The sequence below is a fragment of the Triturus cristatus genome, chromosome 1_2, assembly GCF_964204655.1.
Source record: "Triturus cristatus chromosome 1_2, aTriCri1.1, whole genome shotgun sequence".
In the NCBI taxonomy this organism is placed as follows: domain Eukaryota; kingdom Metazoa; phylum Chordata; class Amphibia; order Caudata; family Salamandridae; genus Triturus; species Triturus cristatus.
In genome coordinates, this window is record NC_140580.1 from 110,537,087 (window position 1) to 110,681,265 (window position 144,179).

Sequence of the window (144,179 nt, forward strand, 5' to 3'; positions counted from 1 at the left end):
CAGACAGGCACCCTCTATGAGGGATGCCCTGGTTAAATCTAGTCCTGAAGTGACAAACTTCACTAACTGGTTATCAAAGAAAACAGGTTTTCACAAATGTACCACATGTCGGGCTTGCAAATTTGGCATCAATACAACAGAATATAGCAGCGTGTTTGACCCTTTTCCAATCAAAATCAAAGGACTGTTCACGTGTCGCACAGAATTTGCGGTGTATGTACTAGAATGTACCTGTAAATTAAAATATATTGATAGTACCAAATTACAGGTATTTAACCGCATTTTGCAACATTTACGGGCGATAGTGAATTCAGACCAGAGCTATCCAGTAGCTCGTCATTTTAAACTAGTACATGATAACAAGGTAAATGATTCGAGCTATTTTGTTATTGATTCAGTGCCCAAAAATTTGAGAGGAGGAAATAGGGAAAGACAACTAAGACAACTGGAATCGAAATATATTTTACTTCTTGATACTAGGATCCCAACGGTTTAAATACGGGAGAGGATCTCCATAATTTTTTGTTAACAAGAAACAATATAAGTTTTTGAAAACAAGTAACAAACTAATTCCATTTTTTACTGCTATTTGTAAAATATTATGCATTCTAGTTAATGAAAACGGATTGGTTTTTAACAGTTTTTTAGAGCGGCTCCTATGGACTGGTCTGGGTCTCGTTTTTACCTTAATTTTAATCTTGGTTTTAGATTGTGGCGACTTCGAGTACTCTAGCTGGCTTTTTTAGGGGTAGTTTTTTTAGACTGTTTTTAAACATTCTCCTTGGATCTCAATTTAGTGACTCTGTTACACATGATGCATCATTTATTATTTAATCTGCTTAACTTGATTCATGTATACGATCTGCATGAATTTAACTTATCTGTTTTAATAATATGCATTTATATGTAAGATTCTCTTCAAAGGATTTATCCAGTCAGTACATCTATATCGAAATGAAATTGTTAAAATGTATTGCACAGGCACTTTAGAAATGTTAACACTTTTTTGGAAAAGAAATGATATTAGCATCGGCCATTTGCCTTTTTTACACATCTGTTTTATCATTTTATCCATCATTAGATATGACGTTAATATCTGCCACGCATGGATAATTTTGCACATATTTAATTAATTTTATGCACTTGCACTTTCTCTTGACATTTGTGATCTTTGACATAAGGGCTTATTAGAATCGAGCAGTATTTCTCATTTGACATATGGAGCAGAATAATAACCATTTGGTTTTATTTATGTTTGCTAAACTGTCTATATTTGTCTAAATATGGTATTTAAACTATTTATGATAATTGTTTACAAAACATTGATTGTAAATCTAAGACGATTTTATAGCATAGTAGTATGTTGTCTAGCTCTACTATTAGCCTCAGTCAATGTGACCTTTGGTTGTTAAGGGAATCACTATAAATAGCCCATTTTGGTTCCGGGGTGTCATGTGATCAAGGCTGTGGTGACGCAGCCGAAACGCGTCATGCTGACTGACTGACTGGGCAAATAAAGCTTAAAGAACTTAACTTGCACTTTTGTGGTCCATACCTGTGTTCGAGTTGCCAAGAAATGTGGTAATCCAGGAGTGTTTTTTTTATATATATATATATATATATATATATATATATATATATATATATATATATATATATATATATATCCAACAAAACAGGTTACCCAAACGAAGCACTGCCACAGGAAGTTCAGTTAGCTCTTCAATTTATTGACACCCTGCCTGCAGGCGCCATACCAGGGACAACCATCGAAAATACAAAAGCCAGACGCGTTTCAGGAGTTCAGTTCTCCCTTCTTCAGTGGCGTAGTTTTCAGAGGAATGAAAGCACCATCATTGCACATGTTGTAATTGTAGACACCTGCCTTAGTGGGCGTGGCCATGAACTCGCACGGCCTTGTGGATGCCGTAGTGTACAGGTCAGTATTCCCCCAGTGGGTGTGCAGTCATGCCAAAAATAAAAACAATGTTCCCCAGTGGGTCGATGCTGTGTCCTGGTGAGAGCCTGCCACGCTTTCCAGGTGTCAACTCGAGCATTGAGCTGGCGTCACCCTGCAATATCGCCAGCTCCTTCCTCCCATGATGCCGGCACCGCCGTGGTGCAAGCAAGGACCCGCAAAGCGATGGGCAGCTCTTCACGGCCGGGACAGCCGTAATAAATCCAACAAAACAGGTTACCCAAACGAAGCACTGCCACAGGAAGTTCAGTTAGCTCTTCAATTTATTGACACCCTGCCTGCAGGCGCCATACCAGGGACAACCATCGAAAATACAAAAGCCAGACGCGTTTCAGGAGTTCAGTTCTCCCTTCTTCAGTGGCGTAGTTTTCAGAGGAATGAAAGCACCATCATTGCACACGTTGTAATTGTAGACACCTGCCTTAGTGGGCGTGGCCATGAACTCGCACGGCCTTGTGGATGCCGTAGTGTACAGGTCAGTATTCCCCCAGTGGGTGTGCAGTCATGCCAAAAATAAAAACAATGTTCCCCAGTGGGTCGATGCTGTGTCCTGGTGAGAGCCTGCCCCGCTTTCCAGGTGTCAACTCGAGCATTGAGCTGGCGTCACCCTGCAATATCGCCAGCTCCTTCCTCCCATGATGCCGGCACCGCCGTGGTGCAAGCAAGGACCCGCAAAGCGATGGGCAGCTCTTCACGGCCGGGACAGCCGTAATAAATCCAACAAAACAGGTTACCCAAACGAAGCACTGCCACAGGAAGTTCAGTTAGCTCTTCAATTTATTGACACCCTGCCTGCAGGCGCCATACCAGGGACAACCATCGAAAATACAAAAGCCAGACGCGTTTCAGGAGTTCAGTTCTCCCTTCTTCAGTGGCGTAGTTTTCAGAGGAATGAAAGGACCATCATTGCACACGTTGTAATTGTAGACACCTGCCTTGGTGGGCGTGGCCATGAACTCGCACGGCCTTGTGGATGCCGTAGTGTACAGGTCAGTATTCCCCCAGTGGGTGTGCAGTCATGCCAAAAATAAAAACAATGTTCCCCAGTGGGTCGATGCTGTGTCCTGGTGAGAGCCTGCCCCGCTTTCCAGGTGTCAACTCGAGCATTGAGCTGGCGTCACCCTGCAATATCGCCAGCTCCTTCCTCCCATGATGCCGGCACCGCCGTGGTGCAAGCAAGGACCCGCAAAGCGATGGGCAGCTCTTCACGGCCGGGACAGCCGTAATAAATCCAACAAAACAGGTTACCCAAACGAAGGTAACATTGTTTTTATTTTTGGCATGACTGCACACCCACTGGGGGAATACTGACCTGTACACTACGGCATCCACAAGGCCGTGCGAGTTCATGGCCACGCCCACTGAGGCAGGTGTCTACAATTACAACGTGTGCAATGATGGTGCTTTCATTCCTCTGAAAACTACGCCACTGAAGAAGGGAGAACTGAACTCCTGAAACGCGTCTGGCTTTTGTATTTTCGATGGTTGTCCCTGGTATGGCGCCTGCAGGCAGGGTGTCAATAAATTGAAGAGCTAACTGAACTTCCTGTGGCAGTGCTTCGTTTGGGTAACCTGTTTTGTTGGATTTATTACGGCTGTCCCGGCCGTGAAGAGCTGCCCATCGCTTTGCGGGTCCTTGCTTGCACCACGGCGGTGCCGGCATCATGGGAGGAAGGAGCTGGCGATATTGCAGGGTGACGCCAGCTCAATGCTCGAGTTGACACCTGGAAAGCGGGGCAGGCTCTCACCAGGACACAGCATCGACCCACTGGGGAACATTGTTTTTATTTTTGGCATGACTGCACACCCACTGGGGGAATACTGACCTGTACACTACGGCATCCACAAGGCCGTGCGAGTTCATGGCCACGCCCACTGAGGCAGGTGTCTACAATTACAACGTGTGCAATGATGGTGCTTTCATTCCTCTGAAAACTACGCCACTGAAGAAGGGAGAACTGAACTCCTGAAACGCGTCTGGCTTTTGTATTTTCGATGGTTGTCCCTGGTATGGCGCCTGCAGGCAGGGTGTCAATAAATTGAAGAGCTAACTGAACTTCCTGTGGCAGTGCTTCGTTTGGGTAACCTGTTTTGTTGGATTTATTACGGCTGTCCCGGCCGTGAAGAGCTGCCCATCGCTTTGCGGGTCCTTGCTTGCACCACGGCGGTGCCGGCATCATGGGAGGAAGGAGCTGGCGATATTGCAGGGTGACGCCAGCTCAATGCTCGAGTTGACACCTGGAAAGCGGGGCAGGCTCTCACCAGGACACAGCATCGACCCACTGGGGAACATTGTTTTTATTTTTGGCATGACTGCACACCCACTGGGGGAATACTGACCTGTACACTACGGCATCCACAAGGCCGTGCGAGTTCATGGCCACGCCCACTGAGGCAGGTGTCTACAATTACAACGTGTGCAATGATGGTGCTTTCATTCCTCTGAAAACTACGCCACTGAAGAAGGGAGAACTGAACTCCTGAAACGCGTCTGGCTTTTGTATTTTCGATGGTTGTCCCTGGTATGGCGCCTGCAGGCAGGGTGTCAATAAATTGAAGAGCTAACTGAACTTCCTGTGGCAGTGCTTCGTTTGGGTAACCTGTTTTGTTGGATATATATATATATATATATATATATATATATATATATATATATATATATATATATGTATTCACTTTTAATGGGGTACTTTACAAACAAGTACAAGGAATTTCAATGGGCACCTGCTTCGCTCCTAGTTATGCCAATCTTTTGGTCGGCTGGTGGGAGAAGCAGGTGCTCTGTAGTGAATTGATTGAACACTGGACCAATAAGGTCAGTATCTGGCTGAGATTTATTGACGATATTTTCTTTGTATGAGAAGGTGGAGAACAAGAACTATTTATGTTCCTGAAGGAACTGAATGAAAATGCTCTCAATTTGAAGTTTACTATGCAACACAGTCAAGAAACCGTAGACTTCCTAGATATTAGACTTACTGTGAAGGATAACAAACTAGAGACAGATCTATTCAGAAAAAGTACTGCAGGCAACTCAGTACTGCATGCAGCAAGCAGCCATCCTCCGAATTTTAGGTGGAGCATACCCTTCGGTGAGTTCCTCCGTGCCAAGAGAAACTGTAGCACGGGGGAATCATATGAAAGGAACAAAAAGGAGATGTCAGAGAGATTTCTAGCCAGAGGGTACCCCTATGCAATGCTCAAAATGGGTGAAAAAAGAGCAGATGAAATAAAAAGGAATGAGGCACTCTACAAAGCACCCAAGAAAAAACAGTTAGAGACAGATTCACCAATTAGACTCATTACAACATTTAACTCCCAATCCAATCTATTCAATCAGATAATTAAAAAGAGATGGGACATCTTGACACAAGACAGGATTCTTAAAGAGAAGCTAGGCCCGTACCCTGCTATAACATACAGAAAAGGCACCTCTATTAAAGATATGATTGTCAAGGGCCATTTTAGTAATCTTAAACCAACATGGTTGGATAAAGTGGGAGGATTCCATCGATGTGGTAAGTTTAAGGCTTGTAGCCATAGCGAAAATGTTAAAGAAGTCATCCTAGAGAGAACGAAGAGAAAGTGGTACATTCGCAAAAACATACAGTGCAGTACAGACTTTGTAATCTATGTGATCACTTGCCCTTGTGGCAAGTGGTATATAGGTTCAACAACTTTTCCAGTGAAGAAAAGAATATTGGAGCATTGGCGTGCCATTACCAACAAGGATTTCAGCTATAGTACAGCAAGACACTTCCACAATGAACATAATGGAGACTGGACAAAGGCAACAAATTTTGCCCTTGATACCATCTTGAAAAACCCCAGAGGAGGTAATAGAGTCCGGCTCTGAGCAGAACAGAATCTAGATTTTTCCTGCAGGCTGGAAGTGTAGCTCCTTTTGGGATGAATAATGATGAAGAGATGCACGTACATCTCTAGATTAACCAATTAAGATAAATGCAGCCCCCGCTTTCCACCCTTTAGAAACTCCGGTTCCTTTTTTATAGTTGTTTGGTTTGGGTTTTTTTCTCTTTTATTGTGAATATATTTTATCTGTATATTTCTGTATTTGTACACATAATCTTCTGCAGTTGTTCCTTGGACTTCATTTCCTCGATGTATGAACATTTTTTGTGATTTTTGTATTCCTTTTTCATGTATTTCTTCATATTTGACTTTATCTTCAATGACCTTGAATTTAGTAATTCTTTTAGATGCGCTCACCATGTCTTATAACTTAGAAACAGAACATCGTTTTATGATTATGAGCTATGGACCTTTATTATGAATAAACATTTGTCCCCTTTTTCTTTCCCCATAGACTGGACGTGTGAAGCCCACAAGCACTACCGTTACCGTTAAGTGATACGAGCACGGAGTTACAGGTGTTTGTTTCACAATCACCTTCTCCTCTTTGCATTTATTTTTGCACTGGCCCAACTTGTTTTTTGTATTATCATGACTATTTATACACGTATATATCCTTTGGTACTTCCTGTGGGGACGTTTATAGGGATAAATATTCATCGTATTCTTTCCTTCACATTGAGCACTCTCATTGTGAGTTGGGGTACTATACCCTCAATTTTTGAATTTTTTGGTTTCATAGCGAAAAAAGAGATGGTTTTGATGATCACTATAAGTACTTGACCACTTAAAGGTTTGCATCTATTTAAACTAAGTGACAACTGTTGCACTATGAATAGGTCTTGACTAATTTTGAATAATGAATGTTAAATGAATTTACATCTCTGAAAATTACATACTATGACTTAGATTCATTTGATATGTATATATAATTTTTGAAGAGAAAGGTTCTTTGTTTTTCACAAAATGCGCCATATCATGAGAATTTGTATAATTTAGTATATCTTCTGATGTGCAGGATTTTGTATGAACGTTCTATCCATTATTCACAGGAGTGAGAGATAATGTGAAATTGCAAGTCTTTTGTTTATTTTCATTGAATTTCTTTAAAAAGACTGAACTTTGAACTTATGGCCATGTGACCAAGAGCTGGATAGCTCGAAACGCGTCTTGTTTGCCCTAAAAAAATAAATCTGCATATTATCTAACTTGATTTGTGTGGCTCGTGCTTGCATAGGAAGTTTGCGAGCTGTTGGTGGATATATATATATATATCCAACTACCACTCCAAAGCGCTTCTCGGCACCATGAACAGAGAGACGGACACCTTCTTCTTCGTAGAAAACTGCAGCCGCGGTATCGTCTTTATTCAAATCATAAATCAGTGCAATGAAACGGAACGACGCGTTTCGGCCAACTGTGTGGCCTTGCTCACATGATTGCGTTGCAAATAGGTAACATTTTTATACTTAACAGTAAGAAAGGGGAGGTGACATAGCTTTCCTTGCTATTGGTTGGCTACCCACTACACAATCATAGACATAGAAGAAATATGCATAAATGTTACAAAAATCAAGAGGTGGTCATAGGCTTAGTACAGGAACCAAAATGTTAACCACAATATAAATAAATGTGTTAACCAAAATGTAACCTCAATGAATTTCATGAATAATCAGTCTCTTGTGATTTTTAAATTCCGAAAAACAAAAAAAGTGCCGTAACTGAAAAAAGGCATTGTGGGGCCAATGGTTTCGTTTTATAACAGGTACAAATACTGGGAGGCAACAGGTAATAATCCACAACCATTGAAAAATTCATGTATTTCATAGGTAGCTCACTGATAGCCAACCTCAACAAAATATGCGTTTTAAAATAGCAGGTCTAGTCTATGCTGTGAGATACGTGAGGATACCAAACAAAAAATTGTAAATATAACTGGCCTTATGAAGTGCAAAGTGTTAAAAAAATCCTAAATCAAAAGTGGGGCGTGTATTTTATGCCAATCCCCTATCTTAGTAATGTGACCCGTGTATAGGTATTAAATGAGACAAAGTGAGTTGATGAATTAATAGCAGAAACAACCCTAAACATACAATCACGTTTTTTGAGGTTATTGGAGTAAATACAAGAAGGAAGGAACAACGAATGCCATGTGTGGACCCAGATTCTCAAACTATCCACAAAAACAAATAAACATAAGACCCGCTGAACAATACAGTTATTTACCCTCAGACAAACTACATCCCAAAATCGGAAATATTAACAGTCAACGTTTTCAATTGTGGAAAAACACTTAAAGATAGTAAAACAGATCTTCACATAAATTCAACCCTCTTGGAGCCTTGGAATCTAATTCCATTATATATTTAGTTTCCAATTGTCTGAGTTGTTTTTCACGGTTGCCCCCCCGTTTGTTTAATGGGACATTGTCTATCACAAAATATTGCAAGACATTGAGATTATTACCATGTTCTGTTTTAATATGACGGGCCACCGGGTAGGAAGGGTCGGAGTTAACTATGGCCCTTAAGTGCTGCAAAATGCGCACATAGACCTGTAACTTTGTGCTGCCGACATAGCGAAGGCCGCAAACACATTGCAGAATGTATACCGCATGATCTGTCCGGCATGTAAAGTGTCCTCTGATGTTGATGGATTCATCCGAAAACGGAGTGCAATAGGATTTGGTGTTGATCCCAAACTTGCATGCCCTGCATGTGCTGCATTTAAAAAAAACCTTTTTGGGGGATAGCCAAATGCTCTTGCGATCTAGTTCCGGACTAGTTTTAACCAGATCACTTCTCATAGAGTGTGCCCTGCGGTAGGTGAAATTAGGCTGTGTGGGCAGAAATTGAGAAAGCACCATGTCAGTTAAGACAATAGGCCATTGGGTTTTTATGATGGAGCGAATAGTATTGGCCTGTCTAAATATATATATTTTTGTCTGCCAAATAAACCCGCAACATTGAGAACACAGAACTGGAGTGGCTCGTCTTTTCTACAATTATTTGTTGAAATCTTTATGTGTATATATATATATATATATATATATATATATATATATATATATATATTACCTACTGGCGGTCGCCAGTAGGTAGTTATAGTTAGGACCACGTTTCCATAGGAAATCCGCAACATTCTATTTTGAATAACTTTGGCGCCGGTCGACGAATCCTCGCGAATTTTTCAAAATAGGTGGGGCGCTACGCTCCGCTCCTTCCCTGAAAGTCTCGGGGGGATTCGTCAAGCGGGGGCTGAGATAAAAAGGGGGTCCCAAAACGCGTTTTTCCCATGCATTTTTCCATAGGACCTTTAGACAGGGCTACAGCCCGAACGGCTGAACGGAATTACTAGAAATTTGGCAGAGAGGTAGTCCTCAGGTCAAGGAAGTGCCTTTTGTAGGTTTGGTGTAAATCTGTTCAGTAGATTCTGAGAAAATAGCCTTTAAATCAATATATATATCTGAGCCAGCTTACGGTGCGCTTACGGTACGCTTACCGTACGGGTACGGTGGCGTGCGCGAGCGCGATTCTGATTGGCTCTTAGATCTTAGTAAACATTCGAATCGGTCGAAACCAGGAAGCGGCGGCCGCCATTTCGTGTGTTTCACTCAGAAAAAAAAGAGTGATATCTTGAAAAGGGGGCAAGGAGGAGAGTTACAGACCCCCTAACATTTGTAAGGGGGTCAAAGAAGGACAGAAAAGTACAAAGAAAACATTTATTGATTTTAAAAAAAATCGCGGGGTACGCGTACGGTAAGCGTACGGTAAAAAAAAAAAGAAAAAAAGAAATGAAAATCAGATTTAAGTGTTTAGATATTAGGGGGCTCTAAAAAGAGCCGTTGTGTTTATGAAGTGATTTTTTAGTGGTACCTACAAGTAAGTACCGATGCAGAGTCTAAGATTCAAGAGGAAGACTCTGTTCCCTTCATCATTGAAGTGCACACCATCTCCTCTATAAATGTCTTGCATGTCGTAACGCAAGTTGTTGTGGTAAATGGAACCCATACCATAGTCACGGAGGAAAGCAGAAACAGATTTGTTGACGTGCTTTCTTGCTTTGTCAATCTGCGGACAGAAATGATTGGACCAGTTCCATTTTTGCCTTTGGCATATGTTAGAAAACACAAAGGCAGTTTTAGGGAAAAGTGAAAACAGTTGTGCAAAGGTGTCCTTCATAAGCATTTCCAGACCTACCCCAGTCAAAGTGCCTAGGTCATTGCCACCACAGTGCACTATTATGAGGTCAGGGTGTTGGATGTGCATGAAGGATTTCACCAATGGCATCAATTGGTGCCACTTTAACCCTCTCTGACCAATCCATTTAATGTCTACATTTGGCAAAGCAAGGTCTCTCACCATATCTGTTTTCTCTGCATACTTTTCACTCCAGAAGACATAGCTGTGCCCTACAATCCACACTGTGAACATCTTCAAAGGAGAACTGGATGCACTCAGGAGGTGTCTTTCAGTAGAATGGCAATATGAAAAGAAAGACAGTTTGGAAATGGAGGCATACATATTTTTTTTTTAAAAAAAAGAACTGATTGGCTGTTTCATACCATTCTAGAATAAAAACTAGGCTGTATGTGTAAATTAATAGAAGCATGTTTTGTATTGGTACAGAAAAATGTGTTACCAAAGAACAGTACTATGGATTTGCTGTTAGGTTTGAAAAGTCAAGCACTCTTGCTCTGTGGAATTGAAACATTGTTTGGTGAACTTCTGACCTAACTCCACACAGCAGTGTTCCATGAGCTGTTGCTATGGTAGCAGGCAGAAGTCAAGTTGGGGGAAGGGTACTAGGCAGAAGTCAAGTTGGGGGAAGGGTACTTTTGGAAAAGGGTTGGTTTTCAACCAATAGAAATGTGTGATTACATTTGAAAAAAAGGGGCAAGCACTGAGATTTGAAACTAACATGTATATGTGTGGAAAAAGAGAGGGAAAGTTTGCCATTATCTGGTTCTGCTGAGAGGAGAGAGGTGTAAAGAACAGAGATCCTGGCTCTGATAATCTGCTGTTTGAGTGCCACATTTCTTTCACAACTAACTAATTTTAAAGGTGAGTTTAGAGTTTGAGAGGGGATGTATATGGTAAATTAAGAAATGAATAATAGAAATGCAATTCTTTTTGTTGAAGTTGTGTTTATTATTTTCTGTTTTGGGAGAAATTTAAATGTGAGGAACAAGTAAAATAATATGGACTATGTTTTCACAATAAATTAAGGTGTACTGGCATAAAAAAAGAATAGTTTAAGGGTTTGAGGTTGGACTCAGTAATGCAAATACATTCAGCATCACTAAGGCTGGTTGCCCTTGCTGGAGTGTAGGCAGTCACCCAGGTTACAAATGGTGCTGGTCTGAAAAAGCAGTTTGGACATGTGCTTTTTAAAAAATCTGAAAAGTGGATTCATAATGTGTCAGTCTGTAAAAGTGTTTATCACTTGCCAAAAAAAAGAGCAGTAAGTGTGCTTTCAAATTGGCAAAGAAATTTCGTTTTGTGACTAATGTGAAAACATGACTCTGTGTGCAAAGAGGAATTATAGGCAGAGATTTATTGCGTATTGCTCTGGTGATTTCACAGTTGCATTAGATGGAAAGGGGGAGCCATTTTTTGGTGCAGAAGCAGACTCTTAGCACACACCTAGCTGCTTACTATGTGGAATCATGCACAGTATTCACAAGCGAGTGGGGTTTGAGGTTTCAGTCAGTAATGCAAATACATTCAGCATCACTAAGGCTGGTTGCCCTTGCTGGAGTGTAGGCAGTCACCCAGGTTACAAATGGTGCTGGTCTGAAAAAGCAGTTTGGACATGTGCTTTTTAAAAAATCTGAAAAGTGGATTCATAATGTGTCAGTCTGTAAAAGTGTTTATCACTTGCCAAAAAAAAGAGCAGTAAGTGTGCTTTCAAATTGGCAAAGAAATTTCATTTTGTGACTAATGTGAAAACATGACTCTGTGTGCAAATAGGAATTACAGGCAGAGATTTATTGCGTATTGCTCTGGTGATTTCACAGTTGCATTAGATGGAAAGGGGGAGCCATTTTTTGGTGCAGAAGCAGACTCTTAGCACACAGCCAGCTGCTTACCATGTGGAATCATGCACAGTATTCACAAGCGAGTGGGGTTTGAGGTTTCAGTCAGTAATGCAAATACATTCAGCATCACTAAGGCTGGTTGCCCTTGCTGGAGTGTAGGCAGTCACCCAGGTTACAAATGGTGCTGGTCTGAAAAAGCAGTTTGGACATGTGCTTTTTAAAAAATCTGAAAAGTGGATTCATAATGTGTCAGTCTGTAAAAATGTTTATCACTTGCAAAAAAAAAGAGCAGTAAGTGTGCTTTCAAATTGGCAAAGAAATTTCGTTTTGTGACTAATGTGAAAACATGACTCTGTGTGCAAATAGGAATTACAGGCAGAGATTTATTGCGTATTGCTCTGGTGATTTCACAGTTGCATTAGATGGAAAGGGGGAGCCATTTTTTGGTGCAGAAGCAGACTCTTAGCACACACCCAGCTGCTTACCATGTGGAATCATGCACAGTATTCACAAGCGAGTGGGGTTTGAGGTTTCAGTCAGTAATGGAAATACATTCAGCATCACTAAGGCTGGTTGCCCTTGCTAGAGTGTAGGCAGTCACCCAGGTTACAAATGGTGCTGGTCTGAAAAAGCAGTTTGGATATGTGCTTTTTAAAAAATCTGAAAAGTGGATTCATAATGTGTCAGTCTGTAAAAGTGATTATCACTTGCCAAAAAAAAGAGCAGTAAGTGTGCTTTCAAATTGGCAAAGAAATTTCGTTTTGTAACTAATGTGAAAACATGACTCTGTGTGCAAATAGGAATTACAGGCAGAGATGTATTGCGTATTGTTCTGGTGATTTCACAGTTGCATTAGATGGAAAGGGGGAGCCATTTTTTGGTGCAGAAGCAGACTCTTAGCACACAGCCAGCTGCTAACCATGTGGAATCATGCACAGTATTCACAAGCGAGTGGGGTTTGAGGTTTCAGTCAGTAATGCAAATACATTCAGCATCACTAAGGCTGGTTGCCCTTGCTGGAGTGTAGGCAGTCATCCAGGTTACAAATGGTGCTGGTCTGAAAAAGCAGTTTGGACATGTGCTTTTTAAAAAATCTGAAAAGTGGATTCATAATGTGTCAGTCTGTAAAAGTGATTATCACTTGCCAAAAAAAAGAGCAGTAAGTGTGCTTTCAAATTGGCAAAGAAATTTCGTTTTGTGACTAATGTGAAAACATGACTCTGTGTGCAAATAGGAATTACAGGCAGAGATTTATTGTGTATTGCTTTGGTGATTTCACAGTTGCATTAGATGGAAAGGGGGAGCCATTTTTTGGTGCAGAAGCAGACTCTTAGCACACACCCAGCTGCTTACCATGTGGAATCATGCACAGTATTCACAAGCGAGTGGGGTTTGAGGTTTCAGTCAGTAATGCAAACACATTCAGCATCACTAAGGCTGTTTGCCCTTGCTGGAGTGTAGGCAGTCACCCAGGTTACAAATGGTGCTGGTCTGAAAAAGCAGTTTGGACATGTGCTTTTTAAAAAATCTGAAAAGTGGATTCATAATGTGTCAGTCTGTAAAAGTGTTAATCACTTGCCAAAAAAAAGAGCAGTAAGTGTGCTTTCAAATTGGCAAAGAAATTTCGTTTTGTGACTAATGTGAAAACATGACTCTGTGTGCAAATAGGAATTACAGACAGAGATTTATTGCGTATTGCTCTGGTGATTTCACAGTTGCATTAGATGGAAAGGGGGAGCCATTTTTTGGTGCAGAAGCAGACTCTTAGCACACACCCAGCTGCTTACCATGTGGAATCATGGACAGTATTAACAAGCTAGTGGGGTTTGAGGTTTCAGTCAGTAATGCAAATACATTCAGCATCACTAAGGCTGTTTGCCCTTGCTGGAGTGTAGGCAGTCACCCAGGTTACAAATGGTGCTGGTCTGAAAAAGCAGTTTGGACATGTGCTTTTTAAAAAATCTGAAAAGTGGATTCATAATGTGTCAGTCTGTAAAAGTGTTTATCACTTGCCAAAAAAAAGAGCAGTAAGTGTGCTTTTAAATTGGCAAAGAAATTTCGTTTAAGGGCCTAATGTGAAAACATGACTCTGTGTGCAAATAGGAATTACAGGCAGAGATTTATTGCGTATTGCTCTGGTGATTTCACAGTTGCATTAGATGGAAAGGGGGAGCCATTTTTTGGTGCAGAAGCAGACTCTTAGCACACACCCAGCTGCTTACCATGTGGAATCATGGACAGTATTCACAAGCGAGTGGGGTTTGAGGTTTCAGTCAGTAATGCAAATACATTCAGCATCACTAAGGCTGTTTGCCCTTGCTGGAGTGTAGGCAGTCACCCAGGTTACAAATGGTGCTGGTCTGAAAAAGCAGTTTGGACATGTGCTTTTTAAAAAATCTGAAAAGTGGATTCATAATGTGTCAGTCTGTAAAAGTGTTTATCACTTGCCAAAAAAAAGAGCAGTAAGTGTGCTTTCAAATTGGCAAAGAAATTTCGTTTTGTGACTAATGTGAAAACATGACTCTGTGTGCAAATAGGAATTACAGGCAGAGATTTATTGCGTATTGCTCTGGTGATTTCACAGTTGCATTAGAAGGAAAGGGGGAGCCAGTTTTTTGGTGCAGAAGCAGACTCTTAGCACACACCCAGCTGCTTACCATGTGGAATCATGCACAGTATTCGCAAGCGAGTGGGGTTTGAGGTTTCAGTCAGTAATGCAAATACATTCAGCATCACTAAGGCTGGTTGCCCTTGCTGGAGTGTAGGCAGTCACCCAGGTTACAAATGGTGCTGGTCTGAAAAAGCAGTTTGGACATGTGCTTTTTAAAAAATCTGAAAAGTGGATTCATAATGTGTCAGTCTGTAAAAGTGATTATCACTTGCCAAAAAAAAGAGTAGTAAGTGTGCTTTCAAATTGGCAAAGAAATTTCGTTTTGTGACTAATGTGAAAACAAATGTAGTAATATATTTAATTAAAATAAAGGAATTTTTTTTTAGTTTTTTTCAGGTATTGCTGAAGAGCAGTGAACAAAATTTAAGATGCCTACAAAATCCAGAGTAAAAAAAGACCACAAAAAAAACCTATATTTGAAGACAACTGGAGGACCTAAGTTAGTTGAAGATGCTCATGTTGGGAAGAAGAAAAAATCTTCTGGTAAGCAGACAAAACATTTTCTAAAGAACATATTCAAAAAAAGGAAAAATGTCTAAAATGTCTGTACTGGAAAGAATGATTTCAATCGAAAAGCACAGGAAAAAATTGAGAATTTAGTTAATGCAAATATACCTTCTGCAACTAAAAAGATAAACTTAAACAGAAAAACAGCGTTTAAAGAGATACGTAGAAAAATGTTTCAGAGAAGAGTTATGTCCAATTTGATAAAGGATGTGAAGAAATATAAGCAAAAGGCTAAGTTTTATAAGAGAAAAAAAGAAATTGAAGCCATTGCAGCAAAGGCATTAGAATTAAAAAGGAAACTATTCATTTTAATTTTGAATAGGATGCGTACATTAGACAAAATGGTTAATGTACTGAAATCACATAGCAAAAGGAAAAGAGTAGTGAACAGAACAAACTTTTCTAAAGTGTTTTTAGGAAAATGGATGCATAGTTCAAGTAGTGAACCGTTTTTTAATGAAGAGAGTTATTTTCAAAGTAATAGTTTGCTGCATGCAGTTGACACCAGAGGTCGTGCTTATGAAGTGAAAAATGGTTGCATAATGGAGAAGGAGATAATGGTTCCAAGAGATGAGGTACAAGTGATGGCGGATGAGGCTATGGGGAGAAGTCCTAAAGCCCCAGTGTACACTTGGAATTGTAGTAGTATTTGCACTGTGCGTCAGGAATCTATTGATAAATTTCGTGAGTTTCTAAGAGAATATAGTAAAAAAAAGTGTAAAACAGAAGATTAAGGTGCTTCAAAGTTGGGATCCATGCAGAGTGAGAGAGAATACTGGTTTGCAGGGTCATTCTCTGGCTTGTCTATCTAGAAAAGTGTGTAATAGTGTTTTCCATCATTTTAGGATGCTGGCTGTTCATCATACTGAAATGAGAAAGTTTGTGAGACGGTTGTATTTTGCTAAAAGTCCAGCAATAAAGTTAGATGAATTGAATAGGGCTCTGTTCCGTGGAACGGTATCAGATGTAGAGAAGGTTGTTGATGAAATTCAGTTTTGTTACTTTGGTCCTGAACAAAACAGTGCAGAGAAGGACACAGTAAATGAGGAAGAAGTGGAAGAGAATGTAGAACCCTCTGTAAGTAAGACATTTAATGATCACATAACAAAATTTGCAATAATCTCTAATGAAAGACCAAATGTTACTTGTATTTGTTGCCGCAGAACTCATTATAGAAAACAAACCAGGTATGTTGATCTCTACAGAAAGAGTGAAAATGAAGATAATTATAAGTGGAAGGATTTTGCCACATATATATTTCTTGAAAATTGTTTTGAATTGGGTGAAGTTCAGCGTATTTGTAAATACTGTTACAACAAGTTAGAGGAAAATAGAATGCCGACCAGAGCTGTACATAATAATTTAGAATTGGATGCTATTCCTGCTGAACTTTCTGAATTAAATACATATGAGTCTATACTCATTCAATGTGTTCATCCGTTCCAGACCATAGTACGTATGGAGCCCAAAACTGGTAAATTACCTCCTTCAGATTTACTGAGAGGTTTAAAAGGTAGAGTGGTGTATTTGCCCTTGGATTTGAAAAAAAATATGGAAACTATTGATGCGGATACTTTGGAAACTGAACCATTAATTATTCTGGTTAATGGTGTACCTACAAAGAATAAGAAGATTTGGCAGGAGCTGGTAGATGTACGGAAAGTACAAAGAGCAAATTTGTATTTGAAAAGGAATAACAAATGGTATGAATCAATTTATATAGAAGAAGAAGAAGAAGAAGATTTACAAGAAGACACAGAAACACCAACTGGACAAATTGAAAAAGTGGACAAGTCAAAGGAAGAAGAAATTTATGAACATTTTAGTATACATCCTCTTCATTCAAAAGAAGTTATGGGAGACAATATTGATCTATTTCAGATGAAGAAAGCAAAAGGAACTCCCGTGAGTGTATGGGAGGAGAGCTTGGAAGCTCGATGTTTTCCCCAGCTGTTTCCTAAAGGAAAAGGAGGACGATACGATGAACGTCCGGAACAGATTCCAGCTTCTGAGTATCGGACTACAAGACTATATGCTGAAGATCCCAGATTTCGACAAAGTATTCCTTATTTGTTCCATCTTTTATTTGAAAGCGACTTGTCTGCACTGTCTTATGCAGTAAATCACATTTTAAAAAGTGGAGTACATTTACAAAATGTGTCTGCTAAGGATTTTATGGAGAAAGTGCAGCACCGAGATGATCATTTGGAAACACAACTGATCAATCTGATGGCTTGTCAGCGTGGGACAAATGAATATTGGTACCGACGCCATGGTGAATTAAAATGCATGTTACGGAATTTAGGAACACCAACATGGTTCCTTATCCTAAGCTGTGCGGTGTACGCTTGGGATGATTTACTGGATTTTCTACGAGAGGCAAATTCAAACATTAAAAACATCGAATACAAGACAGCAGGAGAACTGTGCTCATTGGATCCGGTTAATGTTTGCAGATATTTCAATCATAGATTTGAGGCTATGATGTCCTTCATCTGCAATAACAAAAATCCACCTCTAGGAGAAGTAGTGGATTTCTTTTGGAGAAAAGAGTACCAGGCAAGAGGTGCTCCTCATATTCATATGCTGTTGTGGATCAAGGATGCCCCAAAGTTTGGAACAGATACCGATGAAGCAGTGTTATCTTACATTGAAGAATATGCAACATGTGCTATACCAAAAAGCACAGAAGAGAAAAAGTTAAAGGAGCAAGTTTTACGTTTCCAAAGTCATCGGTGTGGAAAATACTGTCGACGGAAATACAAGAGCAAAGATAAATACTACACTAAATGTCGATTTGGATTTCCTAGACCTGTTCTTTCAAATGGAAGAGTTAACAGTTTTATGTCATCTGTGAGACATACTATCACAAGAAAATCACCTAAGAATACCTACAACCTTAAAAGAAAAGAAGAATCAAAAAATATAAATGACTACAACCCAGTGATTTTATCCATGTGGAACGCTAACATGGATATACAGTATGTAGCTGACAATTCCATTGCTGTTGCTCGATATGTAACGTCTTACATTACGAAATCAGAAAAAACAGAATTGAAGGAAATGTGGGAAGAGATTTCTCACGAGAAAACTGTCAGTAAGAAGCTGTACAGTTTCAGTTTGAAGATGTTATCGCATCGAGAAATTGGATCCTACGAATGCTCAGATAGGTTATCTTCTGCAAGTCTCTACTCGAAATCAAGAAGAATAATTTGGGCAAGTTTAGGCCTTGCAGCAATGAGAAATCGGGTACTGAAATCTGTTGGAGAAATTGAATATTTGGCCGAGAATGACCCAGAAAGTACAGATATTTTGAAATCAAACATGTTGGACACATATTATCCCAAGAGAAGTCATCATCTGGAGAACATGTGTCTCTATGAAGTGCTGCAGAACTACATTTATTCATGGAAAGCCGCAGAAGACATCAACAATGGAAAATATAAAGTCATTGGTGAGGAAGGATGTTTGGTGAAGCAAACAAAAGGAAGTTTGATAAATCACCGGAAGCTGAGTTGCGACACTACTGACAAAAAGGAATTTTACTACTTGGCTCTTTTACAGCTGTTTAAACCATGGCGTACAGAGGATGAACTACTGGGAGAATTTCAAAGCTATGAAGATTCTTTTAATGCTTGCAAAGACAGCATACAATGCAATACATTCACAACTTATCTGCAAATGTTAAATGAAGAAATTGAACAGGAAACTACAATTGCAGCAGAAATAGCTAGAGACAGTTCTCAGGACAGCCAAAGTTCAGGAACACTCAGTCAAGATCCCCTAGGACAACCAATCGTTGAAAATGAAGCATCAATAGCCATGAATGAAGTGGAAACGGCTATGAATCAAGCTCAAGGAGAATTTATAGACTTACAAAATTTGGAAAGACAACTGAACGAAGAGCAGCAACAAATTTATGAAGAGATCAGAAAAAAAATTGATCACGGATTTCTACATGAAAAAAAAGAGTGCTCATGCACATCATTTCATCCAATCAGGATGTATGTAAGCGGACAAGCTGGAACTGGAAAAAGTTTCCTAATAAAAGTCATCAGAAGCTACCTACAGCAAAAAACGGATTCTACTTTGTCTTGTGTGGTTACTGCTCCAACTGGGTTAGCAGCATATAACATAAAAGGAATCACTTTACATCGTTTGCTAATGATACCAGTGGAGCATGAGAACAAAATACAATACAACAAGCTAACTGGAGAAGCATGCTTGGAAGTTTCAAGAGTATTGAAGAAGATGCAAGTTCTCATTATTGATGAGGTGAGCATGGTATCAAACTTAATGCTTGCCTTTGTGCATTTAAGAATGCAGCAAATTCTGAAGACAGACTATGACGTGTTATTTGGAGGAAAACACGTCATAGTTTTTGGAGATCTATTGCAACTTACTCCAGTTAAAGGACAACCAGTGTTTAATACTGTGACACATGAAGACACGAAGAAGTCATTGGGAAGCATCGGTAATACAAATATTTGGTCCTTCTTTGAGTACAAGGAACTTACAACTAATATGAGGCAAGCAAACGATGAAGAATATGGAAGTATTCTGAAAGATATCAGGATTGGACTACTCACAGAAGCTGGCAAAAAAGCATTACAGAGTCGGCTGCTACATAATTTATTTCCAAAGGAAGAAATAGTTGCAGAGAAGATATACAAGAACATTGCAGAAAACAAAAGTGTCATCTGCTTAATGCCAACTCTACGTGAATGCTCAATATTCAATGAGGAGCTTTTGAAATTGGAAAAGGAAGATATCAGGAAATTGGAAGCAGTGGACAAAATTGAGGATGGAAGAATTACTGTCACATTAACAGGCACACTGAAAAATAAATTGGATTCACTAGAGAAGAACATTTCCAAAACAGCTGGATTAGAAAAAAATCTATATGTTTGCATGAACTGTAGAGTATTTTTAAGGAGAAATTTGGATGTTGAAAAAGGTTTAGTTAATGGAGCTATGGGAAGAGTTGTGGGTTTTATTAATTATCAGAAAAAAGATGGAATTGAATGTTTAAAAATAAAATTTGATCAGATAGAAGAAGTTAAAGACATTTGTCGTTGTTCAGTTCGTTTCATGCTTGTGAAAGATTTATATGTACATAGAAAGCAGTTTCCGTTTTCGCTAGCATATGCTGTAACTATTCACAAGTCTCAAGGATTGACTGTAGATTGTGCATTTGTGAACATTGGTTCAACTGTGTTCAAAGAAGGTATGGCATATGTTGCTTTGTCACGAGTGAAAACATTATCAGGTTTATTCATGATAGACTTTGATGATTCAAAAGTTAGTGCTGATACAAATTGTGTAAAGGAGTATAATAGATTAAGAAGAAGCTATGCTCCTCATTTAGGTCAGTATCCTGTGTTGGAGAAACGTGTAGTTTCTCGTAAAAGGAGAAATGAGAATATCTGTAATGAAGATGTAGAGAGGAGGAAAAAAAAGAGGAGTGATGTAATTGCAAGCAAAAAGAATAAGGAAAATGAAGAACAGGTTGTAGGATGTTATTTTGAAAATAGCTCTGGTGTCAACTGCTACGCTAATGTAGTGCTGAATGTTGCATTTTATCTGGAAAGTTTGCAAGAGCAGATAATAGTAAATCAGGGAAAAAGATTCTGTTCTGTGCTGAGTCTCCTTTTTGAAAAGCTGAGTAATGATAAAACTCAAATAGAAAGTGCTACTGAAATTAGAAAAGTTTTAGATGTATGTTCAGGACGAACACAGTTTTCTCAAAATGTACAGCAAGACGCACAGGAATTCTTGATTTATTTTCTTCAGGTACTGGAAGAAGAAGGGGTTCCCATTGAAAATGTATTTGGTCTCTCTTATAAATGGGAACATAGTTGTGAAAACTGTTATAATATATGTGGCTCTAATGTTGATTCTGAAAGGTTTATTTATTTAACATTGCCAGAGAGTAAAACAGTCACTTTTGCTAAATTAGTTAAAGATGCTAATCATAGCATGCAATGCGGTGAGTGTAAATCTGACATGTTTTCAACATTAATTTTAAAGGAATACAGACAGTATGTAATTTTAATGATGCAACGATGTAGAGCTGATGGTTCAAAATTGGATACTTTAATAAAGAAGTTTACAGGACAGCAATTATCAATTTCAGGAAAAACTTTTGTAACAGTTGCAATAATTTTCCATGATGGACCTACTGTAACTTCTGGTCATTACACAGTTTATCTTAAATGTGAAAAAGGCTGGACACTGTGTAATGATTCCCAATTGATTTTTAAGCAACGTTTGCCTTTTGATTTAGCAAATTCCTATCTAATCTTTCTGAAACCTAAATTTTAGAGAGATTTGGCAACATCTGGACAAAACAATTTTACCATTTTATTGGATTACCATTTGGAATTTACAAATAAAAAGATTTAACAAATTATCATTTGGCCTAATGGAAAGGTAACCAATTGTAATGTGGAATTTTTCCATTTTTTAAGGAAACTTTGGAAAACCAAAAATTTAGAAAAAATCGGTAACATCTGCACAATTTAAATTTTGGAATGTTATTGGATTGCCATTGGAAATTTTTTCAAAAAAGATTTTTAAAATTACTATTTGGCCATGCGGAAAAGTAAACAATTCTATTGTGGACTTATTTAATTATTAATTAATCTTTCGGAAACCAAAATGTTACAGAGAATCGGTGACATCTGTACAATTTAAACTTTAGATTTTTATTGGATTACCATTGGAAATTAAACAAAAAAAGAATTTTAAAATTACTATTTGGCCTAAAGGAAATGGAACCAGATGTATTGTGGAGTTATTTGAGATATATTATTGTGATTATACTTCTGAAACAAAAATATCAGACGGTATTTTAAAGAAATAAGTATTGATATTAGATGATATTTTTTAAGAATATTATGCATTTCTATAAAGTTATGTTTATGCAAAAAGAGATTGTGGGCTTTTTTAAAACAATCTTTGAGATTGTTAATTTTTTTTTTGCCTGCTGTTAAATGATGAATGCAATTGCTTTCACAATTTATAGTGAAATGCAATATTTTCTGAAAACAGCAAAAAAAAGGCAAAAATATTTTTTGAAAAATATGTAAATATGTGTACTGTATTATAAAATGTTTTATTAAATATTAATACTTTTTTCTTTTTTTTCAGATTGAGATAGAAAATTTTCGAAAACTAGAACTATTTTTAAAGCAATTAAAAAAAAATTTAAATGAATAAATCTTTTTTTGAGTGGGTATGGTAAGTCAATAATGTCATGGTCCCTTTTTTCCACTTCTCTACAATCACATTTTCAGTTTTTAATTGTAGTCTCTCAAGGACCTTGTAATATGATAATTGATTTTTAGTGTTTTTAAAAAAAAAAAAAAAAAATTACGCGTACCGTACGCGTACGGTAAAAATAAAAATAAAAAAAGTTTAAAAAAAATATATAAAAAATAGATGAAAGGTAAGGTTGGCTCTTAAAAGAGCCGTTGTGTTCATGCAGGGACAGAGGAAAGAAAGATTGGGAATATTAGACGGTACGACAAGTGTGCTGATCTATTTTACAGTTCACTAGGGAAATACTGGTCTCCCTATAAGTAATTAGATCGTGACAAGTGGCGCACCGTACTTCAACCCTCGCAAACCGAGGGTTAATTTCCAGAGGACCAGAAAAAGGAGATGCTCCCCCCACAGATGAAGGGCTCACCTGACCTGCAGAAGAAGGACTCGGCCCTGCAGATGATGGTCCAGGCTGAGCTGCTGTGGATGTGCTTGGTTTATTTACTGAAGGGTTACCTTCAGTAAGTCGAGCATGTGTCCTTCTGTGTACATCCTTAAGGTGTCTCATCATGGTGTGATTCCCAAAGGAATACTTCCTGTCAGGATTACCTCTTGAAAGTACACGCTTACACAGCTTGAAAGTCACTAAGGGTGCATTTACCTTTTGCTGGCCTTCTGTAAAATACTCCCATACGTAAGAGGTCTTTTGTTTCCTCGCTCTCTGCCTCAAGGTAGTGCTGCTAGCCTCACTCTCAGAAGAGCTCTGCTGTTCTGCCATCGTATCACAAAGACAACCCAGCTCCTTCTCCTAAGGGATCACAAGCAGAAATGAGGGGAATGGGTGTGGTGTAGGAGAGTTCTAGAACTGAAAGTAGTTTCAACCAATCAAAAGTTGTGTTTCATGATCACATGACCCACCGTACGCTTACGGTGCGCTTACTGCAAAAGTACGCATGCGCGTAAAAAAGACACGCGCTCGCGCGCATGCGCATAACAGTCACTCCCCGACACTTCCGCGTAACGTGCGCGTGTAGCGTACACGCGTACGCGCCCCACGCGGAGTACGCGCGGCTACGCAAATTGCGTAACTATACGCAAACAGCGTAGATAAATTACGGACATTGCGTAAACCGTACGCTTACCGTAAGCTTACCGTACGCGCAGTAAAAAAAATTTAAAAAAAGGAAAAAATGTATTGCTAATAAATTTTACCTGTTTCTTTTATAAAAAATTTAAAATAAAAACATATTGTAGAATTTTAAAAATTTAACCATAGTCTTTAAAAAAGGATAGAAAATTAAAATAAAAATATGTAAAAAAAAATTAGCATTTAAAAAACCTTGCAAATTCACTGAAAAAACCATGGGTTTCACACACGTTATAGTTAGGAATTAGCATTTAAAAAACCTTTGAAATTCACTGAAAAAACCATGGGTTTCACACACGTTATAGTTAGGAATTAGCATTTAAAAAACCTTAGAAATTCAATGAAAAAACCAAAGGTTTCACACGTGTTATAGTTAGCTGGACATTTCACTCGTAAAAAACCAATGAAATTCCCCCGTTATAGTTAGTTCAGCTAACTATAACTCGCGCGCCCACAATGCACTACTGATGACGTCACATATTACATCACTCATGACATGGTCAGTGACATCACTCATGACATCACTGATGACATCTCAAATGACATCACTGATGACATTATCCTTGTGACAGAGTGGTAGACCTCCTCTCACCCTAATATAACCTTTGATACAAACATTCAAAAATAGAGACTAAAATTTTCAAAAAAATGGACATACCAATAACAGTTACAACAACCTATTCAGTAATTCTAAGATCCACATACACATCCACTCATCCACCAACAATCCTATACAGTCACTCATACATGTACTCACACATCATATGTACTCACACACCTAAACATCCTGTAACACAATGCCACTCATCCATAGAGTTACTCACACATAGTCACTCATGCTAATAAAGAATCAAACATCCATTTACTTGCATATACAGTTATACACACACCACCACACTTACTTTTACAGAAACTTACACATATTTAGTCTTTTAAACAATCACTTATAGAAACACATACTTATTCATACAGGAAGTCTACCAATCTCTCACTCTCACATATACTCACTTATAAACACCAATACTCACATATACTAGTTTAAAACATATGTAGTTACTTATGAAGACACTATTGAGACAGTCATTCACTCACTAACACACCCATGCACACACTCATCCACCCATACAGTCCTGCACACATGCTGTCTTCAACACATACAAACAGTGAGTCACTCATTCATGCATCTATGCACTACGTAATACCCCCCACCGCACCATGAAGACACTCAGACACTCATACTGATACTCAAAAAACCAACTATTAACCTATATAGACACTCATGTAGCTACTCACCAACCCATGCAGCCACTTATATATAAAGTGAAAGACTGATACAGGTATTTACACATTTAAACATTACTCACTAAGCCATGTATTCAAAAAGATACACTTAATCAGTCAGTTATACAATCAATTTTTCAGAAACAAATCATCAATTTAGACACTTATATACTCATTTATTCTTCCATCGACCTTGAGATATACATATATAAAACATATTTAATTTTCAGAAAAACACACATTCACTGGATGATGTCATCAGTGATGTCATTTGAGATGTCATCAGTGATGTCATGAGTGATGTCACTGACCATGTCATGAGTGATGTAATATGTGACGTCATCAGTAGTGCATTGCGGGCGCGCGAGTTATAGTTAGCTGAACTAACTATAACGGGGGAATTTCATTGGTTTTTTACGAGTGAAATGTCCAGCTAACTATAACATGTGTGAAACCTTTGGTTTTTTCATTGAATATATATATATATATATATATTTATATATATATATATATATATATATATATATATATATATGTATATATATATTATCTACTGGCGGTCGCCAGTAGATAGTTATAGTTAGGACCGAGTTTCCATAGGAAATCTCAAAACTCTATTTTGAATAACTTTGGCGCCGATTGACGAATCTTCGTGAAATTTTCAAAACTAATGGGGCGCTCCGCTCCGCTCCTACCCTGAAAGTCTCGGGGTGATTCGTCAAGCGGGGGCCGAGAAAAAGGGGGGGTCCCAAAACACGTTTTCCCCATGGATTTTTCCATAGGGACTTTAGTCGCAGCTACAGCCCGAATGGCTGAACAGAATTACGTGAAATTTGGCAGAGAGGTAGCCATAAGGTCCGTTTGGTGCCTTTTGTAGGTTTGGTGTAAATCTGTTCAGTATTTTCTGAGAAAATAGCATTTAAATCAATATATATATCTATACGCGCGCAGCGTGCGCGCAGGGTGCGCGCACTCGGCCGCCCGCGAGCGTACTTCTGATTGGTTGTTACATCTTAGTAAACATTCGAATCGGTCGAAACCAGGAAGTGTCGGCCGCCATTTTGTCTCTCGCACTGTGAGGGTGGTGAAACACAAAGGAGAAAAACATGTAAACGGGGCACGCTGGACAGTTCCTGACTGCCTAGCAGGGGTCAAGGGGTCCCAAGAGGTCCCCCAAGGGCAATTAAAATTTTTTAATTTTTTTCATTAAATTGCCGAGTGCGCGAAACGTGCGCGCACTATAGGAATGAAAAAAATTCCATGAGGTTCGCGCAGCGTGCATGCACGGTGTAAATGCTTTAAAAAAAAATTCCAATGTCACTCCCCCCGTGTGCGCCTGCTGCGCGCAGCGCAGTGTGTGTGCATGGCTTATTAATGTTTAACAGTTTATGCCTAAACCCTTAACAACAAAGCGTATCATGTGTCCTCCTTGTGCGGACGGTGCGCGAAGCGCACCGTGCGTACATGGCCCATTAAGCGTAACGTGGGCGCGCGGTGCGCGTAGCGCACTGTGTGCCCACCGTGCATGCACGGTGCGCAAAGTGCACCGTGCGTGCACGGCACTAACTGCGTAAAGTGGGCGCGCGGTGAGCAAAGCGCACCGCGTGCTCACCGTGCGCGCACGGAACGAACTGCGTGAAGTGGGCGCGCGGTGCGCAAAGCGCACCGCGTGCCCACCGTGCGCGCACCGTGCGTGAAGCGCACCGTGCGCGCACGGCACGAACGGCGTAAAGTAACTTAGCATTTAAAAAACCGTACAAATTCACTGAAAAAACCATAGGTTTCACACACGTTATAGTTAGAAATTAGCATTTAAAAAACCTTGCAAATTCACTTAAAAAAACCATAGGTTTCACACATGTTATAGTTAGCTGGGCATTTTCCTCGTGAAAAACCAATGAAATTCCCCCGTTATAGTTAGTGCAGGCAACTATAACTCACGCGACCGTAATCCGCTGCTGATGACGTCAGATATTACATCACTGATGACATATGTGTCTTTCTGAAAAAAAAAAATATATATATGTATAGCTAAAAAAAAAAGGAAGAAGACATGGGTATATAAATGTGTAAATACAGTGATGTAATATCTGACAGATAAGCAAGCACCTGGCTTCACCCGTCCTCGTTGGGGCAACAGGTTGTGGATGAAGACGGACTAGCAAGCGAGGGGCTCATCCAGAGCCTGAATTAACGACAGATAAGCAAGCACCGATTCACGGCGAAATAAGTGGACTCTCTTTCCCATAAGGCAGCAAGCATGGAACTCATTTGGGCGGCCCATCGAGGGGCGTGTCATAGTGCCGATAAATGGAGGGAGAGTGTCCGCAATTGCAACCATCAACGTCCAGCCTCTGAAGAAGAGATTTAACTCGAAACGCGTAAGGCAAAGCGTTGGGACTGCTCGTTTTCTTGCCTGCTAAGTTCGCCTGTACCGAAGATTAAAGGTTGAGAGGTTAACCTTACCTGCTCTCCGAGTGCTTCCTGCATGTGTGGCAAACCTCATGAGCATTGATCTATAGGCGGCAGCCCAGCTGCTAGGAAGGCACCACCCTATGATGATTAGGGGCCGGAGGGGACCTGGCTTCACCCGTCCTCGTTGGGGCAACAGGTTGTGGATGAAGACGGACTAGCAAGCGAGGGGCTCATCCAGAGCCTGAATTAACGACAGATAAGCAAGCACCGATTCACGGCGAAATAAGTGGACTCTCTTTCCCATAAGGCAGCAAGCATGGAACTCATTTGGGCGGCCCATCGAGGGGCGTGTCATAGTGCCGATAAATGGAGGGAGAGTGTCCGCAATTGCAACCATCAACGTCCAGCCTCTGAAGAAGAGATTTAACTCGAAACGCGTAAGGCAAAGCGTTGGGACTGCTCGTTTTCTTGCCTGCTAAGTTCGCCTGTACCGAAGATTAAAGGTTGAGAGGTTAACCTTACCTGCTGTCCGAGTGCTTCCTGCATGTGTGGCAAACCTCATGAGCATTGATCTATAGGCGGCAGCCCAGCCGCTAGGAAGGCACCACCCTATGATGATTAGGGGCCGGAGGGGACCTGGCTTCACCCGTCCTCGTTGGGGGGCAACAGGTTGTGGATGAAGACGGACTAGCAAGCGAGGGGCTCATACCAGAGCCTGAATTAACGACAGATAAGCAAGCACCGATTCACGGCGAAATAAGTGGACTCTCTTTCCCATAAGGCAGCAAGCATGGAACTTATTTGGGCGGCCCATCGAGGGGCGTGTCATAGTGCCGATAAATGGAGGGAGAGTGTCCGCAATTGCAACCATCAACGTCCAGCCTCTGAAGAAGAGATTTAACTCGAAACGCGTAAGGCAAAGCGTTGGGACTGCTCGTTTTCTTGCCTGCTAAGTTCGCCTGTACCGAAGATTAAAGGTTGAGAGTTTAACCTTACCTGCTGTCCGAGTGCTTCCTGCATGTGTGGCAAACCTCATGAGCATTGATCTATAGGCGGCAGCCCAGCCGCTAGGAAGGCACCACCCTATGATGATTAGGGGCCGGAGGGGACCTGGCTTCACCCGTCCTCGTTGGGGCAACAGGTTGTGGATGAAGACGGACTAGCAAGCGAGGGGCTCATCCAGAGCCTGAATTAACGACAGATAAGTAAGCACCGATTCACGGCGAAATAAGCGGACTCTCTTTCCCATAAGGCAGCAAGCATGGAACTCATTTGGGCGGCCCATCGAGGGGCGTGTCATAGTGCCGATAAATGGAGGGAGAGTGTCCGCAATTGCAACCATCAACGTCCAGCCTCTGAAGAAGAGATTTAACTCGAAACGCGTAAGGCAAAGCGTTGGGACTGCTCGTTTTCTTGCCTGCTAAGTTCGCCTGTACCGAAGATTAAAGGTTGAGAGGTTAACCTTACCTGCTGTCCGAGTGCTTCCTACATGTGTGGCAAACCTCATGAGCATTGATATATATATATATATATATATATATATATATATATATATATATATATATATATATATATATATATACACACACACATTCTACAGTACATTTAACAGTAGAGATTTATTAGTCTACTCTTCAAAGTCATATTTTTGTAGTGAGTTTCTAGAAAAATCGTCTTCAAAGACTTTTCCGTGTTCACGATGACGCTCGGCATCGCGATGATGTTGGTACTCGCGAAGACTGCATATTTTTTTCGAAGTAAAAAATGCAGAAATGTGTATAATATATGGGATATTTAAGCATAGGTACAAATTTAAAATTGATAAAAAATAATGTTTCTATATCAATTTTACTGTAAATTGATTTTTATTTCGATTAGCCGCGATGACATTGGTCATTGTGAACGTCATGTGATTGGAACATACAGTAATATCATTGGTTAACAGTCTTTTTACCTATTCTAACTGGAAGACTCCACCCACATCTTTTTTCTGCAACCTTTATTTCATTGCAGCAGCATTGAGAGCAGGTAGCTAAAGTTCGTGAGAGAGGAAAGTTGCAGTTTCAGAAGTTTTGAAGTTGTACATGGCTACAGAAGATACAGAAGAGGAGCAGGTGGTTCAGGAGGCACAAGAAGACGTGCAGGAAGTCCATGGAGAAGATTCAGGTGATGAAGAACCAACCCAAAAGATGACCAGTATTGCCTGGGTCTTTTTTACAATCCTTTCTGGGGAGTCTAAAACTGTAGCAAAATTGGTGAAAAACTCTCTTTGTGAAAAAAGTTTTATCTAGAGGCTCTAGTAAATATTATAGCAGTGGCACAACATCAATGCTTTACCACCTTCAAACATATCACAGCAACCAACTTAGAGGGGCAATGCGACAAAGAGAACAAGCAGGGCCATCAACAGCAGTGCCCAGAACATTTACACCTGGCCAGAAGATTCCTGTGGAGGTGGAAAATCAAAGGGAAGAAGTGGCTCCAGAGTTCTCTCATGTCGCCATGTACTGCATGGACTGTGGGGTAATTCTAAGTGAAGGAGACAGGTCATCTCAGCTATGCGTGCTGCAGCCAAAAACCACAAATGTTAATTTTGTATTCAAATTTACTTTCTGCGTTTTTGCTTGAGTGCATCTTCTAATTTTCCATCCAGTTGTTGCTGATTATTCTGCATCACAAAGACAAAAAAAGTTTTTAAAAGCAGCTAAAAAAACAAAAAAGGTTTTTTTAGAACCGCATTTTATGATTAAAAAAAGAAAAACTGTCTGGGTGAGTGTATGAGTTCATAAGTAGTGCATGGGTGATTGGATAAGTGTATGATTAGTGGCTGGTGATTGCATGAGTGTATGAGTAGTGCCTGAGTGATTGTATGAGTGCATGAGTTGTGCCTGGGTGATTGAATGACTGGATGGACACTGCTTGGATGATTGAATGACTATATGAGTACTACTTGGATGATTGGATGAGTGCATGAGTCATGCCAGGGTGCTTGGATGAGTGCATGGATAGTGCCTGACTGATTGGATGAGTGCATGGGTAGTGCCTGAGTGAATGGATGAGTGCAAGTGCAGTGACTGGATGACTGCATGAGTGCAAGTGCATTGCCTGGGTGAAAGGATAAGTGCAGGTAGAGTGCCTGGGTGATTGCATGGCTGCATGGGTATTGCCTGAGTGATTGAATGAGTGCAAGTGCAGTGCCTGGATGAATGGATAAGTGCAAGTGCAGTGCCTGGGTGAATTGAGGAGTGCAAGTGTAGTGCCAGGGTAACTGTATGACTGCATGTGTAGTGTCTGGTTGATTGGATGAGTGTAAAGGTAGTGCCAGGGTACATGAGTAGTGCCTTTGTGATGTAGTGCCTGGGTGATTGGAAGAGTGCATGGGTAATGCCTGAGTGAATGGATGAGTGCATGGGTAGTGCCTGTGTGATTGTATGTGTGTATGAGTAGTACCTGGTTGATTGCATGAATGCATGGGTAGTGCCAGAGTGAATGGATGAGTGCATGGGTAATGCCTGAGTGAATGGATGAGTGCATGGGTAGTGCCTGTGTGATTATATGTGTGCATGGGTAGTGTCTGATTAAATGGATGACTAAAAGGGTAGTGCATGGGTAATTGGATAAGAGCATGGGTAGTGCATGGGTGATTGGATAAGAGCATGGGTAGTGTCTGGTTGATTGGATGAGTGCATGGGTAGTTCATGAGTGATTGAATGAGTACATGGGTACTGCCTAGGGGATTGGATGAGTGTATGGGTAGTACCTGGTTGATTGCATGAGTGCATCGGTAGTGCCTGAGTGAATGGATGACTGCAAGAGTAGTGCCTGGGTGATTGAATGAGTGCATGGATACTGCCTGGGTGATTGGATGAGTTCACAGGTAGTGCCTGGGTGATTGGATGAGTGCATGGGTAGCGCCTGCATTATTGGATGAGTGCATGGGTAGTGCCTGGGTAGTTGGATGAGTGCATGGATGGTGCCTGTGAGATTCGATGAGTGCATGGGTAGTGTCTGAGTAAATGGATGAGTGCAAAGGTAGTGCCTGAGTGATTGGATGAGTACATGGGTACTGCCAGGGTGATTGGATGAGTGCATGGGTAGAGCCTGAGTGATTGCATGAGTGTAGGGGTAGTACCTGAGCAAATGGATGAGTGCATGGTTATTGCCTGAGTTAATGGAGGAGTGCATGGGTAGTGTCTATTTGATTGCATGAGTGTATGGGTAATACCTGAGTGAACAGATGAGTGGAAGGTTAGTGCCTGGGTTATTGGATGAGTTCATGGGTAGTGCCTAAGTGATTGGGTGAGTGCTTGGGTAGTGCCTGATGGAATGGATGAGTGCAAGGATAGTTCCTGAGTGAATGGATGAGTACATCAGTGGTGTCTGAGTGAATTGGTGACTGCATGAGTAGTGCCTGAGTAAGGGATAAAGGCATGGGTAGTGCCTGAGTGAATGGATTAGTGCATGAGTAGTGCCTGCGTGACTGGATGAGTGCATTGGTAGTGCATGGTTGACTGGTGGGTGATTGGATGAGTGCATGAGTAGTGCCTGAGTGAATGGATGAGTGCAAGGGTAGTTCCTGGATCATTGGAAAAATGCATGGGTAATGCCTGCATGAATGGATGAATGTGCGGGTAGTGCCTGAGTGAATTGATGAGTACATGAGTGGTGTCTGAGTGAAAGGGTGACTGCATGAGTAGTGCTTGAGTGAGTAGATGAAGGCATGGGTAGTGCCTGAGTGAATAGATGAGCGCATGAGTAGTGCCTGGGTGATTGGATGAGTGCATGGGTACACCACTCTAAACAACACTCCAAATGGCAACCTCTTCAACTTTCCACTCTATCATCATGAGAAAGGCAGCAAAAGAAATCATGTCTTTCATTTTAGACTACTCTACCTCCACTTGTGATTGTTTAGCATCTATTAACCCTTTTCCTCTCTCTCAAAACGAAGTTCCTGTTGTTGCATTTTCGCGATGTATTTGGGATGAACGCGGAGAAATTGCACATAAAACGGGAGTTCAAACTTATAATTAGCTTCATTTGTTCAAAATTTAAATACTACACAACATTTTATTACATAGTACCGATTTAGAAATTAAAGCTTGCCTTTATCTGAATAGTGCAATCACTCCTCAAGTTTTAATCACTCCTCAACTTTAAAACTGTTCTGTCTCGTTAACACCCTTCCCCTCCAATACACTCTTTGCTTAGTGTACCTAGCAACCCAGTTGAACGAATAGGTTACAAGTTCACAGCACAATCTAGAAGGAACATGCTACTTCCAAATAAGATACTGCAGGTGTGCTTTACTCCATAGATTTAAAAGCATATCCATGTTTGTATTACATTTCTTTTGTTAAACAAGAGGCAATAATAAGACTTCTTTCTAAGGCATCCAACACACTACCTAATTTTATTCACTTTCATTCTGACAACTCCATTTAAACTGCTTTTCCTTTCATAACTGCCTTATTCAGCTCCAGAATTTCTTTACTATTGCTCCTTCACTTCAAAATGTTTAGAGTATGGATTGTGGGACACAGCTACATCTATTGGGCTGAAGAGACTGCAAAAGCGAGAGGTATTGACGGGGACTTGGGTTTGCCAAATGTGCAGATTACTTGGTTTGGCCAGAGTGGGTTAAAGTTTCATCAGTTGGTGGCTTTGGTTAAATCCATTGTGGATTCCCAAGCTCCTCGCCTCATGATTGTGATCTGAGGTGGCAATGACCTAGGCACATTGACTGGGGTAGGGCTGGAAATCCTAATGAAAGAAACCTTTGTAGAACTGATGTCGCTTTTCTCTCACACTGTGTTGGTGTATGCCAAAGACAGAAATGGAAGTTGTCAAATCAATTCTGTCCACAGATTAACAAAGCCAGGAAATATGTTAATAAAACTGTGTCTGCATTCCTCAGAGACCATAGCATGGACTGTATCCATAACAACAATCAGCGTTTTGACATGCATGGAATTTATAGAAATGATGGAGTGCACTTTATAGATGAAGGCAACAGGGTGTTTCCAAGTAACCTGAAACTCTGCATCCGGTCTTATGTGTAGCAGCCATATACACACAACCAGTGTTTTAGTTTTTGGGGATCTTCGCGACAATGTGTGATTCCTGCAGTCATCTCGCAAAAACAAAAAACAAAAGCAGACATTCAATGGCCACCAACACATCCAAAAGTAATATGTAAAAAGAATCCATTCAGAATATTGCCCTACACATATTACTAAATGCATACTACTTTCAAACCATGTTTAAACTTGTAGTTTTCTACTAAGTTTCTTCATAATTCATCTTTCATACCTATTTTCAGTTTTTGTGGTTATTCGGGACATCGTGATGACGTCGTTAACTGCGATGATCACGCCTTTTCCATAAAGTGAAAACATAAAAATGCACACAGTTAAAGTATTTAACACAATAGGGTTTTATAACTGTACACTTCAAACTCATGTTTTTCTAGTATATTTCTAGAGCAACCATCTCTAAAACCTATTTTCCATTTTCGCAGTGTGACCGGAGATCGCGATGACTTTGGTCTTCGTGATCCCCGCCGTTACGTCGCGAAGGCAGAAAGCAAAAGCAGGAATTCAATAGCCACCACCACATAAAAAAATTATAACTATATAATTAATTCTAACCATCACAGTAGATAACTCACTATATAAATAACTCTATAAAGTCATTTATCAATATCTCTATAACAATGCATACTAAGGATTCATTGATATATTTTTAAATATTTTCACCAATATTCTTGACGACGTTGATAGTCGCTATGTCCCCACAATGATACACAGGGGCAGCGCTGGCGGTCGCGTCGTCGTCGCGAATAGCTCAAGGTAATAAAAAAATATTTTTTTGACACATAACTTCTATCACTAACACCTCCATTTCCCAAACATGGGGTCAGAGTATCTCCACCCTGATCCCTTATGTGGGCTTTCACACAGATTTCCAGCCCCAGGAACCATTCCTGATAGCTAAAATTGTGGCTCCAACTTTCTATTCAGGTTGCGACCATCCAATTAGAGCATTCTCATTGGCGCGTACATTCACAATTCGTTGCAAAACCACCGCAAATTATCCGCAGCCAGAGATATCACTATAATTTTAAACTTACATTTCTCAAAAACTACTGAACAGATTTACACCAAATAAGCAAAAGACACTCCCTTGAACTGACATCTACCCCCCTGCCAAATTTGGTGTAAGTCTGTTCAGCAGTTCGAGGTGTAGAGGTGGCTAAAGGTTCCTATGGGAATTAACATTACAAACCAAACCGTCTTTCGCTCCCCAAATTCTTAGTCCCCACTGCACAGATCACCACCAAATGTTCCTAATCGATAGTACCCACCGTGACACTTTCTGGGCAAAAGTTCATGCAGATTGGTCAAACGACGCAAAGGTTATAGCCAAGTCAAATCATACTTTTCCTATGGAAACTAGGTCCTATCTAGTAGGCAAAAAAAACCATATATATATATATATATATATATATATATATATATATATATATATATATATATATATATATATATATATATATATATATATATATATATATATATATATATATATATATATATATATATTTATAATGGTGAAACCAACTACAGAGACTTGAAGGCATCTAATCACTCCTTTAATCCAAAATCTATTGAAGAAAACAGAAACCTTCTTAAACCAAAAAACACCAATAGAATTGACACCAATTACACACAGCATTGAGAAAAAATCAAGATGTAAATAACAAAATACGAGAGAGAAGCAAAACCTCAAAGGGGTTCAGGTAATAAGTAGAGAGAATAATAAAATGAGAAGCTGTTAAAATGTAATATTGCATGTGGGAGATATGAGAAGGGTTAGTGTGTCCCTAGTAACAAGTGTTGTAATTTCTTATAGGTTGCTCGGAGAGAAAAGATAATAAGAGGAGTCAATCCAGAGACAGAGCAGAAGCACCTGAGGTAGAGGAGTCTCTCTTTATCCACTTCTCCTTTCCCCAACATTGGTGCTGGAACAGATATTAGATAGTAGATGCGGGGACTGAGGACTATTCATCTGCTCCTGAGGGAATCAACTGCAAAAAGAACAATTGATGGACAGAATGCAGAACAATGTCATACATTCACCTCAGTACAGAGATCTGGGCCTAAATCCATAGTTTTTTTGCTCACCATGCCATTCCAGTTTGGAGCCAGGCATATGCAAATCAGTCTTGACCCTGCGCCCAATGGGAACAATCCAGCCCGAACTGCCAGGCCAGGTCCTCCCTGCACTGGAAACAAGCATCCTAGGACTGATTTTGGGCCTTCAGCCCTCATCAGCCAGGATAGCTTGACTCCAGTGGCATGGTGAGCACGGGACCCACCTCTGGGCATACCTGTCCCATTCAGGGTGACAAATGCAAAAAGAACAATTGATTGACAGAATGCAGAACAATGTCATACATTCACCCCAGAACAGAGATCTGGGCCTAAATCCATCTTTTTTTGCTCACCATGCCATTCCAGTTTGGACCGAGCCATATGCAAATCAGTCTTGACCAGGCACCCAATGGGAACAGTCCAGCCCGAACTGCCAGGCCAGGTACTCCCTGGACTGTAAACTAGCATCCTAGGACCGCCCTAAGTTGACAGGGTATGCCCAGACGTGGGTCCCTTGCTCACTTTGCCACTGGATTCAAGCTAGCCTGGCTGATGAAGGGTGTTACCCAGAAACCGGTCCCAGGATGCTTGTTTCCGGTTCAGGGAAGACCTGGCTTGGTAGTTCGGGCTAAGACTGTTCCCATGAGGCACAGGGTCAAGACTGATTTGCATATAGCTGGGTCTGAACTGAGGTGGTGAAGTAAGCTAAAGAATGACGATGGATTCAACCCAGATCTGTGACTGAGGGATGATAAGTGTCTGAAAAGTTTCAGTGCTCCGTCTATCATCTCCTTGTGTTTGCTTTGTTCGCCCTTAGTTGGCAGGGTATGCCCAGATGTGGGTCCCTTGCTCACTTTGCCACTGGATTTAATCTAGCCTGGCTGATGATGGCTGATTAGCCAGAACCCTGCCCCAGGATGCTTGTTTCCGGTCCAGGGAAGACATGGCTTGGCAGTTCGGGCTGGACTGTTCCCATGAGACACAGGGTCAGACTGATTTGCATATGGCCATGTCTGAACTGGGGTGGTGGAGTGAGCTAAAGAATAATGATGGATTAAACCCAGATCAGTTGACTGGGGGTGAGTGCTTGCAATGTTCAACACTCCGTCCATCATTCCCTTTGGTTTAGCTTTGTTTGCCCTAAGTTGGCAGGGTATGCCCAGACGTGGGTCCCTTGTTCACTTTGCCACTGGATTCAAGTTAGTCCATCATCACCTTGTGTTTGCTTTGTTCGCCCTAAGTTGGCAGGCTATGCCCAGACATTGGTCCCTTGCTAACTTTGCCACTGGATTCAAGCTAGCCTGGCTGATGAAGGGTGTTACCCAGAAACTGGTCCCAGGATGCTTTCCGGGTCAGGAAAGACCTGGCTTGGCAATTCGGGCTGGACTGTTCTCATGAGGCACAGGGTCAAGACTGATTTGCATATAGCTGGGTCTGAACTGAGGTGGCGAAGTGAGCTAAAGAATGATGATGGATTCAACCCAGATCCGTGACTGGGGGGTGAGTGCCTAAAAAATGTCAGCGCTCCATCCATCATCTCTATGTGTTTGCTTTGTTCGCCCTAAGTTGGCAGGGTGTGCCCAGACGTGGGTCCCTTGCTCACTTTGCCACTGGATTCAAGCTAGCCTGGCTGATGAAGGGTGTTACCCAGAAACCGGTCCCAGTATGCTTGTTTCCGGTTCAGGGAAGACCTGGCTAGGCAGTTCGGGCTGGACTGTTCCCATGAGGCACAGGGTCAAGACTGATTTGCGTATAGCTGGGTATGAACTGAGATGGCGAAGTGAGCTAAGAATGATGATGGATTCAACCCAGATCTGTGACTGGGGGTGAGTGTCTGAAAAGTTTCAGCACTCCGTCCATCATCTCCTTGTGTTTGCTCTTGAGGAAATCAACATCAGGTATTTTGACACCTATATAACTCATCATCTGAGAGGCTTTGGTCTTTCCTAATCTTGAGTGAGTGCCTTGGTCACTCCTGGATAGTATTCTAGTTCTCAAGAACATGCATGGGGGAGGTACTATTCAACAGTCTTTCAGCTTGAGTTCTATTTTTACGTAGCTACCACCTCACCCACGGTATAGGGCGACATAGTGCTTTATTTAAAGAGAACCTTTCTTTTGTCTCCTACAAGGGCTAGTCTGCTATCTTCCTCCTGGATCTATCATGAAATGTTCCCTCAGACATTCACCTTTATCAGTGCATTGCCTCACCATCCTTCTGTACGGCTCCTTCTTCTGAGGTAGATGTCAGACTCACTTTCTAGATGTGGGTCAAAGAATGAGGGTTTATTTTAAATGCACCGTTTTTTACTCCAATTCCCTATTTGTGACTTTTGGTTTGACGCATCCAGGTCGGAAACACTTGATCTTAACAAGTGGATATATGCTCCTTATATATCTCTATCATGTGTGGCACAGGGGTCCATTTTGCTGGTTTACATTGGTGCTCATAGCATCCTGTCCACACCACTGACGTCTTGCTGTGTCCTCAAAGACAAGGACAATCATAAGGAAGATGGATAAAGTGGGAATACTCTGATCACTTACCAGGAACCACAGCAATCCATGGCCAGATTTACTAATATTTTAGGCAAAATGCTAGTAGATATTTACAAAGCCACGCAAGGGGCGATTTACGCCGCCTTGTAAAGAAATGTAACAGAAGGTAGCTGCTTGATCTGTGTTGTGTTGTATTTTGTTCTGGGAGGCGTTTCATGAATGGAGCATGGATGTTCCTGTGTATCCACCCATGGATTTCACTCAATCCTAGATTCATAAAGGTTTCTAAACCTGGGATTGCATGATATTCAAACGCCTTCCATGGGGGGGCATAACAAGCAGGGAAATCTTTTATACTTCTCATTATTGCTTCTTTCTACAAATGTGCTGCATTCTGCAGTGCGCACAGAAAGAGGAAATTCTCTCAGAGGATTATTTTTGTGCAGGAAAGTGCACCTTCATGCACAAAACAATACACTTTGTAATGTATTCACCCTTGCACCTGAGGGTGCCTGCATTGGCACTAAGATATGCCACATTTTTGCTCTCTGCCTTTGACGCAACGTGGCGCACCAAGTTGTCTTGCTGCACTGCATTGAGTGAAAGGATAGTATATCTGGCCTTCAGTTCTATTCTTCCTTTTGCGCGGCGTAATGGTGAATGTGGCTGCCTGTACAGATGCTCAATATGTTGTTCAGGTGCCTAGCTACAGAGGATGACACTGGGTTGTCGATTCTACCGCCCCCTTTCTTGTCCTGGTTCTGGATCCAGTATGCACACAGCAGGATTGCCCCAGGATCTCCTGGTGCGCCTGGGTTTTGGAATCTTCTCCCTGTGCTCATGTAAACTTAGGTGGGGGCCTCTAGACAGGAGCATGTGGCTGGTTTTATATAAGTGGTAGTTACTGCATAAATCTGCATGTGGTAAACACGCAGTTTTATCGCATGATGATATACTGATACCATGTCACTTGATTGAGACATCAAACCACATCTCTCGGGTTCCCTTCCTACCTTTTAAAGAAAAGGACAAGGCACATACAAATACCAGCTTTACACATTCCACTACATTTTTGTTGTGGAGTTTGAGGAAATATGAATTTTGTGATCAGTTATGTCCCCTATCGTAGACCCCAACGGCTCCATGTGCATGCTATACGTACATGTATGTTCCCTCCAGTTCCAGTTTTGAAGACGCAAATATATGTGCGTCCACCGTCAACATGTCCTCTTTCAGATCCGCCATGAATGGGTCAGATATTTCATTCCTAAGTATGAAAGGCCACCGACTTTATGTGGTTCACTTTCCACATTTTACAGATTCAGGCGAGTAGGCCCTGAATTCTGTCATCAAGCCTTTTCCTGTCTTCTGCCTCTGAAAGCTCCAGTCTGAGCCTGCATCTGTATCCATGAACTTTGTCCTACTCCCTGCGCGGCTAACGGTGCCTGATCCAGCATATTGCCTGCCAAAAACTGTATTTCACCTTCAAGATTATCTACTCCGCTCCTCATCCGATGCATTCCTGTCTAGCAGCTTAGGTAAACATTCCTCCAGTTACCGTGCAAAGGGCCAGGCCTCGCTGTCCTCATGCAAGTAATTCATAGGCCCCGTTACCATGGAATATTCCTACCCCCTCGCATCTCATGTAGACACTTAGACGCTTGTACACGCACTAACAGTCAGTATAGAATAGATTCTATCCTAGAGACCTTTCCTTTTGGATAACCCAGTTCTTTAAACATAGGATATTAGATATGATTTGGGATTAGGTTGACATGACCCCAGACTTCTGTCTCCACATGTAGAGCTAAATGTCAAGTCCCCTTTACCCTCTAGTTGCACGTCAATCACACGTCATGCGGCTGCGCGCGCATCTCTGCCAAATATTTCTGCTGACATTGCAGGATTCTTTTATGGATCCACCCACTTGTGACATCATGTATAATGACGTTTATTAAATTACGCCCATATGACCGCCTCTATTAGTTACGTATGCACAGTTTATCTGTATTATCAGCTGTTACGCCTCTTGCATCTGTTTCACTGTAATGCATTTTCCTATAAAACCGATTATCTGTCAATAATGTATGCCCTTCCTTCCTGAACTTTTGTGGTGATGGAATAGAAGCCTGCAATTCGAATTGCATTCCTTTGTATAGGAATAAAGCCTTTTAGAACCTCTAATACCACGGATTCTGCCTCTTATATTTACTGAGTTATTCTTACTAGACTTTACCGCATAAAAATAGTACCGGTAATGAAATATTTACCACATAAATTGGCGCCCGAATAGGGACACTTTCTCATCTCACTCGCCGGCGGTGCGTTGCAGGCCCGGTCTCCTGCCACGGCTGAACGGACAAAAACGCGTACCTGCAGGATTTCCTGTATCTCCCTCCGGCCAAGCGGGGGTGACTGAGGCTGCAATCAACACCCAGACGAGGCGGTGAGAGGTGCGAAGTATCCCGACCAGAGCCTAGCTGAGAGAGCAAGATCCGAGGTATACAGAGGCCCACCAGGTTCCGAAGTTTCGAGTCCAATCAAGTCGAGTCCAGTCCGGTCCAGTTTCAGTTCCGTTCCGAGGCCTTCCGTTCCGAGCTACCCGGTGAGTACCATTACCGGGGAGGCATTTTACGTGCACATAGTCTGTGCCGGTCAAGACGGGTTTGGGTACACAAATCCGGTCTGCACTGTTTCAGCAGTGTATCTGTACTGTTTAGCAGTATATATAGTATGTCTTGCATATAAATAAGTATTATCTAGTGTCAGTATTATGTCAGTAACTAGTTTTCTATTAGTTATCATTGTTCGTTAAAACTGTTAAATATTAAATGTTTTAATACGTTCTATACATTGTGGTGTGAATGACTGTTCATTATTGTGTTTATTTGTATTAAGTGTGTTTAAGATTAAGTAACCAGATCTAAAAATGCCGCTCTTTTCGAAATTAAGACAGATCAAAACTAGAAAAGGGGTACTCGAAGAAGCTGTTCCCATCCCACCTAGGGACACTCCCGGGTATTTTATGTATCATAAGCATGGTCTAGATGCCGTATTATTTCTGGATTTATGGGTGGACTACACCAAGGATTTGCCAGAAAATCAGAGATGGCCCGCAGCGGGGACCTGGGATGCAGATTGCATCATGAGAGTAGAAGAAGAATTATGGAAAAAGAAAGCCAGACAGTCACAGAAAGATGCCATTGAATTATGGCGTAAAGAATCATACAGACGTACAGAAAAAGCGCTCAGACAGGAAGAGAAAGGTAGAGAGAATTCAAATAAAACCCGAGAAAATCTATTAATTGAGGAAGGTACCCGAGTAAAATCGGAACAAGTAGATAGACAAAGAAACACTCTTATGAACGGTATGTATCCTCTTCTGGCCGAAGGGTTACCTAAGGCTATCCCGGAAATACCAAAAGACTTAACTCCTCCATTGCTCCCGATAAAAGCGCATCCCAAAACACATCCCAAAACAGCAAAGGACGTTTTCCTTTCCTCCTATTTAGATGACGTAGCTCCCGAGTATGCTAATGCCATACCACCCACACCGCTTGCCGATGGTGTTCAACACCAGGAGCATCCGTCTGTATCCCCGCAACTACAAACTCTTACACAAGTTCCCACGGGTCCGTCCGTTTCTACAGTTTTTCCCGCATCCACAATCTCTATCCTACGTCCAACGAATCCTTTCGTGCCTAGCGCCTCAGATGGTGCTGCAGGAGGTACGACAGACATGTTTGCCACCCCGCCGCGAAACAAACAGACCCTTAGAGATTTAGCACTCCAACGTACACCCCAATTAGCGACATCCGACATGTTTAAAGAACAGCTTGTGGATTGTAGATACGACCCAGTACCAGGTAGACAGGACAAATTGCTCATATCATCACTACGTATACGACGAGCTACATTATATTTAATGACGATACCCGGAATGGTTGAACACCTAGACAATATATATCGCTTTGTCCAAACAGGGCGAGGTTCAGAAAGTATTAACGAAGCTATGGAATACCAGAAAGTGGATGTACAAAGACAACTACTACGTTTTTTCATAAATTGTGTAATTAGGAATCAAGACCGGCCCGGGGCAGATCATGATACCATGCAAAAACTTGTCAAATGGGGTCAGAACATATCAGAAGAGAAACATGATAGACAGGCGTGTATAATCGCCATGTGTCGAAAGATCCGCAAGGAAGTAGAACGAATACATAAAGAAAGACGAGAAACAGACAGAGTAGAATCAGAAGAGGAGGAGGAGCAAGAATCAGAACAATTAGAAACAATAGCTTATGTAGGTAGAGGAAGACCCCATAATAATACTAGAGGCTTTAATGACCCGATACGTCCAATACGTCCAGAATATAATAGACATTTTTCAAATCCTATGTTAAATACAAAATCCCCCGAACACCTATTCCAAGCCGCTGATAAATTACTCCGAGATCGAAGGGGGTATCATATGCTCGATTCCATGGACGAACAAGAATTAGCCAGGTCAGCAGTACAATGGGCTGACAGTCCCAGCGAATACAATGATGATGTACTTGCACACACATTTCTGAATCTTGACCCCTACGAACAACGTTTAGCTAGTATATACATGATTCAACACCTCCTTATATTATATAAAAGCCAACACTCCGATCCAGGACCCTTACCTGACATATTGACAGAACTACTCACGAATATATGGAGAGGGTCAGGTACTGATTTGATTAAAGAGATTCTAGAATTCCGAAACCAATATTTAACTTTCGTATGCCCAGAACACGTTCCAGTTCCCATCATAGGAAGAAAAATGTATCACATAGATAGACAGAACCCGTTACGCGAAGTACACCCAATCAGAGGTGACGGTAATAACTTTACACGCGTGTTTGTGTACACGCCTATAACCAAACTGGAATTATTAGAAATGAAGAAAGTAGTACCCAGCCATGACAAGGATCCAGCAGGTTTCCACCGTGAAATAAAAGACATGTTACTCATGGGAGAGTATACCTACCCCGACATTATGAAAATATTAAAAGTCCTATTACCCGCCGGTATTTACGAGAAACTCAAAGAAAAGGAATGGGAGGTGGGAGACCAAAAGATAGATTGGACAGCATTAGAAAACGAAGAAAGGGCCCGAGCTGCAGGAGCAGGACTTGGGGAAAAGACTACAGCACTAGCAGGACTACTAGTGCAGGTACTGCCACGTTTATTAACTACGAAAAAGGAAGACTGGGGTGCAATATCAGCCTGTAAACAAAAGCCAGATGAAGACACTAGTGATTTCTATTCCCGATTTGAAAAATGTTTTGGTATAAATAGTGGCATAAAAGCAAGTAGTGAGTCATATCCACATCTGTTTGTGACAAAATTAGTTGAAAATTCTCTGCTGCAAGTCAAGAATAGAGTATTGAAATTCGAAAGTACCTGGCAAGGTAATACCCCATCACAGATGTTACAGATGTTACAATATCACCACAATAGAATTAGAGAAGAACAAGAACACGAACAAAGACGTATGAAAGATACAAAAATGAAAATGCTTGTTGCTCAGTCAGTCCCAGCTGATGGTCATCAAAAGGGTGATTCCGCAGGTCCTACGAAAGGGACATGCAACTATTGTAAACAACCAGGTCATTATATACACGATTGTCCAGTCCTGAAACATAATATTGCTACAGGTAGAACCCAGGAGAGACCACGTCCACCTAGACAGGATCAGAATCAACAACAAATCCCTCAGCATGCACAACCTAGGTTAGCTCCGCAACAACTAGCTCCGCAACAGGGAGCTCCACAACAGACCGTAGCACCACCACAAACGCAGCCTATTGCTGCAACACAAGCAACAACACAACAGATGTATCAGTATGCACAAGCAGATTATCCCGATTATCAGCGATATACATGACATAGCCTAGAGAGGGAAGTTGGCTTACCCCTTATTGAGGTTCCTGTAGACCAAGAGGGACCTTATGTACATAGTGAACTATTAGGGGAAGACAGAAAGTTTTTACTTGATACAGGGGCAAGCAGAACAACTATAAGACGCAGTGAAGTTCCAGGGGCACCCCTCTCAGGCTCACAAAATATTTCCCTTGGATTCTCAGGAAAACCTATAATAAATGACGTAACACAACCTCTTCCACTTACGATCGGTCCATTTACACGTACTACAGATTTATTGCTTACTAAATCATGTCCAGAAAACTTGTTAGGTATAAAAACATTGAAAGCTCTAGGAGCTATAATATGTTGTTCTCCGGAAGGAGTACGACTATTTCTACGTGACTTCAAAGGTCACTACGTGTCCAGAGACATGGATCACCGACTGCAGAATTTACCTACACATTTATGGGCACAAGGCCCCACTGATGTCGGTTGCATGAATATTACACCATATCGTGTCACACTAAAAACAGGAGTAATACTACCACGAATGCGACAATACAAGTTACCACCCGATGCTGTTGTGGCTTTGCTGCAAATCATTGACGAGCTCATTGCACAAGGAGTGGTTGTCGAAACCGACTCCAATATATGTAATTCCCCGATAATTCCGATTCTTAAAAGAACGGATCCAAAGGCACCACCAGTATATCGATTAGTTATTGATCTGCGCGAATTAAATAAATGTATTGTACCACAATACCCTGTGGTCCCAGATATCTCTTCATTACTAACAGCTATTGACTCAGAAGCAACGTTCTTCACTGTAATTGATCTCAAGAATGCTTTCTTTAGCGTCCCAATAGATCCGGAAAGTCAATATCTGTTCGGATTCAGTTTAAATGGACGAAGTTTTAAATTCACACGCGCACCTCAAGGATTTACAGAAAGCCCCAGCATCTATAGCCAAGCACTGAAACGAGAACTTGACAGTATCCACATGCCAGTTAACACTGCCTTGCTTCAATATGTCGATGATCTGTTGATCACCGCCCGAAGCGAACCTGAATGTGAAACAGCGTCACTGACGGTTTTAAAATTTTTGGCTGACAAGGGACACAAGGTGTCCCCTTCTAAGCTGCAATTCTGTGTCCAGCGAGTTGTTTACCTTGGGCACTCGCTGTCCAAGGAGGGAAGGCAGCTTACATCCGACCGCATCCAGTTAATTACTAACATGCCACCACCCAAGACACAAAAGGAGGTGCGGGCTTTTATAGGCCTCACTTCATACTGTAGGCAGTGGATCCCTCAATATGCATTTCTAGCAAAACCACTCATCCAGTTGACAACACAGGAGGCAGCCACATCGACTGTCCTCCCTTGGACTCAAGAACATACACACGCCTTTGAAAGCTTAAAGAAAGCTTTATGCCAAGCACCTGTTTTAGCAACACCATGTTACAGTAAACAGTTTACACTCTTTGTTACAGAACGCGAAGGTACTGCCTTGTCAGTACTCACTCAGGAACAAGCAGGATCACACAAACCATGTGCTTATTTCTCTAGTACATTAGATCCAGTAGCTCAGGCTCTTCCTGCGTGCCTGAAATCGGTGGCAGCAACAGCTTTAGCTATCAGACAAAGCGATGCCATAGTGTTAGGACACCAATTGACAGTACAAGTACCACATGCAGTAGAGGTTCTCTTGAACCGCACACAAACACAACACTTGACTATAGCGAGACTCACTGGTTACGAACGGACATTGTTTCAGCCACATATAGAAATCAGACGTTGTAATACGTTAAACCCTGCCACACTGTTACCAGTGGGCGGAACAGATCCATTGGCACATGATTGTGTCGAAGTCATTACTATCACGACGAAACCCAGACAAGACTTGACAGATATCCCTTTGTCAGATCCAGACTTGACATTGTATGTAGATGGGTCATGTATGAGAACAAGTACAGGAGAGTTAGTGGCCGCTTACGCAGTCACAACAGACACTGAAGTCATTGAAACAAATTGTATTAACACTTTGTCAGCTCAAGCAGCAGAGCTCATCGCTCTGACACAAGCCTGTATTCAAGCCACAAATAAGAAAGTCAACATATACACAGATTCACGTTATGCATTCGGAGTTGTCCATGACTTCGGCGTACTGTGGCGAGAGAGAGGTTATTTAACTTCTCACGGTGCCCACATCCAACACGGACCCCTCATTCGAGCCCTATTAGACGCGATTCATCTACCTACTGCAATATCGATTATGAAATGCAAAGCCCATACAAAAGTTACCGATATCATTTCTCAGGGTAATGACCTAGCTGACAGAACAGCTAAACAGACTGCTCAGAATCAGACTCACACAACTGACATGACAAAGACAATAGTTCAGACACTAACACATTGCATGACAGTTAAGGATCCCGCCCTTGATGTAATTGACATACAGACACATGCTACACCAGAAGAAATAAAGAAATGGACTGAATTAGGAGGGATCCAAACGGATCAAGGATGGATGACGAAGGAAAAATCTATATGGTTTCTTCCCGACTCCATGGTTCAAGTCATCATTAACACAATACATAGTCCAGCGCACCTAGGAGAAAAAGCTATGCTAGACAGCATTCAACACATTTGGTTCAACAAACACTTGCGAGCAGCAGCTAAACAGAAAGTACGTACCTGTATGATATGTTGTCAGTTTAATCCAGGTAAAAGCATCCCCGTAGAGCAGGGTGGATTTCAACCTCCCGATCATGCTTTTGAAGTCCTCCAGATGGATTATATCCAGATGGAACGATGTCGAGGATTCAAATATGTTCTCGTAATTGTCTGTGCTCTTTCCCGTTGGACAGAAGCCTACCCGGTTTCAGATTACACTGCCCCGACTACTGCCAAACAGTTAGTTCGAGAATTCTTCCCACGGTACGGTTTACCACGTGTTGTCTACTCAGATAACGGCCAGCCGTTCTCATCCGAACTAATGAAACACGTTTCCCTTTTGTTAGGCTACCAATGGAAATTCCACTGTGTCCGGCATCCCGAGGCAGCAGGTCTCGTGGAACGCCATAATCAAACTCTGAAAATTATATTGTCCAAAATATGTAGGGAAAAAGGTGTCGATTGGATAGTAGCCTTACCAGTTGCGCTCTTTTACATGAGAATGGTAGCACATTCTCGAACAGGGCTATCCCCGTACGAGGTGATCTTCGGTAGACCACCAAATATGTGGGGGACGCCTATACCTCGCAAAATCACTGATGTTGACTGTAATATGCTGACAGATTACCTGGCTTCCTTGATGTCTGCACTACAATCTTGTCGTTCACAGGTAGCCGCAGCTTTTCCCGATAATACTGAGGTGAAGCCCCATGACGTGGTTCCTGGTGACCTGGTTCTGGTCCGGAATTTCGACCGGAAGACCCAACTGGAGCCTAGGTGGAAGTCGCCGAAGCTAGTTCTACTAACTACAAGGACAGCCGTGAAGATCGAGGGACGCAAAGGGTGGTTGCACTCGAGTCATATCAAGAAATTTTATGGACTACCATCCAGTGTGAATACTCAACCTTGTATTCCCTCACAGACAGACTCAAAGCTCCCCTTGGTTGAGCAGTCAAAACCAGAACTTTACAAACTAAAATTGAGGTCTAGCAAGTCAGACAATTTGATTGTTTAAGTCCTTTCCAAGGTGAATCGGTTGAATTTGTCTTTGACATGTCTCCTCTAGACCGGAATAGAGAAAGAAATCAACAGATGCAGCTTAAAAAGCATGCGTATTGTAAATCACTTCGTAGTCACTGCACAGTAACACTATTAATTTTGTTTTTTCTAAGTCTTCTGATCATTATTTTCAGCATACTATTGCATATGTATTACCCTATTCTTAAGCGTGCTTACAATGTAACTACAGAACATTCTTTTAGCGAATTACCTCCGCATGAGTTGTCCTATAGATTTGCGCTGCGCAACAACACATTCATTAGTATGTTACATCATTCCCATCAGACCAGCAATGCCACAAATTGTTGGATATGTGGTCGACTCCCTCCCTATCAGAACTATAAGGGAGTTTTGCCCCTCTTTCCCTATCCGTTCACACACAATGGCTCCTGTGGAGCATGGTTTAGTTTGATTAATTCCCTAGATTCAAATTCCGCAGTTTACCAAGACAACTGGGTGTGGGGAAACCTGAACCTAGTTTTGCTTAAAGTCTGCTACCCTAACAAGGAGGGACTCCCCAAAAGAACAGGAACTGATCTAGAAAATGAAGTATATGGATTAGGTAATTTTACACTTAACCTCATGATCCTGAACGTTGAATCTGAAGCTACACCAATCTTGCCTGTCATGTCAGTATTCCCAGTAAAAGGGGAATTATGTGTAAGAAAGAATGGTTCCATACACATGGGCCATAGTAAATGCAACACTGTAATAAAATTCAGTGATCAAGGCAAGTCTACATTTAGAGCTTCCCATCATTCCTACTTCATATGTGGCCAGACCGCATACATATGTCTACCTTTAGATTGGGATGGTACCTGTTACATAGCATTCCTTCTGCCACCTGTTTTCCTAGCTCCTCCTGATTATCACAGAAATACCCATTTAGTACACAATAGACAACAGAGAGATCTCCCAATTGTCGATTACACTGAAACAGCATGGGAAAAATACACAGATTTCAATAAAGGGTTCTTTCCCTATATAGGTACAGTCACTAATAGTAAGCTGATACGTAGATTAACCAGAACCCTTGAAGCAGTAGTGAACGAGACTATTTCCGCCTTAGGCAATTTAACAGAAGAGCAGTCTGCTATGCGGATTGTTGTGCTTCAAAATCGTCTTGTCCTTGACGTCATCCTGGCCGATAGGGGCGGAGCTTGTAGGGTCATCGGATCAAGTTGCTGCATTTTCATACCAGAAAATTCGCCGTCAGTATATAAAGCCATAACCCGCCTTCATAAGATTATAAGCCAGATACACCAGAGTCCAGGCACCTGGACTTGGTCCGGTTGGTTCTGGGGCGTGTTGTCAGCCTGGGGATGGAGAATCCTATCCTTCCTAGGTATTGGCTTTCTCATACTATTCAGTTGCTGCTTATGTCTACAATGTGGGCCAGCGATTTGTGGTCTGTGTGCCACATCGTGTATCCCACATCCACGTTTTCGTTCAAGATCCCGGAAGAAGAAAGAAGAACAAATGATGCTATATGAACAGATCGATGGATTGATGAAGATCGATATCTCCTGAGGGTCCGTAGGGGACAAGGAGGGAATGAGGAAATATGAATTTTGTGATCAGTTATGTCCCCTATCGTAGACCCCAACGGCTCCATGTGCATGCTATACGTACATGTATGTTCCCTCCAGTTCCAGTTTTGAAGACGCAAATATATGTGCGTCCACCGTCAACATGTCCTCTTTCAGATCCGCCATGAATGGGTCAGATATTTCATTCCTAAGTATGAAAGGCCACCGACTTTATGTGGTTCACTTTCCACATTTTACAGATTCAGGCGAGTAGGCCCTGAATTCTGTCATCAAGCCTTTTCCTGTCTTCTGCCTCTGAAAGCTCCAGTCTGAGCCTGCATCTGTATCCATGAACTTTGTCCTACTCCCTGCGCGGCTAACGGTGCCTGATCCAGCATATTGCCTGCCAAAAACTGTATTTCACCTTCAAGATTATCTACTCCGCTCCTCATCCGATGCATTCCTGTCTAGCAGCTTAGGTAAACATTCCTCCAGCTACCGTGCAAAGGGCCAGGCCTCGCTGTCCTCATGCAAGTAATTCATAGGCCCCGTTACCATGGAATATTCCTACCCCCTCGCATCTCATGTAGACACTTAGACGCTTGTACACGCACTAACAGTCAGTATAGAATAGATTCTATCCTAGAGACCTTTCCTTTTGGATAACCCAGTTCTTTAAACATAGGATATTAGATATGATTTGGGATTAGGTTGACATGACCCCAGACTTCTGTCTCCACATGTAGAGCTAAATGTCAAGTCCCCTTTACCCTCTAGTTGCACGTCAATCACACGTCATGCGGCTGCGCGCGCATCTCTGCCAAATATTTCTGCTGACATTGCAGGATTCTTTTATGGATCCACCCACTTGTGACATCATGTATAATGACGTTTATTAAATTACGCCCATATGACCGCCTCTATTAGTTACGTATGCACAGTTTATCTGTATTATCAGCTGTTACGCCTCTTGCATCTGTTTCACTGTAATGCATTTTCCTATAAAACCGATTATCTGTCAATAATGTATGCCCTTCTGTAGCGTGCTGGCATCACACGAATCCAAAGCCAGGAAGAGTTACCAAAACGGAGATTTATTCCATAAGTAAAAAACATAAAGAGCTCACGGCACAGGAACACCGCCGTAACTCAGCCAAGTGAAATACATCTGACGAGCACGTAGAACCATAGAACACACACAGTGGAAAGCATGACATACGATAATTCTAACACGATAATTCTAACCTACAGGGTTCTGCACTTAAAGGTACAGATACAGCATACTACATACCCCCCCCCCCATTATAGCGAAACAAAAACTACTAGCAGAAAAACAACAACATAGTTAATATAAAACATAATCTTTCAATTTTACAGGTGGCCTACAAACACGATGATGACGTGCATTCAGATCAGGTGCCGGAGAAGCAGCATCTGAAACAGGTGAAAAATCTACATACGAACTAGAATCTACATACGAACTTGGAGTAGAAAGAACATTTCCAAAATCAGGACCAAAAGAGAAATCAGAGACATCATCAACATTCCTGTTAGTATACACTCTGTTGAAGATATTAACTTGAGGTTCAGAGATTTTGACCACACTATTCTTACTCCACCACCCTCCATTTCCTAAGAACAGTGACGGTTTGCTAACTTTAATGACTCTAACAGGTAAAGAAAATTTGGACTGTCCCTTGCAAACTCTAAACGGTTTTTTAATTAAAACCCAATCACCAGGTTTAAAATCAACTAAAAACCTTGAAGCTTTATCATGACACTGTTTTTGTACAAGTTGTTTCCTAGACACAGTTTCTCTAGTTATGTGACGATCAATTGGCATGTTCCTTCTTTTCTCCAAATCAGAACCAGCAGCCAAATTGTTAAACCAATTAGGCATCAAGTTTGACTTAGCTTCTCTACCTCTGAGAGCTTTAAACGGGGTGACATTGGTAGTAGAATGGGGTGTGTTGAGGTATGCCCAAACTTTGTTTTGTATGAAAACGCCTACATCAACATTAGAAGCCAAAGCAGTTTGTACACCTTCTTTTATGAAACGGTTAGCCCTCTCTACAAGGCCATTTGAAGCCGGGCAATACAAAGCAACTTTGAGATGTTGTATATCATTGCTATGTAAAAATTCAGCAACCTGATTTGAAAGAAAATGTTGTCCATTGTCAGTAACTACATAATTTGGATTGCCTTCAATCTTAAAAATATTTTTCAAAAACAAAACAACCGAATTTGAATTTTGGGCATCCACAAAGGAATAATAAATCCATTTAGAGTGATAATCAATTGCAACAATACAGTACCTTTTCTCTGCAGGAAGTAAAGAAAAAGGACCTGAAAAATCAATGGCAATTTTATCCCAAGGGAGGTTTGGAAATGGGACTGGGTATAAAGGCTTACTATGCAACTTCCAATGTTTGTCCGAAACAACACAAACCGGACAGTTCTCAATGAATGTTCTTACTTGTGTGTCTAAACTAGGCCACCAATAAATACTCCTTAGTTTCTTACATGTCGCTGAAATGCCCAAATGGCCCTCGTGTGCGAAATTAATAAGTTTATCACGTAAATCCGTTGGAGGAATGAAAAGCCCATTCCTAAGACAAACTCCATTATCAAATGAAAGTTCTTCACTGACTTGTGCATAAGACCTAAGCTCATTGTCTAATTTCTTAAGATTTGGCCAACTAGTTTTAATGAAAATTTCAACCTTCTCCAAAGATTTATCCTTAGACATAGCAGATGTCCATTCATCCTGTGAGATCTTGTTGGAGCAAGTAGCAACAGCATCAACTAAACCAACTACACAATCTTTTGAGCAATTGTTCTCGCCTTCGCTTGCATCAGGAAGAGGAATGCGAGATAAACAATCTGCCCGTACATTTTTCCCACCTTGAATGTATTTGACAATGAGGTTATACTCTTGAAGTTTGGAAAGTAATCTAACCAATCTGGCAGACGACTTGCCTAAGCCATTACCAGATAACAAAGAAACCAATGGTTTATGGTCTGTAAAAATTTCACACGATATACCCCAAATATATGTTTTAAACTTTTCAGTGGCCCATACTATAGCTAGTGCTTCCCGTTCAATAGTGCTATAGTTTGTTTCAGTAGGTGTTAAAGCTCGGGATGCAAAAGCAATAGTACTCTCCTTGCCATCCACCCACTGGCCAAACACCGCCCCAAGACCTTTTTGACTAGCATCTACACACATGAAAGGTTTGGCATTTGGTACAAAAGGGTGTAGTGCAGGTGCATTAATGACTAACAGTTTGACTTGATTAAAACACTCTTGGAGTGTGTCATCCCATGTGAATTTTGAACCTTTCTTGAGTAAGGCCCTCAATGGCTGGACAATTTGTGCGTAACCAGGAACGAACCTAGCGTAATATTCACAAAGGCCAAGAAAAGAACGCAACGCGTCTTTGTCTGTTGGAGGAGGGGCATTCCTTATAGCTTCAGCATTACAAAATTTGGGTCTGATGCCTTCGTTGGAAATGAGATGACCCAAATATTCAACCTCGTGGACTAGTAACTTGCATTTACTGGCCTTGACAGTCATACCTGTGTTTTGCAATATAGTGAAAACTTTATTAAGGATAGCTGTGTGTTCCTCTTCAGACTCTGTGTGGACCAAAATATCGTCTTGGAATGCCTGGACTTGTTGCAAATCACCAAATAGGCTGTCCATGAGCTTTTGGAACACACTTGCAGCCGATGCTAAACCAAACGGTAATCTCAGATATTTAAAAACACCGAATGGTGTTACAAACGTAGTAAGTGGTTGAGAAGTGGACGATAAATGAATCTGATGGTAAGCTGAATGTAGATCTATCGTAGAAAAGAATTTAGACTTACCAATGTTTGCTAGCATTTCATGAATGTGTGGTAACGGGTGACAGTCTACAAGAATGTTCTGGTTGAGGGATCTAAGGTCAACACACAACCTGAGGTCGCCAGTTTTCTTCTTCCGTAAAACTACTGGAGAAACCCATTCGGAGGCATCTATTGGGGCAATGATACCTTCCATTTGTAGGTTAGATAAAAGCGTTTTTAAATCCTCTCTGACACTAATAGGAATTGGCCTTACTTTGTGTACAACCGGGATAGCATGTTTCTTCAAAATTATAGAATGTTCAAACCCCTTAACAGTACCCACACAATTTTTTAACACATTAGGAAATAGTTGTGCAAACCTGTCAATGATGGAAATCTGATTGGTAATAGACAAAACATCAGATGGTAGATCTCCTAAAACAATAGGGGGGTCTTGACCCGGACGTAAAATGATACCTAACAAAGCGAGATCCTTCCACCCAACAATGTCTCTGCCCTTGATTGCTACGTAAATTTTGGTCTTAATTGATCTGCCTAAACAAGACAGCGTATCCCAGAAATAACCAATCAAATCAATATCTTGTTCTCCAAATGCTTTTGGATTTATGTCAGGAGGAAGCAGAGGGAAATTGTTGGGCCATAATCTATAAAATGTAACATCAGCTAAAATGGTGACTGGTGCACCTGAATCTGCCATAGCCAAAACAATTTTGTTATCAATGCATATATCTGTAAATGGCCCTTTAATGGGTTTGTCAGAATTCTCAGGAATGTCAATGGTAACCACTATATTAGAGAACTGGGAAGTGCAATCTTGAATTTCAGGAGAGTCAAGAGTGACATTTGAGATTCTAATTCTATTGGGGTGAGTGTTAGTATTAGGTGAGGTATAATTTGACCTTTTGTTGCAAACACTTTGCAGGTGTCCAAATTTTTGACATTTACCACATTTTTTCCCTAACGCCGGACATGAAGGGTTATTACCAATGTGATTCTTTGATCCGCAACGGAAACAAATTAATTGCGTTCTAGGGTTTTGGTTTCTCATGAATCTTCTATCAGTGTATTGCCTTGGATTAATGGCACAAACAGTATTCTCATCAGAAATAAAATTCGTGGTTTGTGGTAAAACTTGTTGAGGAACACCTTGTGTAAGCGACTGCATGGGTTGAACACTAGATAAAACTTTGGACGTAACAATTGACCTCTCAATGCTTTTCGCAATATCAATTGTCTCGCTCAAAGTGGGATTACAAGAAGTGAGCAAGCGTTCCTGTATTTTCTTGGAAAAACAATGAAACACAAATTGATCTCTTATGTGTGTATCAACATTTGCACCAAAATCGCATTTCTCGGCCAATACTCTTAAATTCGCAATATAATCTTCTACTGAGTCATCTGAAGCCTGTTTACACATCGCAAAATTGAATCTCTCTAGAAGAACACTTGTTGAGTCAGGGTATTGTTTCCCCATACGTAGTTTTGCTTCAACAAAAACATTCCAAATGGTGTCTTCGGACGTAGGAGCCGGATAATGAGGAAGGTTCTCGAAGACTCTGCGTCCAGCAGCACCTAAATGGTTGAGGAGTAGTGCTAATTTCCTGGTAGGGGCATAAGCATCCGCACCTATGGCAGTAAGGTAATTCTCAAAGTCCTTTAACCATTCAGTCCATTTTAACTCAGGTTTGCCTGGTTTTAGAAGAAAAGGAGTAGGCTGAATGACTCCTTGAGCAGTTGCCATTTTAAAATATTGAGATAAAATAATGCACTTGAGAGCAAAAATCAACCAGGTCTCCTAATAATAAAAAAAAAAAAAATAAATAAAAAAAAAAATGTGTAAGTTTTTGAAAATGAAGCTCAAAAAGTAAGTTTCGCCGAGATTTGGGCATAGAACAAGAAAAAACACATTAAAAACACCAAAACGAGTGTTGTGCTGAACTGATCGAAGAAAAACTTCGAAACTTAACCAAAATGGCCGCCGGCGTATGACGTCATCACGCTCCCATGAGGCTTTGCGGACTCTTCTTGAGGTAAACAGACTTGACACAGCAGAAGGACGGATCGGAATGTAGAACACCTCCGCGTATGAAATTCTGAAGAGGCTGAACACTCCAACACACCAAGAGAGCTCGAGGCGAACGGCGCGAGCATCCAGTGACACGCAGGTTAGAAAGAATTCAAATGTAACTGACGAAATGACAAAGTCTCGAAAGCGCTTTTTATGCCAAAATAAAGTCAGGTAGCGCTAGCGCTTAACCCACCTCAATGATTCTGTACTGTTCCGGTGGGCAGCGAGTAAGAATGGGGACAGCCGTGAGCCCTTTTCAGTTGGTCAGAGTGCCAACCGACGAAACTGCAATTTTGAAATAATTGACCCCACTCCTGGTACCAAGAAATGTAGCGTGCTGGCATCACACGAATCCAAAGCCAGGAAGAGTTACCAAAACGGAGATTTATTCCATAAGTAAAAAACATAAAGAGCTCACGGCACAGGAACACCGCCGTAACTCAGCCAAGTGAAATACATCTGACGAGCACGTAGAACCATAGAACACACACAGTGGAAAGCATGACATACGATAATTCTAACACGATAATTCTAACCTACAGGGTTCTGCACTTAAAGGTACAGATACAGCATACTACACCTTCCTTCCTGAACTTTTGTGGTGATGGAATAGAAGCCTGCAATTCGAATTGCATTCCTTTGTATAGGAATAAAGCCTTTTAGAACCTCTAATACCACGGATTCTGCCTCTTATATTTACTGAGTTATTCTTACTAGACTTTACCGCATAAAAATAGTACCGGTAATGAAATATTTACCACAAGTTTTATAGTGTATATGGAATCAGCGCCCAAGTGGGTATTTTTCTTTTGAGAACAACATGCTGCTGCAATAGGAGAGAAAGAGTTTCATACTGTCAGTACTATCAACTGTGAAATCTGTGATGTGCCAGCAGCACCATCTAGTGGTTCAGTTCAAATATAACGCTTTCATCAGTTATTTAAAAACAGATTTCCAAAGTGTACATTCAACATGAGTCAGAGGTGAAAATCAATACACTATATGCAGATGAATGCATAGAGTAGCTGCTCATTATAAACAGAATACTGTAGATATATGTGCCTCTTTATTATTGGGAAAGCAATTATTTTCAGTATTTTACAGCCTTTCGTATCATAAAATAATTTGACTGGAGATTAATCAATCAATCAGTCAGGGAATTATAAGCGTGCTACTCACCCATGAGGGTCTCAAGGTGCTGGGGGGAGTGGGGGGGGAGGCGAGGGAGTCCGCAGATCTGTTTAGCCGAAGAGCCAGGTCTTGAGGGTCTTCCTGAAGGTGTTCAGGGAGGGGGCGCGTTTGATGTCTGCCGGTTGCTCGTTCCAAGTCTTGGCTGAAATGTGAGAGAAGGATCTTCTGCCTGCTCTGTGGATGCGCGTTGGCCAGTGCGAGGTTGGTAAATCGGAGGTTTATTTTGGGAACGTGGAAGTTGATTCTGTCGTTTAGGTATTTGGGTCCGTTGTTGTGTAGGCATTTGTAGGCGTGAGTGAGGATTTTGAAGGTGACTCTTTTCTCCATGGGGAGCCAGTGGAGTCTTCATAGTTGTTGGCTGATGTGTTCGTGCCGGGGGATGCTGAGGACGAGTCTGGCGGGGGTGTTCTGTATTGTCTGGAGTTTGCGGAGTAGGGACTTGTTGATGCCGGCGTAGAGTGCGTTTCCATAGTCCAGTATGCTGGTGATGAGTACGTGGGTGACTGTCTTCCTTGACTAAGGGGGGATCGATTTGAAGGTCTTGCGGAGGTTGCAGAGGGTGTTGAAGCAGCTAGAGGTGACGGCTTTGACCTGTTGGTTCATGGTGAGTGATGAGTCGAGTATGATGCCAAGGATTTGGCGTGGTAGGTGGGCTTCTGAGGGTGGTCAGCCACCAGCTGTTGTCCCACGCTGATGGGGTGGTTCCAAGGACGAGGACTTCTGTCTTCTGGGCGTTGAGCTTCAGGCAGCTGTTGGTCATCCAGACTGAGACGTCTTGCAGTCCTTTCTGGAAGTTGAGTTTGGCATTGGTGGGGTCTTTGGTGAGGGAGAGGATGAGCTGTGTGTCGTCAGAGTAGGATACGATGTGGAGGCCGTGTTGTCGAATGATGGCTGCGAGGGGGACCATGTAGATGTTGCAGAGGGTCGGGCTCAGTGATGACCCCTGTGGGACTCCACAGGTGATTTTCGTGGGATCAGAGAGAAATGGTGGCAGTCTGATCCTTTGGCTTCTTCCAGTGAGGAATGATCGGATCTAGTCCAGGACTGTTCCTTGTATGCCGGCGTTATGTAGTCTGGCGACTAGTGTGCGGTGGGAGACGGTGTCAAAGGCCGCTGATAAGTCAAGTAGGATGAGGGCTGCGGAGTGTCCTTTGTCCAGGAGGGTGCGGATGTAATCTGTGGCGGCGAGTAGGGTGGTCTATGTGCTGTGGTTGCTTCGGAATCCAGATTGGGACGGGTCAAGGACGACGTTCTCTTCAATGAATCGCGCCAGTTCCCTGTTGACTGTTTTCTCTGCGACTTTGGCTCCGAAGGGGAGGAATGAGATGGGCCGGTAGTTCTTGAGGTCGGTGGGGTCAGCTGTGGGCTTCTTGAGCAGGTGCTTGACTTCTGCGTGCTTTCAGTCGTCTGGGAATGTGCCTGTTTTGAAGGTGGTGTTGATGGTGCATTTTAGTTCGGGTGTGATGGCGGCCGCGGCTCTGTGGTAGATGTAAGGAGGGCAGGGATCGTGGGGGCCCCCGAGTGGATGCCTTTCATGTTCGAGGTGGTGTCTTCGGTCGTGATCGGTGTCCAGTTGGAGATGGTGGGCTAGCTGGTGTCTCTGGGGGGAGAGGGGCCAGCTGTGGCATCTGGTAGATGGTCGACAAAGTTGTTGTAGAGGTTTTTGATCTTGAGATGGAAGTAGGTTCCAAGCTTGTCGCAGAAGTCTTGGAACGGGGTGATGTCTGTTGCTTCGCTGCGTGGGTTGGTGAATTCCTGGATGACACTGAAGAGTTCCTTGAAGTTGGTGGAGTTGGCGAAGATTTTGTTGTGGATAAAGTTCTTCTTGGTGGTTCTGATTTGGTTGTGGTAGTCCGTCATGGCATCCTTGTAGGAGGAGTAGTGTTCGGTTGTCTTGGTGTTTCTCCAGTTCTTCTACAGGATTCTGCAGATGCGCCTGGCTTCTTGAAGATCGGTGATGAACCAGGTGGCTTTCCTGGGGCGCTGTTTGTCGGGGTTACGTAGCAGGGCGAGCTTATCTGTGCAGTTGGAGATCCAGGTGTGGAGTCCTCTGGCTGTGATGTTTGCATCGGGTGCCCAGGTGGGGTTGTCTTGCGTGAGGGTGGAGTTAAGTTGCTCGTCGGTGACCTTGCTCCAGTTCCTTCATGGTGGGCGTGGGGCTGGTTTAGGTGCCTTGGTTTGTCGACGGTGAAGTGTACGCAGTGGTGGTCGGTCCATGGCGGTTGCATTGTGTGGCTGAAGTGAACGCCTTTTCCTGCAGAGAAGATGGGGTCGAGGGTGTGTCCTGCTCTGTGGGCCGGTGTGGTGACGAGTTGTTTAAGTCAGATTTTATCGAGGTTGTCACGAAGGATGGTGGAGTTGGGGTCACAGAATAATTGTGACCACACCTTTGTAAGGCAAACTAATATATGCTTGAATAGATCTTGATAGGGTTTTTCCAGTTTTAAATGTATTTATGTTTGAAAAGATTTATTTACAAATTGTAGTCTTTTCATATATTTCTTTTAGGCATATGCCTTGTTTTTGGTGGACATAGCCATGATACATTATAATTATTTATATTTATGCAGCGCATGTACACTGAAATTTCTTGGCGCTATTGATACACACATATGCACTTAGACCACTGCTGACACCTGTAATGTTTCTTAAGGAACATGAAAAACTTCAGATGTCGCCTGTATCGAAGTAATAATGGTTCGATACATATGGACATAGGCAAAGAATTCCACATAGGTGCAGCTGTGTCCGAAGATCAGCAGTCACAGAACCTAATTGTCATTGTTCTGAGAATACTTAAAATAAAGAGATCACCTGATATTAAGTTACGAGTCTCTCATGCCATTTAAATTTGGCAGCCATCAAGTCAAGAAATTGTATTACAGACCACGAGATACAATTGCCATTACTTTAACCCCTTCACTGCTAGGCCTTTTCTCCTAGAATGCTAAGCCTGTCTTTTTTTGGCTATTTGGGGCACTTTGTGCTCAGGCCGCCATACCTTTTTTCCACATAAGGTATTCAAGACAAATTTGCGGAATTATTTTTCCAACATCCTAGCGATGATTCTAAAGGTACCCAGGGTTTAAGGACCAATTTGAGTTTTGGGGGCAAAAAAGGCTCTGCAAAAAAGTGTTTTTTTCCTAAAAATGGCATCAACTGTGCTGTGCCAAAGTCAACATGTTCCTAACTTTTTAAAGAGGTAGCCCATTTTTCCCAAAGTGTGTGCTTTTAACCTACTTACAGTTTGTGGGGGAAACTGGCATGAAACCCATGGGTGATCTGGAATTCTAGACAAAATACTGAATTCAGCTAGGGGTCATTTGTGTAGATACCTCAAGGTTTACCCAAAGAAAATAACTGTTATATTAAAAAATATATAGAAAATGAGTAGGAAAAAAAATCCATTTGTGTCCATTTTCATCTGTAACTTCTTGCCACGGTGGGTGGTTTACAAAAGCAATATACTGTTACACCCGGTAGAGACATCTAGATATGGGGATATATAAGATTTGTAGGTTCACCAAGAACCCGGGGTACCTAGAGCCAACAACTGAGATGTATAAAAGAAACCTATGTATTTCTGAAGTGAACACAAAATACTGAGTTTAGGAGCAATGGTTATTTGCACATCTTTGAATTTGTGGGTACCCACAAAAGCATGTTATTCAGAGGGTATTTTTCAAAATGTATTTTTTCTTACACACTGGCTTACATTTGGAAGGCACAAATGTGGAGAAATACGATTGGTAACAACAAATGTTCTAATATTCTGTATTCCCACGTGTCTCACCAGATCATTTTACTAAGAAGCCATTGTAAATCTCAAACTTTGGCTATAACACACATTTCCTCTCATAGCTGTGAAGAAAACCTCTGGAATCTACAGGGAGACAATTGCCCTGCATGGATCCCACAAAGTTTTCCTATACAGAATACCTTGTACACCTTATTCTTTGCCTGAAATTGCAAATTGTTCTTGTATTTCTGTAGCTTAAACTTCCAGAATCCGCAGGAATGCACAGCATTCTTATCACCCTGTGTTCCCCCACTTGTCCCAATAAAAATGCTGCCCCATTTGTGTGGCTGGGCCTAGTGCCTGCAACAGGAACGGATCAAACCAAGATCAGTGAGAGTCCCTTTGCAAGGAACACATTACACACGCAAAGCACAGACAAGAAAAACCTTTTGGTAGGAGATGAAATATCAACTATGACTGCATACACAAGAAGTAGAACTAAACACATCATACTGCTGCCAACTAGGTATGTAAACAGAAAATATATAGCAATGCAGACTACAGTCAGTGCCCTTTTAATCTCAGAGTTGCTCCCAATACTTCAATTGCATATGGTACAATTTAAAACATGTGGGCAGACATGGGCCTGGATTACAAGGACACTTGGGGCAGTATATATGACCCTCCTTTTGGACTCCTCTACAGACACAGATGGTAAATCTTTGACAAGGAAAGACTTTTTTGGGTGTTGGAGAAACGTATTCAGCAAAGTGGTGATTTTTCAAATTAGCTACATCCTTCACAGCTCCGATACTAGGAACACTTGCCTCCAACAAGACTCCCTTTTGAAGCATTGAAGGATGACAAATGAAACAAATGTACAGCCAACATCTTGTACCAGATGTATGACTTTCGAGCAGCATTATGAGGCTTCAATCTTTGATCTACTCTATCTATACTTCCCATGTGCTTTTTGTGGGCTAAATCGTCACAGGCGAAGTGCTTTCATAGTGAACAGCTATGAGCATGTGGACATCTCTTCTTTGTGAAAATTTCAAAGCAAGAACTTCATTACTATGCAAGGCACTGCTCTGTCCCCTTTCAAGTTTTTTACACACAAGCTCTTTAGGGTAACGTTTACGGCTAGAGGAAAATGTGCAACATGCTGCAGTGCCCACTTTGAACAATTCCTTAAATAATTGCACACCTATGTAGAAACTGTCCAAAAATAAATGGTGCCCTTTATTAAAAGTCCTCTAGCATGTTCCTACACAATTTTTTCACTGACTACAGATGTGTAAAGGCAACTGGGGGAGGGGAGTCAATTGAAGAATCCCTACCAGTATACACCCTGAAATTATGCGCATATCCAGTGGCACTTTCACACAGCAGACACAGCTTAACATGTTCTCTTGCTAGGAATGTGTTGTTCGAAAACTAAACAGCCCTTGAACAGGACCAGAGACACATCCACCAATATATTTTTCCCTGGAACTGAGAAACAATTTGCTAAATAGTCAAGGACAGGCCAAATCTTAAAGAGACATTCAGAATCAGGGTGCTCTAGTAGCAGTGCTGTAGTATCAGCCACAAAATGCAGCATCCGCTGCAGAAGCAAATACCGATCTCACCTCATGGTTGCTAGAAATATAACAGTTGCCATCAAGAGACTAGTAGACCAATATAAAGACAGTGAAACAATCCCATCAAAATGGTAAACCCCAGAACTGCTTAATCTCATGGAGCTTTCTGGGACTCCAGCAGGAAGTTCTTTAGTGGGTCTTAAAAGTGGCACCGTTGTCCCATAAAAACTGTTTCTGAATACAAATCAGTCAATCAATAAATAGTTGGAAGTAACTGATAGGCAACAAATTCCCTGTATTGACTCTACACTCTACAGCAGGGGTCTCCAACCTTTTCTGAGAGCCACTTCTGATCTGTAAAAATCTTCGTGAGCTACTAAAGGCAATACAACTTGCACATTATTCTCCAAGTCCCCCCACGCCCAACTTCATTGACTAGGGATAAAGAAATACCCATTTAGTGTCTGCAATGCATAATACGAAACCAGAGAGCCTGGTATTAGTACTGGCTTCCCTCTTCAACAAATTGCGTGCTCCTGACCTCTGTAGTTACCAGCTAAGAATGCTACTATCATAACAAATCATACAGACCTGCAGTGCTGTTCAAACTGGTCAGCATACTAAAAACCATGAACTGCACATCTGTGTCTCACACTTTTTCATCCGCCACACTACTATGTTCCATAACTCTTTAATTGCACAACATGGAAAGACTTCCCACATAGGAACACAAAATAAAAACAACACCTTTCCAACCACTCAGGATTAGCTTGCTGACCATGTAAGTGCTTCAGTGCACCACATAAGGGTTGTAAGCACTATATAAATGCTGCAATACAATTATTTTATTTATCTTCCCTCCTTTCTCTAGTCTACATTATCACACAACGAGACCTTGAAATGCCTGATTTTTAGGGTGTGCATGGTACAAAATTCTCTGCTAAAAGACTATACATTTGTTTCACGTAATAATAACCTATTCCACATGGATGGTGCACATGGCTTGCCACTTAGTTCATTAATATAGCTTTGTCGTCAGGAATGGTGGGAGACCATGACTGTTTCATGATCAAAAGCTATTACTTCTAAAAATGCCTCTCAATGTAGTGAGATAATATGTTGTTCATATGAAATGCTGTAGGAGAAATAAACATTGTGATTTTCCAACACATTCATCATATTTTGAATGACTTTTGTGCCACTATTTACATTATTTTCATATCTTTGCTCATGCAAGGAAGGGACAACAGACCTAAGCTTGTCCTATGCTCAGCTCTTCCTGTAAATTTTTTGGCCTCATTTACAACTGAAAAATATGGCCAATGCAAGGGTGAGGTACTTTTTAAAAAAATGGAAACAATTTAAAGTGACTTGTTAAGCCTTATGTACATTGTACCATAAAATTAACACTTCATTTGAAATTTCTCCCATGATATCAGAAAATGAAAAGCATAGTTTTACAGATATTTATTTTTCAAATAAAGCACCTCTTGGAAGTTTTCTCTGGGCACCATCCGGAGCCAGAAACTTAAAGTTACAATTTTCGCATTATTTCATTAAAATCTAATGAAAAAACATGCAAAATTATGTTCTTGGTTTCGTTTTGTGGCCAGGAACAATGTGCAAGGTACATTATTTAAAAGTAAAAGATGCCTGTGCAGCTCTGCTTTAATTTATTGAATAAATTAAAACAGTGTTTCAAATGGATTTAAAAAAAAATAAATAAAGCACTGCACTCGTTTTAGATGCCTTGAATAACGCCATACACAGACATCTTTAAAAACAATACTCTTGACCACAATCCTGATGACTGTCTGGTTGTGCTAAGGTGGCAAGCGCTGCATCTCCTGTGCTGTGGGATGTAGAGCCAATTGTGCATTCAAGGCTGTGGCTCCAGCCGCTAAATCACGCAGGAGCATAGCCATAGCTGCCAAGGTTCCAGTTTGTTTATGGGGGATATTTATAGGGTTTAAGTGTGACATTTCAAAGTATTATGTCTGACACTTTGAGTTTGGAATGTCAGAAATTACCCATTTTTCCAAAAAATATTAGTGTTCTTTTAATTGTGGGGAGAATTGAAACACAAACAATTACAAAAAGGTTTGCACTTTTAAACTCGAGATTATCAGGATTATTCTGTTCACTGCTCCCTTACTCTTCATATCCCTTACTCTTTAAAAAGTATATTCTTCACATAGTGTTTACCGAACATATGTGGTGTCTTATTTTAATGTAAAGCGATATCAGCAAGAGAAATGATTGAAGGAAAAATATGTTGTTTCCAGAATATTTGACTTTTAAATATGTTAATGAAGAAACACCATTGTGAAAGGGAAATGTGTCTTTCCAAATAATGTCCGTGCACCTCGTAACGAAGCTCGCGGTTTTATAAAAGTTTATTATTAAAGCTGTGTGTTTGAGCATGTGTTTTATAAGCACATTGATAACAGGAGGAGTAAAGTGACGAGTGCACTTCCTACCTGTACGGCTTCATGATTACTTTGGCGGCTCCTCCCATATAGTTCTGTGCCGGGGCTTTCAGTTTCAGGGGAGAAGGGTTTGCCTTGGAACTTTAAATTACCAAAAAGAAGTATTTAGCCGCCCAGGATAGGACTTCAGAATTCGTGTCTAGTAAAAGCCAGGGGTCAGGTCCCTTCAGCCTGTTGTTTGGGGTAGTCTTGTGGAGCGTGTTCCCTGCCTCTCCTCTGCGCTATCTTGCTTCAGGACGATCAGAGCCACTGCTGGGGAAGGCAACATAGAGTGTGCACAGCACACGTGGGTGCCAACAAATGGCTTTTTTGCAAGCAAAGGGGGGTTGCTGGCCCAGTGCTCTCCAGTGGGTAGAGAGTCTGTCGGATTCATCCCAGGCATAAGAAAAAGACCTCAGCCTGCCACTTGCAGGCGGCGGACGAAGAAAGGACTTTACCGGGAGACTTTTATTTACTCAGCTTAGCCCTGCCAAGTGCCACACACATGCGTGGTATTGTCCAGTCCTTGCGGGGATGTGCATATATCACTAATATGCATTAGACGGTTAGAGGTTACACTAACAAGTTGTTTGGCATGTGGCACGGCTGTCATAGCGTGATACCGGGCAGCAGAAGGCAGGCTTTGTGGTTCTCCGTGGGCAGCCTAAGGCATCTCATGCTGGCCCAATGTCCACCCCACCACGGATAGGCTCAAATAGACAGTGTGAGTGGCTGGTTCATATGGAGGCAGAGAAGCATAGACAAGAGGCCTCAAAACCAAAGAAAACGATGATAATAGGGTACAAAGTTGAAGTTGGGCCGCGAGCTACTAACAGGGTGTGAGAGAGCTACAGGTAGCTCGCGATCGACCGGTTGGAGACCCCTGCTCTACAGCAACAACAAATGTAGCTGCACCATGTTAGAGGCAATACAGGGTTCAGCATTTCCAATGGGAAGCCTTCCTGCCCATGGCTGCAATCCAGCTTTCTCTTGCTGCAGTACCAGCACACCATTGTCCTTCCATAAACAAGGCACTTCATCAGCACTAATATGTATTCACCATCAGATGATTCCTCTTGGATAGAAAATTCACTGCCAGACTCATGAACTTGGTCTGAAGAACCAGAAACCTTATGGGTCTGGCGGCGCAGGGTACGCCTTAATCTCCTGGGTTCACTTGCTTTATCTAACAGAGACACAGGACACTCTGTTGGGCGTAGAAGATCAGATTTATTAGCTGCAGCTAAGTACAGTTGTCCTAGAAGTACACTCGGTATGTTCTCAGGAGACTGCCACTTCACTCCGTGGTGCACAATCTTTTATAGTACATGGATGACATACAAATTAACCAAGAACACTCCCAATACATACATAAAGAGCCAATAAGAAGAGCTCAAAAACAAAGTTTTACCAATGAAAAGAACTTGAGAAATAAGGTATCGAGTAACTCGAAGAAGCCTCTCCTCCAACTGTGTTTGTCACCCCTCCCCACAGGTTGATTCATGAACGTGTCCGCAACTGACTTGCAGGTGGCAAGATCCGTTTGTGTGTTTTGGAGGACAGTTGTGAAATGAGAGAATACGAGCAGAGAACGGCGAAGGCCAGAAGATAAGATAAAGTCAGGAAAGAATGGTGCGAACCAACAGATAGTTGAGACAGGGATTAGTCAGACCAGACAGGGATAAGTGGACTCGGCCAGTCCCTAACACCAGTTCGTAAACAGAGGCAGAAGGCTATTTTGACACGATGCCGCAGGAAAAGCAGAAAAGACCTTGTTCACCGTGCTGCCTGAGTGAGGGCAACACAAAATGGCGGCGGAACACAAAATGGCGGCTCGATACGATCGAGATCGAAAATCGAGTTTCCTCAGACCCTCCTTTTGCCAGAACTCAGGTAAAATACACAAAGTCACGTTAATCTGAGTCGATGTTGATGGCCATGAGGTCATCAAGCTGTTGCTGTAACATCATTTTAATGTTCTCTGTTCTCTGTGACTTAGGTCTTGGGATGCATACAGAAGCACAAAGGCCGCAGATGGTGGGACCACAGTGCATACAGAGACAACAGGAGAAAATGATGGCCAAAACCATTCCAAGAAATGTTAATACCTTCCATCCCCATTTTGACAGTAGTCCCCAAAACCATCCCAACAACGACCAATCTCCTTCGTCCTGATGAATTGACTCAGAGATTACATGTAATTTAGAGATGGCTTGGTATACCGTCGGAGCATCGTCAGGTATATAAATACAGCAACTAGATCCGATCAATGTACAGACTCCACCACGGTCCGCAAGAATAACATCTAAGGCAACTCGGTTCTGTAATGTCATAAGACGATCCGCCTGTAGTTCAGCCGTAATATTACTTAAGGCTCCTACAGTGATGTCTATAGTAGTCTCTACAACATGAACCAGTTGTCTCATGTTTCTGCTGTTGGCCATTGGACCCCAAAAAGGAAGAATTCCTTTGAGGAAATCTCCTCACTCTTGTCCTGCTGTGTCTTTGGAATCAATAATTCCTCTGCCATATCTGTTTCTATGGTGAATTGAAGAGGCAGTGTAGGGGGAAGAAGGAAAGCTATATAGCATGTTCCGGAGAAACCAGTCGGCAACCACGTATAGGCTCGATCGTAACAGATAAAATACGTGCCCTGAGATGGTACTAACGGCGGTGAATTCCAAGACGTGTAAATGTATGTGTGGGAACAAAAGCTCTTTTCTTGTCCAGTGTTAGCAGTCTGACCATTTATCTGCAAACAGAAATTACCTTGATGAGGTACAGTCCAAATTGGTGGAGAATTTCCCTGTTTAACCTTATCACTAAGGCTAGTGATGTAATGAGTGACGTTCCAATTAGTATATGCTTTTCTCTCATCAACGGAAATTTTACTATTCTCCATGATTTTAGCCATAGCTACCATTCCCTTTATCAACGAACTATGACTAAAATCTGGTCCACCAATATATGAACTGACAGGTCGTTTAAATCGTCTCTGATATGCGTTAGAGAATATTACAAAATAAGCCCAAGCGGAACCTTCATAAGAGAACAGAAGGACTAAGTATGGCATCCCTTTTTCTGTGGTATGAGGCATAAGTCCACACACCCAACAGTCGGTTGTATTAATTACTAATTGGTGCTGGTGCAATAACTGGACAAATGAATTATTGTAGTATTCGGTTCTTCTTATGAATTCATGCTGAGGAAGTGTATGAAATAGATGTGGGGAGACAGTAGAATAAGAAGGCAAAGAGATAGAAGTAGGGACAACTTTTTGCTGCATAGCATAAACAATCCAACCTATACACGCCAATAAAATACACAATACACAATAATATAAAAACACATAACGTTACACCACAACGACTGTACATTAATTTACAATACTTTTCTCTAATTTTTTTCTTCTTCTCTCTTTCTCCTAATGTAGTCTCCATCTTCTAAGTGGATGCTCACGGCAATCTTCCTCAATCACTTGGTTATGATTATCTGCCGTCCTATGACACTGCACGTCCTGCAGGCCTATTGCCACTACTCAGGTCACAATCAAGACTCCTACCGTGACCCTGCAACCGGAATAGAAACTACATGGAAGAGAGAATCTCAAGTTTTCTTAATTAGTCTTGGTCTGAGATTATAACGGACTTTATCGGGTACAGTCTGGTCTCGAAACAATGTTTGTGGGTTTGTAGTGTTCAAGCGGAGATGTGGTGGTACAGCTTCTTGAAGAATATCGTCGTCTTCTTTCTCCGACCGAGTTCCACTCAGGCGTGCATCGCTAAAAGGTATGAACTGGGGAACCTTTTCGCTTTCAGAGTCACGTATACCCTTACGGACCCACTGATCAAAGGGCAAAGGCACCTTCTTGCAGTGCACGCCGTGTATCCAGTTTTTCTTTCCTTCAACCTGTATTGCTGTTCGCGTCGCCAGGAGGACCTGTCGAGGTTCCCTCCAACGAGGCTCCAGATTCTTTGTCCTTTGGAAATTCTTCACGCAAACCCAGTCACCTGGTTGGATGGAATGACCTGGGTCTGTAGAGGCTTCTGGCAAAGCGTTCTGAACCTGTTGATGGAGAACACGCAATTTAGTTGTAAGGTCGTGCAAATAATCAATCAGCATCGGGTATGGTATTTCAGAATACTTTCTAGGGCGAGGGACTCCCCATACATTAGCTGGGCGCCCAAAAACAACCTTGTATGGGCTGAGTCCCAAACGAGAATGCACAGCTGTTCTGGTGGACAGAAGAGCCAAAGGTAAAGCATCGGGCCAGGCAAGACCTGTGCTGGCTTGTATCTTTGCAAGTTTAAGTTTGAGAGTGCCATTATAACATTCTACCAAACCCGTTGACTGGGGATGGTTTGCCGCATGGAACTTCTGCTTTATACCAAGACCTGCACAAACTTTTTGCATGACTTGGCCCACAAATTCACTCCCATTGTCACTCCAGACAATGCACGGCAAACCAAACCTAGGAAAGAACTCCTTCAAAAGAATTTTGGCAGTGGACACAGCAGTGTTGTCTTTCAGAGGGTAGGCCTCTATCCATCTGGAAAAGGCACATACCACCAAGAGAACATATTTGAGATTGTTGCATCACTCCATGTGAATATAGTCGATTTGCAACACCTCAAAAGGATATGTCGGGGGAGCAAAATGACCTGCCGGAGTTGGGGTTCCTTTTCCCGGATTGTACATCAAGCAAATGATACAATGCTTTACCACATTATCAGCCACACTGGAGCCAGAAGTTTACATATTCCTTTCGCACTGATGTGGGCTGGACCATGCGCCATAGTAACTACAGGCAGTACATAGGCGTCTGGTAACAGCCAACGCTGGTGTTCTGACAATTCTACCCAACATCCCGTCTCATCTAACATTACTGTACTCTCTTTCCACTTTCTCAACTCTTTCTCTGTAGCATCGGCCTGAATCAATCTCACACTATCTATTGTGTCCTCACACATCCCTCTTTCCCTGACCCAATTTGCAGGGCCCGCAACATACATGCGACTTCTAGCATCTCTGGCTGTCCTTTTTGCTACCTCGTCCGCAAAAGCATTTCCGCGACCAACATCGTCAGTAATCTTCTTATGCGCACTACATTTCACAATTGCTATCTGGGTAGGCAGGGCAAGTGACTCAAGAAGGTCAGTTACCAATTGACCATGCTGTATTTTAGTTCCGTGGGAGGTAAGGAATCCTCTTTCCTTCCACAAACGACCGAAGCTATGCGCCACACCGAACGCATACTGGCTGTCGGTATACACATTCACTCTTTCCTTTAGATAACACACACGCTCTGGTCAGAGCTATCAGTTCGGCCGCCTGAGCTGAATTATGTCTGATGCGTGCTGTCTCCACAATTGTATGCAAGGTAGTAACAGCATAAGCTGAAGTTGTCTCACCATTCGAGAGTTTGAAACAAGACCCATCCACCCATAGGATCCCATCTGGATCCGCTAGCGGCGTATCTTTCAAATCAATTCTACCTTTTGTCTCCTCCTCAGTACGGAGAAAACAATCATGTTGTTCTTTAATACCTTTCCCTTCCGGAAGAGGTAACAAAGTGGCTGGATTTAAAGCGTTACATCGTTTGATGTGCACGTGACTAGCCAAGAGCATCAGCTCATATCCAGACAAGCGAGCACTCGTAAGATGCTGCGTTTTTGTCCTATTTAGCGAGGTATCCACTGCATGTGGTACCATAACAATGAGAGTATTATCTAGCACCACTCCAGCAGACTGACGAATAGAAATCGCTGCTGCTGCTGTAGCTTTAAGACAACTAATCAATGCCTTGGCTACTGGATCTAACGCAGCTGAAAAATAGGCACATGGCCGCTGTTTATCTCCAAATCGTTGTGTTAAGACTGACAACGCACAACCCTCTCTTTCATGGACATAGAGCGTGAAGGGCTTACTGTAATCCGGAGTACCCAACACAGGAGCAGAACACAGAGCAGCACGTAAATCAGTAAAACTCTTCTGACATTCGTCAGTCCAAGGAAGGGGTTGGGGTGTGTCTTTCAAAGTGAGTGCTAACAAAGGTTTGGCCAGCAAAGAAAAGTTTGGGATCCATTGCCTACAATACGAGGTAATGCCCAGAAAGGCACGCACCTCTCTTTGTGTGGATGGCACAGACATTTGCGCTATTGCTTGAATTCGTTCTGGGGTTAATCGCCTTCCCTCCTTTGATAAGAGATGACCCAAATAGGTAACCTCTCGACGGACATATTGTAGTTTAGAAGGCGAAACCTTATGATTAAGATCAGACAAGTGACGTAACAATGCAATAGTCACATTCCTGCAGACATCCTCTGAGTCGGCAGCAATTAACAAATCATCCATATATTGGATAAGAGTAGCACCTGGAGGCAAAGGGAAAGCATCAAGCTGACATTTCAGAGCTTGACTATAAATGGAGGGGCTTTCACAATAGCCTTGGGGTGCGCGCTCGAACCGAAAACTTCGGCCTCCTAGAGAGAAACCAAAAATATCCCTACTCTCTTCGGCAATGGGAATGCTGAAGAAAGCATTTTTCAGATCAATAACTGAAAACCAAGCCGCTGAGGCAGGTATCATAGTTAACAGGGCAGTAATATCTGGGACAACAGGATACTGTGGTACAACAATTTTGTTAACCTCCCGAAGATCAATCACAAAACGATAAACAGGAGGCTTAGAAGGGTCGGTGCGTTTAAGAACAGGAAGAATAGGACTATTACATAAATTTCCTCTCGTTTCCTCAATCACACCCTTCTGAACCAAATCATAAATGATATCCAAAAGCGCTCTTTCACCTTCATTGGAAATTCTGTATTGAGGAATGCGTGGCAATTTAACATTGGACTTGAGAGTAACAACATAAGGCGGAATTTCAAGACAACCAACATCATTTGGACCCGTAGCCCAAAGCGTTGCAGGAAGAGAGAGCAATTCAGGTGGGAATTGATCTTTAGACAAATACATTGGAGAAGTCAATTTCTGCCCCAAAGTAAGATGTACACCAGAAGGAGAACAATATATCGTTGCATGCAATCTTTTCAATAGATCCAAACCCAACAGATTCTCGCCGCAACCAGTTGTTAAAAGAAGAGGAGCTTCCAAATCATAAGGGCCAATTGAAATAGGCAGAGGGCTAGAGACCGGATTGCAAACTGGGGCGCCAGAAAATCCTACTGATACATTTGTTGAGCCAGACAAAGGTGCCCCAGGGAGTTTAGAGTGAATGATAGAACTTCTCATCGCACCAGTATCTAAAAGAAATGGCTCTGTAACACCCATCGTAGTGACATTAACATAAGGTCCACTCTGATCTACTGGAATTGATACAACTCCCTCACTTTGTCTATGGCTGTCCTAGTTAGCGTGAAGGCTTTCATTTTCACCTTCAGCATGATAATCATCATTGTAATACTGTGTAGACTGAGTATTCTGTTGATCAAAGTAGTTCATAGAATTTGGAGGGGGAAGAGAACGCTGTTCTTGGGTCAACACACCTCGACCTCTACCCCTGGGCACTAACTGATAAATACCTCAACCTCGTGGTGCAGATAGTCCTTCACTACGCTGTAATAAAACCGGGCAACTATTCTTAAAATGACCTTCTTCTCTACAATAGGCACATTGGTTAGGACCTAATAAAGGTCGCGGAATAAAAGACTCAGGCTTTTGATACACCCTCTGAAGCTGTGGAGGCTGTTGAAACTGGCGCTGAGCAAGACGAGGAGGATAAGCCTGTTGCAGAAGAACCTTCGTTTTTAATTCTTTAGTCTTTTTCTCTTGCTTATCTTTCTCTTCTTTATCCCTGTTCTCATAATATTGAGCAGTAGCCAATATCTGCACAGAGGAAGAAACAGCCCATGAACTTTCAGAGTCTTTCAACTTATGTGACAGCTCAGGAAGCAAATTAAATACGAATTGATCTACAAATAATCGCTGTACACCCTCCGTAGTCATATCCTGACCACTGTGATCAATAAACGTCTCCTCGAAACGATTGAAGAAATCAGAGACACTCTCATTTTTCTTCTGTTTACACGCAGCTAGTTTATCCCAATTAACTCGCAAAGCGGGCATCATCGTTTTCATTAAAGTAATAATCCTACCAGGCAGTTCTGAAATCAAAGCATCAGGCTTAGCACCACCCACTTAGGCTGCATCTGCGGCAATTATAGCATTCCAATCACCACCTAATGCTTGAGCGTGATCCTCTCTCCGAATTCGAGCCCATAATGCTTGTGGGACTACATTCCCCATCAACATATCAATATCGGCTAAATTCATAATGCAGGCATCAACAGTCTGGGACAACTCTTTATAATAACCAGCAGGGTTTTTACGGGGATCCGGTAGAGACTGTTTAAGAGCCAAAACTTCAGATCTTTTCCAGGGGACATGTACCCATATACGCTGGGAATGCGCGGGAACAGCTAGATTAGCACCTGCTGCTGGAACCCCTTCTCTCCATACTGGAGGAACCTCTCTCATTGGATAATGTTTCGATGTCAGCCTAACAGCAGGATCGGAGTCAAGGAAAGTCTGCGAGGAAAATAAGGATCTAAAAGAGACAAGTGTCTTTACGGCATCCTCAACCTTAGGACCCACAATGAGTCCCTTGTCGAAATTAGCCTGAACATCCAACAGACCCTGAGGAACTGAACCCAAATCCATATCCATCCATCCTTTAACAAGAGTGTCGCACATAACATTAAAAACATATCTCTGCGTGGGCGCTTCCCACTGATGAAGGGTAGCCAAAATATCGTTCACACTATATAAGGGACCTTTCTTGATCCATTTGCGAGTGAGAGAGTCCAATACCACCCGTTCATCGAAGGCTGGAAGCTGACTACGAGACTGTCTTCGAGAGAAAGCCGGAGACATATTAAGAGTCTCAAAGAAAGGAGACAGAAACCCAGAAACAGTATCTGTGATCCGTTTTCGGACAGTAGGAGAATTGGACATAAGGACAGGGGACAAGGTATTGGGCGAACTAATAAGAGAAGAACTGGCAGTTATAAGAGGAGCCGAAGGCAAAGGAGATTGTGGCTCAAGAGATAGAGGTAAAGCAACCGGTGGCAAAGGAAGTGGGGGCGGCAATGCTTGAAGGGGCAAATGCGGAAGAACCGGAGCAGGTGGAGGCGCAACTAATGGCTGAACCGGTTGTAATAATGGGGGTGCATTAGCACCTTGTACATAGGGAGGAGGCAATCTCAATAGGTGAGACATCAAAGGGTCTTCCTCCAATTCCTTACTTTTATTAGAAGGGGAAATAGGCAACACCGGATAGCATTTATCTATCGCCATACGATGCTGTCTCTCTGAAATTTCCATTTCACAATCGATCTCATTATCTTTAAACTGCTGGGCAGCCTGTATATTCGTTATACCTTGTGCTTTCTTATCTCGTTTTGCCTGCTTAATTTCTCTCTGTTTGGCTTCCTTACGCCAAAGGCGGAAAGAGTCAAACATTGCCGGCCGGGCTTTTCTTTTAAACAAAACTGCTTCCAAATTATCTAATATGTCAGGCTCAAAGCTACCATTCTGTGGCCACTTTAAACACCATCGTTCTTCGTGTATCGGGTCCATGCCTCGTTAAAGGCAATGGGGCCAACACCATGTTTAGAATAGAGCTCATAAGTGGGAGTTCCAACCGAAGGAATCGGACAAGAGTCCTCCAGCCGGGAGTCCCTATCACAACCAAAGTTTCCTAAACTTAGTCAGACCAGGCTTCGTTATTTCACTGGACTGTTCACAAACATCAAGGGGGTTAAATCAATTAACACAGCACAAATGTACTCACCCCTCGGCTTCGGCTTTTGCAATAGCCGAATCAAAGACCCAAAGGACCAAACAAAATAGTGGGAGCTACCCACCACCAATACTTAACTAAGTGTCTTCTTACGCCAACAGAGACCCGTCTAATGTCTCGCCTTACCATACATCACCAAAGAAGGGCCAAAGCAAGGCGGCAGTCAGGGTAGCAGTCGTCAGCAGCCGTCAGGAAGGAGTAACCGCGCTGAAAAAGACCTTCGGACCACTTTGACATACAGGGGTCGCTTGACGTGGCTTGGGATTCCTCCGGAATTTTCTTGCGGGGCTCCGCACGACCTTCAGGCAGAACCACTACCTCTGAAGCCGCCCCATGTTGGGCGCCAGTTGAAGAACCAGAAACCTTATGGGTCTGGCGGCTCAGGGTACGCCTTAATCTCCTGGGTTCACTTGCTTTATCTAACAGAGACACAGGACACTCTGTTGGGCGTAGAAGATCAGATTTATTAGCTGCAGCTAAGTACAGTTGTCCTAGAAGTACACTCGGTATGTTCTCAGGAGACTGCCACTTCACTCCGTGGCGCACAATCTTTTATAGTACATAGATGACATACAAATTAACCAAGAACACTCCCAATACATACATAAAAAGCCAATAAGAAGAGCTCGAAAACAAAGTTTTACCAGTGAAAAGAACTTGAGAAATAAGGTATCGAGTAACTCGAAGAAGCCTCTCCTCCAACTGTGTCATTGCGGAGGAGCAGCCCCTGGAAACACAACACAATGTGAGCTAAATCTCCAACAATTATTACAACAGTTAAAAAAAATTAATGCAGGGTATTTATACTGATTTGAAGTAAACATTACAAAAACACATGCAACTACACAAACAGCAGATCTACCAATGCCGAAACTTCACGCAGTAGTCGCTACTAAGGAAATCAAAAGATTTGCACTACAATAAAAATGAGAAATAAAACATTTCGTTCGCAAATGATGGCAAAAAATAAAACAGTTAACTTTATAAAACACAGTGAAGTCTGCCACAGGGCCAAATCGGCATCACAAATGTCCGATCTGCCCCAAGGGTGGCACAAAGCAAAGGCAAAATATTGGCATCCCAGATGGGAGTGACCCTTACCCCAGATGCAGTTTCCCCACACATACAGAAACGTATTACCTGGTGTCTAGTGTTTTTTTTGCCACCACTCCCATGAGCAGACTCCCATGGAAATGCCCATTTCAAAATGGGAAGTGACTCTTCCTCAGGGGGGCGCTTCTAACATAACAATTCCCTGGTGTCTAGTGGTCGTCCACCCCCCTGTGGGCAGGTTGGCCTAAAAAATGGCTGATCTGACCCTGGGGAGTGGAAAAAAGTGAAAACATGAGCAAAGTGTTTTTGGGGAGCAACCCTTACCCAAGGGGTTGCTCCCCAATAGTCATAAATAAACAAGTCCCTGTTATTGAGTAGTCTTCTGCTCCCCTCAGGGGCAGATCACCCTAAAAAATGTCTGAGGTGCCCCAGGGGGGTGGTAAACAGCCAACAATGTAACAATATTTTAGGGGAGTGACTCTTTCCCAAGGGCCCACTCTTCCCAGCAAAAAAACATCCCTGGTGGCCAGTGGGTGCATTCCTGCTGTGCGATCACGGTCCTACCCGCCATCCCGCTACAGGAATACACTAAAGAGAGACACCAGCGGATAGAAAAAACTGTTCCCTTACCCCGGTGTCTCTCTTCCCACACAATTTCTCCCCAGCAGAGGACTTACCTTTAAAGATGTGCTCTTGTTGGACCGCACTGGAAGCAAATGGCTACCAGTGCAGCCACCGCACCTTTTGATAATGTAGGCTCCACATGCTTGCTCCGACGTCATCAGATCACTGGCGGAGGGAGGAGGGGGGCAGTTGAAGAGATTCTGTTGCCACCCCCAGTGAAATGGCGTTTGTGGATCCTGCGGGGTGACAGCTGTGTAGAAAGGGTAGGGGGTTGTGTATGATTTTAAAGAAGTAAAAACGGCAGCTCACAGTTTTCCTTACATGAGAACTGAGTGATAAGGTAGAAGTCAGGTAAATCCCTAGATTGCGCACTCTAGATGAGTCCATAGGAGAAGGGACCATTACAGACAGCCAATTAAGAGCACTAGGGGGGCATTGGTCCATCAGGCACAAACAGGAAAAATTTAACAAGAGAAAGGTCTGTGCCTTTCACCAATGGCCCATAGATAGGGTGTGGAGCAGAGCCGAGTTGGGTGCCGAACCCTGTTCAAAGCCAAACATCAACTGGGTGTCATTGCTGTACATACAGAATTTTTCCATGGTCCCAACAAGCAATACCGCCAGAGGGCCCATGTAGATGTTGAAAACTGACAGTGAAATAATGGAGACCAGGAGGACACCGCAACTGAGAGCTTTAGTCTTTGCCTTAAAAGGTGGAATCACTACAACTTGGTAACAGTCAGTAAGGTAGCAAGAGAACAAGTTCAGTTCAAAATGTGACACATTTCTTTAAGTCTAGAAATTAAAATGGTGTGGTCTATGGTGTTGAGCACAGTTGGCAAGTCCATAACAACTAGGGCTGCAAATGCACCATCATTCACCAATCGGTGAATGTTGTCTGCCACAGACAGAACTATTCACTCAGTACTCCTGCCTGGTTAGAAACCAGCTTAAAAAGGTTCACACTGAGCATGAGAGTCAATACATTTTGCAGCTGATTAAAAGCTAGTTTTCCAACAATATAGCCTATTAGAGAAGTGAAATTGGTCTAAATATTTTTTACCTACAAGGGTCCAGACCAGGCTTTCTTAAAAGTGGCATCACTGTTGCTATTTTCCACCGATTGTGGACAACACCGGATGGTAACGACTGATTGAATACATTTTGATAACTAATCTGTAGGGGAAGATTAAATTCATCTGGTAAGGCAAAGATCTGCTGTAAAATAACTGTAGTGAAAACATCTTATGAGATTGAATCAAGGTACTAAAGAAATGCCCAACCACATCTAACGAAGTTGAGAGGTTCACATACAGCACGGGTACTGATAGTACGGCCACCGGGCCGCCAGCGGCCCGGCAAGCCTTTCTTGGCGGCCCGCGGACCTTGCAGACATCGTATCTGTGCTTTTTTTTTTTTTAAAGAGTGTCAGGAAACACCGCCAGTTGCAGCAACGCAGAGCTATGGGGGCAGGGCGATTCTTTTAAAGACCATTCAATTGTTAATGAAGCTTTGTTGTATTTCACCTCTTCTTGGCGCCCCTGCATCTCCCCTCTGATTGAGTGGAGATGCAGGGGCGCTAAGAAGAGGTGAAATACAACAAAGCCTCATTAACAAGTGAATGGTCTTTTAAAGATGTGAAGTACTCAGGTGCGGCTGTGTGTGTGCCTGGGAAGCAGTCTCAGCCCGGGGTGACACACGCAGGGTGAGGTGACAGAGGGTGACGAGGACAGCAGGGTGTGAGAGCAGCGGGTGAGGTGACAGAGGGCAGCAGGGAGTGAGAGCAGCGGGTGAGGTGATAGAGGGAGACAGACAGAGGGAGACAGATGGGGACAGAGAGAGGGAGATGGAAGGAGGGAGGGAGACAGAGACGGACAGAGGGAGGGAGACAGAGAGAGAGGGGGATAGAGAGAGGGAGACAAAGAGAGGGAGACAGAGAGAGGGAGGGAGACAGAGAGGGAGGGAGACAGAGAGAGAGGGAGACCGAGTGAGGGAGACAGACAGTGTGAGACAGGCACAGGGAGACAGACAGAGGGAGGGAGACAGAGAGAGGGAGACAGAGGGAGACGGACAGAGGGAGACTGACAGAGGGAGGGAGACAGAGGGATACAGAGGGAGGAGGGTGACAGACAGAGGGAGGGAGACAGATAGAGGGAGACAGACAGAGGGAGACTGACAGAGGGAGGGAGACAGAGGGAGGAGGGCGACAGACAGAGGGAGGGAGACAGATAGAGGGAGATGGAGGGTGACAGACAGAGGGAGGGAGACAGAGAGAGGGAGACAGAGGGGGATGGACAGAGGGAGACTGACAGAGGGAGGGAGACAGAAGGAGGGAGACAGAGGGAGGGAGACAGAGGAAGGAGGGCGACAAACAGAGGGAGACAGACAGATAGAGGGAGACAGACAGAGGGAGACAGAGACAGACAGAGGGAGAAAGACGGAGGGAGACAGAGGGAGGGAGACCGAGGGAGGGAGACAGAGGGAGGGATACCGACAGAGACAGGCAGAGGGAGATAGAGGGAGGGAGACAGAGGGAGGGAGACAGAGGGAGAGAGAGGGGGAAACACAGAGAGGGAGACAGAGAGAGAGAGGGAGGGAGAGAGGGAGAGAGAGAGTGATAGAGAGAGGGAGGGAGACGGAGAGAGGGAGGGTGAGATAGAGAGAGGGAGGGAGAGATAAAGAGAGGGAGGAGGGCGACAGACAGAGGGGGGAAGACAGACAGAGGGAGACAGAGGGAGAGAGAGGGAGGGAGACAAAGAGAGGGAGACAGACAGAGGGAGGGAGACAGATAGAGAGAGACAGAGGGAGGGAGACAGAGAGAGAGAGGGAGGGAGACAGAGAGAGAGAGAGAGAGAGAGAGAGAGAGAGAGAGAGAGGGAGACAAGCAGAGTGTGTGAGACAGAGGGAGACAGAGGGAGACAGAGAGAGAGAGGGAGGGAGAGAGTGATAGAGAGAGGGAGGGAGACGGAGAGAGAGAGGGAGGGAGAGATAGAGAGAGGGAGGGAGAGATAGAGAGAGGGAGGGAGACAGAGCGAGCGAGAGAGAGAGAGATAATAAATAGAGAGAGAGATGTGTGTATGCCGGGTCTGGTGGCTCAGTGGACGAAGGCATCCGCTGCAGCGGGCTGTGTTCAACCTCATGAGCATAGTTTTTATTTTGCTCTAGCCCCGCCCCCCTCCCCCACTGCCCCCGCCCCCACCGGTGCGGCCCTCGGCCATAAACCACACTGTAAATTTGGCCCCGAGAGAAAGTTTGTAAGTACCCATGGCATACAGGGTATAGGAATACATTCCGCAGCTATATTTTCATAATGTTGGCACTTTTATCAGCTAAAAAAAAGGCTAAATCTTCACAAAGGGCAGCTGAACCCAAAATATTATTAGACATCGTAGTGACTGTTGAACTTTGCCCTTTCTGCAGGGTCATCCCCAAACCTTTCACTTTTCCCCTCCTGTTTTCTGAACATCTTTGTGTTGGCTTTTGGGACTCTTTGCACTTTACCACTGCTAGCCAGTACTTCATTGCTTGTGCTCTCTTAAACATGGTAACATTGACTTTCACCCAATTGGCAAATTTAATTTACTTGCAAGTCCCTAGTAATATGGTAAAACATCTATGCAGGGCCTATCAAATAAATACTACTAGTGGGCCTGCAGCACTTATTTTGCGACCCACTTAAGGAGTCATTTTCAACATGTTTCAGGCCTGCCATTCCAGCCAGTGTGTGTAGTTTTAAACTGCTATTTAGATCTGGCAAAATGTGCCTTTTGGCAGGCCTAAACCTTTCTTTTTGATACACATTAGTCAAAATGGATCCCAACTGCCTATCATACTGCAATATGAGGGAGCTGAAGGAATTCTGCAGGGAGAGGGGGCTGGCCTTGAAAAAGGGGACCACCATGCAAGACCTTTGGAATGCGCTGTATGATTTTAAGTTAGCACGCTGGTTTGGGTGAAGGGCAGACAAGTGAGTAGTTATGAAGAGCTGTATGATCTAATTTGGAGACAAAACATGCTCACTAACTGTTTCACAGAATTGCACCAACATCTGGTTGACTGCAAGCTTACTGACACCAGAGAGCTTGGAAAGGAGGCAGACCTCTAGGTTATTATGAGAGTGTCTAGGAAGTTACTTTGGAGTGATCCTGAGGAGGATGGTTCAGGTTCCCCCCAACAGAGTGGGTGGATGGCACTCAGTGACCCAGACAGGTCCCAGTACTGTGTGGGGGTGAAAGGTTCCCATGTCCCTTCTAAGAATAGGAGGAGAGGTTCTGGGGGGTGGAGTCCCAGAGCGCCCCATTTACAACCCCAGTACTTTGATTGCACCTAGTTGAGGCACAAGCAAGGGGACCTGGTCTGTACCAAGAGATCACCCACTGCTGGGAGCTCCACAGTGTAGGCGAGTTGGGATGGGCGCCCGCTGAGGGCACCCTGACAGCTCTGATTTCTGGGGGTATTACTTTCACAGGGATAGTACAAAGGCCCAGATGGAGGAGCAGGAGTTGGAGACAGTCCACAGTAGAAAGATCAGTGGATCAATTGTTGCCAGTTTTGAGGACAAAGCAACCCAAGAGTGACCCTGGTGAAGCCACTCTTGAACTGGAGGTGCTTCCTGCACTGTCACAGAGACAGAGGACTACACCAGGCAGACACCTGCATGCTACAGACAGGGAGTGTCACCCTGGAGCTGGGTGTTGGTTCCCCCCTAGAAGTACTGGTTTGCCTGGCACCTGTTCAGCCTGAGGGTACAGACCCTGTGCTGAGGTGGTATTCTCAGACTGTCACTCCTTGTCCCACACTTTGAGAAACCTCAGAGGTCAGAGGACCCTGGATGGCCCAAGGCCTAGTTCTTGGCACTAACAGAGACATTTGTCAGTGGCCTCTGTTTGGTTGCTGTCCTTATGGGCAGAGTTTTTCTTGGGTTGGGGACAGAAGTCTGATCCAAATGGTCGAATGGGCCATATCACTTAGTTGGTCATAGTGGCATTGTCTGCCTACTGGGATGTATCTGTGGCAAGTTAAAGTTAAATGCTTGACAGATGGGTTCTGCAGAAGAGGAGAGGGGTTCACCATGGGTCAGGTCAGTGGATCAAGAGAATGTAGACAGAGGGCGTCGACTAGGAGCACTCGCTAACGATCCTGGTTGACGGCTTGGTCCGGTAGGCTTTTTCACGTCGATGCCCTGGGGACGTGCAACTATCGTGATCGAGAGCAGGCGCGCTCGAGATCTGGGATCCCAAATATACGGCTACAGGGCGCTCAGCGCCAGAGGTGAGCCCTCATCATATATTGTGTGAAATTTTCACGAGCGCGGAACCGCACGACTTGGCCCGTTTCTGGGAGGTCATCCCAGTTATGGCTGCCATGGCTTATCGCCAATCTCCTAAGTTGTTCTCATTATTTCCGTGGCAACCTGTGTACGCATACCACGTTCAGGTACCACACAGTGTGGAGTCCATTTCATGTTATCCCGCAACTAGCTTCCCCTAAAACCTACACAAAATGGCAACTACAATTACCCACGACTAAAGTATTAACCAGGACAGAGATTCTGTTCGACAGAGACATAAGACTCCGGTCTAAAATCACCCAAATAAGAAAGGAAAGGACCAGCAACCACAGGAGAAAAGGAAACAGGACTACTTCCCTAAGAACCCACTAATGGAAATAGAGAGAGGACTTACTCTGGTGAAACATTCACCCATAGCAAATAGGTCGGCCATCTTGGACTGGTTTCACTCAAATTGATCTAGTGCCCATTCCACACAGACTACCTCCGCGATTACACATTCTTCAAACTTACAGGTGAGAAGTATTCTCTCTACTACCCGCACTTTCCCCTCTACGGATGGCTCTGGAAACTCTAGCCCTCCCTTCCTTATAGGGTGCCGCCCCCCGTCCCACTTAGTCACTATGCCATACGCCACATCAGCCTACTCTGACCCCGCCTCTGCGAACCACTTAAAACCGCACGGCCCGAACTCCTTCTCGATCAACTTCCCCCCTAACCTCTCACCCAAGGCGAAAAAATACCTTTAAACAAAAACTGATCAGACAACATCCTGAATCACTATTCGCGGACATCTATCACTGCGCCTCAAAAGGACAAGTAAAAATGGATCTCATCTTCCACACCGAAAGACCCCAAACATGGAACTCCATCCTCATATCGCAACTCAATCTCTCCAAAATGACTAATATGCCTCATAGCTGCAAACTGACTTTCTCAGCCCCTAACCACACTAGGCAAAATGGGAACACCACTGCGACCATCTACTCCAATGGCACAGTCCTGATACAAGCCAACAACGACAACCTAGAAATCTTTGATGCTCTCTTCCCATCCCTCCCGACCTCCCCCTCCCACGCACTCCTCCCCTGCCCACCCATCCTCCTCTCCCTGAAGAACCTGACACACCAACAGAACCCACCCACCATTCCGGTGCACCCTAGAGAGAACAAAACCCCTCTACACCCCTCCAGCAACCACCCTCTCCCGCCCCCGCCCTCATTCCCTCCCAACCCACTTCGAATGACCTCAACACACAGTACGTGACTCCCAACCCCCTCCCCAGTCCCTCATGCAATATAACATCTACGTCCCAACATGGCCCCCACCCCCACGCACCACCGACCCCGCCTAGATCCCACTCAGATGCCTCACCCACAAAAGGGCAACTCAACAACGTTAGGCTCTCCCCCCCAGGTTTAACTCTCCCGCTCAGAACACCTACACTGACATAGAGACTGGGCAACTGCTCACCCTGCTTGAAAGCCAAATAACCAACATAATCCAGGGTCTTAGTGAAATCCTTACCAACCTCGCCGCTCCCCTAAAGCCACACCATTACCCTTCCTTCTCCTCTCTCGCTCAACAGAGGCTTCCCAGTTATCCCCATCCGGAAGGGATCTCTACCCCTCTCTCTCATCAGACACAGAGACCGAAAAGAACTAGAGATGACACTTCTGCGAGTGAAGCGGCAGCTCTCACATCCTCGTTCGACAATCTCATTACTGCCACCCTCCAATCCAAAATACAGGTGATCACCGGTCTGGGAAGGGAACAGGCCCCTCCAAAATCACCTAGGCACCCGGCCACACGCACTATCATCTCCACGGTCCCCCGAACGAAAAAACACACAACAGAGATGTCCCCCACAAACCGCATGCTCATAAACTGCAGATCAGCCACCAAGCATGCCACAGAGCTAGCGGAATCCATCCTCACCCACGACATAGACATAGCATTCATCACTGAGACATGGCTAAATGAATCCTCATTTCCACTCATGGATACTCTTATCCCCCCTGGCTTTGTTATCACCAACAAAGATAGAAAAGATCAAAGAGGTGGGGGCATAGCCATCATCCACAAAAACAATATTTCCGTGACGGAAATAGAATCCTTCACCTACAACACCTTTGAGTGCCTAACCGCCAACATCAACACTAGCAACAATAAAACACTCACCTGCCACATCATTTACCACCCCCCAGGTAACAACACCACATTCACAGAACACCTGTCCGACCTGATTGCCCACTGCTCTCTCCGAGATATGAACACCCTTATTCTGGGCGACCTCAATCTTCACTGGAATGACGAAAACAACCTGCAAATCCAGAACCTGAAGTAGCTGCTTCACAGCAACAACCTTACCCAACACTGCTTAGAAGAAACCCACAACAAAGGAGCAATCCTAGACCCCATTATCGCCCAGCATGACACTGTCACGATAGACCGCACTCTGCCAGTGGACTGGTCTGATCACCACTTAATCCTATTTCACCTCACTCAGCCCATCACACCCAAACCCCCCACCCAAGACCCTCCAAAATGGACTAGAAACTTCACCCAGATTAACATGACTGACCTAGAGGGAAGGGTTAACTCTCTCCTCACTGCCTACATGGACAATCTATCCACAACAGAACTCACCGCCCACTACAACACAAACATGACATCCATTCTAGATCAAGTAGCCCCCCTGAAACTAAAAAGAACCAGGAACATCCCATCCAGATCTTGGTTCAACACGGACATTCACAACGAAAGAAGACAAGTAAGAGCTACCGAAAGACTATGGAGGAGCAACCCCTCCTCAAGCCTACTCGAACAACTCAAAGCAGCCCGAAGAAAATACAAAAAACACATCAGCAGCGAAAAATCCACCTTATTTTGCGTCGTCCTGGACAACGCAAAAAACAGGCCCAATGAACTGTTCAAAATCATCAGACAACAAACCTCCAAACCCCCGGAATCCTCCCTACAGGCCTCCAAAGACTTGTGTGAAAACTTTGCCAACTTCTTCGAAGAAAAAATCACCAAGATTGAGCTCTAACTGGAAATCAACGTCAACCGCGTTTGCAAAAACCTGCCTCCAGTGACAATAGATAGCTCGCCCAAGCACCCCACAAAACCTGGAAGTCTTTCAACCCCATCGCGGAAACCGAAATCCTCAAACTGATCTCCACCTCCAAACCAGCCTCTCATGTCCTTGACCCGTTTCCCACCGAACTGACCAAAAAACTGAGACTCTGCATAGCACCGCTCTGGTGCAAGATCATTAACAGCTCCCTGAGAACCGGCATCATACCTGAATGCCTCAAAGTGGGCCAAGTCATGCCACTACTAAAAAAACAAGGCCTTGACTCCAAGGAACTGAATAACTTTAGACCCATCTCCAATCTACCCCTCCTATCCAAAATCCTAGAAAAATGCGTCCTCCAAAAACTGACTCAGCACATGGATAACATCAACCTTCTTGACCCCCACCAATCGGGTTTCAGAAAAGGCTACAGCACCGAGACCGCAATGCTTAACATCACAGACGACATCCACAAATCCCTCAAAGCTGACCAATGCTGCTTCCTCATTCTCCTAGACCTATCGGCAATCTTTGACACTGTTGATCACAAACTTCTCATCAAGGCCTTACAAGAAAGGGTAGGAGCTGATGATGTGGTCCTACGCTGGTTCTCCTCCTTCTTACACAGACGCTCACAAAGGATAAAAATAAAAAACTTTACCTCCGACCTACACCCTGTCAACAGGGGCATTCCCCAAGGTTCAGTGCTCTCACCTCAACTGTTCAACATATACATGGATCCCCTCAACACCCTACTCAAAAATGCTAACATCCCTTTCCACCTCTATGCAGATGACACCCAAATCTATCTTGAAACCTCCTCCATTGTTGACATTCACAGACTAAATTCACTCTAAAAGAAATCCAACATTAGCTTTCGCTTAACCACTTAAAACTCAACCAAGACCAAACCAAAATACTCCTCATCTCCAACAAAGAGGAGGGCCCTCATATTTCAGATTGGCTAAAAGCTTTGGATGCTCTTAACCGCAATCACACTCTGACCCACTCCATTAAATCATTAGGAATTACCCTAGACTCAAAACTCAACATGGCCAATCACATCAAGAACTCCGCAAAGAGTGCCTTCGTCAACCTGAAGTTACTGAACAAAATAAAACCATTCATCCCAACCAACGACCTCAAACAAGCCACCCAATCACTGGTGCTATCCAGACTCGACTATGGGAATGCCACCCTCACTGGTACAACAAAATCTTTTCTAGTTCCCCTTAAAAATACTCGCAACGCAGCAGCTAGAATGGTCACTGGAATCAGGAAATACGATCACATCTCACCAGCACTCAGAGAACTAAAATGGCTCCCAATCGAACTGCGTGCCAGTTACAGGACTGCTTGCCTCATACATAAAGCCCTGCACACAGGAAAACCTGAGTATTTGGCTGCCAAACTCAAGAGGGCTGGTCAGACAAGGAACCTCAGGAGCTCCAGCACCCTACTACTCATCCCCATGAAAACACGCAAACAAAAAACTGCCGCACGGTCCTTCGCCAGAAACGTGCCCAAAATCTGGAACGCCATCCCAGTCGGTAACAGGACTATCTCGTCCTTCACAAAATTAAAAGAACAACTTAAAGTCCTTTTCCTTAACCGCTCCCTCCCGAATGGATAGCCGCCATCAAAATGCTATTCCCTGCTCGTCGTCTCTTCCTGCCATTGTAGCTCCAAGACATACCTCCTCCCTGCTATTCGACCCCGAACGGTTCCTCCACCCCCCCTTAATTGGTTCAACCCCAAGACAATGTGAACTCTAAGAGGTTATCTCAGGACTCACGGACTACCTCAATGCTGCTCAGCACACTTGGACTTCCGAACCTATATGTAGAATCCTGCCTTATTATATCAACCACAAGACAATGTGCACTCAATGAGGTTATCTCAGTACTCACGTACTACCTCAATGCTGCTCAGCAAACTTGGTCTGCCGAACTTATATGTAGAATACTGCTTATTGTATGAAACTGGCTCAAACACTGTTGTGAAGTGCTCTGATACCCTCGGGTCAGGCTAGCGCTATATAAAACTCCTTAATAAATGAAATAAAAAACTGAGTTCAGAGAGGCATAGAATTGACAATTGCCCCTGCATAACAGGAGTTTTGTCCATCTCCTATTGCTTAGCACATGTACTCATTGCTGGGGTGGGCAGAATGTTCCGTTCCGTCTGCGTAATTTGTGAAATTTTGGCTACTCCACGTTATTCTTTAACGCAGAGTTCTGGCCAAATTCCTCCAATCACGCGTGGTGGAATTTTTCTCCTGTGAGGCTCCGGAATATGCGACCTGGTGAGCATGAGCGAGATTTGGCATCCCCAGAATGATTTGTAATGCGGGCAGTCACAGGCAAATATGAGCAGTCACTGTCAGAGAGATTGTCTACTTGATCGGCAACAAAATCAACTTGAATTGGCGAGCGCTTATGTACAATGCATGCTGCCATTCGCTCTGATTTTCTGACTGCCCACACTACCGGCATTAAATGCAGCACGAGTAGCATCTTTTCCACCCGTTGGTGGAATTCCATGGAATCTCACTGAGTTTTTCTGTAACTCTGTAGAATTCAGAAGAGTTCAACTCCACGAGTTCCGCCCAACCTACTCAGGACCTGTAAACTAAATGCTACTGGTGGGCCAGCAGCACTTCTTGTGCCACTCACTAGCCTTTTTAGGTCTCGTGCCTAGCATTGCAGTGCGCAACACTGCTCGCGCAGCGCGAGACATTTAGTAAGGGAAAAACGGGGTTTGGGTAGCTGACCTAGGAATTGCACACGCTCGTGCGTGTGCTTTTCCTTTTGAGCTACCCGACTGGCCTTTGCGTGCGTCTTTTTATAAAAGACTGCATGCAATTGGCCCAAGGCAGGCGCATTGCTCCGCCCATGGCCTATTGGTGTCTATTACACGCTTGTTGCGCGTAATAGACACCAGTAGGCCATGTGGTTTCAATTATAGTGCCCAGACACGGGCGCGATAATTGTAAGCACATTGCTCACAGTGGGGCGCGCACGCGCGCACCTCTCGTAAGCTTCTTTGTTTTTCAAGCGGAAGTGAAAGCGAACGCTTTCCCGGCCGCTTGTTTTAATTTGCAGCGATCGTTAAGTTTTACACGTCTGCATCAGGCCAGTGCCTACGGAGGGGGTGGAACTGTAAGGACCTTCTAGGCGCCAGGGGCTCTGAATCTTGAGGTCGCACTTCCTGCCTTTTATCTATCCACTAATAAACAGCGTTCTTGGCCAACTCCACCTTTCACTTTGATATACACCTGATGTGCAAGCCCGGGGGTACTTTAAACGGGTGTCAAGGTACATACATGCAAAGAGATTGCCCCCCCTGCAAAGATGTATCCCCTGTGCTTATGTCAAGCTGCCCTGCTGAACAACCACCAAGTGGCTCGCACACTGTAGCCAGCATTCACGCAGCATGGCGCTACCCCTGGTGCGCACAAAGGCGCTGTTTTGAGAAAGTTCTTGCCTCTGGTCTTGGTAACTTCCGCAGCAAACACCCAGCGACCGGGCCTCCCTCGAGAGACTTAACTCACTGCCTGCAGCTGCTGGGGCTAGTTCAGGCCCCATCTTGGCCAACTCGAGCCGTTTACCCTTGAGAACCGGCGTTATAAGGCGCTACATAAAAACATGCGTATCACACTGCCAGCTGCCGCCCTTAGGCGCTACATAAACAGGCCGTGGGTGTCGCACTGACAGCAGCTGCCCTTAGGCGCTACATAAATAGGCTGTGCGTGTCACACTGACAGCAGCCGCCTTTAGGCGCTACATAAAAACATGAGTATCTCACTGACAGCAGCCGCCCTTAGGCGCTACATAAAGAGGCTGTGGGTGTTGCACTGACAGTAGCCGCCTTTAGGCTCTACACAAATACGCCGTGCGTGTCGCACTGACAGCAGCCGCCTTTAGGCGCTACACAAATACGCCATGCGTGTCTCACTGACAGCTGCCACTCTTAAGCGCTACATAAACCGGCCGTGCATGTCGCACTGACAGCAGCCGTCTTTAGGCGCTACACAAATACACTGTGCATAACGCACTGACAGCTGCCACCCTTAGGAGCTACATAAACAGGCCGTGCATGTCGCACTCACAGCAGCCGCCCTTAGGCGCTACACAAATACGCCATGCATGTCTCACTGACAGCTGCCACCCTTAGGCGCTGCATAAACCGGCCGTGCGTGTCGCACTGACAGTAGCCTCCTTTAGGCACTACACAAATACGCCGTGGTGTCTCACTGACAGCAGCCTCCTTTAGGCGCTACACAAATACGCTGTGCATAACGCTCTGACAGCAGCCGCCCAGCTGATTCGGGAAAGGGGGGAGGGGTGTTGAGGGGGATGACGGTTTTGGGCCTCGTTTCCACTCAGTTCATGCTAGGATCGGCGCAGCTGCTTCGGCCTGCTCCTGCTGTTCGAGGTAATTTTATGGATCCGTGATTTAGGGCCCTGTCCGGCCTGCTGCCGGTTCACCGTGTTGTTGTTATCCATCGAGACACGTGATGTGCTGCCCTGCGCAGCGAGGCACTTTGCTTCGGCTCAGACGCCAAGTGCAGTGTGTTTGTTGGGGGTCCCAGGGCAGGGTGACCATTGTTGAGAAGCAAAAACCGATACAGGACAGAGTTAAAAGTATGATTAAAGCCTTTAGCCTGATTTTTGTGCATTTCAACCTAGGGTTGTGTAAAGTTGTTGAGATTAACCTCCACAATCATTTTTTTCAATTTGCAGTGATCTTTAAGTTTTACAATGGTAGTATAGTTAATGAAACGAGCATTGGTAAAGCCAATAGCTTGGCTTTAATGTTGCAAGCTACAAACGTAGGCATGCACAAGTGCATATTTGTGTATTTCTGTGTTTGTGGGCATTAGCATAAAAAAGCAACAACTGATGACGTGACCTCTGGATCTTACTTTCGCATAGAGAGGAAACCAAACACTACATTTCGCACATTAGAAAAGTCAATAGGTCTGGCCTTGTCAAGGTGGCCAGCAGTTGACTTTTTAAAAATATTTTTAGGTCTCGGCCTGATGTAAGCAGTCCTTACAAATTTCTCTAGACTACTGCTCAAAATAAAGGAGAGCTTTTCAAGCTTGATAACAGTTTCACCGATTTGCTCTCTGCCCCTTACTTGAAAGAGTGATTACACGTCTATCTTAGCTGTCCAAAGCAATGTCTGTTCTTACTTGTCTAAGTGCCTACCAATTTAATACAGAACATGCATTGAGAAATGTCAGTAATTTATAACGTACTGCATAATGCTGAATCTCATGGAGCGGGGTGATAAGAGGAGGTTCCCAATCTATTCTTGACAATGGTCCCACCTCCTCACTCTCCCGTTTCTCCTCAGACAAACATACTGCTTCCGCCTACCGTGGCGCCATTGCCAGTCAAGGTGAGAATTCACGCCATGATACGGGTGAGCCCTTAACCAGCATTAGATGTTTATTTAAGCAAGAGCACTTTGCATGCTGGATTTATAAACTCATGTTTGCAATGAAAACCAAAACAAAACTGCGAGTCCCACAATGCAAAGCGCTGTTGGCTCAAAAATGGCATGGAGGTGGAAGATGTCACACAGGATATTCAGCCGCTTTCCAGGCATGTGCACATAAGACCCTCCCGCCCTAAATACCAACGGGATCCTAACTCGAATTATTTAGCATTAATTTTTAGGTCACAAAAAAAGATAAACATCCGGCGCTATTACCCACAACTTACCGCCACCTGTAGTCAAGAAATCACACACGTCTGCGGACTGCTCTCTCTTTCAAATGAGGCTCTCATGAAGGGTTCCCTGTTTGGACAAGCATTAAAAATGCAATATGTCTTGTTTTTTTAATGTGAAGAAAGACATGCTTCTATTGAAGAGTAGGCAGTCAGCCGCTTTAAAAATCAATAGGTTGCTATAATGTGGGGCTCACCGCATCACAAAACACAAAGCGTTTCATCGTTAATGGATTTCTTAATTACCTACAAACAGTGCTTAATTTGGGCTGGTGCTTTCCGGTACCGGCACCCTTTTCTGACTCTGCAATTTATTTTTCATTAAAAGATTTTGAACGGTAACAAAAGAGAGAGGCATAAAAGGAGCAGAAACATAGCAACATAGAGATCTAGGTAGAAAGAAGGAATGAAAAAGAAGCTTCAAGAGTACGCTATTGAAAAAGGAAGAGTAGGGTGGTGATGAAGCAAGGCTAGGCTGCCTTGGCATTCGATAACCCCAGCATTCTGCTTATCTTTGTGGCCCTGCACTTTTCTACACATTACACGCTGCCTGGCAGGCGAGACTGCATACGTCAGGGCCTGTCCTATTGTTCCAGTCTCACATTACGTCATCTAAATGTAAACCCTACTCTGAATGTGAATTCATGAGTGAAACAATGGGAATAACTGACCCTATAAAAGAGGGTCCCTGGCTCAGTTTTCAGCCGGTGGCAGTGCAGGCCGCATAGCTGGGATGACTTTCTTCGTCTGACAGGTATGGTGGGGACGGTAGGGCGCTGTGGGAGAGAGAGTGTGTGTGTCTGTGTATCTGTGTGTGTGTGTGTGGTTGTGTGTGTGTCTGTGTGTGTGTGGGGGGGGGACATCGGATGTCTAGAGAAGGTATCAGGCCAGAAGGGCCGTTTGTGCTTCTCTCAAAGTCATGGAAAGTTTATTGCTGACAAGGAAACCTGTTTACATTCCATTAAATGTTAGTTCTTTACTGCACCCTAATGGCTACCTTTCACATTCAGAGAGTAGTGGTGTCACTGTAGTGTGACGCTCGACATTGCACTCCCTGACCTGGTTACATGTTGATTACACTCATCCATTCATCCATGCACAGGTGCCCAGGGACAGAGCTCCTCTGCCTTCTCCGGCCAGGGCAGTGGGAGGATGTGCCCCCCTGTTGCGGGGACTTCACCGCCCCATAATGAGAGATCTGTGCATGCAAGGCGGAGCTTTCTGGGAGACCCCGGCCACACCAGCTCCTCTGAAGGCCCTGAGGCTTTGCTCTGCTGGGACAAGTACAACGCACCCTTACAGCAACAGTTTTTCAAAAACAGACTACAACAGCAGTAGTTTTCTCCCAAACTGTAAAGTCTTTTATTTGTGCTTCTGCTTGGTACTGCCAGGGTTACCTGGTAATCCCAGACAAAACAAGCATTTGCAATTCAAGAGGTCTCACATTTGCGAGAGTTTGAGCTATTAGCATTGCATTATTACTTGCAACACCAATAGCTCAAACCTTCCGTAAGGCACCCCAAACAAAACACAGGGGTAAAAGATATTACCATTTACAATGCCAATAGCTCTAACTCTCGCAAATGCAAGACCTATTGCATTGCAAATGCTTGTTTAACATGTCTCAGGCCTGGCTTTGCAGCTCGTGTGTGCAGTTTAAACTGCCATTTCGACTTGTCAAAATGAACCTCCAGCCAGGCCTAAACCTTCCTTTTTGATACATTTAAGTCACCTCTGGGGTAGACCCTAAACGGCCCATGGGGCAGGGTACAGTATATTAAATAGTTGGACCTGAACCTTTAACCTTTATGTGTCCTTGTAATGAAAACTCTTACATTCATTTTTCGCTACTGCAAGGCCTGTCTCTCTCAAAGGATAACATTGGGTTACCTTATTACATTTAATATGTGATAAATTTCAATTGGGAGCAGGTAGAAATGGATGGCAAGTTTGGTCTTTAAAAATTGTAATTTAAAACTCTCTTTAATGGTAAAGTCAGATCTTAAGTCACAATTCTGAAAATGCCACTTTTAGAAAGTTTTATGAGAAAACTGAGCTCCATCCTTACGCTCTTTTACTGATGCACTGCGGTAAGTGGGAACAACTCCCTACAAAGTATCATATTCCTCCAGGTAATCCACATTACTCCATTTAACCAACATGATTATCACCCTCCTTGTTGCTATATGTTTCTTAATGTTCTTCACCACACCGGAGACAGCAAGATGCAATCTGCAATCTTTATTAGACGTTCCAAATACATACTGTATGCCATTTTAAGCTTTGTACAGCAGTACGTACAAATTGATCTCCATGTAATGTAGACATGACGTATATTGTCCCAATGCATTTCAAGCCCCGAGGGCTCTTCGTCGGGGGAATATAAAACATAAAATTGAACAATATAACTTGATTATAGAAATTGAAATTGACTTTTAGAAAGTTGGCATTTTCTTCTTTAACCATTTGGTGCCTGTAGCCTGAATGCCCGGGTGACATGACTAGGTGTTGCTGGCAGGTGGCCTTCACGTATTGCTCCTAGACAGTGAGACAAACGAGGAATAGGTATTGGTAGATTAGGCTATTTCTGACTTAATAAGGGGGCAGAGAAGTCACCTACCAAACTTGCACATCACAAAGGCTCTGCTGGAGCACACTAACAAAGAGTTTGACACTAGACTTTTGTGCCCCCAGACAAGCTGCGCCCAGGGCAGGCATGTGGAAAATTCCTGACACCTCTGGGGCAGAAACTTCCAGGACCTTCTTCTACTTCATAGCTGGCCCCAGGTATAAATAGTGGACCCTGAGAGCCAACTCTTCAATACACCTCTGGATCTGTGGAAGACTCAGATGGACTGCTGAGCTGTTCAACTACATCCCAGACATTGCACTTCGCATTGCAGGCCCACAACGACTCAGGACATCCCTTTGCAGTCAGCACCTTCTTGGAAACACCGTCACACGACTTCCTTTGACAGCACCCGGAAGGATGATGCTGGGCTTCACTCCGCAGCCCTGCAGGATGCATCCTGAACGAAGGATCTCACAATGCTTCACAACTAGGATTTGAGGTACCTGTATCTGGCCTGTGCTCCACAGCAGTCGTCTGAAACTTGTGACTTTGTCACGGTCTGGCATGGCCAAATAGCCATAGTTAGTGCTTTGTGCTTTCAGGCACTATTTTTACCTAAATCTTAAAAATGGCATGTCTCCTGTTTAACTGCTTGGATTTCTGTTATTTTGGTCTTAAATAATTTATCAAATTCTACTCTATTCTTCTAAATTGTTGTGAGATTTTTCTTATGTTTTCATTTTAATACTGTTTGAAGGGCTGCATAAATACTTTCACATACTCTCTAAGTTAAGCCTGACTGTGTTTTTGCCAAGCTAGCAGAGGATACAGCACAGGTTAAATTGGGGTTTGCTTGTGAGTGAACCCTAACAAAAATTGTCATTGCAGTTTGATTAACATTTCACCCCCCTTAACCAATAACCCAATGTCCTACAGAGGACAATTGTAATTCATTAAGTACATGGAAATGCTCCTTAGCTAGATTTGGGACTTGGATATGAAATAGTTGTTGTAATAATGTGATCTAACATCTTTCATTTTTTGTTTGTGTTTCTTGACTCTTAAACAGTAAAGAACTTTCGTTCATAGCTATTTCTCCAGTGCATTTCAGCTTGCCTGGTTTTTAATTTGAGTTTGACTAATTCTGGCATAAACTAGGGATATTTTCTAGGTATTCTCGTAGCAGCATAGATTAGGTTTAGTAGGATCAGAGGCAGGCCCTTGTTAAAAATTACTAATTCTAATTTTGAATCAGCACTAAGTGACAACTCCTGTAATTTAAATGGTGATTTAATTGTGCAATAAATCTTAGCAACTGAATCACTTATGTACAAGATAACATTCCCCCATTTAATTTTTTCTAAGCCCTTTCCTTCAGACCTAATAAGCCCTGGTTCAATAACAACTTACAATTAAAGAAACAAGCTTGCAGGCAATTGGAGCACATGTTGAGGAGGGAGTATAATCCTACCTTAGAAGTCACATACAACCAAGCAGCAAATGGCTACAAAATGGAAAATGCTAACTATTATATGCACAAGATCGGTAGTATAATGAAATATCAACCACAAAAATGTTGTGGAACAAAAATATTATGAGAAAAACATGGACCACAAAAATATTGACTTTACATACTTATAATGTGAACTACAAAAAAATTGTAGTCCATCATATCATTACAATGGTAAGCATGTACATGTATTTATAATTAACATTACTGTAGTTTAAAATAAAAGTTACATTACCTTTTATACAATTTATATATTTAAAAGGTAAATATAACAATAAAAAACATACATGTTATAAACTTTAACAAATAATGCTAATAAAGATAACTTCATAAAAACATTTATAATTAATGATAAAATTAAGTTTAGCATTAAGGGCCTGATTTAGATCTCGGCGGACAGGTTATTCCGTCACAACCCGTCCACTGCAATCTAAATGCGACCATAAGTATTAAATTACAATAAATTTATTATACACAAAAAAAATAATAATATATATACATATAGCTGAAAGAATAAAACACCACATAAACCTATAATTATGAATCATTTAAAAAAATATTAAAACCTATTTTACCTTTATGCACCCATTTTGTACATCTTTAAAAATATATTACAAAATGAAATTTTGAAATAATAAAGAAATAAAAATAAAGTAAATAGTTGATGACAAAATATACATTATTTAAAAAATTAGCAGATAAAAAAATACAAATACTTTATTTTAACTAAACTCCAACATTGGGGAAAATGCATATATAGAGGAGAGGGTCCAATTTATTCTTCTAACTTCAGTCTAACAGACGTGGTAAAAAGTATGTACATTTATGGGTGGCAGATGTACTATTTTACCTACAATCTAACAAACATTGGGAAAACTTCTTACATTGGGAGTGGGGAGATGACAGATTTACTATTATAACGCCAGTCTAGCAAACATGGGGGAAGGGCATATATTTGTGGTCAGGGGTAAGAGTTACTTTTCTAACTCTAATCTAAAACACTTGGAAAAGTGTATACATTGAGGTGAGTCAGATTTTCCATTCTAATTCCAGTCTAAGAAAGAGTGGGAAGGGTGCACACATTAAGAGGGGGTAAAAATAAAACACACACAAATAAAATAAACATCAAAATAATGCTATAGGTATACGTACATAATTCAAAAATCATTAATGGATTAAACATTTTAAATAATAAAACAACTCATAAAATAATAAATGTATCAGAATTTCACACAATTATTTTTATTTTCACAAATAAATAAATACAAATTCAAATAAACCATATGTTTCAACTACTCCCAACATTACACACAAAAATAAAAGTAATAAAATCTGTTATGATAAAAAATGTGTACTTAATTATTATGTCGCTATTTGTAACTGAAAAGACTGTTTACTCATTCACCCAATATGTCAAATAGAAAAAATATATAAATCAAATAGACAGACAAAAACAACTGCATTAAAACAGTAGCATACTAATACATTAACCAGTCATTATCTGTTTAAATATATCTTACAACAGCACTATCCATCATAAACCGTCAATGAACTCTACATCCCGATATTAAAATGTATTAACTATTATAAAATGTGATTAAACATATAGACAAGTAAAAAGCAATAAAAAATGATCAATTGACATGAATTAAAAAAAAAATATTTTTTTAAAACACTGTCCACCAACACCCAAATAAGCATCATAACCCAAAATTAAAATGTATTAAACATATTAAAAAAAATACAAAACATATAATTAGTAAATTAAAATTAACATACAATTTCAGAAAGAAGCACTTCCCTCCCAATATGCCAATTATCCCAACAACCTGAAAAAAATGATTTGTTACTATTATATTATGTAAATATGAATTTAAATAAACTTCACATTCGCATAAAAAAGGAAATAAAAACACATTACAATGCATGCAGTGTCATTAGGGTGGTACCAAGTGCCCAGGAATTAGCAAAGTTACCCTGAGACATTTCAACCAGCCTTAATGTATTAGGGGGTAGTTTGATTTTCTCCTTGCTAGCAAGGCTCAGCATAGTTTAATCTTCTAATGCTGAGAAAGGAAGATTGCGGATCATATCTTCACAATGTGAAGGGCCAGCAGGAGGGGACAAGTTACCCTAGAATCCAGTAAGGCTAGTCCGAAACAATGTGACCAGCCTTAATATGGTAGAGTCTGTTGCAGGGCTCCGAATACTTGCATCTTCTAATTTTGAGAAAGGAAGGTAGCGGGTCATATCGCAGCAAAGTGAAGGGTCAGTAGGATGGGACCAAGCACCCAAGAATCAGCAAGGCTAGTCCAAGACATAACAACCAGCCTTAAAGAAGCATGGGGTAGTCGATTTTTTCCCTACAATATGCCTTTATGACCCGAGAATAACACTCTTGAATGAACAAGGCAGGCAAAGGCTCTGATCTCCCAGAGCAAACCAAAGCTGCAATTTCCACTAGACTCAATCAACACAATATGCTGGCTGGGGCCAGCATTTAGAGGGGATGATTTAGGAGTGTTCAGGATAGGAAATTAGATCTATTGGCTACTACTGTTTTAATTCAAAGGCCTCTTGGTAGAGGTGCGAGCAGAATTAATGGGTGGAGAAGGGGTAGAGTGCAACTAGACTGGACAAAGTAAGTTAACTTGTGGAAGCACATATAAAAAGTGATTTTCACAAGGCTCACAGGTCAGAGAAGACCTGGGTTAATATTCAGCAAATTGAGATCTACCAAATCGTCCTTGCTGAAATAATTGAAGCACAGTCTCCTTTCGCTACATTGTCTCTTTTGTACCCTGGAATGTCATTCACTGCTGATATTGAAAGGGGAAGTTGTTATGGGAGTAAATTCTAGAAGGTTAAGAGAATCCCTCATTATGTAAAATAGAAAGAACATGAGTATCTGGGGTCCACAAAAAGTATTGAGCTTACATGGAGGGGTGAGAACAGCAACGTAACACAAGGCAAGCCAATTCGCTCTTGCTCTGTTGAGGCATCAACCACCAAGCAATTCGTCTCTTACCCTCGAACATGCAAGATGCCCCTCTAGCTGGGGACTGAGCTGCGATCCAACTAGGGATTGCTCGACTAGTGTTTGTGTACCTTTGAGATCCCGAGAGGGGCTTAGTGTGTGAACCACTTTTGGTTTCCTTCATCCTAGGAGGAGTAGGCAGAATCTGGCTTTTTAAAGCATGTGTAGTTTCTGCTCAGGTTGCCAGAATTGATTGCTCTTCCACATCCTTTGTACATCATGGTCTGTTTTTATTTAGAAGCAAAATAAAATGGTGTATGACTATTATTTTTTTATCCAAGTCCCATTCTTGTTCTTTTTGGAACCTTTCAGTCATTCAAGAGTATTTCTGCCCAGCATATGCTGCTATGTGGATCACTTGGCCTTCTCTGATTACCCCTCCCCCACACACCTTTTTGTGTATCAGCACAGTTTCCCACTGTCCATGTGGCTAAATTGGTTAATCCTTATTATAATTATAATTTGCATGTCTATCTCTCACATACCCTCATTCATCACACCACCTGGCACTATGTCCCATAGCATGATAACTGAACCTCTGAGGTCATCATGCATGGCATAACAACACTTCCCATATAGATTCAAGACCCAAACAACACCCTTCCAACTGCACACCCTAAACAGTGTAGCTTGCTATCCATGCAGATAGGTGATTCAGCGTCCCACATCGGGATAGTAAGTGCTATAAAAAATGGTACAATACAATGCAATGTAATAAAACAAAATTAGAAACAATATAGTAAACTAGTTTAAACCTCAGTATTACTGTAAAAAGTCAAAGAAACCGATATACTTACCCTCAATATTTTTTCAATATATTTTTGTGGTCACAATATTTTGACCACTATTTGGTGGAACAATATTTTCGCTTTGCTGTTTAGAGGGAACATTTATAGGAATACCCAGGCATCCAGCCCTCCTGAGGAAATGTTCTTGGTTATGAATGTAATTGCTTCTCCTAAATATAAAATATAAAATGTTGGCTGCCCTATTTTGCCTTCTGTTCCCTTCGCTGCCCCCGTAATTCTGTGCCCGCTTTTGCCTTCTGTTCCCTATGCTGCCCCCGTAATTCTGTGCCCGTTTTTGCCTTCTGTTCCCTTCGCTGCCCCCGTAATTCTGTGCCCGTTTTTGCCTCCTGTTCCCTTCGCTGCCCCCATAATTCTGTGCCCGTTTTTGCCTTCTGTTCCCTTTGCTGCCCCCGTAATTCGGTGCCCTTTTGCCTTCTGCTCCCTTCGTCGCCCCTCACCGCTCCTGCTCCAGCCGCTGTGTCCCCTACGTCCCCGCCCCCCTGACCGCCCATTCGCTGCCCCTGCCCTGCCTCCCGTCTCCCAGCTGCTCCTCCCTCCCACCTACCCATATATGGTGGCCGCAGCGCGGTGAGGAGAGCGACCCTTGACCCTGCTAGGTAGGTTGCTCCCCCCACACACAACACCGCCTGTGTGTCCTTGCCCCAGCTACCGCTGCTGAGGAAGCTCGAGGCCCTCCTCCACCCGCAGGCTACCACCTGCGCCTCATCCCTGGTTGCCAGTGGTAGGCCATAGGTTTGTATCATCATCTGTATCTTTATTGTACTGCCTTTATTGTTATTTTGGTGTCTGTGACTGCGGTTGTCTCTTTTCCCCCGGTGCCTGTTTTTGGTCTGTGCCCTCTTTTTCTTCTGTTACCCTCGCTGTCCCCGTGTTTCTCTGCCCATTTTTACCTTCTGTTCCCTTCGCTGCCCTCGTAATTCTGTGCCCGTTTTTCCTTCTGCTCCCTTTGCTGCCCCTGTAATTCTGTGCCTGTTTTTGCCTTCTGTTCCCTACGCTGCCCCCGTAATTCTGTGCCCGTTTTTGCCTTCTGTTCCCTTCGCTGCCCCCGTAATTCTGTGCCCGTTTTTGGCTTCTGTTCCAGCCGCTGCGTCCCCTGCGGCCCCGCCCCCCTGACCACCCATTCGCTGCCCCTGCCCTGCCTCCCACCTCCCAGCTGCTCCTCACTCCTACCTCCCCATATATGGCGGCCACTGCGTAGCCGCGCCAAAGGCGCGCCTAAGGCAAGCCTGTCTGCGCCTGTCTGCGCCTGGACTGCGCCCAGCGCCAGAACCCCAGGTTCCCACGCCCACCACGACGACCGCCGCCGCTACCATGCCAGCACACTCCACGCTCTCAACTCCGGATGGAAGCACTACTGCTTCAAAGCCGCCCCAAAACGCACACAGGGTCCCTTCACCTGCCGGAACTGCAACTACACCAGCCTCAGAGCCGCCGAACCACCCACCAAGAAAGGCCACAATCACCTCCGATGCATCCAACTGAACACCCGCTCCGCACGCAAACATGCCAACACTTCATCCCTGGACATCGCCTTCCTGACAGAGACCTGAATGAATGACTCCTCCGCATCCGACATCGCCATTGCCATCCCAGACGGCTACAAGATCGCTTACAGAGACTGCACCAACGCAGTCGGAGGAGGAATCACCATCGTCCACAAGAACAGCATCAGGGTCTCGACCAGCACCAACGACACTCTCAGCACCGCCGAACACATGCATTTCCAGATCCACACAGACCCCAACTCCACCCTCAGAGGCACCCTCGTCTACAGACCCACCGGACCCCAACCCCAGTTCAGTGACTCCATCGCCGACTTCATCAGCACGCACGTCCTGACCTCCACCGACTACATCCTCCTCGGAGACCTGAACTTTCACATTGAGAACAACAACGACAGCAACTCCACCACCCTGATCGATAACCTCGCCAACCTCGGACTTTGGCAACTCGTCACCACGCCTACCCACTCTGCCAGCCACACGCTCGACCCCGTCTTCTCCTCAAGCTCCCACTTCTCCTTCAGCCACACCACCAAACTCCTCTGGACCGACCACCACTGCATCCACTTCACCTTCCAGAAACCCACCACACACAACCGCACCCAACAGATCCCCCGCCGCTGGTGGAGCAAAAATCACCGAAGACCAACTACATGCAACTCCCACTCTCAGCCCACCCACCGAACCCTCAAACACCGACAATGCTGCCCACAGCCTCAGACGCTGGATCGACGACTGCACCAACACCCTCGCCCCCCTGAAGAAACCCTCCCACAGGGACACCAGCAAGAGGGCCAGTTGGTTCACCCCAGAACTCCTAGCCTCCAAGCGAGCCTGCCAGAAACGAAAGAAGAAATGGCACAGTGAACAGACTCCAGACAGCCACGCAGCCCACAAGGACGCCATCCGCAACCACCATCACCTCATCAGGACTGCCAAGAGGACCTCCTTCTAAGACAGCCTTAACAACAATGCACACAATAGCAAGGAACTCTTCAACATCGTGAAGGAACTCTCCAACCCCAGCTCCAACACCAACGACATCACGCCGTCCAAGCCCTGCGTGACTCCCTCGCCACTTTTTTCCACCGCAAGATAGGAGACATCCACGACAGCTTCAAAACCCAGACACCCCCAACAGACATCAACACAACAGACTCTCCGTACACCATCGACCACGACCCCCTGCTAGCCTGGGCCAACGTGAGCATCGATGACACCATCAAAACCATGAGCACAATCCACTCCGGCTCCCCGTCAGCACCACATCTTCAACAAAGCCAGCAGTTCCATCGCAGCCCATCTGCGCAACGTCATCAATCTCTCTCTCTCTCTCGAGAGAGAACGCAACCTTCCCAGAGAGCTGGAAACACGCCGAGATCACCGCCCTACTCAAAAAACCCAAGGCGGACCCGAGAGACCTCAAGAACTTCCGGCCCATCTCTCTGCCTCCGTTCCCGGCCAAGGTCATCGAGAAGATCGTCAGACAGCTAACCCGATACCTCGAAGAAAACAGAACCCTGGACCCTTCCCAGTCAGGGTTCCGCAGGAATCACAGCACCGAGAATGCCCTCATTGCCACCACTGACGACATCAGGACCCTGCTGGACAACGGTGAGACAGCGGCCCTCATCCTCCTGGACATCTCCGCCGCCTTCGACACCGTCTGCCACAGCACACTACGCGCACGCTTCCACGCCGTAGGGATGCGAGACAAGGCTCTGGAATGGACCACCTCCTTCCTCTCCGGCAGAACCCAGAGCGTCCATCTCCCCCCATTCCGATCCAAAGCCTCCGAGATCATCTGCGGCATACCCCAGGGATCTTCCCTCAGCCCGACACTGTTCAACATCTACATTGCCCCGCTCGCACACGTCGCTGGACAGCACGACCTCAACATAATCTCGTACGCCGACGACACTCAACTGATCCTCTCCCTCACCAAGGACCCCATCACCGCTAAATCCAAACTCCATGAAGGATTGAAGGCTGTCGCCGACTGGATGAAGATCAGCCGACTGAAGCTGAACACGGACGAGACGGAGGTCCTCATCCTCGGCTCCAACCCTTCAGCCTGGGACAACTCCTGGTGGCCGACGGCACTGGGGGCAGCCCCAACACCCACCGACCACACACGCAACCTGGGAATCATCCTCGACTCAACGCTGTCCATGACCAAGTAAGTCAACGCCGTCTCCTCCTCATGCTTCAACACCCTCCGCATGCTCCACAAGATCTACAGGTGGATCCCGACAGATACAAGAAGAACAGTTACCCAGGACCTCGTCAGCAGCAGACTCGACTACAGAAACGCCCTCTACGTGGAAGCCCCGACCAAGCTCATTAAAACGACTGCAACGCATCCAAAACGCCTCTGCACGACTGACCCTCGACATACCACGCAACAGCCACATCACCCCCCACCTGAGAAACCTGCACTGGCTCCCCGTCAACAAGAGGATATCCTTCAAGCTCCTCATCCACGCACACAAGGCACTCCACAAGACCGGCCCAGCCTACCTCAACAGATGACTTTCCTTCTACATCCCCAACCCCCAGCTCTGCTCCGCCGACCTCGCACTCGCCACCGTCCCTCGAATCCGAAGAACAACCACCTGAGAAACCTGCACTGGCTCCCCATCAACAAGAGGATATCCTTCAAGCTCCTCATCCACGCACACAAGGCACTCCACAAGACCGGCCCAGCCTACCTCAACAGACGACTTTCCTTCTACATCCCCACCCCCAGCTCGGCTCCGCCGACCTCGCACTCGCCACCGTCCCTCGCATCCAAAGAACAACCGCCGGCGGGAGATCCTTCTCCCACCTCGCCACCAAGACCTGGAACACCCTCCCACTGAGCCTACGACAGACCCAAGACTTGCTGACCTTCAGGAGGCTGCTCAAGACCTGGCTGTTCGACCAGTAGTGGCCCCCCCCCCAGCGCCTTGAGACCCTCGTGGGTATGTAGTGCGTTCTACAAATGAATGATTGATTGATTGATTGATTCCTCCTCAGGAATTTTGAAATCAACTCTCAGACTTTTTTAAGGCAAAATAGAGAAGATCAGCTATATTTTAACCTGGTCTCCGAACTGAAACTACACCTACTCCTTCTGATACTATTCTTTTTCCCTGTTCAGATATCCCCTTGAATATTTTTCACTTTCACCACAGTGGCCATCCAAATTATATATACTACTTCCAGCTCTCCCCTCTATTCGGTGAGCAAGAAGACTGCTTTTGTTGTTCCATTTAAAAAGAAGGGAGCAGATCCATCAATACATTCTAACTGCACGCCTATATCTCTTTTAGTTTTTGCCACCAAAGTTTTAGATGGTTTGCTTAATGCTGAGTTGTCACACTTCTTGTAGTAACATGGTTTTCATGACCCCTCTCAGACAGGCTTCACACCCGTTCACTTGACGGAATTGGTGTTTGTGTCTGTCCTTGAGGATATGCATCTGTGGGCAGCGATCTTGATCCTTTATGATATGATGGCTGCTTTTGACACTGTCTTCCACTCAATTCTTTTGTGTGACTTGCAGGAAGCAGGCTTGGGAGTCAGTGTCTTGCAGCAGTTCAGTGCAATATGCATTGCCTCTATGACCATAAATTCAGTATTTCTATTTAAAGCATAGGTGGAAGTATTTACCTACATTTTTGTTCAATATATGAATCACATATCTTATATCTACTCACATTTGTGGGTCAACAAGCAAAACAACAATTAATCAAATAATACTCAATATTCTATTTTGACATTTCATCAATGTGAATTTACTTCAAAATAACTTTTTTTTGTTTTATGACACGCTTGAAATACATTTGTTTTTTCTAATACAGATTTACATATTTGTGCATAATTATAGTACATAAATATTCTATTTACAGTGCATGAAAAACAAATTCATAAAGATCACAACACTTTTATGGAAAATGTAGTGAAACTGAAGGTTCCTACTTCAATATAGTCATATATCGGGAAAATACACTCTACTTTTCCTCGATATTAAATCAATACACGGTCCAGACTAGTGTAAAAGGTCAGAGAACCCCTTAGTATATTTTATATTAGTTTATAACACAGTGTGTTGGCTAAACTGAGCAGTTGGTAATCTATTTTTTCAAATACATATGGCGATACTCTTGGCCTTGTGAAGTGGAAGGGTTGGTGCAGGGTGTGCCGACGCGTTTCGACCTTCGTGTGGGGACCAGGAGGATTCAAGGAAGGTCTTCCTCAGGGCTGACATTTTCTGTGTAGGACACTCCTATTAATTAAGGCAAGTTTTTCCGAATGGTTTTCGAAAGGAGTCCAGGGTACTTCTCTCGCTTTCTCAGACAGAACTCAAATTTCTCAGACGAAGTTCAAATTTCTTTATGTATGCACTTGATACCTTGAAACTGAACTGGAGTCAATCTTCAATTTCGACTCGTGCTTTGCCGCACTCGTACAGCTTGTTCGGCGCCCTGGTCGCGGTATTCGACTTCCGTGTATGTCACCAGTTCAGGTCATTCCATCAAGGGAGGACACGGTCTTTATAATTCAGAACCCTTAATTCTACCTCAAAAACATAGAAGTGTGGTGTTGCACTGTCCATTTGCCTCAGTCTTTTCAATCTTTTCATGAAGCCATTTACAATTCTAATCCGGTCCTCTGGCTTCAGCTTTAGAGGCTACAACAACAACAAACCTGCTCATGAGGCTTGATGGTGACATGGAACTCATCCAAGACAATTTTCAGAATTGCATGAATACAGTCTCAGACTGGATTAAAAAATGACGTCCATCAGAACACCTTGAGGACCGAAGTACTGACAAGAAGCCCAACTTTGGTCACAACTATGGTGGCCTGGCCAACTTGGGCAAGCTCCGATTCCCTCTAATTTTGTCAAGAATTCAACTCAAAGTTGTTGTCTACCTTTCGTGTTAATAAAATCACCTCCACCTTCTTCATGGCACTTGAAACTGACAAGAATCGCTCTTCTCTTGCCACAAATGTTCCTAGGGACGACTTGTCCCCGTTACAGCCCCTAAAAGAAAGAGGCTTCCTCAGCAGACCAGGACGTACTGTGCCCAATCACCAGCCATCACTGGCACTACTTAAAGTACAATTTTAAATAAAATCAATGGTGGTCTAGACAGGAGTTACCACCTACTTTGATAGGGAAGCCCGTCTGGACACCTGTACTGCCGCTGCCAACTGTAAGTGAAATGCCAGAAACCGGTCCTAGGAAGCTTGTTTCCGGTCCAGGGAAGACATGGCTTGGCAGTTTGGGCTGGACTGTTCCCATGAGGCACAGGGTCTGACTGATTTGCATATGGCTATGTCTGAACTGGGGTGGCAGAGTGGGCTAAAGAACGGTGATGGATTAAACCCAGATCAGTTGACTGGGGGTGAGTGCTTGCAATGTTCAACACTCCGTCCATCATTTCCTTTGGTTTTTGCTTTGTTCGCCATAAGTTGGCAGGGTATGCTCAGACGTGAGTCCCTTGCTCACTTTGCCACTGGATTCAAGCAAGCCTGGCTGAAGACGGCTGAAATGCCAGAAACCGGTCCTAGGAAGCTTGTTTCCGGTCTAGGATAGACATGGCTTGGCAGTTCGGGCTGGACTGTTCCCATGAGGCACAGGGTCAGACTGATTTGCATATGGCCATGTCTGAACTGGGGTGGCAGAGTGGGCTAAAGAACGGTGATGGATTAAACCCAGATCAGTTGACTGGGGGTGAGTGCTTGCAATGTTCAACACTCCGTCCATCATTTCCTTTGGTTTTTGCTTTGTTCGCCATAAGTTGGCAGGGTATGCTCAGACGTGAGTCCCTTGCTCACTTTGCCACTGGATTCAAGCAAGCCTGGCTGAAGACGGCTGAAATGCCAGAAACCGGTCCTAGGAAGCTTGTTTCCGGTCCAAGGAAGACATGGCTTGGCAGTTCGGGCTGGACTGTTCCCATGAGGCTCAGGGTCAGACTGATTTGCATATGGCCATGTCTGAACTGGGGTGGCAGAGTGGGCTAAAGAACGGTGATGGATTAAACCCAGATCAGTTGACTGGGGGTGAGTGCTTGCAATGTTCAACACTCCGTCCATCATTTCCTTTGGTTTTTGCTTTGTTCGCCATAAGTTGGCAGGGTATGCTCAGACGTGAGTCCCTTGCTCACATTGCCACTGGATTCAAGCAAGCCTGGCTGAAGACGGCTGAAATGCCAGAAACCGGTCCTAGGAAGCTTGTTTCCGGTCCAGGGAAGACATGGCTTGGCAGTTCGGGCTGGACTGTTCCCATGAGGCACAGGGTCAGACTGATTTGCATATGGCCATGTCTGAACTGGGGTGGCAGAGTGGGCTAAAGAATGGTGATGGATTAAACCCAGATCAGTTGACTGGGGGTGAGTGCTTGCAATGTTCAACACTCCGTCCATCATTTCCTTTGGTTTTGCTTTGTTCGCCATAAGTTGGCAGGGTATGCTCAGACGTGAGTCCCTTGCTCACTTTGCCACTGGATTCAAGCAAGCCAAGCTGAAGACGGCTGAGATGCCAGAAACCGGTCCTAGGAAGCTTGTTTCCGGTCCAGGGAAGACATGGCTTGGCAGTTCGGGCTGGACTGTTCCCATAAGGCACAGGGTCAGACTGATTTGCATATGACCATGTCTGAACTGGGGTGGCAGAGTGGGCTAAAGAACGGTGATGGATTAAACCCAGATCAGTTGACTGGGGGTGAGTGCTTGCAATGTTCAACACTCCGTCCATCATTTCCTTTCGTTTTTGCTTTGTTCGCCATAAGTTGGCAGGGTATGCTCAGATGTGAGTCCCTTGATCACTTTGCCACTGGATTCAAGCAAGCCTGGCTGAAGACGGCTAAAATGCCAGAAACCAGTCCTAGGAAGCTTGTTTCCGGTCCAGGGAAGACATGGCTTGGCAGTTCGGGCTGGACTGTTCCCATGAGGCACAGGGTCAGACTAATTTGCATATGGCCATGTCTGAACTGGGGTGGCAGAGTGGGTTACAGAACGGTGATGGATTAAAACCAGATCAGTTGACTGGGGGTGAGTGCTTGCAATGTTCAACACTCCGTCCATCATTTCCTTTGGTTTTTGCTTTGTTTGCCATAAGTTGGCAGGGTATGCTCAGACGTGAGTCCCTTGCTCACTTTGCCACAGGATTCAAGCAAGCCTGGCTGAAGACGGCTGAAATGCCAGAAACCGGTCCTAGGAAGCTTGTTTCCAGTCCAGGGAAGACATGGCTTGGCAGTTCGGGCTGGACTGTTCCCATGAGGCACAGGGTCAGACTGATTTGCATATGGCCATGTCTGAACTGGGGTGGCAGAGTGGGCTAAAGAACGGTGATGGATTAAACCCAGATCAGTTGACTGGGGGTGAGTGCTTGCAATGTTCAACACTCTGTCCATCATTTCCTTTGGTTTTTGCCAACTGTAAGGAGGAGGAGGGGGACAAGGACCACCAGTCCCAGCCTCCCCTGCAGCCACCGTCACCGCTGACATCATCCCGCGCCCGGAGGCGCTTTAAATATCGCTGCGGGCTCCAGCGGGGCAGGAAGCCCGTGTGGACACCTGTACTGCCGCTGCCAAGTGTAAGGAGGAGGAGGGGGACAAGGACCACCAGTCCCAGACTCCCCTGCGGCCAAAGTCACCGCCAACAACATCCTGCACCCGGAGGCGCTTTAAATATCGCTGCGGGCTCCCCCAGCATGGGATGCGTGCTGGCCTGCCAGGGCCATGCCTGGGTGAAGCCCAGGCCAAGAGCGGGCCCATCTGCGCCCAGCCGCCACTGTTTGTGGCTGGGCTGGGCCAATCTTCTTGACTGCACACTTTGGGGCAGTGTAATAGCCCGTCTTGTCATTTTCATCATTTCCATCGCCGCATGTTGCTCAAAGGGGGTCGATGTAGGCCCTTTGGACCCTGACCTGGACCACGCTGTGAGTAAGCCCTCTTTTTGGGCCACTTAACTGTCTGTGTGGAATCTTAATTTAGTCCATATCTTTATTGTCTTCCTGGGTCTCTCTGGTATCTCTGGTCTTTGGCAGTAAAATGAGGAAGAAGACTCAGTTGACGACCGCAACGGGCACGCAGGGTCGCACCACTGACACATTTTTGGCTAAGGCGGTGGGTGCCATCAATAAAGAGATAGTTTGGGCCGAGAGGCGGCTTTCATTGGACTCAGGGGGGGCGGGAACGAGTTTGCCAGCTACTCTACAAAAGATTCGCTCAGACTAGGTCCAGTCCATCCCTCCCTCGGCTCCAAATTCGGCACCCTTGGAGGCATCATCACCTGAACCGCAGGTCACGGGGCCTGAGTCTCCCCCCTCACACCCAGTACCGCCACCACCAACTGCATCTTCTGATCCAGTGAACCCCTCTCCCCATAACAGAAACGAAGGGCCAAGAAGCCTATTGAAGTGGCTCCAATTACACGCCAGGGTCAGGCGATAGTTGCTAATGGGGCGCTCGTGGAGGAACTGTTGACCCGTCTGGTTCCAGTCTTACAGAACATTACAGAGTCTTTAACGGACCTTTTATCCCCACTTTTGGTCAGACTGGACAAACTGGAGGTAGCAACAAGGGACCTGGCAAGCAAAATGGACACTTCTGTGTCATCTGTAGATAAACCTCATTCTGGTTTTCCACCTGTGTGTATTCGGCCTGCTGACACCTTGCCCCTTGCTACTCCCTTGTGTAATAGCGGTGCCCCACATGTCAACGCTCCCCAAAAGCTCAAGGGAATCACGTTTCAATCCACAAAGTCAGGGCCTGGTCTGGTGGTACTAGTACTCTGGGAGACGGCGCAATTAGCGCCGTGCGGGCACGCCGGGACCCGGGTCCTGAAGACACTCCCCCCATTGGGATGCAACAATCTTGGGTTTGCCAGCCTACCGTGATTGATCTCCCCCCAGCATGTGCTCCTTACTCTGTGGTCTTGTCAGGGGTACCCGGCCTACCTGCCCACAAAAAGGAATCCATGGTCCAACTAATTAATAAAGCCTCGCACTTGTTGGGCAAGCATTCTGGGTTTTCCACTAGAGACCACACGGATATTTTGATGGCACGGAGGGTTGGGTGGAAAGGCCCATCTAGGAAATGCTTCGAGGGGGATTGTGTTATAATTTCAGTACGGTACCCTGAGTTAGCTCATAAAATCCTGTTTGGTGCCTCAAAATCCTTCTCTCTAACCTCCTGCATTAAGTTGTTCCCATTGGGCTTTTTTTATAGACAACATTTGAGCAGACTGGGGGGGATCGCTTGCAGGGGGCGGGGCGGGCGGGGAGGCCTGAGAAGGGTGTTGCCCCTTGCTAATTCTTTCGCCCCCCTTGCTGATTTGAACAAGCTGGATTGAGTCCAGGTGGTTGAGGAGAAGTGCACCCGTTCCTCCCGGCAGAGTGATTCCTTGAAACTGAGGGGAAGTTGGCCCTGTATTAATATGTAGCCCGAAGGAGACCTTGGCTGTTCCATCACCTTATGAGTCCCCCGCGATAAGCCACATGTCCCAAGCGAGGCCCGAGCCACCACTTTTTACATCCCTACCACCGGCTAGTGCCAACCACTTTACCGGAAGAGATTTTAGCCTCGTATCCTGGAACGTGGCGGGGTTGTCTTCTAAGCTTGCTGATGAATGTTGGCTGTTGTATGTGAGGGCTTACAAAATTATATGTTTACAGGAGACCTGGAAAACCAAGAACATTTTTTTCCTGGATGGGTACAAGACCATATTTTGTCCCGCATTAAATTCAACACTGGGTCGAGCCAGTGTAGGTCTAAATATATTTGTGGCCTTAGAATTTTGTAAAGATCTAAATATATTGAAATGGAACTCTCAGGTATTCCAGGGCATAGAAGTTCACTTGAGAAAGTACTCACCTGTGTGATTATCAACTTTTACAACGCCAAGAAGGGTGAGGGGGGACCCACTAATTTTAATGCTCTAAATAGTGCGATTGATGAATTAAAGGAAGAAGGGTGTGGGCATATGAACTTTATTCTAGCAGATGACTTCAACTGCCATTTGTGTCCTTTTTTTAAAGAACCAGGGGAAAGTACAGCCATGCCCAATTACGGAGGAGCTCCATATGGAACACACACTGGAAGGGAAGGCTCTAAATAGCCTGTTACTATCCCAAAATCTGGTGAATACCCTAGAGCTTTATCTCCCCAGGCCCATTTTCAACTTGACCCCGTCCTATAAAGGTAGGGCCGCAGCAACCATCATGAATTTTATATTTGTAACAGCATCATTGGGGGTGGTCCCCGGTTCATTCAACATAGAGGACAGTGCCTTTAGCGACCACAATCCATTGACATTGGTACTGACGGGACTGGGTTACCCCACGTCAGGTTTTTGCCAGCCACAGATATCCCTAACTCCCACTGATCAGGGCAGATGCCTTAGATGGGTGAGCATAGACGCAAAGGCTTTCAATCGTAGCCTTTTCTCCTCATGGCAGATTGAGATAGGTGCTTGCCTGAACCCAAGCACCCTGAGCGAGTAAATTTTAAGCTTGTTTTCCTCCATTGCCCAGAGAGTTGCAGGCTTTCTAACTACACAGTTAGGGGGCTGGGCTCAGGCTGTCCCCTCATGGTTTGACCACAAGTGCTCGCAGGCTTTAAGGAGGTTAAAAGCAGCCCTGAAACAGGTGCCTTTGGAGAAAGCTAGAGTGTCTTCGTGCCGTCGCTTGTACAAAGAAGCGACAAGAGAGCGCTGACGTCATCTTCAAAAGCAGGCATGGGAGGACCTAGCAAAAGCTAGCGAACTGAGGGATTCTTCCTTATTTTTGAAAATTATTAATAGTCCCTGTTTCGCAGAGGCATCTACCCTGTCAGTATGTCATCATATCACAGCAGAACAATGGGTGTCCCATTACGCAAGCGTCTACGGTGAAGACTGCATTAGAGAGCGCAATGTTGACATCCCCCTTTTGTTTGGGGGGGTCCCCCGATTAGTTTCACTCTGGAAGAGGTATCCATTAACCTTCAGCCGTTGGCCCCAAATATGGCCCCTGGCACCGATGGTATTCCGCCAGATCTCTTTCGTGACAACCTAGAGGTCTGGGCCCCCCTACTAACCCAAGTCCTAAATGCAGCAGCCTTGAAAGGGACATTGCCCTCCTGGTCCACCACCACGATAGTGCCAATTTTCAAGAAGGGGATAAGGACATGCCACAATCCTACCGTCCAATTTCCCTTATTGACGTTGCAGTCAGGGTTCTGGGCTGGGTTCTTCTTTCGAGATTGTCTACTTGGGCCACAGATAATCAGATCTTATCAGAAGTCCAATATGGTTTTCAGGAAAGTCTATCAACCTCAGACCAATTTCTTAACTTGTATGTTCTAATTTCAAAGTATACTGTGGCCCAACCGGGTGCCATGTATTTGGCCTTTATGGACCTTACGTCCGCATTTGACCGGGTTTACCGGTCCAAGCTATGGGACATTTTAATCTAATTGGGAATGGATCCCCATATTGTACACCTTCTCATATCACTCCATGCCAATACATTGGGAGCAGTGAGAGTCTCACATGAGGGTGCCCTCACCAAACATTTTAATTGCACACGGGGGTGCGTCAAAGGTGCATCTTAGCCACTTTTTTATTCTCGGTTTATATTAATGGCCTCAAGGCGGCACTCCTGGGCCTTCAGTCAGATTCCCCTAGAGCAGGCACAAGAGTTTTGCCATGCCTACTCTATGCGGATGACGCGGTGCTCATGGCGCGTACGGGCCGGGGCCTGCAGGTCCTAATAGATGGTTTTGTGGCATTTATGGATGGACTGGATCTGTCAGTGAACTTTACCAAGTCGTATGTACTGGTGGTGGGCCCACGGGGGATCCGGCCAAAAAGCTTTAAAGCTGGGAAGAATACTCTTGGTAGGGTACCAACCTTCCCCTATCTGGGAGTGTTATTCGATGATAAGCTAAAGTGGGAAGCCCTCTTAGAAGGGAAGTTGAATGAACTGAGTAAATCCTTGGGAGCCATTACTACTTTTGCGAATAGATTAGACTCAGGGGCCCCGGAAGTGATCCTTAAACTTTATAAATCCAAAGGCATCTCAAGAGTAATATATGGGAGTGAAATTTGGGGGTACGTGCCCACACATAGGCTACAGGTGGCGGAAAATAAATTTCTGCGACGGATTTTACGAGTCCCCCCGGGTACGCCAGTTTGGACTGTACACGAAGAGCTAGGGGTGGGTTTTCTGGCAGACCAAGTGGAGACCAAACCCCTAGTGTGCTGGATAAAGTTTTGGACCTCCGAGCACAAGCATTTAAATCGTATGATTGTATCGGACTGCTTGAAACTGGAGCACAGTTATAAAATACCTTTCAGACGATAGGTAGGCCTGATATTTTCTTTGCACATGACACTTTAAATAAGGGGGACGTTAATATTATAAAAGATTTACACTACAAACTTTTAAGCTCGAACCGTGAAAATCTGGAGCTCAGCAAACCTTCAGTCAGGGCTTATGTAATGTTAAAATCGGTATCGGGTATGGAACCGTACTTCCTGGCCTTAACTAATGCTCACAACAGATTTATAATCACGCGTTTTAGATTTCATCAACTTCACCACATTTTAGCATCCCCGGTGGGTTTTTTCCCCTCACTAGATCACCGAGATCCCTGTGGCAGCAATCTTCGCTCTCCTCAGGACACATTACATTTTATTCTATTGTGTAAATATTTTTCACTTCCCAGAAAACGTTTTCTCCGACCCCTGCTTAAAGTTTTGAAATTTAGGCATGCTAAAGTGGCCCTTTTGCATTTACAGCTGCTACCTAATCCTTTGACTCTCTGCAGTGTTAAGTTTCTTGCAGGCCGCTTATAAATCCAGATCATCAGAGTGGATTGATTAATTGATGTGGGTTATATTTATGCATACTGTTTTTAAAATTTGACTGTGTTCCTTTATCTTTTTTTAGATTAATTGTGTGCTTATTTATTCATGATGTATTGTATCTTACATGGTTGCTTTGCATCCGAAAAAGAAATTTATATATATATCCAATCGAAACGCTCCAAATTGGAAGTGCCACTCGCGAGGTGATTTTATCCTTTTTATTGGCAAGCCTGTAAGGCTTCAACACAGTAAGTACCAACACACCAATATGCCAAACATAGCCATGTGCATTTCTGGAATCTTTCTTCCCTTGTTCACTGGCTTGGCTGATGGAGAGCAAAGCAACAATGACACCGCACTCGCAGCGTATTAATAAGTGCTGCCCTAATGGGCGTGGTCTCGCTTTGTATTGTGGTCTCAATAGTTCTGTAGTAACTGCCTCAATGTTCTCTCCTAACACAGTTTTACACCACTGTGGGTTTGCAGGCAACATACCAGGTTGGTGCTTCACATTCTAAGTCTCGCCAACTGGCCATGTCGCTCCGTGAGTGCCACACTTCTCATCAGCACTGCGGACCCTGTCAGTGGTGGGGCGCTTCCGCGACCAGGGCCGGCCGCTATACATTCAATCGAAATGCTCCAAATTGGAAGTGCCACTCGCGACAAATGGAAATGTGTTTTCCCTACTACCTGCAAGTAAAAAAGGTTGAATAAACGCTTGTATGAGGTGCCTCAATTTCAGGGCAGCGTCATATGGATATATTAGCGTCCCAGCTCGGGTCGCGAGGCACCCCGCCGCGAAGGTGCGGCTCCTGCACGCCGTGGAAGGTGGCCGCGTCGAGTGGGACAGCGCGACCGTTCTTGTAGGAAGATATGAGCAGGGACACAGTGTTTTCCATTACGAGCTACCTACTAAAGGATTTTAAAGTTGCAAAGGAGGCATTGAGGCAAAACTACTATATACTGAAAACTTCCAAGACCACAGTGCAACATTGCCACGCCCACTAGGCGGGATTGAATTTAAAGCTCTGCAAATACGGCGCGGAATCGTACAGCCAGGCCTCCAGTTAACACCAGTGATCAAGGGCTGAGGAAGCCTGAAACGCGTTTGGTGGATTGATTTTTTGCCCAATGGAAATGCTGTTTTCCCTGCTACCTGCAAGTAAAAAAGGTTGAATAAACGCTTGTGTGAGGTGCCTCAATTTCAGGGCAGCGTCATATGGATATGTTAGCGGCCCAGCTCGGGTCGCGAGGCACCCCACCGCGAAGGTGCGGCTCCTGCACGCCATGGAAGGTGGCGGCATCGAGTGGGACAGCGCGACCATTCTTGTAGGAAGATATGAGCAGGGACACAGTGTTTTCCATTACGAGCTACCTACTAAAGGATTTTAAAGTTGCAAAGGAGGCATTGAGGCAAAACTACTATAGACTGAAAACTTCCAAGACCACAGTGTAACATTGCCACGCCTACTAGGCGGGATTGAATTTAAAGCGCTGCAAATATGGCACAGAATCAGACAGCCAGGCCTCTGGTTAACACCAGTGATCAAGGGCTGAGGAAGCCTGAAACCCGTTTGGTGGATTGATTTTTTGCCGAATGGAAATGCTGTTTTCCCTGCTACCTGCAAGTAAAAAAGGTTGAATAAACGCTTGTGTGAGGTGCCTCAATTTCAGGGCAGCGTCATATAGATATGTTAGTGACGCAGCTCGGGTCGCGAGGCACCCCGTCGCGAAGGTGCGGCTCCTGCACGCCGTGGAAGGTGGCGGCGTTGAGTGGGACAGCGCGACCATTCTTGTAGGAAGATATGAGCAGGGACACAGTGTTTTCCATTACGAGCTACCTACTAAAGGATTTTAAAGTTGCAAAGGAGGCATTGAGGCAAAACTACTATAAAATGAAAACTTCCAAGACCACAGTGCAACATTGCCACGCCCACTAGGCGGGATTGAATTTAAAGTGCTGCAAATACGGCGTGGAATCGTACAGCCAGGCCATCGGTTAACACCAGTGATCAAGGGCTGAGGAAGCCTGAAACGCGTTTGGTGGATTGATTTTTTGCCGAATGGAAATGCTGTTTTCCCTGCTTCCTGCAAGTAAAAAAGGTTGAATAAACGCTTGTGTGAGGTGCCTCAATTTCAGGGCAGCGTCATATGGATATGATAGTGGCCCAGCTCGGGTCGCGAGGCACCCCGCCGCGAAGGTGCGGCTCCTGCACGCCGTGGAAGGTGGCGGCGTTGAGTGGGACAGCGCGACCGTTCTCGTAGGAAGATATGAGCAGGAACACAGTGTTTTCCATTACGAGCTACCTACTAAAGGATTTTAAAGTTGCAAAGGAGGCATTGAGGCAAAACTACTATAGACTGAAAACTTCCAAGACCACAGTGCAACATTGCCACGCCCACTAGGCGGGATTGAATTTAAAACGCGGCAAATACGGCGCGGAATCATACAGCCAGGCCTCTGGTTAACACCAGTGATCAAGGGCTGGGGAAGCCTGAAACGCGTTTGGTGGATTGATTTTTTGCCGAATGGAAATACTGTTTTCCCTGCTACCTGAAAGTAAAATAGGTTGAATAAACGCTTGTGTGAGGTGCCTCAATTTCAGGGCAGCGTCATATGGATATGTTAGCGGCCTAGCTCAGGTCGCGAGGCACCCCGCCGCGAAGGTGCGGCCCCTGCACGCCATGGAAGGTGGCGGCGTCGAGTGGGACAGCGCGACCATTCTTGTAGGAAGATATGAGCAGAGACACATTGTTTTCCATTACGAGCTACCTACTAAAGGATTTTAAAGTTGCGAAGGAGGCATTGAGGCAAAACTACTATAGACTGAAAACTTCCAAGACCACAGTGCAACATTGCCACGCCCACTAGGCGGGATTGAATTTAAAGCGCTGCAAATACGGCGCGGAATCGTACAGCCAGGCCTCCGGTTAACACCAGTGATCAAGGGCTGAGGAAGCCTGAAACGCGTTTGGTGGATTGATTTCTTGCCCAATGGAAATGCTGTTTTCCCTGCTACCTGCAAGTAAAAAAGGTTGAATAAACGCTTGTGTGAGGTGCCTCAATTTCAGGGCAGCGTCATATGGATATATATAGGGTGCACTCGAGAGACCGCAATCTGTTCTTTAGGGCAACATCAGCACTCCAACCTCGAGTTTTGCCTGACGCGTTTTGGATTGTCCCTTATTCATAGGCTCACTCCATTAATTTGCATGGCAGTTGAAACTTTATTAAGCATCCTCCAATGAGCTTTATACTTGCTTTTCCCAGCACCTGCTGGGACTTGTAGTTCCACGCCACCGCCTCTTGCCCAATTAGGATGAGGTAAGTAAATGTTCCTTCAGCGCTGAATGCGCCGTGATGTGCCATTTCCTGCCCATCTTTAATTCGGTCTCCCCACAAGCAGCAATGACATTAATTGCGCGCCGTGGCCCCCTTGGAATCTTGGGGTGGTGCTGCCCTCCTACGCCTTGAGCTGGCGCGACAATATTCCCATACGAGTGCTCAGCACTTGAGGGTGCACTCGAGAGACCGCAATCTGTTCTTTAGGGCAACATCAGCACTCCAACCTCGAGTTTTGCCTGACGCGTTTCGGATTGTCCCTTATTCATAGGCTCACTCCATTAATTTGCATGGCAGTTGAAACTTTATTAAACATCCTCCAATGAGCTTTATACTTGCTTTTCCCAGCACCTGCTGGGACATGTAGTTCCACGCCACCGCCTCTTGCCCAATTAGGATGAGGTAAGTAAATGTTCCTTCAGCGCTGAATGCGCCGTGATGTGCCATTTCCTGCCCATCTTTAATTCAGTCTCCCCACAAGCAGCAACGACATTAATTGCGCGCCGTGGCCCCCTTGGAATCTTGGGGTGGTGCTGCCCTCCTACGCCTTGAGCTGGCGCGACAATAAACTCGAGGTTGGAGTGCTGATGTTGCCCTAAAGAACAGATTGCGGTCTCTCGAGTGCACCCTCAAGTGCTGAGCACTCGTATGGGAATATATATATATATATATATATATATATATATATATATAGATATATATATATATATATATATTCCAAACGAAGATGCTCAAACACTTGAGAGTGCCACACACAGCGTACAAATTATCCAATTTATTGCAGGACTGCAAGACATTAGCCTCCGTGATTACAGCTTCAATATCGCCATCATATCATACGCGTTTCGGGCTCTCTCAGCCCTTGATCTCTGGCTTGGCTCTGCAGGAAAAACAGCAAGAATAACATCGCACTCGCGATGAGCTTTTAAGTCCCGCCTCAGTGGGCGTGTACACCTTGTGCATTGTGGTTAATAGAGTTCAACTTGTCTTTAAATCCACAGTGGATACTGTTCTTTTCTTCCCAGTTTTAAAATATATACCACAGTGGGTTGCTGCAAACTCACCAAGTCACTGTCCTGCATTTTTATGTCCATGCAACCGGGCACACTGTTCCATATTGCGCCTAAACTTCACAGGCAGCTGGACACGTTCTGTCGACGTTGGGGCACCCTCGTGGCCTGGAGCAGGCCACTACATATTCCAAACGAAGATGCTCAAACACTTGAGAGTGCCACACACAGCGTACAAATTATCCAATTTATTGCAGGACTGCAAGACATTAGCCTCCGTGATTACAGCTTCAATATCGCCATCATACCATACGCATTTCGGGCTCTCTCAGCCCTTGATCTCTGGCTTGGCTCTGCAGGAAAAACAGCAAGAATAACATCGCACTCGCGATGAGCTTTTAAGTCCCGCCTCAGTGGGCGTGTACACCTTGTGCATTGTGGTTAATAGAGTTCAACTTGTCTTTAAATCCACAGTGGATACTGTTCTTTTCTTCCCAATTTTAAAATATATACCACAGTGGGTTGCTGCAAACTCACCAAGTCACTGTCCTGCATTTTTATGTCCATGCAACCGGGCACACTGTTCCATATTGCGCCTAAACTTCACAGGCAGCTGGACACGTTCTGTATATATATATATTATCTACTGGCGGTCGCCAGTAGATAGTTATAGTTAGGACCCTGTTTCCATAGGAAATCCGCAACATTCTATTTGGAATAACTTTGGCGCCGGTCGACGAATCCTGGCGAAATTTTCAAAATAGGTGGGGCCCTACGCTCCGCTCCTACCCTGAAAGTCTCGGGGGGATTCGTCAAGCGGGGGCTGAGAAAAAAGGGGGGTCCCAAAACGCGTTTTTCCCATGCATTTTTCCATAGGACCTTTAGACACAGCTACAGCACGAACGGCTGAACAGAGTTACTTGAAATTTGGCAGAGAGGTAGTCCTCAGGTCAAGGAAGTGCCTTTTGTAGGGCTGGTGTAAATATGTTCAGTAGTTCCTGAGAAAATAGCATTTAAATCAATATATATATCTGAGCCAGCTTACGGTGCGCTTACCGTGCGCTTACGGTAAGCTTACCGTACGCGTACGGTGACGTGCGCGAGCGCGAGCGCGATTCTGATTGGCTGTTAGATCTTAGTAAACATTCGAATCGTTCGAAACCAGGAAGCGGCGACCGCCATTTTCTCTCTCGCACTCTGAGAGCAGGAGGAAAAACAAAGACAAAAACATGTAAAGAGGCTGTTTAGACAGCTCCCAACCACCCAGCCTTGGTGAATGTGCCACCACAGATCCCCCAAGGCCACAAAATGTTTTTTTTGTTTTTTTCGAAAAATCGCCGATTACGCTTACCGTACGCGTACGCTAAAAAATATTTTACAAAAACAATTTATCCACACTCTCCCCACCCCGTGTGCAATTCGTGCCCGAAGGGCACCATTTGTAGATGGCACATTTATTTTAAAAAAAATGTAAAAGCTTACCTTTCACAACGAAGCGCATAATCCGTCCTCCATGTGTGCACGGTGCGCGAAGCGCATCGTGCGTACATGGCACATTCAGCGTAACGTGGGCACGCGGTGCGCGTAGCGCACCGCGTGCCCACCGTGCGTGCACAGCACTAACTGCGTAAAGTGGGCGCGCGGTGCGCAAAGCGCACCGCGTGCTCACCGTGCGCGCACGTAACGAACTGCGTTAAGTGGGCGCGCACGCCACGAATGGCGTAAAGTAACTTAGCATTTAAAAAACCGTACAAATTCACTGAAAAAACCATAGGTTTCACACACGTTATAGTTAGGAATTAGCATTTAAAAAACCTTGCAAATTCAGTGAAAAAACCATAGGTTTCACACATGTTATAGTTAGCTGGACATTTTACTGATAAAAAACCAATGAAATTCCCCCGTTATAGTTAGTGCAGGCAACTATAACTCACGCGACCGCAATCCTCTGCTGATGCTAATACTGTATTTAGACACTTATTTGCCCATGTCTTCTTCCATTAAATTTTAGCTATACATATATTGCAAATATTTTTTTTTCATAAAGACACATATGTCATCAGCAGAGGATTGCGGTCGCGTGAGTTATAGTTGCCTGCACTAACTATAACGGGGGAATTTCATTGGTTTTTTATCAGTAAAATGTCCAGCTAACTATAACATGTGTAAAACCTATGGTTTTTTCACTGAATATATATATATATATATATATATATACACATACTTTGATTTTGGCAATTCAATATATGTAGGACTTCCCAGGTTCTTGTTCACAATACATTCATTTTAGGTGCCCATTTAACACTACATGTAATGTAGTAATGTTAAGCCAGTACATCATGACCAGTTTTCACTTTGCCCATTTAGTGCATCAAGACCATTTTCATTATACTCAAATACTATATCACAGCCTGTTCTGAACACACCCTGTTAGCTTCAGAGGATCAGTTCCCAGTATACTCACTTCCCTTCATGGCTCGTTCCCATTATGTTTAGTTGAAACAATCTAACAAGGTAGCACATAACTGACAATTTCTATTGTAACCAGCCATTATGTCATAGACAGTTTCCATTACACTGAGGCAAAGCATAATGATGGTGTTTACATGCCGTAATGTTAGTACATTATGGTCAGTTTCCATTACGGATACTTAGCACATCAAGACCGTATTCCTTTATGCCTTTGTTACCAGTGTGTCACAACCAAATACCACCAAACCCAGTTAACATATCATTTTCAGTTGCTATTATATCCGATTAGCACGACATGGCTGGTTGCAATTATCGACAGTTAACAAATCATGCGCATATGCCCAGTTACCACAGTATTCCCAAATTGCATAATGCTTAGTCAGCAAATTTCTATCAGTTTCTGGTATGTCCCCCTAGGGTACCATCACCAGCATCCATTATGTCCAGTTACCACATAATAAACAATTTTCTAGTGTACCCAGTTAATACAGTAGAGTCAACTTCATTTAGACTCCATAGGCTTGCAGGCATGTAATTCAGGGCCTGTGCAGAACCATGGCGACATGTATGGGATACCCAGGGCAACTGCACACAAATATTGACGCTTCTGCACAGTCCCAAGTACTCTCACAAACAGATCAGAAGTCTGTGTGTGCACCAACCTTACGTGTGGATGCTAACATAAGTGACATCAGTGATGTCATTTGAAATATCATCAGTGATGTCACTAATCATGTCATGAGTGATGTAATATATGAGGTCATAAGAAGGCATTGTGGTGGCATAAGTTATAAGTAGCTCAGGTAACTATAACTGTTGAATTTCACTGGTTTTGTATGAGTGAAATCTTAGCTTAACTATAATGTCCCTGTAACGTTTGTTTTTTTCAGTGCATTTCTGAGTTGTTTTTTAAATTCTATTTCCTAACAATAACATCCCTGGAACTTTTGGTTTTTAAATGAACTTTTAAGGTTTTTCAAATTGTTTTTCCTAACTATAAAATCCCTGTAATCTTTGTTTATTAAGTGAATTTCTATCTTTTTTTAAATTAATAGTTTAATTTGCAGAGTGGTGGAGAACAGGGGCGGGGCTTCTGACCAGCTCTCAGGGATCCCGCAGTATGGGACTTACTAGAGGTAACAGAAAGGGTTCTTGGCCCCCAAGGTCCCTCAACATTCAAGAGGACTTTCTTCCCCAACCAGTAGTGCGCCAGGAGGTGCGTTTGCAGAGTGGTGGAGAAAAGGGGCGTTGGCTCCGAAGACCTCTCATCAATCCAGCTGTGCAGGACTTAATGGAGGCAACAGGAGGGATAGTTGAGCTGCAAGGACCATCAGCAGCCAAGGGTACTTCCTCCCCCAACCAGTTGTGCACCAGGAAGCACTTTTGCAGAGTGGTGGAGAAAGGGGACATGGCCTCTGACAACCTCTCACCAATCCAGCTGTGTGGAACATACTGGAGGTAACAAGAGGGGTAGTTGGAACCCAGGGACCCTCAAGAGCCAAGGGGACTTCATCCCCCAACTAGTAGTGAGCCAGGAGGTGCATTTACAGAGTGGTGGAGAAAGAGGGCGTGGCCTCCAAAGACCTCTGAGCAATCCCATTGTGTGGGACTGGAGGTAACAGAAGGGGTTCCTGGCCCCTAAGGACCCTCAGCATCCAAGGAGACTTAATCCCCCAACTCTTTGTGCACCAGGTGGTGTGTTTACAGAGTTATGGTGCAAGGGGGCAGGGCTTCCGGCTTCCTGTTATTTACTGCTGGAGGGGGCCATGTGTCCCCCCCCTTCCTAGATTGATTTTGGCCCCAGAAACCCCATCCCCTGGGTCTCGGCCCTTTTTTATGTTTTTTATTTATTTTTTAATTAAAGGGAGGGGTGCCATGAAGCATACCTCCTGGGTCGGTTTTGGCCCCAGGGACCCCACACCCCAGCGCCCAACCTCTATTGTGGTTGCACTGACCCCATTCAGGGCACCCACATACATCTGTTGGGGACCGCAGGGGGAGCATGAAGGTCTCCGCAATCCCTGCCGGCTCCCTGCCTCCTGTGGGAGCTGGCATTGCTTTTACAGAGGGGGAGCTGCTGAATATACAGCTCCCTCTGTGTGAAAGCAATTGTGCTCTGCTTATAGAAAGTGAGAGCATTTTTTATGCTCCCGCTTGCTAGACGTGAAGTGTTTGCTATGGCTTGGTGGAAGGGGTAAAGCTCCTGTCAAGCCATTTCAAATAGCTATGTCCCAGGGTGGGCACCCCAGAACATAGTAGGAGCCGTCCATTGGTGGTAGTGGTCCCCAGGGTCATCTATGGCTCCAGGAAGGGAGCCGAATTGCCAGCCTCCTTTTTTTTAATTTTGCCCTGGGGAGGTGGTGGTCCTCTGTCCTGCTTTACCCCTATGCATAAAATATTACAAAAGCCCTGTTGGTGGTGGTCCCTTGGGATGGGAGGGTCCGTGTGGCCCCTGCATTAATTTATATAAAAGCCCAGGGAGGCCCCCGGAGCTGCAGGGGCTCCACACAGCCTCACCCACATTTTTCAGGTCAAGTCCAGGGGAGGTGGTATTCCCTGGACCTGGGGGGTCTGAGAATCCCCCCATTTAAAAAGTAAAAAAGCCAAAGGGTTGTGGTGGTCCCCGTGACAGTGGGGGAGGTTGTATGAGCCTCCTCCGCATTGATTTATTAAGAAGCCCCAGGAATGTGGTTGTCGCTGAGACAATATTAAGCTCCAGGAGGGGGGCCTGGGTGCCCCCTCCCGTTTAAAAAAAAAGCCCCAGTACCTGGCCCACCTGGGGGACGATAATTAAAGTAATACAGAAGCCCACGCTTTTTTTTTTTTACATTCTCAGTGGGATCCGCAGATCCTGCTGAAAAATGTAAAATAAATGTTTTTGCGCCCTGTGGAACCCACCCCAAGAGGCCTAGGGGGTCAGTGTATTTCTACCCTGCCCCCTTTTATTTTTTTTGAAATCTTTTCTTCTGGGACTCGGCTCAAGCCAAGTCTTAAGATAACTGCCACCACTTCCTGGTTTGAAATGTTAACAGCCAATCAGATATTAGGACAAGTTTGGGAGGGGTCGCAGATCCTCCACGTCCCTATATATACAATTGTAAATTTCTTTAAATTACTCTACAACTACTGAACGGATTTACACTAAATCACAAAAAGGCACTTCCCTGAACCAACAGCTACCTTTCTTACAAATTTGATGTAATTCCATTCAGCAGTTCGGGCTGTAGCCATGTCGAAAGTTTCCTATGGAAATGAACAGGGCCGGACTGGCCGTAGCGGGCACCGGGCAATCCCCCGGTGCGCCGCAAGGGTGGGGGCCGGTTTTGGGCCCCTCTGGGCCGCTTTTGTTACAGGGCCGTTTTTGCGGCCCTGTAGCAAAATTGGCTGAAAACCGGCCCTGGCAAAGAGCTCGGCCTCACCCCAACCTCCGGGTGGGGGGGCGGGCGAGCACTTTGCCAGGGCCGGTTTTGGTTCCCAGTCCGGCCCTGGAAATGAATATCGGGGAAAAGTCATTTGGGGACCTTGCCTTTTCCTTGCCCCTGCTTGACGGATCAACATGAAACATTCAAGACAGAAGCTGAAGAGAGTGGTATACTATTTTTGAAAATTTTGCGAGGATTCATCGAATGATGCCATAGTTATTGGCAATTGAAAAAATGCTCTACCTATGGAAACTGCATCCTAACTATAACTACCTACTGGCGACCACAGTAGGTAATATATATATCTTACCTACATGCAGTTGCCAGTAGGTAGTTATAGCTAGGAACTAGTTTCCATAGGAAAAGTGTTTTTTGATTTGCCAATAACTTTGGTACCGTTTGGCGAATCTTCGCGAAAATTTCAAAACTAATGGGGAGGTCACGTCAGCTGCTGTCTTGAAAATTTCTGAGTGATCCATAAAGCGGGGGCCAAGAAAAAGGGGGGTATCAAAACACTTTTTCTCCATGTTAATTTCCATAGGAATCTTTAGACATGGCTAAGAGTGCATCTGTGAAGGGCTAAATGGGAAAGTGAGTGTGTGTATGGGTGTGTGGGTAAGTGAAAGGATGTCTCAGTGGTACATGTGTGAGTAACTACATATGTGAAAGGCAGTATATGTGAGTGTTGGAGTATATAAAGGACTATAAGTGAGAGTGAGTGATTGTGAGAGTGGCTGTATGGATGAGTGTGTGCTTGTATCAGAGGTAGTATAAGAGAGTAAGTATGTGTTAGTATTTGTATAAATAAGTGAGGTGGTCTGTGTATAACTGTATTGGTGAGTAAATGGGTGTGATTGATTCTTTGCATGACTTAGGAGGTGTGTGAATAAGTCTATGGATGAGTAGCAGTGTGTGAGTGTATGTATAGGTGTTTGAGTGCATGTGCTAGTGCTGTATTGATGAGTGACTGCATGTATGAGTTACTGTATGGGTCAATGAGTGGATGTGTGTGTGTAGACCTAGGAATCACGGGTATGTACTAACTGCTATTGGTCTGTCTATGGTTTCGATATTGCTTGTCTGAATTTAAGAGTGGGTGTATAAAAGGTTTTATTAGGGTGTGAGCAGGTGCATCAGTTTTTCACATGGATGATGTCATCAGTGATGTCATCAGTAATGTCATTTGAGATGTCATTAGTGATGTCATCAGTGATGTCACTGACCATGTCATGAGTGATGTAATATGTGACGTCATCAGCATTGCGGGGGCGCGAGTTATAGTTAGCTCTACTAACTATAACAGCCGAATTTCTCTGGTTTTGTACGAGTGAAATGTCCAACTAACTATAACATTAAAAAGAGCGTACAACCGTGCATTCACCAGTCTTGCTCCAAGAATCTGGAACACCTTGTCATCCGAGATCAGATCAAATCCTTCCACTACTTTCTTTAAAAACTGGTCAAAAGACTTCTAATGAACGAACGTTAATCGCACTGATCATGCTTGTGTGTTTTGTTAAAAATCAAAATCTTGAAGTATTCTCATTGATATTCTATATGTTTTTACCTTATTTTTGCATTCTTTTTGTTCCAGTCCTCGATAGCTCCTATAACTGCATCAACTGTTGATTTTTGCTCGATCCCTCTTTTTTAATATTCCTTGATGCTCATCGCCCATCTTGGTTCTTTCTATTGTATGATGTTTTACTCTAGGCGCTCTATGGCACCTCTGATACACCCTACTCTTTACTCTTGAATGTTTTCCCACAGGTTGTGCCTTCTCTTACCTCCTTTATGTTTTTTATAACGGCTGAAGACATCTTCTGTACAGCGCTCTGAGACCCCTTTGGGTTTTGTCCGCGCTTTATAACACTTTTCAAATAAAATAAATAAATAAATAAAAACGTCCCTGAAACATGTGGTTTTTTCAGTGAATTTCATAGGTTTTTTAAATGCTAATTTCTAACTATAAAGTCCATGAAACCTATGGTTTTTTCAGTGAATTTCATAGGTTTTTTAAATGCTTATTTCTAACTATAATGTCACCGAAACCTATGGTTTTTTCAGTGAATTTCATAGGTTTTTTAATGCTAATTTCTAACTATAACGTTCCTGAAACCTATGTTTTTTTTTCAGTGAATCTCAATGGTTTCTTAAATGAGAATTTCTAATTATAATGTGCCTCAATCCTATGTTTTTTTAATGAATATATATATATATATATTCACTGAAAAAAAACATAGGTTTCAGAGACGTTATAGTTAGAAATTAGCATTTAAAAAAACGTATAAATTCACAGAAAAAACCATAGGTTTCAGGGGTGTTATAGTTAGCTGCCCATTTCACTCATACAAAACCATAGAAATTCCTCCGTTATAGTTAGTTCTGCTAACTATAACTCACGCGCACGCAATGCACTGCTGATGATATCACATATTGCATCATTCACGACATGGTCAGTGACATCACTGATGACATCACTGATGACATCTCAAATGACATGACTGATGACATCAATGATGACATCATCCACTGAATGTGGTTTAGTTTGAAATTTAAATATGTATTATATATATACCAATCTTTATTGAAGATTGAGTGGATATATAACTGTCTGGATGGAGGATTTAGTAGCTGTCTGACTGTCTTTTTAAGTGAGTAATTAAAAGTGTCTCACTTAATACATGGATTAGTAACTAAACTATGTGAATGTGTGCAGCACTGTCTCTGTTGTTGTATAACATGCTGCATCAGTTGGTCGCTAACTACATGAGTGTGTATATTAGTTATTGATTAGTTGGGTGAGTATTTGTATGGGACACTGAGTTTGTGTTTGGTTGGATGGGGTGTGTGTAACTATGCATAGATGTGTGAATGGTTGATTGACTAGGTGTATGGGTTTAAGAGTGCATGTGGAAACAGTTGTTTGGGTGACTGAGTGTATTTATTTGTGTGTTGGTGAGCGAATATATGTTTTAGTTGTACATCCTCAACAAAGTAAAAAAATAAAAGGCATTGTATGTGAGAGTTGGTGTATATAAATAAGTATGTGTAAGAGTCAGTGAATGTGAGAGTAACTATATGAATGAGTGTATAATTGTAATGGTGATTTTTTAACATATTAACGATGAGTAACTATGTGTTTGAATAAATGAGGTGTTGTTGGATAATTGTGTAAGTGAGTAAATTTAAGTGCGATACATTTTTTTCATGAGTGAGTAGGATGACTGCATAACTGACTAAGATGACTGCTGATGTGTCAATGTCTATATATGTGTATAAGTGCATTTGATAGTGTTCTATTAATTAATGACTGCATGTATAGATGATTCTGTTGTTGAATGGGTAGTTGTGTGTGTAGACTTAGGAATCAGTGAGTGGGTATGTAGTAACTGGTATTGGTGTGTCAATGGTTTCAAATATGGTACTCTGTATTTTACAGTGAGTGATGAAAGGTTATACTAGTGTATGATGAGGTGTATCAGATTGTCAAGTGGATGATGTCATCAGTGATGTCATTTGAGATGTCATCAGTGATGTCATCAGTGATGTCACTGACCATGTCATGAATGATGCAATATGTGACATCATCAACAGTGAATTGCGGGCGCGTGAGTTATAGTTAGCAGAACTAACTATAACGGAGGAATTTCTATGGTTTTGTATGAGTGAAATGGGCAGCTAACTATAACACCCCTGAAACCTATGGTTTTTTCTGTGAATTTCTAAGGTTTTTGAAATGCTAATTTCTAACTATAACGTCTCTGAAACCTATGTTTTTGTTCAGTGAATTTCAAAGGTTTTTTAAATGCTAACTTTTAAGTTTGATAGTAGTTATATCTATTTTTTGTACTGATTTTCTACAGTGTTTAACTGTTTATTTATAAATATTTTATTAAATATTTTATTAATTAAATAACATTATATATTTTTCTGAAAATTGCACACAAAAAAAATGTTTTAATTAAAACTGAATTATTGATAAATTTTCTTGTTTACATTTTTTATTTTAATATATTTATATTATTTTCTTTAAAAAAAATCCAATTTTTTTCGGAGTCGCGCACTCAAAGTGTACACATCACGGTGGGTGCGCCCATTCTAGCCGCTATTTTAGAAAAGTCATGAAGGATCCGCGTATGGTGTGCGACAGCTGCGTGTTTTTCAGTTACATCATATACATTTAATATCACGTGATATGCGCGATTGGTATGCGACCAGTCTGCAACTCCTGCTCCCGCGCATTCGCGACACATGTGCATTACGGTACGAGATGTTTGCGCGGTTGCGGGTCCCACATGACATCATATACGTGCTGGGGTGTGCTGAGTGCGCGACTTATTTATATACACCAACTCTCACATACAATGCCTTTTATTTTTTTACTTTGTTGAGGATGTACAACTAAAACATATATTCGCTCACCAACACACAAATAAATACACTCAGTCACCCAAACAACTGTTTCCACATGCACTCTTAAACCCATACACCTAGTCAATCAACCATTCACACATCTATGCATAGTTACACACACCCCATCCAACCAAACACAAACTCAGTGTCCCATACAAATACTCACCCAACTAATCAATAACTAATATACACACTCATGTAGTTAGCGACCAACTGATGCAGCATGTTATACAACAACAGAGACAGTGCTGCACACATTCACATAGTTTAGTTACTAATCCATGTATTAAGTGAGACACTTTTAATTACTCACTTAAAAAGACAGTCAGACAGCTACTAAATCCTCCATCCAGACAGTTATATATCCACTCAATCTTCAATAAAGATTGGTATATATATAATACATATTTAAATTTCAAACTAAACCACATTCAGTGGATGATGTCATCATTGATGTCATCAGTCATGTCATTTGAGATGTCATCAGTGATATGCGCGATTGGTATGCGACCAGTCTGCAACTCCTGCTCCCGCGCATTCGCGACACATGTGCATTACGGTACGAGATGTTTGCGCGGTTGCGGGTCCCACATGACATCATATACGTGCTGGGGTGTGCTGGGTGCGCGACTCCCGCAAAAAAGAATTATGTTCCAAAATTATATGTATGTGTCTTTAATATACATATTAAGGCAAGAGATTATGTAGGATATTCATCAAAATAATATATTTGTACTTATAATAAACTTATATTATTTTTAAATATATCTTCGCGAAGTCGGGTGCGTGCATCGTGTGTGCAGAAAACCAGGTCAGCAGAGCTGCTGTAGAGCCAGAGAACCAGGTCAGCAGAGCTGCTCTAGAGCCTAAGAACTAGGTCAGCAGAGCTGCTCTAGAGCAAGAGAACCAGGTCAGCAGAGCTGCTGTAGAGCCAGAGAAACCAGGTCAGCAGAGCTGCTTTAGAGGGAGAGAACCAGGTCAGCAGAGTTGCTTTAGAGCCAGAGAACCAGGCCAGCAGAGCTGCTTTAGAGCCAGAGAACCAGGTTAGCAGAGCTGCTTTAGAGCCAGAGAACCAGTTTAGCAGAGCTGCTTTAGAACCAGGGAACCAGGTCAGTAGAGCTGCTCTAGAGCTTAAGAACCAGGTCAACAGAGCTGCTCTAGAGCCAGAGAACCAGGTCTGCAGAGCTGCTGCAGAGCCAGAGAAACCAGGTCAGTAGAGCTGCTTTAGAGGGATAGAACCAGGTCAGCAGAGCTGCTCTAGAGCCAGAGAACCATGTCAGCAGAACTGCTTCAGAGCCATAGAACTGGGTCAGCGGAGCTGCTTTAGAGCCAGAGAACCAGGTCAGCAGAGCTGTTGTAGAGCCAGAGAACTAGATCAGCAGAGCTGCTCTGTAGCATAAGAACTAGGTCAGCAGAGCTGCTCTAGAGCCAGAGAACCAGGTCAGCCGACCTGCTGTAGAGCCAGAGAAACCAGGTCAGCAGAGATGCTTTAGAGAGAGAGAACCGGGTCAGCAGAGCTGCTTTAGAGCCAGAGAACAGGTCAGCAGAGCTGCTCTAGCTGACACTGACTGACTGACACTGACTGACTGACACTGACTGACACAGATTGACTGACACTGACACTGAATGACACTGATTGACTGACACTGACTGACTGACACTGACTGACTGACTGACTGACACTGACTGACACTGATTGACACTGACTGACACTGATTGACTGATACTGACTGACTGACACTGATTGACTGACACTGACTGACACTGATTGACTGACACTGACTAACTGACTGACACTGACTGACTGACACTGACTGACACTGACTGACTACTCTCTACTACTCTACTACTGACTCTCTACTACTCTCTACTACTCTCTCTCTACTACTCACTCTCTACTACTCTCTACTACTCACTCTCTACTACTCTACTACTCTATACTACTCACTCTCTACTACTCACTCTCAACTACTCACTCTCTACTACTCACTCTCTACTACTCTACTACTCACTCTCTACTACTCACTCGCTACTACTCTCTACTACTCACTCTCTACTACTCACTCTCTACTACTCACACTCTACTACTCTCTACTACTCACTGTCTACTACTACACTCTCTACTACTCACTCTCTACTATTCACTCTCTACTACTCTCTCTACTACTCACTCTACTACTTTCTACTACTTTCTACCACTCACTCTCTACTACTCTACTACTCACACTCTACTACTCACTACTACTCACTCGCTACTACTCTCTACTACTCACTCTCTACTACACTCTCTACTACTCTCTCTCTCTACTACTCTCTACTACTACTCTCTACTATTCACTCTCTACTACTCACTCTCTACTACTCTCTACTACTCTCTGCTGCTCTCTACCACTCACTCTCTACTACTCTACTACTCTCTCTCTACTACTCACACTCTACTACTCTCTCTCTACTACTCTCTACTACTCACTCTCTACTACTCACACTCTACTACTCTCTACTACTCACTGTCTACTACTACTCTCTCTACTACTCACTCTCTACTATTCACTCTCTACTACTCTCTCTACTACTCACTCTACAACTTTCTACTACTTTCTACCACTCACTCTCTACTACTCACACTCTACTACTCACTACTACTCACTCGCTAATACTCTCTACTACTCACTCTCTACTACACTCTCTACTACTCTCTCTCTCTACTACTCTCTACTACTACTCTCTACTATTCACTGTCTACTACTCACTCTCTACTACTCTCTACTACTCTCTGCTGCTCTCTACCACTCACTCTCTACTACTCTACTACTCTCTCTCTACTACTTACTCTCTACTACTCTCTCTCTACTACTCTCTACTACTCACTCTCTACTACTCACTCTACTACTCTCTACTACTCACTCTCTACTACTCTCTCGCTACTACTCACTCTCTACTATTCACTCTCTACTACTTACTCTCTACTACTCGCTCTCTACTACTCACTCTCCACTACTCACTCTCTACTACTCGCTCTCTACTACTCTCTACTATTCACTCTCTACTACTCTCTACTACTCTCTCTGCTACTCACTCTCTACTACTCACTCTCTACTACTCTCTCTACTACTCACTCTCTACTATTCCCTACTCTCTACCACTCACTCTCTACTACTCTACTACTCTCTCTCTACTACTCACTCTCTACTACTCACTCTACTACTCTCTACTACTCTCTACTACTCACTCTGTATTACTCCCTCTCTACTACTCTACTACTCTCTACTACTCGCTCTACTACTCACTCTCTACTATTCCCTACTCTCTACCACTCACTCTCTACTACTCTACTACTCTCTACTACTTGCTCTACTACTCACTCTACTACTCTCTCCTACTCTCTACCACTCACTCTCTACTACTCTACTACTCTCTCTCTACTACTCACACTCTACTACTCACTCTACTACTCTCTACTACTCACTCTCTACTACTCTCTACTACTCACTCTGTACTACTCACTCTGTACTACTCACTCTCTACTACTCTCTACTGCTCACTCTCCACTACTCATTCTCTACTACTCGCTCTCAACTACTCTCTACTACTCACTCTACTACTCACTCTCTACTACTCTACCACTCTACTTCTCACTCTCTACTACTCTCTCTCTACTACTCACTCTCTACTACTCTCTACTACTCACTCTCCACTACACACTCTCTACTACTTGCTCTCTGCTACTCGCTCTCTACTACTCTCTAGTACTCACTCTACTACTCACTCTCTACTACTCTCTACTACTCACTCTCTACTACTCCACTACTCTCTACTACTCACTCTCTACTACTCACTCTCTACTACTCTACTACTCTCTACTACTCTCTCACTACTACTCACTCTCTACTACTCACTCTCTACTACTCACTCTCTACTACTCACTCTCTACTACTCTCTACTACTCACTCTCTTCTACTCTCTCTCTACTACTCTCTACTACTCACTCTCTACTACTCTCTCTCTCTACTACGTTCTACTACTCACTTTGCTACTCACTCTCTACTACTCTCTAATACTCTCTCTCTGCTACACACTCTCTACTACTCAATCTCTACTACTCTCTACTACTCACTCTCTACTACTCTCTACTACTCTCTACTACTCACTCTCTACTACTCTCTACTACTCACTCTCTAATACTCACTCTCTACTACTCACTCTCTACTACTCACTCTACTACTCTCGACTACTCACTCTCTGATACCTTCTCTACTACTCTCTACTACTCTCTACTACTCACTCTCTGCTCTCTATTACTCGCTCTCTACTCTCTACCTCTCTACCTCTATCTACCTCTCTCTCTACTACTCTCTACCTCTCTACCTCTACCTCTCTACCTCTACACCTCTACCTATACACCTCTACCTCTCTACCTCTCTGTACATGCACAAATATGCACATATATATAGGCATATATATGCATATGCATTTATATATATGTATGTGTATATATATATATAAACATATAAATATAATCTGCATATCTATATAAATATAAATGCATGCAAACATATATGCACACATATGTATGGTATGTACATGAAAGTTTGAAAAACTCTAATACAAGCAAAGCTAAAAAGCCACCTAATTACAAACAGAATTGCTTTAACTTAAACGAGGGCGCGACCTATTGTATTTTCAATGCTTGTTTACTTTGATTCCATCAAGAAGGCATTCAGATGTGTCACACACTTTCCATAAATTCTGAATGGTAGCACTCTAGTTGCTCATTAGATCACTGTAGTAAAACTACTGCTCACCAGGGAAGTCTGCTGCTGGTATTCAAAGTGCATGTTTCAGTCTGCATGTCAGAATTTTTTAATGAAATGGAAGAGGATTTGAGAAGTCAAAATGTGCCCTAATCTTTCTTTCTGCGGCAGTAATCATAATTTCTATGGCAAAATGAACCCCCTCATGTTGTTCCTTTGCAAATTAAATGTTTTAAGTGTTACCACTTTATTCCAATCAAGATGGCATCAGGTGTGCCATACTTTTGTCATAAGTAAGACTGTTAGCGCTCTAGTTGTTCTTTAAAACACTCTGGGGCATTCTGTCATTGGGCTATACTTGGGCTACATCTCGGTGATATTTGTGCTACATTTTGGCTCTTTTGTCTCTGGTGGCCATCTTGGGAGACTTATTTGTTTTGAAGTTTCCTAATTTCCTCATTTACAAACGTCTCCTCAGTAGGAAATACTTTCAGGTGTTTTACTTTCATTCCATCAAGAAGGCATTCAGATGTGTCACACATTTTCCATAAATTCTGAATGGTAGCACTCTAGTTGCTCATTAGATCACTGTAGTAAAACTACTGCTCACCAGGGAAGTCTGCTGCTGGTATTGAAAGTGCATGTTTCAGTCTGCAAGTCAGAATTTTTTACTGAAATAGAAGAGGATTTGAGAAGTCACTCAAAATGTGCCCTAATTTTCTTTTTTCCGCACTAATCATAATTTCTATGGCAAAATAAACCTCCTCATTGAGTTCCTTTTAAATTAAACTACTCACTCTCTACTACTCACTCGCTACTACTTTCTACAACTCACTCTCTACTACTCTCTACTACTCTCTACTACTACTCTCTACTACTCACTCTCTACTACTCACTCTCTACTACTCTCTACTACTCACTCTACTGCTCTCTACTACTCTCTACCACTCACTCTCTACTACTCTACTACTCACTCTCTATCACTCTCTACTACTCTCTCTCTACTACTCCCTCTCTACTACTCACTCTACTACTCTCTACTACTCACTCTCTACTACTCACTCTCTACTACTCTACTACTCTCTACTACTCTCTACTACTCACTCTCTACTACTCACTCTCAACTATTCACTCTCTACTACTCTCTCTACTACTCACTCTCTACTACTCTCTACTACTCACTCTACTACTCTCTACCACTCACTCTCAACTACTCTACTACTCACTCTCTACTACTCTCTACTACTCTCTCTCTACTACTCACTCTCTACTACTCACTCTACTACTCTCTCTCTTCTACTCACTCTCTACTAGTCACTCTCCACTACTCTACTACTCACTCTCCACTACTCACTCTCTACTACTCACTCACTACTACTCTCTACTACTCACTCTACTACTCACTCTCTACTACTCTCTACTACTCTCTCTCTACTACTCACTCTCTACTACTCACTCTACTACTCTCTACTACTCTCTCAATACTACTCACTCTCTACTACTCACTCTCTACTACTCTACTACTCACTCTCCACTACTCACTCTCTACTACTCACTCTCTACTACTCTCTACTACTCTCTCTGCTACTCACTCTCTACTACTCTCTACTACTCACTCTCTACTACTCACTCTCTACTACTCTACTACTCTCTACTACTCTCTCTACTACTCACTCTCTACTACTCTCTACAACTCTCTCTCTACTACACACTCTCTACTACTTGCTCTCTACTACTCACTCCACTACTCACTCTCTACTACTCACTCTCTACTACTCTCTCTGCTACTCACTCTCTACTACTCTCTACTACTCACTCTCTACTACTCACTCTCTACTACTCTACTACTCTCTACTACTCTCTCTACTACTCACTCTCTACTACTCACTCTCTACTACTCTCTACAACTCTCTCTCTACTACACACTCTCTACTACTTGCTCTCTACTACTCACTCTACTACTCACTCTCTACTACTTCCTACTACTCACTCTACTACTCACTCTCTACTACTCTCTACTACTCACTCTCTACTACTCTCTCTCTACTACTCACTCTCTACTACTCACTCTCTACTACTCTCTACTACTCACTCTCTACTACTCTCTCTCTACTACTCTCTACTACTCACTCTCTACTACTCTCTACTACTCACTTTCTACTACTCACTCTCTACTACTCTCTAATACTCTCTCTCTGCTACACACTCTCTACTACTCAATCTCTACTACTCTCTACTACTCACTCTCTACTACTCTCTACTACTCTCTACTACTCACTCTCTACTACTCTCTACTACTCACTCTCTAATACTCACTCTCTACTACTCACTCTCTACTACTCACTCTACTACTCTCGACTACTCACTCTCTGATACTTTCTCTACTACTCTCTACTACTCTCTACTACTCACTCTCTGCTCTCTATTACTCGCTCTCTACTCTCTACCTCTCTACCTCTATCTACCTCTCTCTCTACTACTCTCTACCTCTCTACCTCTACCTCTCTACCTCTACACCTCTACCTATACACCTCTACCTCTCTACCTCTCTGTACATGCACAAATATGCACATATATATAGGCATATATATGCATATGCATTTATATATATGTATGTGTATATATATATATAAACATATAAATATAATCTGCATATCTATATAAATATAAATGCATGCAAACATATATGCATACATATGTATGGTATGTACATGAAAGTTTGAAAAACTCTAATACAAGCAAAGCTAAAAAGCCACCTAATTACAAACAGAATTGCTTTAACTTAAACGAGGGCGCGACCTATTGTATTTTCAATGCTTGTTTACTTTGATTCCATCAAGAAGGCATTCAGATGTGTCACACATTTTCCATAAATTCTGAATGGTAGCACTCTAGTTGCTCATTAGATCACTGTAGTAAAACTACTGCTCACCAGGGAAGTCTGCTGCTGGTATTCAAAGTACATGTTTCAGTCTGCATGTCAGAATTTTTTAATGAAATGGAAGAGGATTTGAGAAGTCAAAATGTGCCCTAATCTTTCTTTCTGCGGCAGTAATCATAATTTCTATGGCAAAATGAACCCCCTCATTTTGTGCCTTTGCAAATTAAATGTTTTAAGTGTTACCACTTTATTCCAATCAAGATGGCATCAGGTGTGCCATACTTTTCTCATAAGTAAGACTGTTAGCGCTCTAGTTGTTCTTTAAAACACTCTGGTGCATTCTGTCATTGGGCTATACTTGGGCTACATCTCGGTGATATTTGTGCTACATTTTGGCTCTTTTGTCTCTGGTGGCCATCTTGGGAGACTTATTTGTTTTGAAGTTTCCTAATTTCCTCATTTACAAAAGTCTCCTCAGTAGGAAATACTTTCAGGTGTTTTACTTTCATTCCATCAAGAAGGCATTCAGATGTGTCACACATTTTCCATAAATTCTGAATGGTAGCACTCTAGTTGCTCATTAGATCACTGTAGTAAAACTACTGCTCACCAGGGAAGTCTGCTGCTGGTATTGAAAGTGCATGTTTCAGTCTGCAAGTCAGAATTTTTTACTGAAATAGAAGAGGATTTGAGAAGTCACTCAAAATGTGCCCTAATTTTCTTTTTTCCGCACTAATCATAATTTCTATGGCAAAATAAACCTCCTCATTGAGTTCCTTTTAAATTAAACTACTCACTCTCTACTACTCACTCGCTACTACTTTCTACAACTCACTCTCTACTACTCTCTACTACTCTCTACTACTACTCTCTACTACTCACTCTCTACTACTCACTCTCTACTACTCACTCTACTGCTCTCTACTACTCTCTACCACTCACTCTCTACTACTCTACTACTCACTCTCTATCACTCTCTACTACTCTCTCTCTACTACTCCCGCTCTACTACTCACTCTACTACTCTCTACTACTCACTCTCTACTACTCACTCTCTACTACTCTACTATCTACTACTCTCTACTACTCACTCTCTACTACTCACTCTCAACTATTCACTCTCTACTACTCTCTCTACTACTCACTCTCTACTACTCTCTACTACTCACTCTACTACTCTCTACCACTCACTCTCTACTACTCTACTACTCACTCTCTACTACTCTCTACTACTCTCTCTCTACTACTCACTCTCTACTACTCACTCTACTACTCTCTCTTCTACTCACTCTCTACTAGTCACTCTCCACTACTCTACTACTCACTCTCCACTACTCACTCTCTACTACTCACTAAGTACTACTACTCTCTACTACTCACTCTACTACTCACTCTCTACTACTCTCTACTACTCTCTCTCTACTACTCACTCTCTACTACTCACTCTACTACTCTCTACTACTCTCTCAATACTACTCACTCTCTACTACTCACTCTCTACTACTCTACTACTCTACTACTCACTCTCCACTACTCACTCTCTACTACTCACTCTCTACTACTCTCTACTACTCTCTCTGCTACTCACTCTCTACTACTCTCTACTACTCACTCTCTACTACTCACTCTCTACTACTCTACTACTCTCTCTACTACTCACTCTCTACTACTCTCTACAACTCTCTCTCTACTACACACTCTCTACTACTTGCTCTCTACTACTCACTCCACTACTCACTCTCTACTACTCACTCTCTACTACTCTCTCTGCTACTCACTCTCTACTACTCTCTACTACTCACTCTCTACTACTCACTCTCTACTACTCTACTACTCTCTACTACTCTCTCTACTACTCACTCTCTACTACTCACTCTCTACTACTCTCCACAACTCTCTCTCTACTACACACTCTCTACTACTTGCTCTCTACTACTCACTCTACTACTCACTCTCTACTACTTCCTACTACTCACTCTACTACTCATTCTCTACTACTCTCTACTACTCACTCTCTACTACTCTCTCTCTACTACTCACTCTCTACTACTCACTCTCTACTACTCTCTACTTCTCACTCTCTACTACTCTCTCTCTACTACTCTCTACTACTCACTCTCTACTACTCTCTACTACTCACTTTCTACTGCTCTCTCTCTACTACTCTCTACTACTCACTCTCTACTACTCTCTACTACTCACTCTCTACTACTCTCTCTCTACTACTCTGTACTACTCACTCTACTACTCATTCTCTACTACTCATTCTCTACTACTCTCTCTCTGCTACTCAGTCTTCACTACTCACTCTCTACTACTCGCTCTCTACTACTCTCTCTCTACTACTCTCTACTACTCACTATCTAATACTCACTCTCTACTACTCTCTACTACTCTCTACTACTCACTCTCAACTACTCTACTACTCTCTACTACTCACTCTCTACTACTCACTCTCTACTACTCTCTACAACTCTCTCTCTACTACACACTCTCTACTACTTGCTCTCTACTACTCACTCCACTACTCACTCTCTACTACTCACTCTCTACTACTCTCTCTGCTACTCACTCTCTACTACTCTCTACTACTCACTCTCTACTACTCACTCTCTACTACTCTACTACTCTCTACTACTCTCTCTACTACTCACTCTCTACTACTCACTCTCTACTACTCTCTACAACTCTCTCTCTACTACACACTCTCTACTACTTGCTCTCTACTACTCACTCTACTACTCACTCTCTACTACTTCCTACTACTCACTCTACTACTCACTCTCTACTACTCTCTACTACTCACTCTCTACTACTCTCTCTCTACTACTCACTCTCTACTACTCACTCTCTACTACTCTCTACTACTCACTCTCTACTACTCTCTCTCTACTACTCCTCTACTACTCACTCTCTACTACTCTCTACTACTCACTTTCTACTACTCTCTCTCTACTACTCTCTACTACTCACTCTCTACTACTCTCTACTACTCACTCTCTACTACGCTCTCTCTACTACTCTGTACTACTCACTCTACTACTCATTCTCTACTACTCATTCTCTACTACTCTCTCTCTGCTACTCAGTCTTCACTACTCACTCTCTACTACTCGCTCTCTACTACTCTCTCTCTACTACTCTCTACTACTCACTATCTAATACTCACTCTCTACTACTCTCTACTACTCACTCTCTACTACTCACTCTACTACTTACTCTTTACTACTCTCTACTACTTTCTACTGCTCACTCTCTACTACTCTCTACTACTCACTCTCTACTACTCACTCTACTACTCTCTCCTACTCACTTTCTGCTACTCCCTCTACTACTCTCTACTACTCTCTCTACTCTCTACTCTCTATTACTCATCCTCTACTCTCTACCTCTCTACCTCTCTCTACCTCTCTCTCTACTACTCTCTACGTCTCTACCTCTACCTCTCTACCTCTACGTCTCTACCTCTACACCTCTACCTCTCTACCTCTCTCTACACGCACACATATGCACATATATCCATATGCATTTATATATATGTATGTGTAAATATATATACATACATATATAAACATATATATAATCTGCAAATCTATATAAATACAAATATAAATGCATGCATACATATACATATATGCATGTTGTGTACATAAAATTTTGAAAAACACTAATAAAAGCAAAGCTAAAAAGCCACCTAATTACAAACAGAATTGCTTTAACTTAAACAAGGGTGAGACCTATTGCATTTTCAATGCTTGTTTACTTTGGTTCCATCAAGAAGGCATTCAGATGTGACACATTTGCCATAAATTCTGAATGGTAGCACTCTAGTTCCTCATTAGATCACTGTAGTAAAGCTACTGCTCACCAGGGAAGTCTGCTGCTGGTATTCAAAGTGCATCTTTCAGTCTGCATGTCAGAACTTTTTAATGAAATAGAAGAGGATTTGAGAAGTCAAAATGTGCCCTAATTTTTCTTTCTGCAGCACTAATCATAATTTCTATGGCAAAATGAACCCCCTCATTTTGTTCCTTTGCAAATTAAATGTTTTGAGTGTTACCACTTTATTCCAATCAAGATGGCTTCAGGTGTGCCATACTTTTGTCATAAGTAAGACTGTTAGCGCTCTAGTTGTTCTTTAAAACACTCTGGGATTTCTGTCATTGGGCTATACTTGGGCTACATCTCGGTGATATTTGTGCTACATTTGGGCTCTTTTGTCTCTGGTGGCCATCTTGGGAGACTTATTTGTTATGAAGTTTCCTAATTTCCTCATTTACTACAGTCTCCTCAGTAGGCATACTGTCAGTTTTTTACTTTGATTCAATGAAGAAGGCATTCAGATGTGTCACACATTTGCCATAAATTCAGAATGTTAACACTCTAGTTGCTCATTAGATCACTGTAGTAAAGCTACTGCTCACCAGGGAAGTCTGCTGCTGGTATTGAAAGTGCATGTTTCAGTCTGCATGTCAGAATTCTTTAAGGAAATGGAACAGGATTTGAGAAGTCACTCAAAATGTGCCCTAATTTTTCTTTCTGCAGCACTAATCATACATTCTATGGCAAAATGAATCCCCTCATTTTGTTCCTTTTTAAATTAAATGTTTTAAGAGTTACCACTTTATTCCAATCAAGATGGCTTCAGGTGTGCCATACATTTCTCATAAGTAGAAGTGTTAGCGCTCTAGTTGTTCTTTGGAACACTCTGGGAAGCTGCAGTAGAACACAAAGGAATCAACTGACAGTCTCTGCCCTTGTTGGATATACATGTTATACTGAGAATGTCAGACTTCATTCTCACATGACTAAGAAAGATAATGTGAATGTACAGAAAATATGCTCTCAGTTTAGCTTATAGATCACCTTCCAAACATTTGTGGGAAAAGCATGTGAAAATAGTTTTCTCTCAAACATGATTCATGATATCCCAGCAGAAGGCTTTTTCACACGGTAAAATCACCTTAGAACATACCACAATTCCTAAAATGAGTATGGTACCATCAACAAATGATTTATAATGTAACTAAAGTCTTAAAACCTTCTATTAACTGCAATGCTTTTTAATGAGGTGCTATCATGTATATTGGTCCCAAGATGGCTGCCAACACTTCTTGGATGAAGTGCTGACAGCCAATCAGATCTCACGATGAGATGTGTGGTTAAGCTCCGCCCAGATATATATGTGATTTTACTTTTGATTTTCTCAGGAACTACTGAACGGATTTACACCATTTAAGCAAAAGGCACGACTCTGAACCAAGGTCTACCTTTCTGCCAAATTTGGTGTAATTCCGTTCAGCAGTTCGGGCTGTAGCTGCGTCAACAGGGCCTATGGGAAATTGCATGGGGAAAACGCGTTTTCGGACCCCCCCTTTTTCCTCAGCCCCCGTTTGACGAATCACCACGAAACTTTCAGGATAGGAGCGGACCGGAGCTGGCCAAAAGTTTGGAACATTTTCTGAAGATTCGTCAACCGACGCCAGACTTATTGGGAATAGAATGTTGCGGATTTCCAATGGAAAATAGGTCCTAACTATAACTACCGTAGGCTTTATATATATATATATATATTACCTACTGGCGGTCGCCAGTAGGTAGTTATAGTTAGGACCACGTTTCCATAGGAAATCCGCAACATTCTATTTTGAATAACTTTGGCGCCGGTCGACGAATCCTCGCGAATTTTTCAAAATAGGTGGGGCGCTACGCTCCGCTCCTACCCTGAAAGTCTCGGGGGGATTCGTCAAGCGGGGGCTCAGATAAAAGGGGGGTCCCAAAACGCGTTTTTCCCATGCATTTTTCCATAGGACCTTTAGACAGGGCTACAGCCCGAACGGCTGAACAGAATTTAATGAAATTTGGCAGAGAGGTAGTCCCCAGGTCAAGGAAGTGCCTTTTGTAGGTATGGTGTAAATCTGTTCAGTAGATTCTGAGAAAATAACCTTTAAATCAATATATATATCTGAGCCAGCTTACGGTGCGCTTACGGTGCGCTCACCGTACGCGTACGGTGACGTGCGCGAGCGCGATTCTGATTGGCCGTTAGATCTTAGTAAACATTCGAATCGGTCTAAACCAGGAAGCGGCGGCCGCCATTTTCTCTCTCGCACTCTGACTGGGGGTTGAAAAACAAAGTGAAAAAACATGTAAAGGGGCTGTTTAGACAGCTCCCAAGCACCTAGCCATATCGAGGGAGTCCCTAACGATCCCCCAAGTGAAAAAAAGCAAAGTTAATTTTTTCGAAAATTTCGCTTACCGTACGCGTACGGTAGGCAATATAAAGAAAAAAAAAAAATATCCACATTCTCCCCACCCCGTGTGCAACTTGTGCCCGAAGGGCACCAGTTGTGCATGGCTTATCTTTACATTACAAAACATATATTTTACCTGTCACAACGATGCTCATCATATGTTTCCTCCATGTGCGCACGGTGCGCGAAGCGCATCGTGCGTTCTTCGCGCACCGCGTGCTCACTGTGCGCACACGGTGCGCGAAGCGCACCGTGCACGCACGGAACGAACTGCGTTAAGTGGGCGCGCACGCCACAAATGGCGTAAAGTAACTTAGCATTTAAAAAACCGTAGAAATTCACTGAAAAAACCATAGGTTTCACACACGTTATAGTTAGGAATTAGCATTTAAAAAACCTTGCAAATTCACTGAAAAAACCATAGGTTTCACACATGTTATAGTTAGCTGGACATTTTACTGATAAAAAACCAATGAAATTCCCCCGTTATAGTTACTGTAGGCAACTATAACTCACGCGACCGTAATCCTCTGCTGATGACATATGTGTCTTTATGAAAAAAAAATATTTGTAATATATGTATAGCTAAAATTTAATGGAAGAAGACATGGGCAAATAAGTGTCTAAATACAGTATTAGCATCAGCAGAGGATTACGGTCGCGTGAGTTATAGTTGCCTACAGTAACTATAACGGGGGAATTTCATTGGTTTTTTATCAGTAAAATGTCCAGCTAACTATAACATGTGTGAAACCTATGGTTTTTTCAGTGAATATATATATATATCTATATATATATATATATATATATATATATATATATATATATATATATATATATATATATATATATATATATTTATGTATTGTATATATATATATATTAAACAAGAGTTGAGAATAATTTATAGTTTGGAAAACTATATTCATTCTTTCTTTTATTATTTTTTCAAAAAAATGATTTCACAGAAGTCGCGCACCGTACACGCACCCTACACGATGGCTGCGAGCACCTCGCTACCGCACATTTCAGAAGTCATGCTGGGGTCGCGATTCGTCCGTGCACGTATTCCTCACTTTGCGCCGGCATCGCGCCAGGGTCGCAACTTCGGCGTAATTTGAAAAGTATTAAATATCATTATAGAAACTATCAATACATTTTTTGGTTATAGTGTTTGACTAATTTAATTTAGAAAACTATTTATAAACTAATTTTTCCAGTCTACTATTAACGATATGAAATTTCACGACTGCGCGACGTATGTGTGTACGGTAAGCGACCCGTATTTCCTAGGTCGCGCTGGGATCGCGCCGGGGTCGCGACTTCGGCATATCTCCAAAGTATGAAATCTCACTATATGAAGTTCAAATGTTGGATTTGTATAAACACTTTCACTAATATCCTTTGTAAAGTATTGTATAAACATTTATTTATAGTTTATAACTATGTATACAATATTTTATGGGTGCGCGATGCATTAGCGACGGGTGCGCGCACCCTATGCGACTTCGTGTCAGCAGGAAAAGAAAGAATCTGATTGGTTTAAATAATTTTCATTCTGTAAGAGGGAGGATGCATCCTTGTGATATTCCTCTTATTATTTGGCTTTCTTGGTGACAAGACCTGCTTCTTGTTACTCTCTTCTTGTTTTCCAATTGTGTGTGTTTTTCATTTTTTTTTAACACTATGTCTTCTAGTCAGCAAGACATTAACCACTTGGATATGGAGGAAGAAGAAATTGTTGAACTGGTGAAGAAGAGGAAGGAGAGTATTGTATGGGTCATCTTCTCAGTGCCAGAGGGTGAGAAGAAAGTGAACGCCCTTAAGGTCACTTGCACAATCTGCCAACGCATTTTATCCAGTGGGTCAGAAAAAAATACTCATGCGGAACCAGCAGCATGAAAAAGTACCTGGAAACTCTGCACCCGGTTCACCGGGCTAGAGAGGAGAGGAGGAGACAACTTAATGAGGCGGCACAACAAGACACAAACACCCCTTCTACCTCTTCGCAGCAAGTTCCTCCAGCACCAAGGCCCCACATCATCCCTGAACTTTTTGAAGTGGCGATCAGCTGTAAGAAGTGTGACCCCAAACTCTGCATTGCAGAACAATGGATCGATGTTACAGCTGCCATAAAAGCACATCAATGTTAATTGTTTTTATAATGTGCTTTTCTTTTTGTGAAACAGCTTGTTTGTGGTTTTTAATTTTGTTATGTTCTTTAAAAAAAATCAAAAACACACAAAAAGAAAAAAAGAAAAAAAGGTTTAAAAAAAAAAATATTTTTTAATTGTTCAAAATAAAAACAGTTCTTATGGAACCACATCTATTGGTTAAAAAAAGAAAAATTACCGGAGTGATTGCAAGAGAGTAAGAACACTGTGTGGGTGATTGGAGAAGTTAAAGGGTGCTGAGTGGTTATTTTATGAATGTTTGGGTAGTGGCGGCATGATCGAATGAGTGTATGGATAATGGCTGGGTGATTGGAGGAGTTTATGGGTAGTACCTGGGTAATTAAAGGAGTAAATGAGTAGTGTCTAGCTGATTAGAGGACTGCATGGGTAGTGCACAGGTGTATGTAGCACTGCATAGTTAGTGCCTGGCTCATTGTATGAGTACATGGGTACTGATTGGATGATTAGAGTACTGCAAGGAGAGTGTATGGTGAATTTGTAAGTGATTGAGAATTGGCAGAGTGATTGGGTAAGTACATGGTCCTGGCTGGGTGGTTGTAGTAGTGCATGGGTAGTAACAGGGTGATTGCTGGACTGCATGGGTACGACCTGGGTAGTTGGAGGAGTAAATGAGTAGTGTCTAGGTGATTAGAGGACTGCATGGGTAGTGCACAGGTGATTGTAGCACTGCATGGTTAATGCCTGGGTCATTGCATGACTAGATAGGTACTGACTGGATGATTAGAGTACTGCAAGGATAGTGCATGGTGAATTTATAAGTACATGAGTATAGGCGGAGTGATTGGATAAGTACATGGTACTGGCTGGGTGATTGGAGGAGTGCAAGAGTAGTGACAGGGTGTTTGCTTGAGTGCATGGGTACTACATGGGTAATTGAAGGAGTGAATGAGTAGTGTCTAGGTCATTAGAGGGCTGCATGCGTAGTGCACAGGTGTTTATAGCACTGCATGGTTAGTGCATGGGTCATTGCATGACTACATGGGTACTGACTGGATGATTAGAGAACTGCAAGGATAGAGCATGGTGAATTTATAAGTGCATGGGTATAGGCGGAGTGATTGAATAAGTACGTGGTACTGGCTGGGTGATTGGAGGAGTGCATGTGTACTGACAGGGTAATTGCTGTAGTGCATGGGTACTATCTAGGTAATTGAAGGAGTGAATGAGTAGTCTCTAGGTGATTAGAGAGTGCATGGGTAGTGCACAAGGGATTGTAGCAGTGCATGTGTTAGTGCCTGGGCCATTGCATGGGTACATAGGTACTGACTGGATGATTAGAGTACTGCAAGGAGAGTGCATGGTGAATTTATAACTGCTTGGGTATTGGCGGAGTGATTGGATAAGTACGTGGTACTGGCTGCATGATTGGAGGAGTGCATGGGTACTGACAGGGTAATTGCTGTAGTGCATGGGTACTACCTAGGTAATTGAAGGAGTGAATGAGTAGTGTCTAGGTGATTAGAGGACTGCATGGGTAGTGCACAGGTGATTTTAGCAGTGCATGGGTTAGTGCCTGGGTCATTGCATGAGTAGATCGGTACTGCCTGGATGATTAGAGTACTGCAAGGAGAGTGCATGGTGAATTTATAACTGCTTGGGTATTGGCGGAGTGATTGGATAAGTACATGGTACTGGCTTGTTGATTGGAGGAGTGCATGGGTACTAC